The 140,662-nt window shown below is 44.6% G+C and overlaps 7 protein-coding genes, 2 long non-coding RNA genes and 2 other non-coding genes across 13 annotated transcripts; 5 read left to right on the top strand and 6 right to left on the bottom strand.

The window, feature by feature from the left end:
- Nucleotides 1-4,056: 4,056 nt before the first annotated feature.
- On the top strand, nt 4,057-32,399 carry LOC100760025 (pre-mRNA-splicing regulator WTAP). 2 transcript variants are annotated; one of them, XM_027401089.2, is made up of 8 exons: nt 4,057-4,188; nt 9,183-9,220; nt 11,615-11,670; nt 16,735-16,793; nt 17,876-18,003; nt 23,019-23,197; nt 29,307-29,461; nt 31,160-32,398. In XM_027401089.2, exons 2-8 carry the CDS (start codon nt 9,191-9,193, stop codon nt 31,741-31,743), a joined length of 1,191 nt encoding a protein of 396 aa, XP_027256890.1. In that variant the 5' UTR covers nt 4,057-4,188; nt 9,183-9,190; the 3' UTR covers nt 31,744-32,398. The 2 variants fall into 2 exon arrangements, with proteins under 2 accessions (XP_027256890.1, XP_027256888.1); XM_027401087.2 differs by lacking the exon at nt 4,057-4,188 and adding an exon at nt 4,245-4,388 and having other exon boundaries at nt 31,160-32,399.
- LOC118238373 lies at nt 4,895-11,022 on the bottom strand. Its single transcript, XR_004768485.1, has 3 exons — nt 10,225-11,022; nt 8,964-9,003; nt 4,895-5,876 (listed from the first exon to the last, which is right to left on the bottom strand). It is a non-coding gene; the product is annotated as an uncharacterized LOC118238373 (long non-coding RNA).
- Nucleotides 32,400-34,145: 1,746 nt separating the features above from the next.
- LOC107979858 lies at nt 34,146-39,715 on the bottom strand. Its single transcript, XR_004768484.1, has 2 exons — nt 39,475-39,715; nt 34,146-34,334 (listed from the first exon to the last, which is right to left on the bottom strand). It is a non-coding gene; the product is annotated as an uncharacterized LOC107979858 (long non-coding RNA).
- LOC100760000 (acetyl-CoA acetyltransferase, cytosolic) lies at nt 39,449-55,571 on the top strand. Its single transcript, XM_027401090.2, has 9 exons — nt 39,449-39,581; nt 40,067-40,201; nt 42,620-42,801; nt 45,238-45,355; nt 48,456-48,599; nt 49,925-50,047; nt 50,936-51,090; nt 54,094-54,204; nt 54,599-55,571. The coding sequence occupies exons 1-9, from the start codon at nt 39,527-39,529 to the stop codon at nt 54,767-54,769; spliced, it is 1,194 nt and encodes a 397-aa protein (XP_027256891.1). The 5' UTR covers nt 39,449-39,526; the 3' UTR covers nt 54,770-55,571.
- Nucleotides 55,572-58,271: 2,700 nt separating this feature from the next.
- Nucleotides 58,272-72,335, top strand: LOC103163371 (acetyl-CoA acetyltransferase, cytosolic). Its single transcript, XM_027401091.2, has 10 exons — nt 58,272-58,278; nt 58,771-58,853; nt 59,108-59,242; nt 63,383-63,564; nt 66,808-66,925; nt 68,255-68,398; nt 69,760-69,882; nt 70,651-70,805; nt 71,680-71,790; nt 72,129-72,335. The coding sequence occupies exons 2-10, from the start codon at nt 58,799-58,801 to the stop codon at nt 72,297-72,299; spliced, it is 1,194 nt and encodes a 397-aa protein (XP_027256892.1). The 5' UTR covers nt 58,272-58,278; nt 58,771-58,798; the 3' UTR covers nt 72,300-72,335.
- A 55-nt stretch (nt 72,336-72,390) lies between these two features.
- Tcp1 (t-complex 1) lies at nt 72,391-80,312 on the bottom strand. Its single transcript, NM_001246733.1, is given in 12 exon segments — nt 72,391-72,693; nt 73,344-73,507; nt 73,589-73,781; nt 74,077-74,200; nt 74,535-74,710; nt 76,035-76,161; nt 76,741-76,922; nt 77,282-77,392; nt 77,762-77,859; nt 78,564-78,692; nt 78,775-78,860; nt 80,161-80,312. Coding segments are annotated over 12 exon segments (1,671 nt in total). The 5' UTR covers nt 80,225-80,312; the 3' UTR covers nt 72,391-72,476.
- On the bottom strand, nt 73,893-74,021 carry LOC113834110. Its single transcript, XR_003482409.1, has one exon. It is a non-coding gene; the product is annotated as a small nucleolar RNA SNORA20 (small nucleolar RNA).
- Nucleotides 77,484-77,621, bottom strand: LOC113834111. The gene has a single exon (XR_003482410.1). It is a non-coding gene; the product is annotated as a small nucleolar RNA SNORA29 (small nucleolar RNA).
- Nucleotides 80,313-80,505: 193 nt separating the features above from the next.
- Mrpl18 (mitochondrial ribosomal protein L18) lies at nt 80,506-84,479 on the top strand. 2 transcript variants are annotated; one of them, XM_027401092.2, is made up of 4 exons: nt 80,506-81,100; nt 81,375-81,561; nt 82,858-83,089; nt 83,903-84,048. In XM_027401092.2, exons 1-4 carry the CDS (start codon nt 81,049-81,051, stop codon nt 83,999-84,001), a joined length of 570 nt encoding a protein of 189 aa, XP_027256893.1. In that variant the 5' UTR covers nt 80,506-81,048; the 3' UTR covers nt 84,002-84,048. The 2 variants fall into 2 exon arrangements, with proteins under 2 accessions (XP_027256893.1, XP_027256894.1); XM_027401093.2 differs by lacking the exon at nt 83,903-84,048 and adding an exon at nt 84,061-84,479 and having other exon boundaries at nt 80,522-81,100.
- Nucleotides 84,480-87,871: 3,392 nt separating this feature from the next.
- On the top strand, nt 87,872-102,588 carry Pnldc1 (PARN like, ribonuclease domain containing 1). Its single transcript, XM_027400964.2, has 19 exons — nt 87,872-87,990; nt 88,344-88,401; nt 88,717-88,790; nt 90,882-90,921; nt 91,567-91,690; nt 91,816-91,904; nt 92,447-92,547; nt 93,926-94,002; nt 94,245-94,388; nt 95,285-95,354; nt 95,683-95,768; nt 96,749-96,804; nt 97,028-97,092; nt 98,233-98,286; nt 98,407-98,449; nt 99,738-99,837; nt 100,128-100,303; nt 100,403-100,501; nt 101,643-102,588. Exons 1-19 carry the CDS (start codon nt 87,915-87,917, stop codon nt 101,713-101,715), a joined length of 1,605 nt encoding a protein of 534 aa, XP_027256765.1. The 5' UTR covers nt 87,872-87,914; the 3' UTR covers nt 101,716-102,588.
- A 9,777-nt stretch (nt 102,589-112,365) lies between these two features.
- LOC100762623 (mas-related G-protein coupled receptor member H) lies at nt 112,366-113,313 on the bottom strand. The gene has a single exon (XM_035438770.1). The coding sequence runs from the start codon at nt 113,311-113,313 to the stop codon at nt 112,366-112,368; it is 948 nt and encodes a 315-aa protein (XP_035294661.1).
- Between the last annotated feature and the right edge of the window lie 27,349 nt (nt 113,314-140,662).

The following is a 140,662-nucleotide window of genomic DNA, read 5'->3' on the forward strand; positions in this document are numbered from 1 at the left end:
GATCTCAAGTCTATCACTCTGGGTTAGTTTTGTCTTTTCTCCTAAATCCCATGGATATCTCTTACTCAGACATTTCCTCTAAATTTTAGGTGTAACAAAATATTTGACTTAAATCCCCCAGAACTGGAAGCAGGATCTCTGGATTTTTTGTTTGTTTGTTTGTTTTGTTAAAATGGAAAAAAGAACTTAAAGGCTAGAGAGATGACTCAGCAGTTAAATGTGCTTGGATGCTCCTCCAGAGATCCTGAGTTCACTTTCCAGAATCCACCGGGCAGCTCATAGTTCAGTGCCCTCTTCTGGTGTGCAGTCATACATGCAGACAAAGCACTCATGTACATAAAATACATAAATAAATTTAGAAGAAAATAGAAGTTAGAAACCAAGAGTGGCCCATTTTTGATACAGCACTGTTTTTCAAGGTCAGCTTGGTCTACAAGAGCTAGTTCCAGGACAGCCTCCAAAGCCACAGAGAAACCCTGTCTCGTAAAAAGAAAGAAAGAAACCAACCAAGAGAGTGGGTGCTAATTCTACTTACTGTTACCATTGGGGGGAAACCATCCTGGTTTACCTTGGAGGATTTTTTTAGATTTTATGTATAAATGTTTTGTCTGCATTATGTATGTGTACGATGTGTGTGCCTGAAACCAGCTGAGGTCAGAAGAGGGCATTATGGATTATTGTGAACCACCAAGTGGGAGCTTGGGATTGAGCCCAAGTCCTCTGCAAGATCAGTAAGAGCCCTTAACCTTTGGATGTGTTTCTAGCCCTTGCCTGGGAGTTTTAAACTAAATGGTCATTACCCCAGGAAATCACTTTAATAGCTGGGAAGAAGGAAAATCCATCACCTTCAAAGCTCTTTCAGTACCCAAAATTGAGACAATTATCTTTTTTCTTAAATGGGCATATATTTATATTTCTTTAATTTTCTGGTTTTTTGAGACAGGGTTTCTCTGTGTAGCTTTGGAGCCTCTTCTGGCATCAATTCTGTAGACCAGGCTGGCCTCAAACTCATGGAGACCCTTCTGCCTCTGCTTCCCAAGTTCTGGGACTAAAGGAGTGGGCCACTACTGCCTAGTTAAATGGGCATATATTAATTGTACAAAATAATGGCTTCATTACATTTTTTAAAATTTATGTATAATCTATGCGAGTGTGTGTGTGTGTCAGACTCCCCTGGAGCTGGAGTTACAAGTGGTCTTGAGCCGCTTAATATGAATGCTGGGAACTGAACTCAGGTCCTCTAGGAGAACAACGCATGCTCTCAGCCCATGAACACTCTGGTAATGTCTCCTTATTGTTTTTATGTGTGTATATATTGTACTTCGATCATATAGCTACCTCATCACTTTTTTTTTTTATCTTTCTCCTACTGGTCCCCTTAGAACACTTACTTTAAAATGCGTCCAAGAAACTGGAGAGACAACTCAGTCATTAGAGCACTAGTTGTTCTTCCAGAGACGCAGGTACAGTTCCCAGCACCTAAGTGGTGGCTCATAATTCCAGTTCCAGATCTGCCACCCTCTTCTGACTTCCACAGCCACCAGGAACACAGACATACATGCAGGCAAACACTTATACATATAAAATAAAATACTAAAATCTAAAAAATATTTTATATGTGCTCATATATGTATGTATTCATACACTTTTTTTTTTTTTAAAGAATACTAATAACACAATACTTGGAGGCCAGAAGAGGGCCCCAGATCTCATTACAAATGGCTGAGAGCTACTGGGAATTGAACTCAGGACCTCTAGAAGAGCAGCCAGTGCTCTTAATCTCCGAGCTATCTCTCCAGTCTCCCATATATATGTTATATGTTATGCTTGTGTACTACACGTATGCCCACAGAGACCAGAAAAGGACATGAGAACCCCTGGAACTGGAGTTACAGACAACTGTGAGCTGCCATGTGGGAGCTGGGAACTGAACCCAGGTCCTTTGAAAGAACAAGTGCTCTTAACCACTGAGCCATCTCTCCAGCCCCAAATTGACATTTCAAAATTAAATTTGGTTTTTCTGAACTTCTTTGTTTTTATATTTATATCTCATTTAAAAAAAACCTCTGGACATCTTTGGAGACACTAACATTAAAATATTTGTATTACAATGTATGCAACTTCAAAACCACAGCAGCAATATTATAACTTATAAATCACTTAATGAAACTGAGTGATTATTACTTATCTATAGGACAGAGCCGTCCATAGCTATGCACAGTACCACAGTACCACAGGCATTGAAGTTCAAACACTGCAAGTGTATCCTTTGTATATCTTAGTTACACTATCAGTTTTACTTAGAGTGAATTGGTTTGTTTAAATTTACTTGGGACTTCAGAGGGTTTTTTGTTTGACCTTTTTGGCTTCCTAAATTTTGAAAATTTAGATGTCTTATTCCTACACCCATCACCCTCCTTACCAGTAACTATCACGTTTCTGCACATCCTTCCATCTTCCCAATGAGTATGTACCTATTTATGCTGTGGAACAGTCTTTGTTCACTGTAAATATGTATTGCTCTCCTTGTTAATAAAAAAAACTGATTGCCCAAAGGCTAGGCAGGATTTTCGGGGCAGAAATAATGCTGGGAAGGAGGGAGGAGTCAGAGGAGTCGGCAGAAGACACAGAGGGAGCAAGACAGCTATCCACCGAGAATTTTTTTTTTTTTTTTTTTTTTTGGTTTTTGGAGACAGGGTTTCTATGTGGTTTTGGAGGCTGTCCAGGAACTAGCTCTTGTAGAACAGGCTGGTCTCGAACTCACAGAGAGCCACCTGCCTCTGCCTCCTGAGTGCTGGGATTAAAGGCGTGGGCCACCAACACCCGGCTACACCGAGCATTTTTAATTAATAGTATGTCTCTGAGTAGTTATTTGGGAAGTGATTGCAGTACAGAGCTGATCCTGATCCGGACGAAAAACTCCAACTACTTTGTCATTTGTGTGCATGTATTTCTACTCCTTGCTTTATTCACGTAAACAGTATGCAGACTCATTCCAAAGTAACAAATAACTTTTTGTTTGTTTGGTTTTTTGAGACGGGGTTTCTTGTGTAACAGCTCTGGCTGTCCTGGAACTCTGTAAACCAGCCCGGCCTGGAGATCCGCCTGCCTCTGCCTCCCGAGTGCTGAGATTAAAGGCATGGGCCACCACCGTCGGTAACTATTAATGCCTGCATTCTCTCCAGGAAATGGGATTTCAATGTTTATTTCCGTTATAAACAAAGTTGATCCTCCTCCCATGGTAAAGGATCTTCTCTTTCTGAGAGTCATCTGTTAACCTCCTTCCCCATTTTCTTTAGTTTCCCAAGGCCTTGCGATGTAAAGTGCAATATTTTCAGTTAGCCTAGTGGGACTACACCGTGGCTCTTTTTATCACCCGGTCTATACTGTCATGGTACCCTCATAAATCACCTGAGCCAGGACACCTTCACTGGGGATTAGCAGTTCTCACGGAGCTGGCTAAGCCCAGCAAGCCTAAGAACGGCGTCCCATCTGAGAAGTCACGCCGTTCTTGCTGTGCTCAGGATGGCTGTCGGTCTTCCTGGAGTGTTCCATCTCCAGAATCTGTTCTCGGACACCCCGGACCCTCACCCGGCTGCCTTCCCGGGCTTGCAGCCTAAGGCCCCTCCCGAGCTGCCCACGCGCGCAGCCTCCCTGCTCCTCGATTCACGCCCAGAACCGTCCAGGGGAGCGAAGCGGGCGGCCGCCGCGGGGAGCGGCGGCTCTAAGTCCCCCTAAACTTAGAACGCGGGACGCCCCGGCGTGAAGCCGCTGTCTCCGCGTTCCGGCGCCGGCGCGCGGAAGCATCCCGCGCGGACTGTGTGTCCCGAACCAGCCAATCGCGAGCCGCCTGCTCGGATTCCTCCGCCCAGGCCGTGCTGCAGCCGCAGGTGGCCCGGCCGAGCGCGTCCAGCGGCGGCCGCCGTCCCGAGATGCCTCGCGGGTGACCTCCGACCTCGCGGGCCCGCCCTTCTCTCCGGCCGCTTCCCTCCCCGGCCCGGCTGAGCTTGCAGAGCCCCCACGGGGCAGGTGCGGGACGCGGAGGGCGGCCTGGGCGCGGCGGCTGGCTGCGGCGGCTCCTCCACGCCCCGAGGCCCCGAGCGGGCCGGCCAGACTCCCTTCGCTTCCCCTCCTCGCCGGAGGCGCCCGGCGGGGTGACCGAGGCCGTGCCCGAGAGGCGCGTATCGGGTGAGTGGGCCACGGGCGGGGCGGCGGCGGGGCGCTCGGGCGGGGCGCGCTCGGGGCGGGGCCGGCGGCGGGGCCTGGTTTCCTCCCTCAGCGCCATTTTGTGTCTGCGAGACCCGCAAATAAAGGCTAGCGCCGGGGCTGCGGCGGCGCGGCCTCGGCCTGTGTGACTGGCGGCGCCCGCGCAGCCTCGGGCTGGAAAGGTAGGTGCGGCCGGCAGCGGCGAGGGCCTGCGGGGCCGGGGAGCGAGGCGCGGCCGCCCAGGACCCGGGGAAACGCACGCCGGGCCCGAAGGGCGATCCGGCCTGGGACCGCGCCGGCTTCCCGTTAACCCGGGCGGCTAGCTGCCCGCGGGGACAACGCACCGCCTCGGGGCCGTTTTACTTCCGCCACTGGCGGCCGGGAACGAGGCGGGCGTTCCCGCGGCCGGGGAGGCGGGGAGGCCGGCCGGAGGCCGCCCTCTCGGGGCTGACTGGCCATGCCGGCCCTTTCCCCGCCTCTGTCGCCCCCTCCCACCTCCCAGGGCGGGTTCCCGGCGACCCAGAGGTACCGACGAGTTCTGCCGGGCACAGACCAGAAGGGTTCGGGTTTTTTGAAACCGAATTTCACGTCACGCAATAGCTTGTAGCTGCAGCCGCGTTCTCCCGTGGACTTCCATTTTTAAATAAGTGCATGCATTGTGAGGAGAATTGATTTTTGACAGGTTCGAGACATTTTTCGTCAACTTTCAGTCTCGTTTTGGATCTCTGTGAGGCTGATTTGAACAAACTTAAAACAGTTTTCCATAAGAGTGAATGCACAGTGGGAAAAGGTCTAAGTTTTTGTGTTTGTGTACATGTTTTCTTACGGGGTGGGGGGGCGGCTAGGGATGGAATCCTAGGCCTTGTGCATGCCAGGCCAGCTTTCTGCCTTTGAGCTATTCCCCCGGCCCCCAGTTCTTGGTTTGATAATGAGGAAGTCGGTTAATTTGACCCCAAAGGACTGAAACACTTAACTGGTTGTAAAGATCGGGGGCGTGTTACAGCTTCAAGCAGCATTTAAGTTTCATTTGTTCATAATTTTTATTTATGCCCCTTTACGTCGTTTTCACCCTAGCTTTTTTCATTTAGTTAATTTTATTGATCCGAAAGATGAGTGGAAGTCACAGATCTGTTATTACAAATTCTGGTGTTTTGTTGTTGTCTTTTTTCTTCCCTTTAACTTGCATTTTTGAGCATTAGGACTGGAGAGTTACCTCGGTAGTTAAGAGCACTTTTTGCTCTTCTAAAGGACATGAGTTCCCACAACCCAAATGATGGCTCATGGTCATCCTTGAATCCAGTTCCTGGGATTCTGACTTCCTCTTTTGATATCTGTGGGCGGCACCAGGCCTGCACGTGGTGCACATACATACGTACAGAACATTCATAAATATAAAATCTTTTTTTTCAAGTGGCTGATTTTGTACAACATTCATAAACATAAAATCTTTTAAAATAGCATGTTTTTTTCTAAAGCTGAACATTAGGTTTTCTCATAGGTAAACAGACGTTTGAAATGAAGACGAATTTTCGAGGTGGCTAGGTTTATTCATTCATTCATTCAGTCACGACTGATCAGGGAGTTGAGTAGACTGCAGTCCGACAGGTGGCTTTGGATGTGATTGAAGTTGAATTCTAAGAATTTGGGCAGAGTGCTTTAGTTCTTCACACCTAAGCAGATGAATGTGTTTGCACAACCATATAATATACTGTTTGTAATAGCCTTTTATTTTGGTTTTGGTTTTTCAAGACAGGTTTTCTCTATGGCTTGGGAGGCTGTCCTGGAACTAGCTTTTGTAGACCAGGCTGGCCTCGAACTCAGAGATCTGCCTGCCTCTGCCTCTGCCTCCCTAGTGCTGGGACTAAAGGCATGCACCACCACCGCCCAGCTATAATAGCCTTTTGATGTATTTAGACAGACTTTACAGCTTTCAAGGTCCCTCCTGTCTTTTGTTGTTGTTGTTATAGACTCCCCTTGAAAATATTGTTGGCCGTCTTGATTAGTCCTATGTAATAACAGTTGTATTACTTGTATCATGCTCTTTAGAAGTCTTTAGTCAACCTTTAGCAAAGCAAGATGTAAGATAAAGATAACATTACTCTTGTTTTTAATTATCTCCTGTTTTCTGACTGAATATATGAAAAATTTTCAGTATTCCCCTAGTTGTATAAGCTATTGGATTTAGTGAGACTCTTCCATCAGACTAGAATTCAGTGTTGTCAATGTTCTCTGCCTTAAAGATAGATGCTGGTGGAGTTTATTTTCCTAATGTTTATTAAGTTTTCTATGTTGTTCAAACAATCCTTGTTTGAATAGTGTTTTTTTATGCCACCAATAACAGAGGTATGCAGCATGTTATTCGCCAAGCAACACTGGTTTTACTCTCTTTTACTAATACGGAAACTGAAGCCTAGAGTTAAGTGACTTGTTGGACTAAGCATGTATGACTGACTGAAATAGTGGTCTGATTTGTAACTAGTCCCTTGGTCCTGCAGTGTTGAAGGCCCAGCACTGTCAGGTAATGGTTTCCTTATATCCAGTGTGATTTACTTCAGGGATGCATATACATGTCTTCTTGCATAAGTTATATTGGCTTGTGCTCTCCCTTCTCCAGAGTCTGCTCAGTTGCCTAACTTAGGATCATAGTGTTAAGATCTGGAATGCCAGGCACCTAGTCAACTAAAACTGAATTCCATAACCTAAGCAAGCTGGATATCAATGACATTCTAAATTTGAGATACATTACCTCTGAACTGTCTACACAAATAACTGAAATAAAAAATATACTTATTGCTGGGTGGTGGCACACTCCTTACCTCCTGGCAGAGGCAGGAGAATGTGAGTTTGAGGCCAACCTGGTCTATATAGTGAGTTCCAGGACAGCCGGGGCTACACAGACAACCCCTGCCTTGGGGGAAAAAAATATGAGCTATAGTATGGGTGTGCTGGGCGGTGGTGGCACATGACTTCAATCCCAGCACTGGGGGGGGGGGGGGCAGAGGCAGGCCAATCTCAGTCAGTTCAAGACCAGCCTGGTCTACAAGAGCTAGTTCCAGGACAGCCTCCAAAAGCCACAGAGAAACCCTGTCTTGAAGGAAAACAAAACAAAATGGGGCTGGGGGGGGGTGACTTCTGAGCCATCTCTCCAGCTGCTTTCTCTCTTACATAATTTTAAAACCAATCATCTTTAAACCTGTTGGAAGGCTGCCAAGTTGGTCATGTTTGAATTTTTCTGTTTTTGCTCTGTTTTTTAAGATAGTGTGTCTCTGTGTAGCACTATCTAGCCTGCAACTTCCTTGCTGTGTAGAACTTGAAACTCTAGAGCCTCTTCCTGCTGAGTGCTGTAATGAACTGTATATGCTGTGCCATATACATGTTTTCTTGTGTTTTGGATTTCTGTTTTTTTGAGACAGGGTCTCACTGTGTAGTCCTGGCTGGCCTAGAACTCAGTCCCAGTTAATCAAAATGCAAAAGTGTGTGTATGTATTTTTCTCTACCATTTGCAGTCCCAGGGCTCAGACTCCAGGCCTTTCATGTGCTTCGTATGCAGTCTACAACTGTATCACATCTATAACCGTGAAAGATTTTTAAATAGAGATTTAAGCTAGTAATTTATTATGTGGTTGTTTAGAGTACTTTCCTAAAATTTTGATTTCTTCTGTACAACAGACCTAACTTGAGAACCAGGGTTCAGTGGTGGTATGATTAAAATATCTAGTTCATATGGGAATATATGTAAAAATTGATGTTGGAAACTTTGATAAATTTTGACAAATCTCAAATATTCATTAAGCAATTAAATGTCTTTTAAAAATCGATACAACAAATTCTTCAGTCAAAATTTTAATAGTTCAGAATTTTGAGACAGATCTCTATGTACCTTTGGCTGTCCAGAACTCTCAATGCAGGCTTGCCTCAAACTACAAAGATACACCTGCCTATTCCTCCAGAGTGCTGGAATTTAAGGCGTGTACAACTTATAGTTGGAATTTTTGATGGTATAGATAAGTAAAATAAAATGGAAAAATAATTAAAGATGTAAGGGAACTTTGATAAATGTGCTGTGAGAACTAGGGCCTAGAAATAAAATTATGTTTCCCAGTTAAATTTTAATATTAGAAAACAACAGAGAAACAGCTGGGTGGTGGCGTGGCGGTGCACACCTTTAATCCTGGCACTGTCTGATTTCAAAGCCATAAATATAGCTATTAAAAAAAAAGCTAATCTTGGACCGGGCGTTGTTGGCGCATGCCTTTAGTCCCAGCACTCTGGAGGCAGAGGCAGGTGGATCTCTGTGAGTTCCAGGCTAGCCTGGTCTCCAGAGTGAGTGCCTGGATAGGCTCCAAAGCTACACAGAGAAACCCTGTTTCAAACCCCCCCCAAAAAAAAAAAATAAAGCTAATCTTGAAATACAGATTGCTTTGACATGCAATTATGGGGTACAAGCATATTTTCATTAAGATCTATATGCTTTATATTTAATGTTATTGGAGAGTAATAAGTTATATGATGGATTCTGCTTCATTGTAACAAAATATGCTACAGAAGTCAGGTCTTGAAGCTGCCTGGTGCTGCCCCTCCAGCAACATGCCTAGATTGCCTTCTGAGGTTGGACTTACAGGAAACTCTTTTAAAAATTACATAAGCATGATAATGAAAGATCTTAGGCAAAGAGGAAATGTGAACTCATGCCTTTGTGCTTTTTTTTTTTGTAAATTGAAGCTATCCTAGGCTAAAGTCAGTGACTGAGCACTTACCTAGAATGTGAAGGAAGAGTCCTGGGTTGAATCCCTTTCACTGCAATGAATGAATGGATCAAACAATTATGAAATAAATGATTATTTTAATAACTATTTCACATTAACATTTGCTGATAACTGGTTTGAAAGAAACAGTTTTAACTTTGAGAGGAAAAACTAATTGAAAGAAAAACAACTGAAAATCTTTTCCCCAACACCCTCCCCTCCCTTTTTTAGGGTGCAAGATGACCAACGAAGAACCTCTTCCTAAAAAGGTATGTTGTTTCAGCAGTTTCAAGTACTTCATTTTTTAAAGTTTAGGGGCTATTCTGTGTTCTTATTTTTTTACTTCCTTTCCCTTACACTTTGCATCAGGTGCAAAGTGTTAAATGTGTATCTGCATGTTAATATTTAGAATGACTGATCACAGCTTTGGAAGGCGTTACAGGATCCCTGTGATCTGCAATTCTTAGCCTGAATTATATGAATATTTCCTTACACACACATGCCATGTACAATATCTAAACTTTATTTTACGGAAGATTTACATATATTTATATTTATCATTATTTTCCTTCCTAATTAGTTAAATCCTCCAGAGTTATAACTTAAATCCAGCCACTTGTGGACTTTTCATGGCTACAACCAGTTCTTATAATGTTTTCCTCTTTCACTTTCTAGCTTTTGATTTCCCAGTTTTGTAATCCTACATGAGTTTAGCTATTACATTTATAGTATTGATATACTATACTTACCCTGAGGCTTTGTTAAAAAGAATAATAAAGTTTATAGAAGACTTTGTAACTCAGTTGGAAAAGCTTGGTGTTTGTTCATATTTAAATGACTGATGTAATAACTGTTGTATAAAAGTCTGCCTTAAGTTTTGAGTCACATTACTCACGGAGTGAATAAAGAACTGAGTGAATTAAGTATGTGAGAGCTGTGTTGCTTTCTCTGAGTTAATGTTACAGTGGTGTTACTGGTTAATACTTGAGACACTTTTTGATTTGGTTTTCTGAGATAGGAGTTCTCTTTGTGGCCTTGGCTGTTCTGGAACTCATTCTATAAACCAGGCTGGCCTTGAACTCACAGAGATCTGCCTGCCTCTGCCCCCCCAAGTGCTGGGACTAAAGGCATGCGCCACCAACACTGGGCTGAGACACTTTTTAAAGAAAATGATTTCTGTGCCTCCAGGCCTCGAGCTTGGCTTCATACATCTATGCAGGCACTGGTCCACTGAGCTATGCTCCAAGAATTTTTTTAATATTTATTTACTTACTTTTTAGGTGTTTGTCAGTCAGTCAGTCAGTGTCAGGGTAATGTACACCTGGGCTCATGTGTTTAAGGAGGCCAGAGGTGTCAGGTTTCCTGAAGCTGGAGTTACAGGTGGTTCTGAGTCCATCTGACATCGGCGCTGGGAATTGAACTAAGGTCCTCTGGAAGGAGCAGTACATGCTCTTAATCACTGAGCCATCTTTCCAGCCCCAAATTTCCTTTTTTTAAAAAATAGGGGAAAACATTTCTAAATGTATGAAACAATTTCAGCTTATGTTCTACTTTCAAACTTTATTGCAAAGTTATAAATTGTCAAGTTTTTAAAATATTCAAGGATATTCTTTGAGCCTTGTTCAAAAACTAGGGAGTTGGTACTTGGAGTTTTTCAGATGTTCTCTCGATGTGAACTGTGGTTTTATCATGTGTGCAGCTTTGTTTGAGATCAGAATCTGAACGGTCACCATAGGGCTCTCCCTAACAGGCACTTTCACCCTCTAGCTCCATCCCCAACTCTTGTAATTACAGTGTTTCCTTTTCTTTAACCTGAGTGCTCTGTGTGTGTGTGTGTGTGTGTCTCCTTTTGAGATTATTTTTTCACTCAGCATGACTTCCTTCAAATTTATTTGTTTCATATATCTGTAGTCTTATTTTTGCTTACTGCTGAAGAATGTTGTATAGTGTGGATGTATCATAGTTTTATATATACTTAGCTGTTGAAGGACAGCAGGACGATCCCAGCTTTGGGCTATCATAAAGCTGCTTGTGAATGTTAACTTTTTCTGGGCTGTGTGCTCAGGAATGCAACTACTGGAGGCTGGAGAGATGGCTCAGTGGTTAAGAGCACTGGCTGCTTGTCCAAAGGACCTAGGTTCAATTCCCAGCACCCACATGGCTGTTCACAACTGTCTGTAACTCCAGTTCCAGGGGATCAGACACCTTCACATTAATGCACATAAAATAAATTTAAATAAATTCTAAAAAAGAATGCAACTACTGGGTCATGTGGTACATGCAATTTTAATCTTTGTTTTGGCTTTTCATTTTTAGTAGGGATTTCTGTTTGTTGTTTGTGTATGTGAATGTTGGGGGAGCCCCGAGGTGGGAAAGGGTTATTGGATTCTCTAAAGCTGAACTTGATGTGGGTGCTATGAACTAAACTGGTGTCCTCTGGAAGAGTTCCAGGCCCTCTTAACCACTAAGCTGTCTCTCCAGCCCTTGCTTTTAGTTTAAAAGGAGCAGCCAGGCTATTTTCCAGAGTTGTAAAGTATGATGAGTACTGAGCTGTTTAAATAGTACAGCTTGTGAGATGTCTCCTAACTCAGTGTAGAGCTCCCATGGAAACAGCTTTGCATTCTGGAAAGAGTATTCAATCCATTTTTTAATTTTCTTTACAGGTCCGTCTGAGTGAAACAGACTTCAAAGTTATGGCACGGGATGAGTTAATTCTAAGGTAAAATGTTCTTCCATCAAAAATTCAAAAGATGTGTAGACAGCATAGTGGACCACTGTAATTAATACTTTGTGCTGTCCGTAGTTTGGGTTTGCTTGTTTTGTGGGGTTTATTGTTCTTGATGATGATGCTTGAGACAGGAGCTTCCTGTGGAATCAGGATTCTTCTGTCTTAGCCCACCAAGACTAGGAATAAAAGCATGTACTTTTTTGTTGTTGTTTACTTTTTTGTTATTTTTTGCAATGGTTTCTTTGTGTAAACCAGACTGCATTCTTTTTTAGAATTTATTTAAATTTATTTTATGTGCATTAATGTGAAGGTGTCTGATCCCCTGGAACTGGAGTTACAGACAGTTGTGAACAGCCATGTGGGTGCTGGGAATTGAACTTAGGTCCTTTGGACAACTATATAACATTAGCTTAGGAGATTTCTGAACTGACAGAATCCAAATTTTCTTGTAGAGCTAAAATACTAAGATTTGTTACATGGGAAGCATTTTTATTTTATAGGTGGCTTGCTAAAGGATATGTTCAGCTTAATAAAGCAGCAGGCACAGGGCAGGCAAGATGGCTCAGTAGATGAAGTCCCTTTCTGTACAAACCTGGATTTAACCTGAGCTCGATCCCTGGAGCCCTCATAAAGCTGGAAGGATCTTACACTTACACTTACACACACACACACACACACACACACACACACACACACACACACACACCCTCCCTATCCCTGAATTCTTCCACACATGTGTGTACTATGGCAAATATGAGCCCATACACAATAAGTTTTTAATAGAACATTGGCAGGGATGTTGGGTTCCTTTTCAAACAGGGTCTCTCCCCTCCCCCCCCCCCCCCCCCAGACAGGGTTTCTCTGTAGGTTTGGAGGCTGTCCTGGAACTAGCTCTTGTAGATCAGGCTGGTCTCAAACTCAAAGAGATCTGCTTGCCTCTGCCTCCCGAGTGCTGGGATTAAAGGTGTGCACCACCACCGCCCGGCATGAATTAAAATTTTTATTACATATATTTATTGGAAGGGTAGGCATGTGCCTTGTAGAAGTCACATTGTGGGAGTTGGTTCTCTTTATACCATGTAGAATCCTGGGGCTCAAACTAAGGTAAAGCACCTTTATCTACTGAGGCATCTCACTGTCCCTAAATGAAAGTTATTGAACTTTGCTGTCTTTAAATTTTTCAAGGACTTTTTGCTTAAACTAAGCAGATTTATCAGGGGAGATATAAGGGAGAAGAGAGGATTTCTTTTTGAGGAGTTGAAGAGACCTTTGCATTGTTCCTAGAGCTTGGTTTAATAAATAAAGACCAAGGGCTCCCTATTTAGATGGAGCCAGAGCTTTACATACGAGGCATGCACTAAGCTCTGTTCCCAGCCTGAACTCAGTAATTTCCTACTTCTGCTTTCACTAAGCTACTCAAGCTAATCTACTGTGAAATTCTGTTTTTTTCTCTGTCATAAATCTATATGTAAGATAATTTTCCATTGTATATCTTCCTCACTCTTATCTTCATGCTGACAAAAGCACCTTACCTTTTGGGAAATACTACAACATGTTGGGAGTTAGTTTGCTTTTTTTTTTTTTTTTTTTTTTTTTTTTACAGTTTTTCTGTGTAGCCCGGGGGCTTGAATTTCCAATCTATACCTCAGTATCCTCAGTGTTAAGATACAGTTGTGTACCACCAAGGCTACTTGGCTTTTTTCAAAATGGATTCTCTATTGCTAACTTAACTACTGAGCATAAGCAGTCCTTCCTCAGTCTGCTAAGTTGTTAGAATTATAGGTATGCATCACTGCCACCATTTGTAGTCTCTTAACAACTAGAAAAAAACAAAACAAAAAAAATCAGTTATATTTTATTTAAAAGTTTTCTAAATGCATGTATGTGAGTGGTTGTGTATGTGAGTGGTCCTATAGAAGCCAGAGGTGGCAGAAACCTTGGAGCTAGAGTTACAAGCAGTTCTGAGTCGAGCTTGAGCTCTTACTGCTGAGCCCCCAAATCAGTGATCTTAATAACAATTGTAGTAGAAACATTTCTAAGTAACCACTAAAAGTTTCTAAAATGTACAATTTATACTTCTTAGGGACTCGTTTTTTAAAACTTTTCAGTGCATTTTTTTCTCCTTAAATACTTTCGCGGTTTTAAGGCAACTGTTTAAGTAGTCTGTTTTCTAAGGTTTGAGGGGTTTGTTTTTGTTTTGAAATGTGTCATCGGTTTGTTACTATTGAGACTTTGAAGTCCTGACCCTCTTCTACCCATCAGCTGCTGGGATTACACCACACCCAACTTTATTTTCTGTCCTGTTTGTTTTTCTCTCACTTTATTGATGTCCCTGCTTGTGCTTTGGGTTTTTGTTGTTCCTCTAAAGTAGCTTTTGTAGCCTCCACAGAGGATCTGTGTTGATTTCTAAATAGCCAGTGAACTGTTAATGTATCCTAAGATGTAGGGGTCCCTAAAGATAGCATTCATAGTGGTGTCTATGTAGAAGATGATTAGCTAGTTTTGTTGCATGTCTGATAGTGAAGATTATAAAATTGTCTTCTAGAATTAAATTTTAGGTGCCGGGATGTAACTTTATTGGTAGAATGCTTGAATGCTTGCCAAGAATCCATAAAGGTCTGGGTTCCATCCCCAACCACTTGAACTGGGGGGTTTATAGTCCCAGCACTTGAGGTAGATACAGACAGAGAAGCTAAAGGTCATTTTCAACTTTGCAATGAGTTTGAAGCCAACCAGAAATGGACATGAGACACTGTCTCAAAGGGATAAAACCAAATTAAATTTAAGTTTTACTTAGCTGTACATAGAAATAGAAGCTTGAGATCAATGCTTAAAATAAGCAGGATGATAGACATTTAGAGAAGGCTATTCTGTCAGGAGGTGTTTAAACACTAGCCTGAAGAAGTCTGTATTGTTAGTTGTAATAGTTGCCCAAAGCAGCTGGCGACTTACACATTGAGTAGAGGAATATAACAAGCAAGGGTTCCCCTTAGTACCCTGATGGTTGATAGCACATGGCACTTTTGCAGGTTGTTCTTGCCAATTAGATGTCATTTTCTACCCTTGAAAAATGTTCTTTAACCTATTCTTGTAGGCAGAAAAGCAACTTGCCAGCAGGGCATGGTGGCTCACGCTTTTAATCATTGAAGGGAAACTGGCCACTTGAATAGTGTCGTCCCCCATTCCCCACCCCCACCCCCATCCCCTCTGCCTTGCATCCCTAAAGCTAGCCACCAAGGTCTTTCCCCTTATTTGGATACTCTCCTAGCCAGACTCATTTCTGAGGATGAGTACCAAAGTCCAGCAATCAAACCCCCCCTTTGGTTTACCTAATTAACATACTCAATCAAAACATCCCACTGAATTTCAGCCCATTCTAACACAGTCCTCCCCTTTTCCTCTTAAAAAAATTACACAGACAGCTGGGCGTTGGTGGGAGGCAGAGGCAGGCGGATCTCTGTGAGAGAGGCCTGGTCTACAAGAGCTAGTTCCAGGACAGCCTCCAAAGCCAGAGAGAAACCTTGTCTCGAAAAACCAAAAAAAAAAAAAAATTACACAGACTGCTCTTCCAGAGGACCCAGGTTCAATTCCCAGCACCTGCAAAAACTCAAAACTGTCTGTAACTCCAGTACTAGGACCTGACTCCCATGGCAAAACACTAATGCTTGTAAAATAAAAATAAATTCTTAAAAATCTTAAAGAAAATCATACTTGCAAGGTCATTTGCTACTACTGTTTTCTGCCTGAGTCAGAAAGCAGCTGCTTTAACTTTTCTTTCCCTTAATAAAGGATCTCTGTGAAAGCATGTTTGGGTATGGTTTGTGCCTAGTCCAGGGTTCTGGAGGAAACTCCCAACTGTGCTGCTTCAATGCCGACACTCAAGGCAGAGGCAGGCAGATCACTTTCAAGGCCATGGTGCTCTGCATAGATCCAGCCAAAAATATATAAAAAAAAATATAGTGAGATTCTGTCTTCAACAACAAAACATAACATTGCTTTACTAAGAAATAGAGGGAAGTTGGAAGGTTCTGAACACAAAGAAATAGTTAAATATCATTTTAAAGACATGGAAATGCCAATTATTATTTTGGTTTTCCATGCCATACACATGCATATATTAAATTAATCACACTATACCCCGTAAGTGTGGACATGGTAATTTAAAAGGCTGGGAACAATACTGTTTTGAGATACATGTTTTCAAAAAGAATAGTTCCATGCAGTTAAGCACATTTTTCTCTTTCAGGGAAAGAGCATAACTAAAACTAGAATAGTGTTTTTATTCTGCTTTGTTATAACCATTGGTAATATCAGAACAAATGTGGTATGATCTCACGCAGAATTTGAGAAGAGCATGAGGGCGTGTTTGGTGTGTTCACAGTAGAGAACACTTATATTCCCCACTCCCAACAAATTCTCTCTCTCTCTCTTTCTCTCTCTCTCTCTCTCTCTCTCTCTCTCTCTCTCTCTCTCTCTCTCTCTCTCTCTCTTTCTCTCTCCTGGGGATTGAACCAAGGGCCTTTAGCTGGCAAAGTGCTTTACTGATCAACTATGGCCAGGCTCCTTTTTGGCTGTGCATGCTTGCTTGCTTGCAGACATAGTCTCTCTAGCTCTGACTGCCTTGGAACTCACACTGTAGACCAGGCTGGCCTTGAACTCAAGCCTGCCTCTGCCTCCCAAGTGCTGGGATTAAGGCATGCACTACCACTGCCTGGCTCCTTTTTTGTTTATATGAGATAGCCTTGATAAGCTGTAACACTTACCTAGGGCATGCCATCCTTCAGCCTTCCTAGTAACTAGAATTGTAGGCAGGTTGCCACTGTGCCCAACTTGTGTGTGTAATTTTACCTTGGTATACTTTTTTAATCTGTCTTATATAAATTGAGAAGAAATAATGAGGCTAATGACGTGTATTTCTGATTAAGCTATGTTTGTGGTTATCTCAGAGTTAAAAATAATCCAACACAGTTCTTAGTCTAATGATTGTGGATGTGATTTTTTAATTAATAAAGGCAATTTCAATGTAACCACTAACATGAGTTTGTTTTTTACTAGATGGAAACAATATGAAGCATATGTTCAAGCTTTGGAGGGAAAATACACAGATCTTAATTGTAAGTTTGATCTTCCTAAATGAAGATTGTATAGTTATCTTTTGAAAACTTGTTAAAGTATAAATTGGCTTTGTTGAAGCAGATATGGTTTTGTTCAAGCATTTTATTATAAGAGCTGTGTCCAGGCACAATAAGGAGCTGGAAAATGTAATGAATGATGTTTGAAAGGTGGTTTCTTCTGACAAATCCCTGGGCACGAAGGAAGATGGATATGTATTCTAATGAACAGTGGCATGCCTGATGGGTAACTTAATATCTCTTGGAGCTTTCAGTGTGTGCCTAACTACCTTCTACACAGGAATTTTAACTTCATGAACTGTTAGTAAAGGAGGGATAATGCATAGAAACAGGTAGTAATAGACTTTTGAGAACCTAAATAGCACTTTGTAGAATATAGCTCCTTGTGTACAGATTTTTCAAAATCTCCAAAGAACAAACTTTATGCTTTAAAACAACAACTGTTGGTCTGGTACTTTCATTTAGTTAGAATAACATACTGTTGTACGAAGTATAATAAATAACTACTATAGTTTGTCCCAGTCTAGATAACTGAATCTCCCCAAATTTTAATAATTGTGTGGCTATATTACTCATATATATGTGACATATAAGAGTTTTTGGTGCTGTTTGTTCATGTAGTCAGTGGCTTTTGTTTTGGTTGCCAAGGCTGGCCTGGAAAGATTTCCCTGTTACCGCCTCCTGAGTGTTATAAAGACAGGTTACTGCCAAGCCAGGCCAGTTATTGTCATTGTTATATTGAGTAAGGTTAGAATGTATTATTTTGGGATTTTTGTAAATACTAAATGTACTGTAAGTAAGTGTAGATAGTGTGGCTTCCTGTATTTAGGTAGGATTAATTAAAGTACAGCAACAGCTCAATGTAATGTTACAGTTGGGGAGCATTAGCCATTGCTTCCTGGGGGGAGGGGTCTCATGATCAGGAACAAGTGTCATTATTTAAAAACAGTATGGAAACTAAAGGCAATGAATTTTTTGATTAGTCTTGACAAAGACAACTTCCTTTTGGTTAGTTGAATTTGATCTTGAAGTGAAATTTGTAATTTTTTTTTTTTTTTCCTCAGCAAATGATGTGACTGGCTTAAGGGAATCTGAAGAAAAATTAAAGCAGCAACAGCAGGAGTCTGCACGAAGGGAAAACATTCTGGTCATGCGATTAGCAACCAAGGAACAAGAAATGCAAGAGTGTACTGTGAGTATCTCAACCTTCCAATCACTAGTTGAGGAATCCACATCACTGCAGCTCATTTTAAAGCAGTGGTAACAGCAAATAGAAGTGTATACTTTGTTAAGGGTGGAATGGAGAGTGAGTGTGTCATTAAAGAGTCTTGGATACTTGCATTCATCTTGATTCCTAATTTTAATACAGTTTGGATTTTTTGGTTTGGTTTGCTTTTTTGTTTTTGCCAGACCTAGACAATTTGCACTACTCCGGCTAAATCTCCAACCATTGTTTACACAGTGGCACTTTAGATCATCATGTCGGATCAAAGACTGGGTGGTTTTGGTCGCCAGATCAGTTTTGAGTTTTGTTTTAGATTTTTGTTTTGTTTTGGGTTGCATTTTTGTTGTTGTTTGTTAACCTTTTCTGGTTATTATTTTGTGTGTGGGGGGGGGTGGTTTTGACACAGGGTTTCTCTGTAGCTTTGGAGGCTGTCCTGGAACTAGCTCTAAGTAGACCAGGCACCTGGTCTCAAACTCACAGAGATCCGCCTACCTCTGCCACCCGAGTGCTGAGTGCTGGGATTAAAGGAGTGTGCCACCACCGCCCAGCCTCTGGTTATATTTTTAATATTTATTTTATGTGTATGAGAGTTTGGCCTGCATTTATGTCTGTACACTACATATATGTCTGGTGTCTGTGGGGGTCAGGGGTGGGCATTGAATTCCCTGAAAGTGGAGTTATTAACTGTTGTAAGCCACCACATGAGAGCCGGAAACTGAACCTAGGTCCTTTGCAAGAACAACCAGTGCTGTTCACCCGGAGCTGTCTCTCCAAACTTTCCCCTTAATAGAACAGCATTGTTCTTGTAGTTACAATTCATAATTGCGGCTTTGCAGGCAGTACTAGACACAAAAACAGAGAAGCACAGAAAGTTGGAGTTTTCTTTGTTAAGGCTGAAAAGTAGTTAAGGGCTTGGCAACTTAGGAATTTTTTGTTTATTTGGTTGTTTGGTTGGTTTTTGTTTTTCGGGGCAGGGTTTCTCTGTGTAACAGCTCTGGCTGTCCTGGAACTCACTTTGTAGACCAGGTTGGCCTCATAGGGATCTACCTGCCTCTGTCTCCCAAGTGTTGGGATTTCAGGCATGAGTCACCACCACCTGGCTGGGGGCTTAGGTTTTATCCTAGGTGTAAGTAACGGCAAAAAGTTTTTTCTTAGTTTAACATTTTTTTAGTAATTTTTGTTTTCTGTGCCATGTTCTCACTAGGTAGCTCTGGGTAGCCTGAAGCCCCTATGTAAACCAGACTGGGCTTGAGCTCACAGAGTTCCACCTGCCTCTACCTCAGTGCTGGGATTAAAGGTGTGTACCACCATGCCCAGCTACCAGTACAGAATTTTCAGTAAGAGACTCATGGAGTTGATTAAATTGCATTTCAGGTATATGGCTGGTGTGAGTATGGAAGGTAGATTTCTTTCTTTATTCTTGTTTGTGTGTACTTGAAATATGTGACCAGTCCTAAAATCTCCAGTAACTGAGAATGGCTGAATTTGTGATCTTCCCATCTCTATCTGAGTGCTGACATTACAGAATTCACCAACACACCTTGTTTATGCGACTTTGTGCATGGTAGGCACACTTTACTGAGTGACAGCCCGGCATCTAGAAGGTAAACTTGAAGCTGGGACTTAGAATTTAAGAACACCAGCTAGTCAAGAAGCAGGGTGTTTAAATCATATAATAAACTCTCTGGTAGGATGTGATAAGATAGTCTCAAGGCACGATCTATAGGACTTGATCAGTTAGATTTTTGGGGGGGAAGGATTTAAGGATAAATCCTAGGTGGGTCTCAATTTATATGACAGACCAACTGAAAGAGATCAAATTTAGAAAGAACATAGTGTTAGGAAAACAGTAGCTGTAATCTAACGTCTTCTGTCCATCCCACCACCAGCCTGCAGGTAAAGAGTGATTAGTAGTGATCTCAGTGATCAAAAGTGGGGCAGAACATTGGTTCAGCTGTTAAGAGCACTTGTTGCTCTTGAAGAGGACCTGCATTAATTGCCAGCAACCAGATGATGGCTTACAAACAACTCCAGTCCCAAGGGATCCAAAGCCCTTTCCTGACCGCTCTAGGTACCAGGAACACATGTGGTGTACACACATCTAGACATAACACATAATAAAATGAATAAATCTTTTTGGTTTGGTCTTGTATGCTGAGACAAGCTCTCTCTGTGTAATCCTGACTGTTCTGGAACTCACTATATAGAGCATGCTGATCTCAAACTCAGATCCACCTGCCTTTGCCTCCTGAGTGCTGGGGTTAAAGGCATGTGCCACCACACACAACCAAATGACTAACTCTTCCAAAAAAAATAGTGTCTGGGCAAAAGTTAGTTTTAGTGAAAGTAGGACTTGTGAACTGTGAATTAGCAGTCAGGAAAATAGGCTGCTTTAGTAGGACCTGTTACTGTTGAGGGCTGCAATACAGTAAATTCAGCAGGTGACTGTTCAAATGAAAACAGGACTGAGATTATTTCTGTAGGGTGAAGGACCTGAGCTCAGTCCCCTGGAACTGTTTAACATATTTGCGTGGGGAGGTGTGTTTGTAATCCTAGCCTTCAGGAGGCATAGCCACTGGAGTGAGGCAGATCCCTGGTGCTTCCTGGACGTAATCAGCAAGTGTTGGGCCAGTGAGGTGCTTGGCCTCCAAAAACAAAGTGGCTGTTTTAAGTGTGGAAATCAGAGGACAAAATGCAGTGATTAGTTCAGGTCTGAAGACTTGGTAGCAAGTGCCGTCACCCACTGAGCCATCTTACTGGCCCTTAATTTTTTTTTTTATTTTTTGTTTATTTAGTATGGGTATGAGTGCACACATTCCATGACACACATTTGGAAGTCACAGGACAACTTGTGGGAGTTGGTTCTCTTTATGTCATTGGATCCTGAGAATTAAACTCAGGTTATCAGGCTTGACAGCAGACATCTTTAGGTGCTTAGCCATGTCACTTTCCTCATGTTCTCTTCCCTAGCAAAGGGAATTTATTCTAGTCATATTTGCTTCCCTTTCATGACCAAAGTGTTGAATGTTAAATTATTTTAGTAGCTGACATACTTTGAATTAAGAGGTATACTTTTTGTTTAAAATTAATTACTTTAAAATTTTTTCATAAGGGCTGGCAAGATGGCCCAGTGGTTAGAGTGCTTTCTTGCTGCTTATGCAGAGGACTGAAGTTCTCTTCTGGTACCCACAGCTATCTATGATTCCACCTCAAGGATCTGACAGCCTCTGAGAACACACTCGGGTGCATGCTCATACTGACATACAGATGCATGGGCTCATGGCTTTAATCCCTGCTCCGTGGGGTATGGGTTTCTGAATTCCAGGCCAGCCAGGTCTATGTAGTAAAACTTTGTCTTAAAAGAAAATATAGTATCTCCAGAAATTAAACATTATTCCTTTCTATTTGTATGCAGGGAACTTGTAATTAAATGCAGTTTCAAGACAATCAGTGTATTTGTGCCTTCTACTAAATTTATAGTAGGAAACTTAAACTTTTATTCTATTTAAAATAGGGTACAATAGGGCAAATGGACAAAGATGCTTGCTATCAAGCCCAGTGACCTGAGTTCAACCCCCAATACCCACGTGGTGAAAGGGGACTGCAAGTTTTCCTCTGATCACACTACTGGCCACACAAACACAAAATAATAAATATAATGTTTTAAAAATTAAACAGGTGTTAGGGCAGCACAAGACTGGATCCAGTTGTACTTTGGATATGAAGGAAATGAGATGATTTTAGTTCATATTTTAGAAAATGTGCTTTTAGAGCGCTAGTAAATAGCATAACTGAGGTAGAAATTGAAAGTTTCATATGTAAGTAAGAGGGTTCTAGCACCATGCAAAAAGTTCTACACTACCAGTCAAGCATGAGTGCTAGGATCCTACTCACATCCAGTTTGCTTAATCTAGTTGAGTTATGTTGTACAACATTGTTATTCTATGATTCATATGTGGAAGAGAAAAATAGGAATGCATTTCTGCTTAAGATGTTATAGGATTTTCTGTAAAGCCTTGTCTCTACTCTTAGTTTACTTGTCCTGAACAACTTCTGCCTAAGCCAGTTCTACCTAAAACTCCCTGAAACAAGATTAGGATTGATTACAATTTGCACTTTTAAATTTAAAAACAAAGAGCTCACCAGTTCTTCTGTAATAGAATTTTAAACTTTGCTTCTTTCTAGCAGTTGTCAGATTCCTTAAAATAAAAACACCGTTTCTTGTTTTTTGTTTATTTTGAGACTAGGTCTCACTATATAGCCCTGGCTGGTCCAGAACTCAACTGTATAGATCAGACTATCTGCCTCCTGTGTATAGGGATTAAAGGCACGTACCCCCATGCTCAACTTGTTTTGTTTATTTGTTTGGTTTGGGTTTAAGATATTATTTTTAATAATGTGTGTGTGTGTGTGGGGGGTTTCTGCTGGAGGATGCCAGAGATACTGGATCTCCCCTGGGCTGGAGTCATTAGGCACTTTTGGATGCTGAGGGCTGGAAGCTGGAACTTTCATCCTTTGCCTCTGTAAGATCAGTTTATACAATTAACTGCTGAGTATGATGCAGCACTTGTTTTATTTTAATACTGTCTTGGTTACAAAAATGTAACCCATCTTAACTGCCTTAAATAAACATTTGTTTTTTAATTTGTCACACACACATCCCCCCCCTTTTTTGTGGTACTTAAAATCTTCGCTTCACTTCCTAAGTGCTAGAATTATAGGCATGTACCACCGTGCTCAGTTTGAATTGGTACTTTTCAGATTGAGATGGTGAGTATTTGTACTGGAGGTTCCAAGGACCTTGCTCCACATGCTCTTGCTATTACAGAACTACACCCTTAACCTTAGGGAGACTTTTGATATCTAAGGGGGTTACATACCTAACAAGTAGGTTGACCCACTATCAAGTTAATAGAAGAGAATTTCCCTGCCTTAAGGATTTCTTTTGATTTGGTAGTAATTGTTTCTTTTGGTTTGCACAGACTCAAATCCAGTACCTCAAGCAAGTCCAGCAGCCGAGTGTCGCCCAACTGAGATCAACAATGGTAGACCCAGCGATCAACTTGTTTTTCCTAAAAATGAAAGGTGAACTGGAACAGACTAAAGACAAACTGGAACAAGCCCAAAATGAACTGAGTGCCTGGAAGTTTACGCCTGATAGGTAAACAAATCATACTCCCCAGTCAAGACTTCCCTGACAGTCCCACCTCGAGAAAGCTGTGGTGGGACAGCCAAGTACTCGTTTCCACTCCAAGACTCAGACTTTTTGAGCCAAAAAAGCCACATTCTTATACTGTCCAGCTTGTAATGGTTAATGTAAAACTTACAGGTGAACCTTGTGTTTCAGCTTCTCTCTTCCCCTTCCCCTTGCTTCAGAGGCCTGATGCCGTCGGACTATTCCGAAGAAGAGGCCACCTCCGAAAAATTCCCCTTCTAGAACATGTAGACATTTTGAGAAATGTTTCTGTTTGAAGAAAATAGAGGGGAAACAGAAGTCTTAAGTCTGTGGCACACTGTGTCTTCAGACAGTTTGGAGGATTGAAAACCTAGAGGTTTTAAATCATGAATTGAACATGTAAAATTCCACTAAAATGTAAAAATGGAATATGCATCGCTCTTAACCTTGAGCATAGTGACTTAGAGACACTGTACATCAGTTATGCCAATAAGACTGTGGACTTCATGACTGTTGAACTACTGGGTCAAAACTCAAATGAGGTGAATTTTGCCTTTAAAGGGTTTACGTGCTAAGAACCAACTTCTAATAGCCATGAGACAATCAAGTCATAGCTACCAGTACAAGTAGTGCATATATTTATCCATTAGCTCTGAGCTCTATATTACATAATGGAGCCTTAAATCTATGTGGTTTTTATCAATGGTTTGTTCTTTGAATGGTTGTGGAAACTGTAGATAATCTTTACCGAGGACTGTACAAACGTGAAGGTGTGGTCTCACACTTCAGGTTTAAACTGTTTGAAGCATTATAAGCATTCATTTCACAACTAGATTGTATAAGGTATTGGCTGTGATGAGACTGCCGTTATTTAGTAAACCCTCATCTCATTCAGCAGGCACATGTTAAACAGCATTGTCGTTGGTGTTAAATGGGGGAATGTGTTCCTTCATTGTATTTGGGCCTTTTGTATCGAATTCTTGATATTAAATTAAATGTGCCTTGAAATAGTTGGGTTTTTTTTTTTTAATTCAAGGAATACTCTGATAATTTTGTTGTGCTCTTAATATTTTATTTTGGGGGCTGTGGAGAGCAGATCAACACTTTGGAAAAATTATTGTGTGCTCTTCAAAGTGAAGGAAAAGGCTGTCTCGTTTGAAAGACTTTATTCCAGGTGGTATAAAAGACAAGGAGACTTGGCATGTGGCCCAGGATATTGCAGTAGAACATAATGTGGGACAGTCTCACAAGGTACCTGCCAGAAGATTGTGGAAATAATGTGTTGGATCTCTGGGCTGGCCCAAGTGAGACTTTCTGTGAATTTAAAAAAGGTATAGTGATCATTCTAGCAAACTCATTGCTCATTTAGATAAATGAGGCATTATATTCTTCATGCTTCCATCCAATCCTGGAGGTGAATTTTTTTTCCCCCCGTCTATAAGTCACCAGTTTGAATTTTCGCTTGGTGATAATGGAGTCTGAGATGAGTAGAAGATAAATGTTCCAGCTTGTTCCAACGTTTAAGTGCAGTTTTAACAAGGGTGACTTAAGTTCTCTCTTAATCGTTCAAATCAATTGTAAGTATCTTGTATGTTTGCTTTAGGGAACTGATTGTGGGGCAGGGAGGTGGGTTGGAGGAGTGATCTGTATGACTTTTCAGGAACAAGTCTGCTTCTAAAATTGTCACTGGGGGTTTGGAGGGTAAGTAACCAATCTGTTTTAAAGTAGTTTATTGTGACCAAATTGGATCTTTTGTATTTATTTTATGCATTTTCAGATCACAATAGAAAAAACCCTAAGTATATTTTTAGTAGGTTAAGTAGTAATTTGTAAAATGTATCACTAACATGTATTCAAATTTAGCCAGTCTTTCTCTGCTACCTGGATGCAGTAACTTTGAGGCTTGTGGGCATGCTTTCTTGTTATTGTAACTTCTCTCTTAATAAGATAATACATCGTGTGTACAATTGAAATACTAGAGGAAGGGGAGACGGAAAGTGTCACTCATGGACCTGATGTCAGCCTGCCCCATTCTGCTCTGAAGGACCAGTAACGGCTGCTAAATATTTTGGATATCATCATGATAATTTCTGCATATACAATGATTTTATGTATATTGGTTCTAAAGAAATGTAATCCTACTGCATATATATATATATATATATATATATATATATATATATATATGCTTCAAAGCGTTATTTTTTTTTTCTCCATTTTTACCTCTTGGGTATTTTTTAGCATACCTAATATTACTACCTTTTAATGGTTATTTAGTGTTTCTTTTTATTAGTCTTAACAATCCATAAATGGGATTTTATTATATATAATTAAATCATAAGCCAGAATGAATCAGATATTAAAAATACATTATTAATTTGAAAATAAGTAATGATTAATCAGTAATCAATGTGGAATGATTTAAGTGATTGGGCTTTAGGTTTTCTTGTATGTATATATGTTATTTCCCCTCTTAGTTTCAGTTCCAGTTCTGAGGGATAAGGATTTTTTTAGCTGGCCATGGTGGCTCATGTCTTTAATCCCAGCATTGGTGAGTGAGGTTGGTACAGGAGAATGGGGAGTTCAGGGAGTATCTTTATATATTCTGTTTCAAAAAGTGAACAAAAGAGCTGATGAGAGATAGGCTGTGAGTCTCTGTAATACTGTCTGCTTCAAACTATTTTACTTGACAAGACATTCATCAGAGTGTTTAGAAATATGATACTGGTAATCTTCAATTTGCACTTGGTCGTTTAGGCAATTGTATGTACATCTCTACAAAATAACCTGGCTTCCTTCCTTTGGTAATTAAAGGAAGGATATCCCTTCTTTTTCATAAGTCTGTAAGTATAGTTTGTGGTTATTTGGTTTTAGGAATTGTCCCAGTACTTGGGAGTTCAAAGCCAGCCAGAGCTTCACATTGAGGCTTTTTTTTAAGAGGCACTAGAGAGAAGATGGCCCAATGGTTAAAGGGCACTGGCTTCTCTTCCAGAGGACCTAGGTTCAGTTTCCAGTTCCTATATGGCCGCTTATATCTATCTAAGACTCCAGTTCAGAGGACCTAACACACTTTCCACCTCGGACCAGAAATGCATGTGATACACAGACTTACATGCAGGCAAAATACATACATACATACATACACATATACATATACACATATACATATATTTATGAGAGAGAAGATGACAGAAATACTTTTACGATGGGCATTTGTTTTTTAAGATTTGTTCTTGCATGTATATAAATGATTTGTCTGCATGTCTGTCTGTGTACCACATGCATGTGGAGGCCAGAAGAGAGTATCAGATAGATCCCTTGGAGTTGGGAGTTACAGAAAGTTGGAAGCCACAATGTATGTATATGATGGGAATCAAACCTGGGTCCTCCGGAAAAGCAGCCAGTGCTCTTAATTTCTTAGCTAACTTTTCAGCCCCCATTTTAAAAAAAAGAAATGTTTTTAAATGAAAGGAATGGCCTCTGCTTTTCTTTTCCAAATATTTATATGTAATTAAGTTCTCTCTTCCTACTTTTTTTATGGTGCTGAGGACTGACTGAACCTGGGGCCTTGATCACACTAGATAAGCAATTTATAAATGAGCTGTGTGTGTCCTCAGCCTTTTCTTTGGCAGAGAGTATCACTGCCAAAATCAGAGTACACTCCAGCTCCATGCTATTTTATGTGTGGAATGTGCTTGTGTGTGTATTGATGACCACAACCACCGATTTCACTCAACATAGTTACATAAAATTGAAACTGTTTTAAGTAAGTGTAAGTTTAGAGGTGATTCTTGAGACAGGATCTCTCTGTATGGCCAATGATGTCTTAGAACTAGCTTCAGCTTACAATAGAACTTCATCAGCCTCCTAAGCATTCATCCACAGGGTAGTTAAGCTGAGTTACACATGGTCTTTTGTTGTTTGGGGGTGTTTTTTGTTTTGTTTTTGAGACGGGGTTTCTCTGTGTGTCACATAAATAATTTACTATAAATTTTTTGGTGTCTTTCAAAGGGGTCAAGTGACCAATTAATATATTTTACAATTGCCCCCTCCCCCAATCTTCATTCACAGGAAAGTAGAATTTTCTGGTTGGAAAAATCTGATGCATGTGATTTGTAAGACAGTTGGCTAGGTGTGGTAGCACATGTCTTTAATCAAGCACTTGGAAGACAGAAATGTGCAGAATCTGTGTGATTGAGGTCAATCGGGTCTAATAGTTCTAGTTTAGCCGGGGATACACAGTGAGATCCTATGTTATCCCCACCCCTACCCCCAGTTTAGTTTTTTGAGACAGGGTATTTCTATGTAGCCTTGGCTGTCCTGGAACTCACTCTGTAGACGAGATTGGTCATGAACTCAGAGATCCTCTTGCCTCTACTGGGATTAAAGGCAGATACCATCATGCCTGGCTAGATCCTATCTCAAAAAAAAAGAAAAGAAAAGGAAAAGAAACAAAGTTGTTATTGGTTCATCAAGTAGAAGGAAGTAGATAACACTGTTTTGCAGTGGTGTCACATGTTGTTTCCTCATTAATTTCTAAGGACTTGTGGAGTGAGGGGACTGATAGAAATGGGATCTAGAGCTACAATAGCAGTGAAGGGAATGTGTTAAACAAATGAAACTGACTTATTATGCCTTGGTTCGTTTGAACAATAGGAACCTGGTTTTTAATGTTGCACAAATACATGTAAAAAATTCTAATTACAATTTTTTGTTGTTGAACTGTATTATAACATAAGCTATAACCCTGCAGCATCCCCAGTAGGAGAGTTCTCAACACAGTGTTATTGGAACTCTAGTGTCTGCTAGGATCAGATGGACTATGTGTATCTGGCAAGTGCAAATCCCCCAACTAGGAAGAATGTAACAGTACAGAAGTGTTCTTATGCAGTGAGAACATTCTGGTGTTAACCCAGTGAGAAGAATGTAAAATTGTTCATATGTACATCTCAAAGTCAGTATTGCAAATTGAAGCCAAATACCTTTAAAGTTATAATTTCTGCTGTTATTGCCAAGGCTAAAAGCAGTGAAGTTTTACTGGATTGTTGCTTCAGTTTTATTACTCTGTTGGTTCTCTTGTATTGCATCGGCCCTATTATTTGAAAATTAAAGTGTTCAAAAGTATGGTGCGGGGCTGGAGACATGACTCAGCACTTAAAGAGCACTGGCTGCTCTCCCAGAGTTCAATTCCCAGCAACCACATGGTGGCTCACAACCATCTGTAATGAGATCTGGTGCCCTCTTCTGGCCTGCAGGCATATATGCAGGCAGAACACTGTAAACATATATATATATATATTTTTTTTTTTAAGTGTGGTGCTCCTAATCTGACAGATAATTTGAGGTTTGGAAAATAATCCTGGATCTTTGTGATTTGGGATTATACAGTCTTTAATCACATGCCAGTATTAAAATGCTCATCAGGCATAGTGTCTCACTCCTGTAATCCTAGTACTTAAGAGGTAGGAGGATTGTAATTTCAGTTATCCTCTACTCTCTACTATATAAAAACAACAACAAAAATTATGTTCCAGTTAAGTTAAATCAAGAATTAATGGATTTCTATTTGGCAAGTCCTTTAAAAGCTATATTCTTATATAGATGATACCCGTACCAGAGAGCTACCTATTAAAAGGAATCCCTTATGTGTGTTTGTTAGTAAGAATATGTTCTCATTCCTTTACAGGTATTTTATGGGTGGTAAAGAGGCATACATTTGTAATTGGTACTCTACATACTTTTAAAGAACCTTTGTTTGATAAAGAGTAGTACCTTCATGTTACATTAACAGTATTTCCAAGATATGTGTGAAATGGCCTGCTTATACTTCAAATAATGATTTAGGATGAAAACATTGATACAGCAGAAACAAAAAGTGGCTCTTTGGCCCTTTTTGTTTAAGGTTTATTTTTGCTGCTCTATTGGTAAATACCGAAGTGCAGAAGATGGACATGTTCCAGAAAAGAAGATGGTAATTACAGGGTGGCATCTGCTGTGACATAGTTATGTTCTGTACATGTGCTGTAATGGTTGTGAGCAAAGGCTATAGAGAGCTTTGTCTTCATTTTGTGATGATTGGCTCTTTCCTTTGCAGCCAAACAGGCAAAAAGTTAATGGCGAAGTGTCGAATGCTTATCCAGGAGAACCAGGAGCTTGGAAGGCAGCTGTCCCAGGGCCGTATTGCACAGCTTGAAGCAGAGTTGGCTTTACAGAAGAAATATAGTGAGGAGCTTAAAAGCAGTCAGGATGGTAAGGGGGTTTGTTGTTTAAAGTTTGCCTGTCTTTGCATTGGCTTTAAAGGCTACCAGGCTTGCCATACATCAGTGTCTGTGCATGTGCTGGCTACTGAGAATCGTGCATGCAACACCTACCATTGACGTGTAAAGCAAAGCCACTTAATTGATGTTAGAGTGTTCCCCAACGTACTAATAGATATTGGGAACTTTAGAAAATGTGAATCTTGGAAACACTTTGATATTTCTGTGCTCAGAAAGTAACGTAGTTATATTTCCTTGAGGTCCTATCAATAAAAAAGGAGATTCGGTATTTAAATTTGCTAAGACAAACCAAATGTAATTGTTACCATAGTCCTGTTTTTATTCAAGTGTAGCTGCATTTTTTTTTCTTGTGACGTGGATTAATAGTAAAAAATGGGACCATACTGTGAACATACAAACTGGGAATCAGTATATTGGTTGGTTGGTTGCAAAGCAGGTTGGTGGGTAATACTGTCGCTTTTCACTTTTACTATTTGTAAACATGGTAAGTGGGAGATGGTAAGTAGCAACTAAAAGGCTGTTTTTCTCAAAGTCTTTTCAGAAAGTTAATGGACTTGTATACTTTAGCAATCCATCCCCAGGTATTTTTTATATAATTGTCTTCTTGTGTGTGGAACAGACCTCTTTGGGGGGGGTTAAAGAACCAATATTATCCTGAGGGCTGGACCTGCTGTAGATTTAATTTAAGGCACTGGCTGAGGGTGAAGAGTAGGGACTCTCGGGTCAGCACAGTTAAGATTTTACATGGCTGTTGTCAATTATATGAGGCAGGAAGGTTGGCAATTAACTTGGTTACTTTAATATATTTAAAGCATCCAGCTACCCTCCAAACTCATTCTTGAATAGTGATTAAAATTATTAGAATTCCAGGTAAATTGATTTTGGTTTTTTGGAGACAGGGTTTCTCTGTGGCTTTGGAGGCTGTCCTGGAACTAGCTCTTGTAGACCAGGCTGGTCTCGCCTCTGCCTCTGCCTCTGCCTCTGCCTCTGCCTCTGCCTCCTGAGTGCTGGGACTAAAGGGACTAAAGGTGTGCGCCACCAATGCCCAGCCTCAGGTAAATTCCAATTTTAGAACAACATTTATTGACTACTTAGCTTTGTGGCTGGTGCTTACTATTTGAGGGGGCTGGAGAAGTAGCTTAGTGGGCATAGTGCTTGCCATGCAAGAATGAGGCCCTAAGTTTGGATCCCAGCACCCATATAAAAAGCTAGGTGTGGAGCTAGTTGGCCTGTTACTCCAGTGCTTATCGTGTGGAAGGTACATTTTGGGTTTGGTAGTCAGCTGATTTAGCCAAAATGGGAAGTTTCAGGTACAGTGATGGGTAGAAAGCTATAGAAGAAAGATACCTTATGGGACTGGAGAGATGGCTCAGAAGTTAAGAGCACTGGCTGTTCTTCCAGAGGTCCTGAGTTCAATTCCCAGCAACCACATGGTGGCTCACAACCATCTGTAATGAGATCCATGCCTTCCTCTGGCCTGCAGGGATACATGGTACATAATAATACTGTATATATAATAAATAAAATCTTTTTTTAAAAAAAAGGCACCCTATGTTGACATCTAGACTCTCATACACACATGCACAGGTGAGTGCATGTGTATGCACATAACAAAAATGTTTTTAAATATGTTCAGATATTAAAGTAGGCTTGACTCTTCTTTGCACAGAACTGAATGACTTCATCATTCAACTTGACGAAGAAGTAGAGGGTATGCAGAGCACCATTCTAGTTCTTCAGCAACAATTGAAGGAGACACGACAGCAGTTGGCGCAGTACCAGCAGCAGCAGTCTCAAGCTTCAGGCCCAAGTACCAGCAGGACTACATCTTCTGAACCTGTAGATCAGGCAGAGGCCACAAGCAAAGATTGCAGTCGTCTGGCAAATGGACCAAGTAATGGCAGTTCCTCCCGCCAGCGGACGTCTGGGTCTGGATTTCACAGGGAGGGGAACACAACTGAGGATGACTTTCCTTCTTCTTCAGGGAATGGTAATAAGGCCTCCAACAGCTCAGAGGAGAGAACTGGCAGAGGAGGTAGTAGTTACATAAACCCACTCAGTGCGGGGTATGAAAGTGTAGACTCTCCCACGGGCAGTGAAAACTCTCTCACACATCACTCAAATGACACAGACTCCAGTCATGACCCTCAAGAGGAGAAAGCAGTCAGTGGGAAAGGTAATCGAACTGTGGGTTCCCGCCACATTCAGAATGGCTTGGACTCAAGTGTAAATGTACAGGGTTCAGTTTTGTAATATTTTTCCAGCAAATTTTTATACAGTGTCATTTAATTTGGGAGAGGATACTGTCAAATTAATGCATACTTTTGTCACAATTTGCCTTTTTGTGGGTGTGTTTTTGTTTGGTTCCTTTTTTTTTTTTCTTTTTTTTTTTTTCTTTTTTTATTGCTTCAATACCTCTGCCACTTTGAAAATCGTAACAGTTAATTACTTTGAACATTGCTAAAAGAACATTTTGTGTAGGGTCAAGTTATTTTTATATGAGTTAATGTGAAGTTGTAAATGGGAATCTATAACAATGATGTCTGTATAAATCTGTGTCTATCTAGAAGCTGTGTTGTGTAAGGGCATTCTTCTTCATGCTGTTATAGACTTATGCACCATTCAGGCTTGTTAGAGTAGATGTGGGTTATGACTGCCAAGTTTGCCCAGTACAGTAGTTTTTATCACTAAAAAGTTGGACTTGGAGTCCTATAGTAGTTTCAGTGTTAGATAAAGTTTTTCCACCATCTGTGCATTCATCTTTAGGTGACTGAATGTTTAAGAAATCTGTGTGCATAGTTACTAAGTTTTTATGAACTGTTGTGTCCTCCTGTTAATGCATATTGCCCTGTGACTCCAGTATATCTCACCTGTACTGACCAAACCTAAATAAAAATTTTTATTATGACTCCTCTGTTTGTTTTTCCCTTTTGTTTTGGGTGTGTTTAGCAGTAGCTCTTTATTTTCACTGAATTGCTAAATTCCTACTTATCCTGTAACATATATAAAGATCAGATTAAAATCTTACTGCACCTGATTTTTAATTTGTACTTTGTTTTTTTGGTGATTTGTTTTGTTTTGTCTTTTTTTGGTTTTTTGAGACAGGGTTTCTCTGTGTAGCTTTGGAGCCTTTCCTGGCACTCTCTCTCTGGACCAGGCTGGCCTTGAAGTCACAGAGATCTGCCTGCCTCTGCCTCCTGAGTGCTGGGATTAAAGGTGTGCAGTGCACCACCAATGCCTGACAATTTGTACTTTTTTTTTTCCTTGCAGAATGAAGTAGGAGTTTATGACTGCAGTTCAGTTTTGTTTTTTCCCTTGATTTAAAAATCTCATTTTTGGGCTGGAGAGATGGCTCAGTGGTTAAGAGCACTGACTGTTCTTCCAGAGGTCCTGAGTTCAATTCCCAGCAACCACACAGTGGCTCACAACCACCTTGAATGAGATCTGGTGCCCTCTGTTGGCACGCAGGCACAAGATTGTATACATAAATAAATAAAATAAATACTTCTTAAAAAAATCTTTTATGTTTTAGTTGAAGAGCATTTGTTCTTGAGATCTGATTTCAGGGAATTGGTGTATCTTTAAGAGTCAGGGATGTTTGTTTTAAAGCACTGGCCAACTATTGGTTTTCTTAAACAGCATCCCTGCATAGATTATAAGGAAATCTATGGGTGTGAAGATGTGAAAAGTTTTGTAAAGGGTTGTTGCAATTTGTTTCACTGTTAGTATAAATAGTAGTACGAAGTATTGAGGTCTTAAGGTCTCTAGATCTGCAATTTTTCATAGATGGTTATGATGAAACGTTTCTTCTAAGAACAATGGGATTCTTAGTTAACTTATAATCAAGGAACTTTAGAGTGAAGTTTTAACACTTGAAACTGAGATACCATTTCTTGGGAAAGAACTGTATTTTTGCTTGCCTAGCTGGCAAGTATCTATGTTCTTCAGAGGCACATTAAAAATACTGTGCTGTGCTGGGTAGTGGCATCGGCACATGCCTTTAGATCCCAGTACTCAGGAGGCAGAGACAGGTGGATCTAGGCCAGCCTTATCTACAGAGTGAGTTCCAAGACAGCCAGGACAAAAAGTAACCCTGTCTCAATAAAACAAAAAGACTGCAGTATTTAAGCTTTTGTCTTACATGAATAAAGCCTATATGATTTTAAATAAATTTGTATAAAATTAACCAGTTTGATGTATGTTAAAAGATTCCCTTGATTTATGAAATTCTATTGGGCTTTGGCTTTATTTGTATATATACATATCCTTTTACCCAATTTACACAAAAACATGGCTTTTCCTAGTCTATTGGCATGTAATCATTGGCATGCAAAAGGAAATTGTTCAACAGCAGTGTAACTATGACTAAATCTAATATAGGCTTATTAGTGTCAAAATAGTGTCACATTTCTGTTGAGTCTACTTTGCAAATAATTTAGGATTTATGGCTGCATGTGAGGTCAGCAGTCCTAATTTCTGGAATTGGATGCTTCACTTGGGGAAAGGTGATGGATGGATCCTGTCCAGGTTAAGTGGTTTGTGAAAGTAGTAAGATTGAGTTCTGGCATTACTGGTAATCTTCTCAGATGATCAGAGCCCTGCTGCATAAAAGATCGTTAGCTGAGTTGGTAGAAATGAAGCGTTTCAAGCTCACGTTGGGTATCAGCAACAGACATTTATTTCTCACAGTTCTGGAGGCTGGATGTGTGAAGTGATTTTGATATACTGGCTGATTTGGTTCCTGGTGAAGATCTCAGCTGTATCTCCACAAGGTAGAGAAGTCATCTAATTTCTCATAGCCTGTTCAGGAGGGCTTGGTCACTATGATCCAAAGGTCTCAACTCCTAACACATCAGTGGGGAATAAGGTGGAAGGGATACATCACTCAATGTGCAGCAAGTGTCAAGCACACAGTAAATGTCAGCCACTGTTAAATCCTGAAGTCTCTGCTCTGGTGACAGACCTTTGTCAAGCTACTACTCAAGTACAAGTTTGATTTTGTTTTCCCTAGCTGTCCTGGGAACTCAACATGAGAGATCTGCCTGTCTCTGCCTACTGAGTGCTGGGATCAAAGGTGTGTACCACCACCTAGCCAAATACAAGTTTTTACTTGATAACTTACCAAATAAGTTTGAATAGTAGTTTTTTCTGGTGTTATAGGATCTTGTAGTTCCATTAAAAAGAAAACTGTTGCCTCCTAGCCACAAGATTAGAATCTGTCTCTGAGTGGAAACACGCCATTGTCCTCTCCCTTAAGAATTAGTGCAGTACAGCTGGGCAGGTTGATCACCTGGCTAAGGGAACACTGCTTAAGGCAGACCTACCATAAGGCATGCAAAGGAATAATTACACCTTTAATGAGATAATGTAGTTTTCCTTCTAGAATTTCTGCCCTATAGCAGTCAGCATACAGAGCCACAGCCAGGCAGCTTCCTCAATTGGCCTGCTATCTGATTTACATGGTCTAAGTATGCTTTCTCAATACTGCATTTCCTCTCTGGAGCCCCCTACCTCCCTTTAAGAAAAAGATTTATGAGTTTGAGGCTAGCTTGGTCTACAAACAGAGTTTCAGGACAACCAGAGCTGTTACACAGAGAAACCCTGTCTCCAAAAACAAATCAAAACAAAAAAAGGTTTATTTCATGTGAGTAGTGTTTGAATGTAGGTGTGTGTATCACAGGTGTGCCTAATATATGCTGAGGTCAAGCGGTCATCAGATCCCCTGGAACTGGAGTTTACAGGCAATTGTGAGCTTCCTGCCATATGGGTGCTGGGGCTCTTAACAGATGTACCATCTCTTCAGCCCCCATACTCCCTTTTGCCATGTAGCAGCCTGTCTACCACATGGCCTAACTCTGATGATACTGCTTTCTCTTTTCCTCTTCTCCCCACCAGTGCAACTGCCAGAACTTTGTCATTGTCCTTTTCATAGAATGTGGTAATGACACCTTCAATACTTCAATAATACTAAGGCTGCTCTTTAGAGGAATCATTTAGTGTCCCTGATAATATCACTTCAAAGCTGGCCGGCCACCCAGCTGAGCCCAGCCCTTAATGTTTTCCTGCCTGTGTGTGTTCACCCTTTAGAATAAAAGGAAGGAAGGAAGGAAAGAGGGAGGGAGGGAGAGAGAAGAAGAAGACAACGACAACCTGGGGAGGACAGTCTTTGAGGTTGCTATGCTATTTGGAGATTGTACCTGGAGAAGATCAACGAGATGGCTATGCAGTAACTGAGATTATAAATTATAAAAGCGTTAAGTATATAGTTAAAAATGGCAGGCTAAGACAAGCTTGGTTAAATACAGTCCTTGGAAGCAATTTGAAGACGGGTGTGGCTAGTAGTGGAGTGCTTGCCTAGCATGATCACAGCCCAGGTTATCCCTGGCATGGCCAAAAAAAAAAAAAAAAAAAAAAAAAAAGGTTTATGGACAAATGGAATTAAAAGCACTGTTAAGTTCAACATTGGAAGACGGTTGTCATATTCTCAGTTTGGTGAATGAACAGTCATGGTGGTTGTTATCTGATGTTGTCTAATCAAAACACTTTGAGGAGGTGAAGCAGGATTGAGAATTCAGGCCATACTGAAGCTACTGTCTCAGTGAATGCTATTCCTGGGAAGATGAATGTAAGCATGTGTCAAAGTGCTTATTAAAGAGACTTCAACAGATGAGCTTGTCCTCTCAACTGTATTTAACATGGCTTTTTGTAAAACAATATTCACAAAACATTTTTCTGACAGACTTCTGCAACAATTCATGAAACAACCCTAGAATGACTGCAAGACCCATTCAGGACAGTCAGTAGCACTGTTAAATGCTTTTTTCTTTTGCCAGCCTATAAATAAAGGTGTTATTTAAGAAACTATTCTAGGGGCTGCAGAGATGGTTCAGCAGTGAAAAGCACTTACTGATCTTGCAGAGAACTCAGATTTAGTATCTAGCATCCATGAAGTGGCTAACAACCATCTATAACTCCGGTTCTAGAGGATCCGAAGCCCCCTCTAACCCCCACAGGCTCCTGCACACATGCCATGCACACACATACACATATTTAAGAAGAAAAAGCTAGGCATGATGATGCATGCCTTTAATCCCAGCACTCAAGAGGCAGAGGCAGGCAAATCTGTTAGTTTAAAGCCAGCCTTGTGTACAAAAGTGAGTTCCAGGACAGCCAGGGGTACATGGAGAAACCATGTCTCGAAAAACAAACAAAAAACCCACAAAATTTTAAAACACCAACAACAAAATTATTCTAGCTCTGCTTCCTGTGTGGATTGAAATGTGAACAGCAGTTTCCTTTGCCTGTTGCCATGCTGGACTCTATCCCTTTGCAACTGTAAACCAAAGCAATAAATGATTTCTTCCTAGGAAAAAAAAAGAAACTATTATTCCTTTCTCCATTAAAATGCAAGTTTTAGCTTGCATTTTAGCTCATGCATAGCACTCTCGGTAGACGTTGTAAGGAGCTACAAAGACTTCTCAGTGTTGCTGTTCGTCATTCAACAGCGGTCAGCTTCTTGAGATTTTCTCCTCTGTTGGTTCCTGGTAGAGCCTCCAGGCAGGGGACAAGTGAATGCACACCTTGTTCCTAAAAGAATAGATTCCTACTCACTTCTTCACGTGTGGAGGCCTGAGACTGGTGTCAGAGATCCTTCTTAACTGCTATTCTACTTTTGTGGCATTTCAGTAAAGCAACGGCTAACCAATACAGCCTATCTATCTAGCCAGCTTGATCCAAGGGTCCCTGGCTTACCATGAGACTAGAATTGTAGGTTGACCCCCACATCCACCCAACATCTACATGAGTTCTCGGAATCCAAACTCTGGTTCTCGATTGCACACATACTTTAATCGCTGAAAGAACTCCATAGACCGTGTTCTTCTTATTAAAACAAACAAAAACGAGGTTAGAGTAGCCCAGTCTACACTTGAGCTCCTGACCCTCCTCTGTCAGTTTTCCAAATGTTCAGATTATAGGCCTGAGGCCACCACACCTATTTATTCTTATGCACAGAGCAAAAGGTATATACTAGTGTTGCTCAGATTAACTGCCTCAAATGTGCTAGGCACATATAATAAAACAGTATAAGGGATCAAGAATACTTGGTGTAGTGTATAGAGGAAACTGGGAACTAAGAATTATATGTTTAAGTAAAAAATAAGATTAGGAATAAGAGCTGAGGGGACACCAAAGATAGCATTTAGGAAAGCTTCCTGGAAGAAGTACAATCTAAGTGAAGTGCAAGAGATTTCTAGCTTCACCACAGAAGGCTACACTCACTCACTGAGTCTTCAGATAGAAGAAATAAGCCAAAGAGGTAGATATAATGACTTTGGACTAGATATGATAAATTTTATATTTTTACAGAAAGTTTAAATAGAGAGGACCAGTCTGCTCATAGGCAACAAGGTTAGAGAGGATTTCAGAGCTGCCAAAATAATGGGTGGTAACTGAAGTGATGGAGTAGACACGGTGCTTCCCGGGGAACTGCTACAAAATTGGGGAAGAGGCAGTGAGAGTAACCCCACAAAGGGGACTAAAGAGTAGCCAGAGTCGTGGGAAAACAGAGGCCTGGAGAGAAGGCACAGTGGTTTAGAACACTTTATGCTACTGCAGAGAACTGGGTTTGGTTCCCAGTACCCACATGTTAGATCACAACTTTCTGTAACTCCAGTTTCAGGGGATCCAGGCATGTATGCAGAGGAGAAAATCTCAAGAAGCTGACTGCTGTTGTTGAATGAGCAGCAGCAACACCGAGAAGTCTTCGGCTACCGAGAGCTATGCATGGGCCAGATGGAAGCTAAAATCATGGATGGAGAAAAGAATAATAGCTTCTTTTTTATTTTTCTCCTAAGAAGAAATCATTTATTATTTGGGGGTTAGGGCACTTAACTGATCTTCCAGAAAACCAGAGTTCAATTCCTAGGACCTACAGTAGGGCAGCTAACAATCTGTTTTAACTCCAGTCCCAGGAGATCCAACAACCTCTTCTGGCCTACTCAGGCACTGCATGCAGACACAGTATACAGACATACGTGCAGGCAAAACATCTATGTACAAAAATTAAATCTTACAAAAATGTAATAAGCATGAAGCATGGGGAAATCCCTTGCATTTCTTGGACTGGAGGGAACAGGGAACACAACCCAGACTACTAGACTTAGAGTGAGCGCTTGTAGTAGAGAGGAACAGTGATTCCAGACCCTACGGATTTCTCTAGAAGGAAACTCTGTTGTTCTCTTTAACCCCATTTGACCCATCTACATCTCTCAAAATATTTTTCAATTTACATTTACAGGAGGAGGCCCCAGCTTATGTCAGTTTGTTTTCCTCACAACCCGTGGCACCTTACTCTTACTCCGCTGTCCACTGTTCCCACTCACTGCGAGAATTGCCTAGAAAGCCTTTCCTTCCAGCACAGGGTCGTGACTTCCTAAATAGGTGACATTCTCTGTGGGCCAGCAAGCTGCAGAAGCAAACCAACATGACTAGGCAGACACAGGCAAGTAGCAAGTCTGACAAAATGCCTTTGGCTGAGTAAGAAGTCCGAAAGGGTTTGAAACAGCAGAGATCCATTGCCCTGGTGATCCATGACCTAGGGATGTCAGCACTGAGGAGGAAGGGGCGGGAGGTGCCTACCCAGGAAAGGCTAGGCGAGGCTCTCTGAAGTGTGTCACCTGGAGGAGACCCCATCCAGGTCGACACCCCTAGACCGTTTACACGGACCCCACCTAAGACCTCCAGACCGTCTGCACACCCCATCGCTCTCCGACACCCCTAGGCTATCCCCGGATTGTCTACCCCCCACCCTGACCAGCACTACAAACTGCGTTGATGCCACCCCATCCAACACAACCAGAACCTACATGCCAACCTCCTCCGGGACTTGGGCCCGCCCAGCGTGCCGCGCAGGCGCGTGGAGGCGGGGCGTGGAGGCCGTAGCCCCGCCCCCAGCACGGCTTGTGAGACAGAAGGAAGTTTTACCTCAGTGGCAGACGGCTCCTGGCTGACGGCTGGCAGGAAGCAGGGCGTCGGGATGAGTGCAGGCTCGGACCCCGTGGTTATCGTCTCTGCGGCGCGGACCGCCATAGGTGAGTGTTCCCCGGCCTCCGACCATGTCCCCGACAAGTGCGCGGAGAACCGGGCTCACGCAGCAAGGGAGGGGGTGGCCGGCCCACCCGCCGCGGACTCCACAGACCTGTGCCTCGCGCCTCGCCCGCGGCCCCGCCCGCGGCCCCGCCCCTCGTGCTGCGATTGGCTGCATGCCGTAGAGCCACCGCTCTGCCAGACTCACCCATTGGCTGCCTTTGAGACGCGCTCTCTTTCCTGATCCCTGATTGGCCCGCTCCGCCAAGCACCATCGGTCACGCTGTGGTGGTGAGGGCCCGGAGCTAGTGGTCTGAGCAGGGGCTGAGGCAGGCTTTGGCCTCGGCATTGTCCGGCAAGTCCCCATCACCTTTGCCCGCCCCGGCGACAGCCGTTTTTGTATGGAAAGCATGCGGTTACACCCTACTCCTCGGTGATGCTCAGTGTGCTCCTGGCTCAGGTGCCGCCCCTCTACCCTGTTCCGTTGTAGGCTCCTTCAATGGTGCCCTGTCTACTGTGCCTGTCCACGACCTCGGGACAACTGTCATCAAAGAAGTCCTGCAGAGGGCCAAGGTGGCCCCAGAAGAGGTGTCCGAGGTCATATTTGGACACGTTTTGACCGCAGGTAACTCCTCAGTAATCCCAGGAGAGATCAGGCTTATTAGAAGCATACCATTTATTTGCAGGCGCGCGCGGGAACACGCAGGAACACACAGGAACACGCAGGAACACACACACACACCACCGAACATGGGAGAGATCAGGCTCATTAGAAGCAGACCATTTATTTGCACTCTCTCTCTCACACACACACCACTGGACATTTCTTTCTTAGAGTTCCCTCTGCCAGGATTCTCTCTGTCCCTCCTCCTTCCCCTAGCTGAGGTCACAGCTTCTTTACAAACTTCTTCCCTGATGATCCTAGACCACCCAGCTGTACCGCCTTTGCCTTGTTAGAAGCAAGGCCAGCCTGGTGCATGGGATATGCATAGTCCTCCACATACCCCTAAAATTCCACACATTCAATCAAACTGTGGGCCTGGCACTGTGCCAGCAGCAGGAAGGATGGCTGTAGCAGAACAGGTATAGCCTTGTCCCCTTGTCATGAGCTAGGTTGTTTCTCACTCATGGGGACTTCCTCCCTCCCTGGAGGAAGATAGGAGAGCCTGAGAATGCCTTCACTTTCCTCTGCTCCCTGCTGGGTTTGTAGACAGTGACAACTGACCTTTCTCTGTTGATAACTGACATGGGCCTGGGTGTGTAGCTCAGTGGCAGACGGCTCCTGGCTGACGGCTGGCAGGAAGCAGGGCGTCGGGATGAGTGCAGGCTCGGACCCCGTGGTTATCGTCTCTGCGGCGCGGACCGCCATAGGTGGTGAAGTGTGTGGTTAGCATGCGTGTGGTCATGCATTCGCTGTCCTGCCTTCCCCTATGCTCCCTCGGCATACATTTGAATTGATTGTAGAGATGATTGTTACTATTCAAAACCAACTTCTCCTCTTACTGAGAACATTTGTAGGTGTGCAGGTTGACTAGGTTTATTTAATTTGGTTAAACTGGGCAAAGAGACCCAGTGACCTCTCACATCCACCTTCATGGTCTAGAAGTGAGATTAAACTTTAGAGGGCTGGAGATTTATTTGTGCTTTTAAACAGTCTGGTCAGTTTACTGCCCCACCCACTATTGGCCCATTGTCTGGGTCTCTCTAGCAATATGGTCTGACAAGTTGTCAGAGTATATGAAACCTTTTTCTAGGAGAGAAGTTCCACATCTGCCTGCTACCAGACTTTAGCTTCTTCCTTCTCTCAGCATGAGATTCCTAGGGTTCTTACAGTTTGGGGGTTCATTGTTTCAGTAGTGTGATAGACTGAGGAACACAGGTGTCTCTAAAACATATCTTCCTCTCTTCGAGCCTGAAGAGATGTCTCAGCAATTAAGAGCTCTACTGCTCCTATAGAGGACCTGTGAGCTCAGTTGCTAGCACCCTCTTGGAGCCTTATAGCCCCCTTAACTCCAGTTCCAGGGAATCCAGCACCATCTTCTGGCCTTCAAAAGTACCAGACACCCTCAAACATGCGTGCGTGCGTGCGTGCGTGCGTGCGTGCGTGCGTGCGTGCGTGCTCTCCTACACATATTCAGGTAAAACATTCATATACATAAATAAATCTTTGGAGGCTGGAGAGATGGCTCAGAGGTTAGGGGCACTGATTGCTCTTCAGAGGTCCCAAATTCAATTCCCAGCAACCACATGGTGGCTCACGACCATTAATAACGAGATTTGGTGCCCTCTTCTGACATGCAGGCAGAACACTGTATACATAATAAATAAATCTTTAAAAAAAATAACAGAAGCCAGGCATTGGTGGCGCATGCCAGCCTGGTCTACAGAGCGAGTGCCAGGAAAGGCTCCAAAGCTACACAAAGAAACCCTGTCTCGAAAAGGCAAAACAAAAATTAAAAAAGACACAAATCTTTGACTAGCCTCAAATTTATTGTGAACCTTCTGCCTCGATTTGCAAACTGCTGGGATTACAGGTGTGAGCTACCACACCAGCATGGTTTTCTATATAGCTTTTATGCACAGATTTCCTCTTTCAGTAACTGCCCCCCTTTTCTTCCTAGGTGTTCTGTGCCAAGTTTCTAGGAGCAAATGCTCTACATGTCTGAATTACAACTTGTGTTTACTAGCTGGCTGTCACCTTTGGTCTTAATGACATTTCTTGCCAACTGGGAGGAAATGTCAGGCCCTCTAGAAATGAAGATCTTTAGGTTCTATCTTAGGTATTAGAAACTTGTTTGTGGAGGAGGAGGAGGAGGAGGAGGAGACTTCTCGCAGAAACACATAGGAATTTCACACGCTGCCACCTGTCCCAGGTCTAGAGTGGCAGGCAGAGAGGGAAACAGGCATCTGTGCCTCTGTGAGAACTTAGCTGGCCTGGACAAAGTTGGCAGGCCATCTCCTCGAGAGCATTTAGCCTACACTTGTACCCTGATATGTACCTTTCTCCTTGATGGCCTAGAGGCTTCTGTGTTCCTTGTTGCAGGTTGTGGGCAGAATCCTACTCGACAGGCCAGTGTGGGTGCAGGGATCCCCTACTCAGTTCCAGCATGGAGCTGCCAGATGATCTGTGGCTCAGGCCTCAAGGCCGTGTGCCTTGCAGCCCAGTCCATAGCCATAGGTGACTCCAGCATTGTGGTGGCAGGAGGCATGGAGAACATGAGCAAGGTAAGTGCAGGGATGCTCACCATCCTCCTCGCCTAGGATGCAGCATGTCCCACTGAGAAGCGCACTGAGATTGACTCAGCATGGACTTCTTTGTGAATGCTCATTGTTCCCCAGGTTGGAAGAGAAATCCTGTGTGAAGAACAGCCTGTCATCCAGGCAGTGGAGGCAGAGTATGACTTTTCTAAGCTGTTGTTCCAGAAGCATCTACAGTGTTTTTTGAAGTGAACCCACAATAGTTGCTATCCCTTCTTACAATGTAGCTGAGGCTAGTTCAGGCCTTACTATGTAGCCTTGGCTGGCCTTAAGTGCTTGCCTCTCCAGCTCTGCCTCTTGAGTGCTAAGATTACAAGTATATGCACTTTTTGGATTTTTGCATATTTTCCAAGTACCCAAAACTTTTTTTTTTATAAAAGTTACCTTCCTTATAATTTTAAAACTTTGAGAAAGCTCCTTTTTACAATGCCCAAGAGTTATAAACATGTCTATTACAGGAAATTCATTACAGAGCACTAAGAAGGATTATTCCACGGGCAATTAACTAACTTCTGAGAGGTGTCATCCTTAGGAAGTTGACAAGGTCATTAAGGCCACCTAAATCATCCACATTTATAACTCAACCCCTCTACATGTTACTAAAGAATAAAAATTAAGATAGTCCAATAAAGGAGCAACTGCTCCTGACCAATATTCCTACTTAGGCTCCTGATTTTCCGATTGAGATGAAATAAAAACGCTTATCACCCACATTACTGTGGAATGGGCAGATGCCCCCATTCCCAGGTAGCGGTCAGAGCACAACTGCTGGAGTAGATTCTTTCCTTCTGCCAGGTGGGTTATGGGGATTGAACTCAGGTCACCAAACCTGGTACAAATGCCTGTGTCCACTGAGTCATCTCACTGAAACTGCCTTCCTTTGTTTTTATTTTTTTCCCCTTTTGTTTTCATTCATTCATTCATTTATTTGGTTTTTTAAAACAGGATTTCTCTGTGTGGCCCTGGCTGTCATGTAACTCACTTTGTTTGAAGCTGGCCTCAAACTCAAAGATCTGCCTGTCTCTGCCCCTCGAGTGATGGGATTAACGGTGTGCACTACCATGCCCTGCTCATCTTTTCCCCCTTTTATTTAGGGTCCCATGTAGCTTAGACTGGCCTGGAACTCCACATGTATTCCAGGTTGGCCTCAAATTCACAGAAATCCACCTATCACTGTCCACACCAGTACTGGCACTACCTTTTTTGGACAGATTAAACATTCTTTAAACAGAGTAGGACAGTGGAACTCATAAGCTCTGTTGTTTAAAACCCCTAGATCATACTAGATTGAACTTACAGAGAGAATGCCCCACAGCTGAAAGTCTTAGGGCAGCTGAACTCAAACAGGTCAGGTAGAATTCTGTGCACCTGAAGCAGCCTGTTCCTAGACACAGCTCATCAGTTCAGGGTACATGCATCCCTAGACACTGTTCTACTTTTGACCTGGAGCTAGAGCTCAGAACAGTCCACACACAAATAATCAAGACCACGATCTGCACACACAGCACAGGGACAGATCTCCACCACTTTAGATCCCAGACCAGAGGGAAACAGGAGCCAGGCTAGCTTGTCTTTGACTTGCTTTCCCACTGTGAGGGAGAGTGGAGTCACGTGTTGCCACTTGACCTTCTTGTCATGGCCCTTGGTCAGGAGGGACTCCGGGGACCAGGCTTTGTTGATCTCCTAGAGGGTAGAACATGTAAAAGCCACCAATGGAGAAGCATGCCCAATCCCTGCTGTTTGGGAGGCTGAGAAGCATGTGAGACCAAAAGCTCAGGACCAACCTAGATCACACAGCAAGACCTTGTCTCAAAAACCAACAGAAAGAACATGGCTGACTTCATGGGGAGCTGACCCCTTCCAGGAGGCTTGTCATCCCCATCTGTCTCACCAAGTGCTGTCCTTCAAGCTGGCACTACAGTAGAACAGTATCTTCTTCCTATTGAAGCAGCTCCAGGTCTGACCTTGGAAGCCACTGAGACCCAGGGAGCTCAGCCACTGCAGAGCTCAGGAGGAGGCAGGCCAAAGGTCACAAAGTGGGTGGAGTCCTTCTGGTTGGATGTACTAATGTGCAGAACTGCACCTGGGCTGTTGTGTATGGTCACACAAGCCAATATGGTGTCAGTGCTGTTATTCCCAACTTACATGTTTGAGGGAGAAATAGAAATGAGCAACTTAAAGAGGAATAGACTCTTAAGAGAAGGCAGGTGGGACTGTCTGCTAATGCCAAGAGGTTTCAGGCCCTGACCTGGGGAAGCAGGTAGTGGGGAGAAGGGCTTGATGGGTAAATGAAGAGGAGGAAGCACTGTCCAGACTATTCTGAGTCTGTGTGGGATCCTAAGGACCCTAAGGAGAGTATTAATGACAACCAAGTCTAACCCTGCTCTTACTTCCTGTTTCCAGGCCCCTCACTTGGCTCACCTGAGAGCAGGAGTCAAGATGGGTGAGATGCCGCTAGCTGACAGCATACTGTGTGATGGTCTTACAGATGCGTTTCACAACTATCATATGGGCATCACAGGTGAGGCTGATGTGGCTGCCAGCACTAGCTTTAGAAAAGTTGACAAGAGCATGTGACCGTGAGACTGTTAGCATAGGCTCTGAGTCTGGTGGCCATCAAGCTACCATACTGTCCAGCGTCTGCTTTAGTCAGGAAGCTGAGGCATATAGTAGCTCCCAGAGAGTCCTGGGATATGTTTTGTGTTTGATGCTTTGTGGAGCTTTCCTAAGTGGCCTGTGGTCTGCTTTGACCTGATTCCAGAGCATTTGTCCCAGTTGTAGATGTCATGGATCAGAATACAACTTTGATGGCTGGACCTTACACACAAGAAAGGAGAGAGATCATGCCTTCAAGTGTATGCAGCTCACTCGTTCTATCCTTAACATCTCTTATGTGCCTGCTGAAATGACCCACATTGTACAGGCAGAGGGCAGATGCCACTACAAAACAGCCACAAGATAACATTAAATTGAAGAAAAACAGGAAAGCTAAAATGACAGATTTTCACCAGATTTTTAGGTCACAAGAGCAAAAAAAGTGAAACAGTAATGGAAAATTAAGTGAGGAAACTGAACGGGCAGCAAGTGACTTCCTGAAAGGCACATTTTGCTAGTGCCATGGCTGAGCTACTAGGACAAAGAAGACTATTGTCAGACAGATAGCTCAGTGGTCAAGAGTACTGGCCTTGTTGCAAAGGACCTGAGTTTGGTTCCCAGAACCCACATCAAGGGGCTCACAGCCATCTGTAACTCCAGTTCCAGGGGATCCTGTTCCTTCTGGCCTCCACAGGCATTACCTGTACATACTGTACATAAGGTAATTCAGCGCCACATATACACATAAATAATAAATTAAAAAATATTTAAAGAACTTAGCCAGGCACTGTGGCACACGCATTTAACCCCAGCACCTGAGAGACAGTGACAAACGGATCTTTGTATGTTTTAGAGCCGCCTCATCTCCATAGTACTCTGTGAGTTTTTAGCTCAGTCAGGGGAATACAGCACATTTAGATCCTGTCCCAAAAACAAACGACAAAAGAAAACCTTAAAAACGTGATTATTATGTACCTGCATGAATGTTCTAGTTCAGGGGCTGGAGAGATGGCTCAGCAGTTAAAATTAAAAGCACAATTAAAAGATCCAATGCCCTCTTCTAATCTATGTGGGCATCTGGCACTCATATAGTACATTGACATACATGCAAGTAAAACACTCAAGCATAAAAGGAAATAAATAAATTAATTTTTAAAAAAGTGTTTCAAAGTGGCATGTGCCTTTAATTCCAGCACTTGGGAGGCAGAGGCAGGCGGATCTATGTGAGTTCGAGGCCAGCCTGACCTACAGAGTGAGTTCCAGGACAGGCTCCAAAGCTACACAGAGAAACCCTGTCTCCAAAAAAAAGAGAGGTGCTAGCCCATAAGCTAGTTCTTCTGGTAACACAGTTTTGTATTATTAGTCATGTGTCTAGGTCAGCAGTTCTCAACCTATGGGTCGTGACCTCTTTGGGTGATGGAAAGACCTGTCATCTGCATATCAGATATTTGCATTATGATTCATAAAAGTAGCAAAGTTACAGTTATGAAGTAGCAATGAAATAATTTTATGGCTGGGGGTCACCACAGTATGAAAGGGCTGCAGCATTAATGAGGTTGAGAACCATTGGTTTTGCTCCTTGTTTTCCTATGAAGCAATTGGAAAACCAATACTTTGACTATATATAAATATAACTTAAACAGAAGGAGCATTTGACTGTGAGTTAAGTAAACCCTGAGCAGTGAATCAACTTGTTCAGAAGCTGGCAGCAATGGCTAAAGTTCAGTGAGAAGTATCAGTCATATGAATAGGGTAATAGGAAAAGGCTAAAGTGTAAGCAAAAGAGATACTGTATTCAAGTGTGAGGAGGTCTTGGGAATGTGTCAAATGGACTCCAGGCTCTCTGTTCCAATGAGAGCACCAGCAGACCATGGAAGGTGTCATGAGTCTTGCCTGGATCTTATCCACCCTAGTGTCTAGCCAGTTTCTCAGACTACCTGCCTGAACATCACCAAGATGATCATTAAAAATTTAGATTCTGGGGCTGGAGAGATGGCTCAAAGGTTAAGAGCACTGACTGCTCTTCCAGGGGTCCTGAGTTCAATTCCCAGCAACCACATGGTGGCTCACAACCATCTACAATTCAATCTGGTGCCCTCTTCTGGCATGTAGGCAGAACACTGTATATGTAATAAATCTTTAAAAAAAAAAAAAATTAGATTCTGAAACTAGGGATATAGTTTCATATTATAGCACTTGTTTAGAATGTGCAGTGTCTTGGGCTCCATCTAAAACAAACAAACAAACAAAAAACATGTAGAAACTTCATCTCCAAGGGCACCAAGCATAACTGATTATCCATAACCAAGATAAACTGATTATCACCTGTGCTGACAAGTCATTTTTCAGTAAGGAAACATAAAGCAATGTGATGGAAGAGAGAGGCCCCTACTCTTCAGAACTATGCAGCCATGGGCTAGAGAGATGGCTCAATGTGTTCGGGTCCCAGCAACCATGTCAGGTGGCTTAGTTCCAGACATCTGATGCCATGTTCTAGCCTCCTCAGGCAGCTGCACACATGTGCACATAGAGATAAAATAAATGATATTATCAAACTTAAGGAGCACAATGGCCTGCAACTCACAGAGATCCCACTGCCTAGCTTGTGTGCCATCATGCCCAGCAAACTGGCTTACTTTTCACTCTTATGACAAAAAGTAACATTTGAAAATAAGCCAAGAAACAGTACTAATGTTAAACTTCCTGACTTAAAATTGTATAAAAATGAGAGAAAACCTGCCATAGTTCTCTCTTTCCACCATGTTCATCCCAAGGGTCAAGCTCAAGCCATTGTGCTTGGCAGCAGACATCTTTATACTGTGAGTTGTCCACAGAGGGAGAGACCTGTGAACTTCTACTTTCCAGACGGTTCCTGTAGACAGTGTTAACTAATGAGCTAATGGTATCAGTGGTGAATCTGGATACAGATTTCTGGAAGTCTGCAGACATAGAAAGGGAAAGAGACTTAAATGTAAGAAGCTTGAGACAGCATTCATGAATATGCTGTCTTTGCCTTTTCTTCTCAGCTGAGAATGTGGCCAAAAAATGGCAAGTGAGTAGAGAAGCCCAGGACAAGGTTGCCGTTGTGTCCCAGAACAGGGCAGAGCATGCCCAGAAAGCTGGCCACTTTGACAAGGAGATTGTGCCAGTGTTGGTGTCTTCTAGGAAAGGTGAGTATGGAGACCACAGGAGACATGAGCCTGTCCATAGATATGAAAAACCCAGTAACACCCACAAGGATGGTATATAGGGCTGTTGGGGAACTTTAGCCTTTACATGTTGTTGTTGTTGTTATTGTTTTTTTAATTTAAATTAGAAACAAGCTTGTTTTACATGTTAATCCCAGTTCCCTCTCCCTCCCCTCCCCCACTGACTTCCTATCTCATCCCCTTTCTGCTCCCCAGGGAGGGTGAGGCCTTCCATGGGGATCTTCAAAGTCTGTCATATCATTTAGAGCAGGGCCTAGACTCTCACCCATGTGTCTAGGCTGAGAGAGTATCCCTCTATGTGGAATGGGCTCCCAAAGTCCATTCGTGTACTAGGGATACATACTGATCCACTACCAGAGGCCCCATAGATTGCTCAGACCTCCAAACTGACATCCACGTTCAGGGGTCTGGAACAGTCCTATGCTGGTTTCCCAGCTATTAGTCTGGGGTACATGTTGTTAAGGTGTAGACTTTATACATCTGAATGTGAGAGAGTAGATGATGATGTGTTGTTGTCTTTTGGGTTTATTTGCTTGTTATTTTTGTTTAATTAGTTGGTTGGTTGGTTTTTCAAGACAGGGTTTCTCTGTGTAATCCTGACTGTCCTGGAACTCACTCTGTAGACCAGGCTGTCCTTGACCTCATAGAGATCCTCCTGCCTCTGCCTCCTGAGTGCTGGGATTAAAGATGTGGGTCTCCATGGGATATGGTTACACGGGAAACTGTCATCTTCAAATTGTCCACATCTGCAGTGTGTATCCAGTGGGCTCCATGAGGAGTGGAGCATCAGTTTGTGGTTGTCAGAAGATACAACTCCTCTATACAGTCCAAACAAAGCCTTTCCAGTTGCCCCCATGTGCACCTCACATCCATTTGCAGAGGCCATATCATGTTAGGTCACCATCCATGAACTGAAGCAGACAGGGTCTGCAGACAATTCCTTCATCAATAGCTGACATTCATGCCCAGATCACAGAAGGTGGACTGTTCCACTCCTGATCCACTCAGTTGTAGCCAGCTAAATGCAGTGCCTCAAACCCATGTGCATACATACAAATAACCTCTCCCTGGGAAGGCCTGTGGATTTGGAACACAATACTGTCTCACCAAGAGTTCTCATGGGGTAGCATGCAGTAATTCTAGTAATTTGCTACTGGAATGAAGCGGGTAAATGTGAATAAGCCTTTCTTCCACATGCAAATGCTCTTGTTTGAGGACTCCCCAGTCCTGGCATATTGCCTTCTCTGTACTCATCCTGGGTAACTAACTGCTTTTACTTTCTGCAGGTCCTACTGAAGTGAAAATTGATGAGTTTCCTCGCCATGGGAGTAACATGGAAGCTGTGGGCAAGCTAAAACCTTACTTTCTTTCTGATGGGACAGGAACAGTCACCCCAGCTAATGCATCAGGTTCGATTTCTGAAGGACATTGAGGGAAGTACTGACTCTGTTGAGGTCTACCCAGTGAATGTTTTTCTACGCAAAATTATGGGTTTAGGGGGAAAGCTTATAACTTCTATATGCTTGGCTATTTAATCTATACTTAGTGATTTGCTTTCTTGACATCTAGATTAAACATATAAGTGAAAAGAATAAAATTAAAACTACAAAGTTGTCTGGGCAATAGTAGTGCACACCTTTAATCCTAGTACTCTGTGAGTTCAAGGCCAACCTGATGTATAGATTGAGTTCCAGGATATCCAGAGCTACGCAGAAACCCTGTCCTGGGGTAGTGGAGGGACTCTGAAGTTGCCAGGGATGGTGAGGTACTCCTTTAATCTCAGCATTGCACCAGGGTTTTGTGAGGTTGAAGCAAGGACTTCAGAGTTTACTTTCCTTCATACTTTTCCAGCTCCAGAAAGTTCCCAGTATCTGTGAGTGATGCCTAGGCTTATTTCTTTATTTTTCCTTCCATCTCCCTTCCCCAAAAGGAAGAAAGGTCAATATCATATTCTAGACTTAACCTTTACCATTTCCTCTTTTTTTTTTTTTTTTTTTTTTTTTTTTTTTGGTTTTTCAAAACAGAGTTTCTCTGTATAACAGCCCTTGCTGTCTTAGAACTAGCTCTGTAGACCAGGCTGGCCTTAAACTCACTTTTGCCTCTCTAGGATTAGGACTAAAGGCCGCCACCACCCAGCAACCTTGACCATTTCTAAGTACACTGTGAAGTCTGATGAATCACAGCAAATGTCGTTGCCAACTTGTCAGTAGCTTAATGCTTTCAGGTGGAAAAGGTGGTGGCCCTGGGTATGTACCTGACGTAAAGAGCACCACAGAAACCAAGTCACTTGTTTACAGGAATAAATGATGGTGCCGCTGCTGTGGTTCTTATGAAGAAGACAGAAGCCGAGAGTCGGATGCTGAAACCTTTAGCAAGAATAGTTTCCTGGTCACAAGCTGGTGTGGAGCCTTCCATTATGGGAGCAGGACCAATTCCAGCCATAAAGCAAGCTGTGAGTCTTACTCTGTAGTCTTTCAGCTGTTTGTTTTGTTTGTGACAGATTTCTTTGTAGCTCAGGCTGCCTTCAAACCTACTGTGTAGCTTAGGACAATCTTGAACAACCTTGGACTCATGGGCCTTCAGCCTCTTTCTCCCAACTCTTGAGGTCACAGGTCCATACCTGCATATCTGTCTGCTCATCTCTGTGACCTCCTCCCTGGCTTTGGTGATGCTCTGAGGACAACTAACTGTAGCTCTGCACAAGCTCCTCTTACACGCATCCCTTCACTCTGAAGTATAAGGACATGCTTGATTCTGTTACTGCTACCAGCGCGCATATATATATATATATATATATATATATATATATATATATATATATATGCTTAAGTGAATTTAGTTCCCTCCCTGACATTTGGGTCATATATTTATGTAAGTACTTGTATCTTTGGGTTTGTGTGAAGGTGGAGGACACATTGTTGTTTCATCTTTTAAAAAAGAAAAAAAAAATTCGGGCTAGAGAGATGGCTCAGAGATTAAGAGCACTGACTACTCTTTTAGAGGTCCTGAGTTCTTTTTCCATATGGTGGCCCACAGCCATCTATAATGAGATATGGTGCCCTCTTCTGGTGTGCAGGCATACATGGAGGCAGAATGCTATATACATAAACTTTTGGTGGCCCACACCATTAATCCCAGCACTTTGGGGGCAGAGACTAGCAGATCTCTGAGTTTGAGGCCAGCCTGGTCTACATAGTGAGTTCAGGACAGCCAGGGCTACACAGAGAAACTCTGTCTTGAAAAACAAACAAAAAACCAACCTACATATTTGAAGGTTGGAGAGAAGGCTCAGTGGTTAAGAATACTGGCTGCTCTTCTAGGAGACCTAGGTTCAATTCCCAGCATCCACATGGAAGCTCACAACCGTCTGTAACTCTAGTCCCTAGTTATCTCAGGCCCTCTTCTAAAATCCACAAGTACCAGGCATGTATATGGTGTATTTGCATACGTACAGGCAAAACACTCACACAAAAAATTTTGAATACATATTTTTAAAGCCCATGTTTGTGTGTGTGTGTGTGTGTGTGTGTGTGTGTGTGTGTGTGTGTGTGTGTGTGTGTGTGTGTCGGTTGCAAGCCAGGTCAATCCAAGGCTTCTCAGATGCCCAGATGATAGGACAAAGGGAACCTAGTTTTGTGTCCTTGCCCAGGGACGTATGTGGCAAGTTTGGAGCTGGAGTCAAGACCTTGAAGGAGTTAGGATTCCGCTCCTAGAAACTTGTTTTTTTTTTTCCCCTCTGAAGAAACTAGAATTATCAGTCCCAAGGCCATTGTGTGCTCCCTGTGGCACACTTGAGATACCCTGTGTTCATTCCCCTTGTGCAACATTGCTTGGCTAACTTCCTGCTGACCTTTGTTTCATTGTTTCATTTCTCCCCTAGAAACTGTATATAAGGTGCTGCACTTATTTAAAAGCTTGCTTAGCATAAGACATAGCTTGTATAAGACATCCTGGCCTCAGCTTTCCTGTCTTCTTACCCTCCTGGTCATCTGATCTAGGATCCTGTCAGTGTGTGTGTGTGTGTGTGTGTGTGTGTGTGTGTGTGTGTGTGTGTGTGTGTGTGTGTGTGTGTGTGTGTTTAGGCTTGATGCACATGTGGAAGTCAGAGGACAACTTGCAGGAGTTGTTCTTGCCTTATACTTGTGGAACCTGGAGAACTCAGGAGTAAGGCCTGACATGAAGCGCTTTTATTCATTGAGCCAAATTGCTGTACCCCTCCTCTGTATTTTTGAGACAAAGTCTCACTATAGTCTGAAATTTTCCAGTCAGGCTAGGTGACTGTCTGGCCCCAGAGATCTGCCCAGTCAGCCTTCCCAGCACTGTGATCAGAGGTGAACCACCATGCCTCATGGTTTTTGTTTTTGTTTTTGTTTTTCAAGACAGGCTTTCTCCATGTAGTCCTGGCTATCCTAGAACTTGCTTTTTAGACCAGGCTGGCCTCCAACTCATGGAGATCCTCCTGCCTTTGGGATTAAAGGCATGCGCCACCACCACCCAGCATCCTTTTTTTTTTTTTCCCCAATGTGGGTTCTGGGGATTGACCTCAGGACATTTGCACTTCATCTGCTGAACCTTTTCTCCTGCCCCAGGTCATTTATTTTTAGTTTTATTTTAAATACATGGGTGTTTTGCTTGTATATATGTCTGCAAACCACTTGTGTGCCAGTCGGAAGTGTTGGGAGAGTTACAGACTGTCTTATGACAGTGAGTGTGGGGACCAAACGTAAGTCATCTGGAAGAGCATCAGGTGCTGAGCCATTTCTCCAGCCCCTAGACTTTTTTTAAAGTCAGATCCAAGTGTGGTGTGTTACCTGCACATAACAGATGCTGTTTGTTTCATCATTCCGACAGTTTAAACTTTCTCCATTAAGGGGTAGTTAGAGTATATCCTTTTGGTTTTGAGGCTGGGCCTTATACTGTATAAATTTAGACACTGTGCTTCCTGAGCTTCTGAGGTGCTGAGATTACAGGTGTGTGTGTGACCACATCTACCAAGAAAACACCATCTGCCTTTTGAATGGAGTCAGCTTCACTTAGGAAAAATGTTTGTCCCTGGGCTCAGATAGTAACAATCCATACTGACAGTGGTTTCAGGTGGGGTATCACTATGCAGGCTGACTGTAGCCTCTACAGCCCTTGGTTTACAGATGGAAGCCTCCAAGGCACACCTAACTTCATAGGCAGTTTACTAAGAGGTGTGTCTTTGAGGGGTATATCACATATATCATGTACACCCTTTCTTCCTTTTTAATCAGTGTGTGTGCAAGCATGCAGGTGCCCATGGAGGCCACAAGAGGGCATGTGATGCCATGGAGCTGGAGTTACAAGGACTTGTGAGCCCTCCTCATGATAGAGCAGCTAGTATTCTTAACCACTGAGCCATCTCTCCAGCACCTCATGTCTATACCTTTATGTTAGTAATGAATGATTTGACTTTGGTTCCTCTTTCCTGTAGGTTGCAAAAGCAGGCTGGTCCCTGGAGGATGTTGACCTGTTTGAAATCAATGAAGCCTTCGCAGCAGTGTCTGCTGCAATAGCTAAAGAACTTGGATTAAACACTGAGAAGGTAACCAACATCAAGTTGTGTGGTTTGCCAGCAAACTTGCACAATCCATACTTAAGGCCATAAAAAACAACAAATGAGGTCATTTCCCAGGACCAGTCACCTTGGCAAGAGATGAACAAATACTAGTTAAGTTTCAGTTGACTTATTTGTTGTTTTTCACAGCAAAGAACTTAGTATGTTAGTTCACGATGAATAGGACATTTCCAGAAACAAGGGAATCAGCAGGTGTCACAGACAGTGTTTACTCCTAAGCTTTACAATGACATTGGCGGGGGGGGGGGGGGGGGGGGGGGGGGATATGAAGTGCCAGCATAACACTGAGAGGAGAAAGATAACTGGGGTGTTAGCCTGTGTCCACAGAAGCCTGACTTAAAGATCCTCTCCTTCCCTGTAGGTCAACATCGATGGAGGAGCCATTGCCTTGGGCCATCCCCTGGGAGCATCTGGCTGTAGGATTCTAGTGACCCTGTTACACAGCCTTGAGAGAACGGGTGGGACTCGTGGTGTGGCAGCCCTGTGCATTGGGGGTGGGATGGGGATAGCAATGTGTGTTCAGAGAGGATGAGCTGCTTGACAGCCATTGCCCTTAAAGGATTCTTGTTAAATGAGTGAAACACTAACTAATGTGTGAAATCAGAGGACCAAAATGAGTGCAGGAACCCAGGTGGATAGCTGTTACACAGCTGTACTTTAATGTGAGATACCCAAGACTTCATTGCACCTGACACTGCTATAAATAAAAGGGAAATCCAGTCAGTCATCAAGGGCTCCAATGTACAGCGTTTTCATAACTTAGGGTCTTTATTTTCTGGGTATAATGTTCTCTGATCATTGTTTTGTTTTGTTTTTGAGACAGGGCCTCACTATGTAGCCTCAAGATTGTTTGGTAGACCAGGCTGGCTTTGAACTCCCAGAGATCCACCTGCCTCTGCCTCCTGAGCACTGGAATTAAAGGTGTGTGCCATCATGCCTGGACCTCAAAATGAGCCATTCAAAGAATGGTGATTGGGGCTTCTGTTGCAAACTTCAGGCTCTTCATTTTAAATTGGTTCAAATACCTCTCCTTCCTTGTTGTCTTCTGGTTTCCCGTTGATCAAATCAAGACCAATCTTGTAATGGTGAAAATGTGACTCAATGACCAAGCTGATGCCGTTGTGTTCCAGGTATTCTAGACCAAAAGGCTGTGGGCATTCTAACAAGTGTACCCCTGGGAGTAGAAAAGTGAGCAGCAGGCAGTTTCGATGTATTTATTTCTCTCTGCTCCTTACTGGATAGAATGTTACCTGCTTCAAATTCCTACCTTGACTTCCCCAAAATGATGGACTGTAACCTTGAACTGAGAGCCAAATAAACTCTTTCCTCTCTTATGTTGCTTTTGTCAAAGACTTTTATCAGGACAAGAGAAATAAAGCTAGAACATAAGAATGCACTAAGGACAGGCAGCATGAACAGAAAAGTCATAGTTACAATATGTAACTGAGAGGTACAGCCAGGGAGGCCTGGAGCAAAAGATGGGGTTGGGGCAGGCAAGCAGAGTTCATTTATTAGGGACATTTCTAACAAGCCTCTATGTTCCTCAGATGACCCTGCTAGGAGATAGTCACACACACTGGCAATCTTAAGCAAAGTGATGGGCCAAATAGACAACAGCAGTCCCCTAAAAGTATAATGGAGTGAAAAATGCCTACCCCTGAGTGATGTCACATCAGCTGTAGTCAGTGCAATGCACCACTAACAAATAGGACTACAGCCAAGATGGTTTGTACTAACTTGCACAGTGGCATACTACATAAAGTTTTTAGCCAGTCAGTGGTCGCACACATCTATAATCCCAGCACTCGAGAGGTGGAGGCAGGCCTGGTCTACAGAGCTAGTTCCAGGATAGCCAGTGTTACACAGAGAAACCCTATCTCAAAAAACACACAGAAAAAAGAAAAGTATAGCAGCTACACACAGTATCTGAAACTTGATAATAAGTAATGGACTTTGTGTACTTAACTGTGCTTTTATTTTACATTCTTTTTCTAGCTTGTGACATGAGGCCACTGTGCTGATCACAACTCCTAGACTTTAATAATCCAACTGTTGGGAGGGCTGGAGAGATGGCTCAGAGGTAAAGAGCACTGACTGCCCTTCCAGAGGTCCTGGGTTCAATTCCCAGCAACCACATGGTGGCTCACAACCATCCGTTATGAGATCTGTGCCCTCTTCTGGTGTACAGCTATGCATGGAAGCAGAATGTTGTATACATAATAAATAAATAAATAAATAAATAAATAAATAGGACCCTGCCCACCTCCCTAATAATCCACCTGTTGTAGACATTTGAAGCTAAGACTTGACTAATCATTATTATTGTTTTCACTTATTGAGACATGGTTTCTCTGTGTATCCCTGGCTGTTATGGAACTTACTTTGTAGACCAAGCTAACCTCGAACTCCCAGAGCTCTGCCTGTCTCTGTCTCCTGAGTGCTGAGATAAAGGCATGTGCCACCACTGCCTGGCATGACAAATCATTATTTTAGAATATGCTCCTACCTAGCCAGCCACTACAGGCTAGGGCTACAGGTCTACAGAAGCATACTCTGCCTCTACCTCAGGAACTTGCCATATAGCTGTACAAGAATTTAGCAGAAACCAGTCAAAGGTTTATGTATATATGTGTGTTCCCATGAATGTGTATGCACATTCGAAGGTTAGAGGTCTAGAGCTTCAGATCCCCGGGAACTGGAGTTGTGAACCACCATGTGGTTGCTAACACTGAACCCAACCAGGTCCTCTGCAAGAGCAGCAAGTACTCAACCACTGAGCCATCTCTCTAACCCGGTTTTTAAATGGAGCAGGGGCACTAGATGTGAGTACAGAGCTTGAAGCCAGGGGCAATGGATACTCCTGGAGCTAGAGGTTACAGGTAGTTGTAAAGAGATGTGGGTACTGGGAATTGAACTCCAGTCCTAGGAAATTTAAATTGAGAGGCCCAGTTTGCTCATAAGCAAATAGAAGGATTTCAGAGCTGTCAGTATAACGGGTGGTGACTGGGATGGACATGTTTCCCAGGGAGCTGCTGCAAGGTTGGGTAAGGGGCAGTCAGAGTGAGCCCACAAAGGGGACTGAAGAATGGCCACAGAGTAGGGGGAAAATGGAATGGAAAAAAAAACATGCAGCTGCAGATGCAAACCAGGATGGCTCTCCTTTCAGAGCGCTGGGGGCTCTGCAGCTGGCCTGTAAGGGAGTGGGAGGTGAGAAGGATAGCCAGAACGAGTCTGCAAAAGGTATAGCACAAGGTATAGTGGGAAATATAAGTGAAATGTTCTCTTTTCTATCAAAAGATTAGATGAGACCAAGGACCTTTAATTAGAAAAAGACATCACCTGCCAAAGCCCCTCCCCAATCAACATTTTTCTCAGATAATAGTATGTGCTTAGCTGGGCAGTGGTGGTCCACGCCTTTAATCCCAGCACTTGGGAGGCAGAGGCAGGTGGATCTCTATGAATTCCAGGCCAGCCTGGTCTACAGATCGTGTGCCAGGATAGGCTCCAAAGCTACACAGAGAAACCCTGTCTCGAAAAACCAAAAAAGAAGAAAAAAAGGAAAAAGAAAGAAAAAAATACTAAAAAAAAATTTTTTTCCCTTAGGAAAAATAATGTGAGACCAACCTAGAGTGAGCAACCTGGAGTGAGGTATCTGAAAGCCCAGCCTCAACCACAGCCTCCAAGATTTATCACAGTTCGTGTGCCCTCTGCAAAAATAAAACCTCCTGCTTGCCCACCAACTGAGGGTTTCTAAGTGTTAGTTTAAAGTCCCTATTGCATGTGCATTTGCGAGGACAGACCCGGGCCCATTTCTAACATAGTAGTGGTAATTAGAAAGTCCTGGCAAATTCTAACTTTGGCCGCAGGTGTTATAAACAGCAGTCATCCATGGCCCTAAGAGGTCTTCAGTGAAGAGGATCCACAGAGCACCTTCTAGAAGCGGCCCCATCCTAAGCCCTGGGGTTCTCCCCTTGACCAGTGAACTGCCGTTTTCAGGCACACTCAGAAGAATCTACAAGTCCCCTCTAGCTGACTCACATTGTATCCTGCTCCCCCTGGCTCTGGGCAGGGTTCAGGAATTCTGCCAGGGAAATTCTATTCGCAGCTGAAGCAGAGGTAGACTTCTAGTCACCCTCACTGCTTCAAAAATACACAAAACACAGAACCCACGATGTGAGTGAGAAAGGGGACTATGACCCCCACTGGTACAGAGAAAGATTCGAGGGGGTGTGTTGCATGTGTCCGAAGTCCACAGCCTGAGACTCCCCCAGTACCTAGGCCTTTTGCACGCTCACCACGCCCACAGCAACCTAAATACCAGGAATCCCGAGGTCTCTATCCAATACCGACCTTACACGGTCTACACCACGCCGACACGCAGCCACTCTGCTCACAGCCCGGCCCTCTCCCTGAGCCTGGGGGTGGGAGGTGACTGGTGGAGGCGGGATTCTGGGGCGGGGCGCGGCGCGGTGGCATTAGGCTCAGTCCCCAACTCAGTCCAGATTCAGCAAAGTTTTCCTCAATTGCTGCCAGAGCAGTGCAGACGCAGCGGAGCAGCAGGATGAACTTAGGCTCCGACCCAGTGGTCATCGTCTCAGCGGCGCGGACTGCCATAGGTGGGTATCCCCGAAGGTCTCCCATCCGCTACCCAGCAGGTGCACAGAGTACCGCTTGGCTTGCATAGTGGCCCATCGGTCATCCTGTGGTGGCGAGTGCCAGACACTGGTGGTCTGAGCTCAGGCTCTGAGCAGTCCTGGGCTTGGTGAAGTGTCGGTTTAAAGTCCCTTTTGCATGTGGCCCCATCCTACTCCTCGGTGATGCTCAGGTGCTCCTGGCTCAGATGCCGCCCCTCTTCCCGGTTCCGTTGTAGGCTCCTTCAATGGTGCCCTGTCTACTGTGCCTGTCCACGACCTCGGGACAACTGTCATCAAAGAAGTCCTGCAGAGGGCCAAGGTGGCTCCAGAAGAGGTGTCCGAGGTCATATTTGGACACGTTTTGGCGGCAGGTAACTCCTCAGTAATCCCAGGAGAGATCAGGCTTATTAGAAGCATACCATTTATTTGCATGTGCGCAGGAACACACAGGAACACACAGGAACACGCAGGAACACACACACACACCACCGAACATGGGAGAGATCAGGCTCATTAGAAGCAGACCATTTATTTGCACTCTCTGTCACACACACACACCACTGGACATTTCTTTCTTAGAGTTCCCTCTGCCAGGATTCTCTCTGTCCCTCCTCCTTCCCCTAGCTGAAGTCACAGCTTCCTTACAAACTTCTTCCCTGATGATCCTAGACCACCCAGCTGTACCGCCTTTGCCTTGTTAGAAGCAAGGCCAGCCTGGTGCATGGGATATGCATAGTCCTCCACATACCCCTAAAATTCCACACATTCAATCAAACTGTGGGCCTGGCACTGTGCCAGCAGCAGGAAGGATGGCTGTAGCAGAACAGGTATAGCCTTGTCCCCTTGTCATGAGCTAGGTTGTTTCTCACTCATGGGGACTTCCTCCCTCCCTGGAGGAAGATAGGAGAGCCTGAGAATGCCTTCACTTTCCTCTGCTCCTTGCTGGGTTTGTAGATAGTGACAACTGACCTTTCTCTGTTGATAACTGACATGGGCCTGGGTGTGTAGCTCAGTGGTGAAGTGTGTGGTTAGCATGCGTGTGGTCATGCATTCGCTGTCCTGCCTTCCCCTGTGCTCCCTCGGCATACATTTGAGTTGATTGTAGAGATGATTGTTACTATTCAAAACCAACTTCTTTTTTTTTTTTTTTTTTTTGGACAGGGTTTCTCTGTGGCTTTGGAGGCTGTCCTGGAACTAGCTCTTATAGACCAGGCTGGTCTGGAACTCACAGAGATCCGCCTGCCTCTGCCTGCCTCTGGAGTGCTGAGATTAAAGGCGTGAGCCACCACCACCCGGCCCACTTCTGTTTTTACTGAGAACATTTTTCAGGTGTGTAGGTTGAATATTCCATAATTTTTAAAGGGGTGTTTTGCCATCATATGTCTCTGTGTACCACTTGCCTGCCTGGTGCTGGCAAAAGCCAGAAGAGGACATTGGATTCCCTGGAACTGAAGTTACAGATGGCTGTGGTTTCGAGCTGCCAAGTGGATGCTGAGTTTCAAACCTGTCTTCTGGGAAAGTATAGTGCTCCTAACCACTGGGTCATCTCTCCAACCTCTGAATAATCCATATTTAGAAAGCTACTTACTTCAGGATTTACAATCCACTGGCAGATTTTTTATTTCAATATGTATTGAATTTCAAATATATATATATATATATAATATTCAATTGGCTGGAGATTATACAAAATATTTATGATTTTGTACATGAAACCAATCTTGTGTGTCTCATGTAAAGGGATGGGACAGTCTTTAACAATGACCTAACCTTGTTATACACCATTGTTGTGGCTCCAGGACACAGGAGTTCTATTGTGATATCATTTCAGCATTCAGAAAGTTCATACTGCCTGTCTGGTGTTACCAGGGTGTAACCCACACTCTGGAGTCGGAGAACTGAGGTTGAGGCCAGCCTGAGCTATTAGCAAGACCCTTGGTCAAAGAAGGGAAGGGACAGAAGGAGGGAGGGAGAAAGGCTGCCAGTGACATTGTAGGGGGTTTCCCCAGCAAGCACAAAGCCACTGAGTTTACTCCCCAGAAAGTTTCATGTTTTGCAACATTGCTGATTTTGAAACTATGGATGCTCCACCTGTGTTTTCGGGTTTTTTTTGTTTTGTTTTGTAGTTTGTCCTAGATATTTTTCTTTTTAAAATTTAAAAAATTGTTGCGTGGTTTTGGTGCACACCTTTAGTCCCAGCACTCGGGACTTAAGCCAGTACATCCCACGCCCCAGTGATGTAAGAAGCATTATCAGAGTAGCTACTAAGCAATTATTATACTAGTCAATTAATGACAATGGCCCCTTTGAGGTCAACAACTTGGAGAACAAACTGGATTTCAATTAATAAGATTAGGACTGGGAGGGAGATATGGTGGGTAAGGATAAGGATTAAGTATTAGGTGGACTTTGAAAGGAGAGCATGGGTAGGAAAAAGTAAGTATTTAGATGGACTTTGAAAAGGTAGCCTGGGTAAGGCTTAAGGATTAGATTGACTTTGGAAAGAAAAAAATGGAGGTGAGTAGCTAGGAGGGGAAAGTTGAGACAGTTATCGTCCATAGATTTTAGAGTCTGTTAAAGCTACAGAAGGCTAAAAGTAAGGAGTAAAAAAGAGGGAGTTGGAGAGATGGCTCAGTGGGTAAAAGCATTGGCTGATCTTCCTAAGGACCCAGGTTCAATTCCCAGCACCTACATGGGAGCTCACAACTTTCTCTAACTCCAGTTCCAGGGATTCAGACACTCTCATGCAGAGAGTGGCCTTTAAAAAAAGGTCAGGTGGTGGTGGTGGTGGCACACACCTTTAAGCCCAGCACTAGGTAGGCAGGTGGATTTCTGAGCTCAAGGAGGCATTTACAGAGTGAGTTCTAGGACAGTAGGACAGGCGGGGCTACACAGGCTGTCTCAGAGAGAGAGAGAGAGAGAGAGAGAGAGAGAGAGAGAGAGAGAGGAGGAGGAGGAGGAGGAGGAGGAGGAGGAGGAGGAGGAGGAGGAGGAGGAGAGGCTAAAGAAATAGGAATATGAGGGATAGCATATGAGAGATGTCCAAAGAGTAAAGTATAGTAAACTGGGTAAAGAAACACAAACAAAAGGCCTAAAACCTAGCTGAGCAGTATACAGAAAAAGTAAAACCATCATGAGATATGCAAATTAAAAAAAGAGAAAAAGAATACTTTGGGCTGGGCTGAGCTGAAAGGTAAAGTCCTCAGGTCCCTCTGGCTGTCTGTTCCACGTGATGTGTGGTACAGAGAATGAATGGAGCCTCTGTTATCTACAGCCTCTGATGTGGAAAGGGGAGATGGTAGTCTTTTCCCGGCCATTCCCTCCAACCACACCATTCCACAGTGGCCTTTTCTGGTCCTGCACATCCTGGGTATTCGAAGAACAAAACTTCCCTGTGTTAGTATATCAGACCTTGGGGTTCTGACAGGATATGCCCTCAGCTGCAGCCAATAAGAGCACCACATGTGCATATTCACTTTGTTCCCTTTTAAAAGGGCCCTGCCCACCTCCCATCTCCCTCTCACCCTCCCCCTCCCCCTCTCCCTCTCACCCTCCCCTCCCCTCTCCCTCCCCTCCCCCTCTCCCTCTCCCCCCCCTCCCCCTCTCCTTCTCCCCCTCCCCCTCCCCGTCTGTCTGTTCCTTTCTCTCCATCCCTCCCTCTCTCCCTCCCTCCTTCTGCCTCTCTTTCCTCTCTCCCACTGTCCCTGTCCCCAGAGGCCAGTCTCCCCCTCCCCTTTTTACAATCATTTTCCCCCAATAAAAAAAAAAAAAACACACCCCTTGGCTTGAATTCTGTCACATGGCACATCTTTCTCTTGCATGCCACTTTTTTTTTTTTAAATTACAACACCCTGGCTGGGCATTGGTGGCAAACGCCTTTATTCTCAGCACTCAGGAGGCAGACAGAAGCAGGCAGATCTCTGTGAGTTCGAGGCCAGCCTGGTCTACAGAGCGAGTGCCAGGACAGCCCCCAAAACAATACAGAGAAACCCTGTCTTGAAAAACCAAAACCAAACCAAAACAAAACAACAACAACAACAAAAAAAACCACCCTGGCCTTCTGCTACTTTTTTTTTTTTTTTTTTAAGATTTATGACGTATACAGCTTTTTTTGCCTACATGTATGCCTGCAGGCCAGAAGTGAGCACCAGATCTCATTACAGATGGTTGTGAGCCACCATGTGGTTGCTGGGAATTGAACTCAGGACCTCTGGAAGAACAGTGCTCTTAACCTCTGAGCCACCTGTCCAGCTCAACAGCCTGATTTTATATATATTTTGTTACATACACTTTACTCACAGAATAATGAGTAACAATCCCCTTTATTCCTAGGTGTCTTGTGCCATGAACAGAGAGGGAAACAGGCATCTGTGCCTCTGTGAGAACTTAGCTGGCCTGGAGGCATGACAAAGTTGGCAGGCCATCTCCTCGAGAGCATTTAGCCTACACTTGTACCCTGATGTGTACCTTTCTCCTTGATGGCCTAGAGGCTTCTGTGTTCCTTGTTGCAGGTTGTGGGCAGAATCCTACTCGACAGGCCAGTGTGGGTGCAGGGATCCCCTACCCGGTTCCAGCATGGAGCTGCCAGATGATCTGTGGCTCAGGCCTCAAGGCCGTGTGCCTTGCAGCCCAGTCCATAGCCATAGGTGACTCCAGCATTGTGGTGGCAGGAGGCATGGAGAACATGAGCAAGGTAAGTGCAGGGATGCTCACCATCCTCCTCGCCTAGGATGCAGCATGTCCCACTGAGAAGCACACTGAGATTGACTCAGCATGGACCTCTTTGTGAATGCTCATTGTTCCCCAGGTTGGAAGAGAAATCCTGTGTGAAGAACAGCCTGTCATCCAGGCAGTGGAGGCAGAGTATGACTTTTCTAAGCTGTTGTTCCAGATGCATCTACAGTGTTTTCTGAAGTGAACCCACAAGATTAGATGGTTGCAGCTGCATGATGGTGGTGCATACCTTTAGTCCCAGCACTTGAAAGGCAGAGGCAGGTGGATCTTTGTGAGTTCAAGGCCAGCCTGGTCTATAGAGTGAGTTTCAGGACAGCCAGAGCTACAGAGAGAGACCCTGTGTCGAAAATCTCCCCCCACTCTCCCCCCAAAAGTGGGAGCTCCTGACTGATATTCCTGGTTAGGTCACCAGATTTTCAGTTGAGATGCTGTCACATTTTCCATCCCCATGGGAGGTTGTTTCCCATCATGCACTACTGTCATTCTCCTCTTCTATAAAAAAAAATAGAGGCTAGGTGTGGTGCAGCATAAGTTAATCTCAAAAAAGAAATATAATAAATAAAATAAAAAAAACAGCCAGGTGTTTGTGGCCCACGCCTTTAATCCCAGCACTCGGGAGGCAGGGGCAGGTGGATCTCTGTGAGTTGGAGACCAGCCTGGTCTACAAGAGCTAGTTCCAGGACAGGCTCCAAAGCCACAGAGAAACCCTGTCTTGAAAAACCAAAAAAAAAAAAAAAAAATTATACTCATATTACTGCGGAATGGGCACGTGCCCCCAGACACTGGTGGAGGTCAGAGGACAACTGTGGGTTATGGGGACTGAATTCAGGTCATCAGACTTGGTGAAAGTGCCTGTGTTCCCTTAGCCATCTCACTGAAACTGCCTCTCTCTTTCTCCCTCCCCCCTTTGTTTTAATTTATGTATTTATATATTTGCTTGGTTTTTCAAGACAGGGTTTCTGTGTGTGCCTCTGTAATTCTGTGTCCCTGTAACTCACTTTGTAGACACGGCTGACCTCACACTCAAGAGATCTGTCTGTCTCTGGCCCTCAAATGATGGAATTAACGGTGTGATGGGCACTACCATGCCCTGCTCATCTTTTTTCCCTTTTAGATAGAGTCCCATGTATCTTAAACTGGCCTGGAACTCCCCATGCATTCCAGGTTGGCCTCAAATTCACAGAAATCCACCTATCACTGCCCACACCAGTACTGGCACTACCTTGTTTTGGAGAAATTAATCTAGACATTCTTTTTTTTAAGAAAATTTTTTTTATTTAACTTTATTTTATGTGCATTGGTGTGAGGATATCAAATCCATCCCCTAGAACTAGAGTTACAGACAGTTGTGAGCTGCCACGTGGGTGCTGGGAATAGAACCTAGGTCCTCTGGAAGAGCAGCCACTGCTCTTAACCACTGAGCCATCTATCCAGCCCTAATCTAACCATTCTTTAAACAGAGTGGGACAGTGGAACTCATTAGCTCTGCTGTTTAAAACCCCTAGATCATACTCACAGCTGAAAAGTCTTAGGGCAGCTGAACTCAAACAGGTCAGGTAGAATTCTGTGCACCTGAAGCAACCTGTTCCTAGACACAGCTCATCAGTTCAGGGTACATGCATCCCTAGACACTGTTCTACTTTTGACCTGGAGCTAGAGCTCAGAACAGTCCACACACAAATAATCAAGACCACGATCTGCACACACAGCACAGGGACAGATCTCCACCACTTTAGATCCCAGACCAGAGGGAAACAGGAGCCAGGCTAGCTTGTCTTTGACTTGCTTTCCCACTGTGAGGGAGAGTGGAGTCACGTGTTGCCACTTGACCTTCTTGTCATGGCCCTTGGTCAGGAGGGACTCAGGGAACCAGGTTTTGTTGATCTCCTAGAGGGTAGAACATGTAAAAGCCACCGATGGAGAAGCATGCCCAATCCTGCTGTTTGGGAGGCTGAAAAGCATGTGAGACCAAAAGCTCAGGACCAACCTAGATCACACAGCAAGACCTTGTCTCAAAAACCAACAGAAAGAACATGGCCGACTTCATGGGGAGCTGACCCCTTCCAGGAGGCTTGTCATCCCCATCTGTCTCACCAAGTGCTGTCCTTCAAGCTGGCACTGCAGTAGTATAGTATCATCTTCCTATTGAAGCAGCTCCAGGTCTGACCTTGGAAGCCACTGGTCAGAGACCCAGGGAGCTCAGCCACTGCAAAGCTCAGGAGGAGGCAGGCCAAAGGTCACAAAGCGGGTGGAGTCCTTCTGGTTGGATGTACTGAAAGAACCTCGGGGTGAGGAGTCTCCCCGATCAGACCGGTCCCCCCAAGAACTCAATGTCCAATGCAATGAGCAGGAGGCTTTAATGAACGGGAAGCGTTTGTACAAACCGGCCCTCTCAGCATGCAGGCTAGAGAGAAGCTCTGATCTCTAGGCACGGGTGGTTTTAAAGGAAACAACCACAAGCTTAGGGAGAGGCTTCGATCCTCTGGCCGTTGAGTACATGAGGCCCTTTGTCTTGAGGGGAGGTCTGGGAATCAGATGGCCTCCTGACCCACTTGTTGTAAAACCCTCAGACTTCAGGATGTGCTAACTAATCTTGCCTGAGCAAATTGTTAATTGTTGACACATTGGCGGGTGGGGCAATCTGTTTCCTTCATGAGCCCCTCGGGGAGGGTGGCCATCTGGGAATTCTTGGTACCCAGTTATCTTATGGCCTTGTAAGGGAGTAATTGCTGGTGGCTGGTAAATTCCAAGCACTAAGTCATAGTGGCCTTGGTCAGTTTCTGGGTCAGGCCGCCCTACATTCCGTTTGGGAAGTTTCCTTATCTGGGCTTTATTTCTTTGCTAATTTTTAAGTCTTTCAGTACTAATGTGCAGACCTGCACCTGTGCTGTTGTGTGTGGTCACACAAGCCAATATGGTGTCAGTGCTGTTATTCCCAACTTACATGTTTGAGGGAGAAATAGAAATGAGCAACTTAAAGAGGAATAGACTCTTAAGAGAAGGCAGGTGGGACTGTCTGCTAATGCCAAGAGGTTTCAGGCCCTGACCTGGGGAAGCAGGTAGTGGGGAGAAGGGCTTGATGGGTAAATGAAGAGGAGGAAGCACTGTCCAGACTATTCTGAGTCTGTGTGGGATCCTAAGGACCCTAAGGAGAGTATTAATGACAACCAAGTCTAACCCTGCTCTTACTTCCTGTTTCCAGGCCCCTCACTTGGCTCACCTGAGAGCAGGAGTCAAGATGGGTGAGATGCCGCTAGCTGACAGCATACTGTGTGATGGTCTTACAGATGCGTTTCACAACTATCATATGGGCATCACAGGTGAGGCTGATGTGGCTGCCAGCACTAGCTTTAGAAAGGTTGACAAGAACATGTGACTGTGAGACTGTTAGCATAGGCTCTGAGTCTGAAGGTAGTTCTGCTTAGCCATTTTTGGTATGGTAGTGAACAGGTGTAAGCCCTCGGTGGTGGTGGTGGTGGTGGTGGTGGTGGTGGTGGTGGTGGTGTGTGTGTGTGTGTGTGTGTGTGTGTGTGTGTGTGTGTGTGTTTCTCTGTGCAACTTGTAAATCTGGGAAATTGAACTCAAAATATTTATCTTACAAGTTCTTGACCAACTATTCTGTTTCATTGGCCCAAGAAAGAGGGTTTTTTTGTTGTTTTGTTTTTTGTTTTTTGTTTTTTTGTTTTTTTCTTTTTTGTTTTTTGTTTTTTTGGGCAAGAGTTTAATAGATACCAATCTCATCCCTAGACAGTAGTCCTAGCTGACCTTGAACCAGGCTGGCCTGAAATTCACAGAGATCCATCTGACTTTGCCTCCCAAATGCTAGGATTAAATGTTGTGCCCCAGCATACCTGGCTTTTTCTTTTAAGACTTAATAGTACAATAGGTAAAGTTTGAAGTTGAGCTAAGAATTGTATTAATGTTAAATTTACTGGTTGTTTAAAAAAATGTTTTAGCCGGGCATTGGTGGCACACGCCTTTAATCCCAGCACTCGGGAGGCAGAGGCAGGTGGATCTCTGTGAATTCAAGGCCAGCAAGTGCCAGGATTTGCTCCAAAGCTACACAGAGAAACCCTGTCTTGAAAAACCAAATAAATAAATAAATAAATGTTTTAAAGACTATATTTGTGTGTGCATGGACACACGTATGTAAGTACCAAAGTGTAGGTCTGGAGGTCACAGGCCAACATGTAGTTGTCAGTTCCTCTCCTACTCTGTGGAATCCAGGTCTTCAGGGTGGGCAGCAAGCATCTTTATCACCTGTCCTGATTCTGTTTTTAAACAACTCCTTATGTAAATAATTTGTCCGAGAGAACAAGTATACAGTGAAATTATAATTCAGAGGTAAAAGTGAATTGTATTTATCTTTCCCTCAGGTGGATAGGAAAGAGAATGTTCAGATAAATTGAGCAAAAATATCAATGGTGAATCTGGATACTGTTTTCTGGAAGTTGACACTTCCATATATAGGAAGAGAAAGAAAAGAAATGCCTCTCAAGAGGCACTACAGATTTCAGGTCTGCTGCTAACATGGCAGCAGAACCAGCCCAAGGAGCACTGCCTATCCTCCTAGCAGGAGTTTAAATGTGAGGAGCTTGAGCTACCAACACCCAGTTCATGAATATGCTGTCTTTGCCCTTTCTTCTCAGCTGAGAATGTGGCCAAAAAATGGCAAGTGAGTAGAGAAGCCCAGGACAAGGTTGCCGTTGTGTCCCAGAACAGGGCAGAGCATGCCCAGAAAGCTGGCCACTTTGACAAGGAGATTGTGCCAGTGTTGGTGTCTTCTAGGAAAGGTGAGTATGGAGACCACAGGAGACATGAGCCTGTCCATAGATATGAAAAACCCAGTAACACCCACAAGGATGGTATATAGGGCTGTTGGGGAACTTTAGCCTTTACATGTTGTTGTTGTTATTGTTTTTTTAATTTAAATTAGAAACAAGCTTGTTTTACATGTTAATCCCAGTTCCCTCTCCCTCCCCTCCCCCACCGACTTCCTATCTCATCCCCTTTCTGCTCCCCAGGGAAGGTGAGGCCTTCCATGGGGATCTTCAAAGTCTGTCAGATCATTTGGAGCAGGGCCTAGACCCTCACCCATGTGTCTAGGCTGAGAGAGTATCCCTCTATGTGGAATGGGCTCCCAAAGTCCATTCGTGTACTAGGGATACATACTGATCCACTATCAGAGGCCCCATAGATTGCTCAGACCTCCAAACTGACATCCACGTTCAGGGGTCTGGAACAGTCCTATGCTGGTTTCCCAGCTATTAGTCTGGGGTACATGTTGTTAAGGTGTAGACTTTATACATCTGAATGTGAGAGAGTAGATGGTGATGTGTTGTTGTCTTTTGGGTTTATTTGCTTGTTATTTTTGTTTGGTTAGTTGGTTAGTTGGTTTTTCAAGACAGGGTTTCTCTGTGTAATCCTGACTGTCCTGGAACTCACTCTGTAGACCAGGCTGTCCTTGACCTCATAGAGATCCTCCTGCCTCTGCCTCCTGAGTGCTGGGATTAAAGATGTGGGTCTCCATGGGATATGGTTACACGGGAAACTGTCATCTTCAAATTGTCCACATCTGCAGTGTGTATCCAGTGGGCTCCATGAGGAGTGGAGCATCAGTTTGTGGTTGTCAGAAGATACAACTCCTCTATACAGTCCAAACAAAGCCTTTCCAGTTGCCCCCATGTGCACCTCACATCCATTTGCAGAGGCCATATCATGTTAGGTCACCATCCATGAACTGAAGCAGACAGGGTCTGCAGACAATTCCTTCATCAATAGCTGACACTCATGCCCAGATCACAGAAGGTGGACTGTTCCACTCCTGATCCACTCAGTTGTAGCCAGCTAAATGCAGTGACTCAAACCCATGTGCATACATACAAATAACCTCTGTCCCTGGGAAGGCCTGTGGATTTGGGGCACAACAAGATTGTCTCACCAAGAGTTCTCATGGGGTAGCATGCTCTCCAGCACCATGTTGGCTTGCATGCTGCCATGCTTCCACCATGATGATAATTTGCTACTGGAATGAAATGGGTAAATGTGAATAAGCCTTTCTTCCACATGCAAATGCTCTTGTTTGAGAAGTCCCCAGTCCCAGCATGCTGCCTTCTCTGTACTCATCCTGAGTAACTGCTTTTACTTTCTGCAGGTCCTACTGAAGTGAAAATTGATGAGTTTCCTCGCCATGGGAGTAACATGGAAGCTGTGGGCAAGCTAAAACCTTACTTTCTTTCTGATGGGACAGGAACAGTCACCACTGCCAATGCAACAGGTTTGATTTCGGAAGGACATTGGAACAAGTACTACGTTTGGTGGGGTCTACTAAGTGATCCTTTGTAGTGGCATCTTGCTTTGCCAGTGAACTTGCGGTGGTGGCCACATCCTAGGGGCATGGCTTCAGGTGTGCAGAGGGGTACCCCTTATAAGTAAGAGGAGGGGCTGGCTTGTGCTTTTGTGTCATGGTGAGGGCTGAGACTTTGTGGGCTCTTTTTTACTCAGCCTTCAAATCTTTCTACACAAAATGATTCCTTCAGCTGGGTTTAGGGGAAACCTTGTCTTTTCTATATTGTCTGTTATTTAATCTATTTTGAAGTGATTTGCTTTCTTGACATCTAGACATACAAGTTAAAATAGTAAAATTGAGAGTTCCAGAGTATGGGGAGAAAGAGAAAGGGGCGGGGCACTTTACTTCTAGTACTTATGTGGCAAAGGCAGGTGTATCTCTGTGGTTTCAAGGTCATCACAGTCTACATAAAAACATTCTAGGCTAACTAGGGTTACATAGTAGGGTTACATAGTAGGGTTATATGAGACTCTCTGAAAACCGTATGTTCATCCACTACCTGCTTTTCCAGGACTTCCAGGAAGTCCCAGTACCTTTCATCCTCATCCCTGTGTCTCCATAGCTATCAGGGGCATCTATCTCATAATGTATGGTCGACATCATACTCCAAACTTGCCCATTTGAGGTAGAAAATGGTGGCCCTGGATACATACCTAAAGTTAACGAGCACTGTAGAAATCAATCACTTGTTTACAGGGATGAACGATGGTGCCGCTGCTGTGGTTCTTATGAAGACGACAGAAGCCAAGAGGCGGATGCTGAAACCTTTAGCAAGAATAGTTTCCTGGTCACAAGCTGGTGTGGAGCCTTCCATTATGGGAGTAGGACCAATTCCAGCCATAAAACAAGCTGTGAGTGTCTTTGGCAATGTGTATATGTGCCTGTGGGCACACATGGGCATATGTATGACAGGGTTTGAGGAAGCCCAGACTGCTTTCAAACTGTGTAGCCCAAGGATGTCTTGAGCTTCTGCTCCTCCTTCTAGTCCCTTCCCAAATGCTGGGGTTACAGGTATGTATCAGTAGTGACCTCAACTTTAAGGTCATTACAGATGTGGATCTTTGTGGTGCTGAGCATGCTGCTCTGTGGTAAGCAGTCTTTAAATCCCTGCTGTACGCCCGGAATGTAAGGACGTGCTTTCACTGTTTCTGCTACCTGGTTTCATTTGCTGCCACTCAGCCCCCAGACCTGCCCACCCCACCATCTTCAGCACTGGGATTACAAGTGCACATCTCCATGCCTGCTTTGTTAAAATTAGTTCTGGGGATCAAACTCAGGGGCCATGCAAAGCATTTACCTGCAGTCACTTTGCCAGTTCAAACTTTAAAAGTACCAGATCCAAATTACTGTATTAAACCTAACAGGATAGTCTGGACTTTCTACCTTAGGGATATAGTACATCCTTTTGGTTTTAAGGCTGGACCTTGCTCTGCATAGTTCAACCTGGCCTCAAGTTTAGTTGCCCAGTCTCAGCCTCTTAAATAGACTACAAGTGTACCACTTTATGTAGGTAGAGAATAACTTTTATACTGTGGTGCTTCACTAAAGGAGTCCATCATAGTGCTTTTCTGGGAACATTATGTAGACTGGTTTTGCCTTTTGAACCCTTGGGACACAGGCAGAGGCCACCATAGCATACCTAACTTCATAGTAGCAGTTTTGAGTTTCAAACATTGTGTATTTGTCAGTAACTAATGGTTTTACTTCAGCTAACTTTTTCTGTAGGTTGCAAAAGCAGGCTGGACCCTGGAGGATGTTGACCTGTTTGAAATCAATGAAGCCTACGCAGCTCTCTCTGTTGCAATAACTAAAGAACTTGGATTAAACCCTGAGAAGGTAACCACATGAAGCTGTGCCATTTGCCAGCGAATTTGCACAATCCATACTTAAGGTCATAAAAAACAAATGAGGTTGCCAAGAGATGAACTAGTTTTCCGTTGACTTATTTTTCACAGCAAAGAACTTGAGTATATTAGTTCACGATGAATAGGACATTTCCAGAAACAAGGGAAATCAGCAGGGGTCACAGGCAGTGTTTACTCCTAAACTTTACAATGACAGTTGAAGGGGGGGTGGGGGTGGAGTGCCAGCATAACACTGAGAGGAGAAAGATAACTGGTGTGTCAGCCTGTGTCCACAGAAGCCTGACTTAAAGATCCTCTCCTTCTCTGTAGGTCAACATCGATGGAGGAGCCATTGCCTTGGGCCATCCCCTGGGAGCATCTGGCTGTAGGATTCTAGTGACCCTGTTACACAGCCTTGAGAGAACGGGCGGGACTCGTGGTGTGGCAGCCCTGTGCATTGGGGGTGGGATGGGGATAGCAATGTGTGTTCAGAGAGGATGAGCTGCTTGACAGCCATCGCCCTTAAAGGATTCTTGTTAAATGAGTGAAACACTAATGTGTGAAATCAGAGGACCAAAGTGAGAACAGGAATTCAGGTGGACAGCTCACTGTACTTTAATGTGAGATACCCAAGGCTACATTGCACCTGACACTGCTATAAATAAAAGGGAAATCCAATCAGTCATCAAGGGCTCCAGAGTGAACAGCATTTTCATAACTTCCATGTTTATCGTCTTTAGTTTCCGGGTGTAATTTTATCAGATCATCGATTCGAAGAATAGTGATTGCAGCTTCTGTTGCAAACTTCAGGCTCTTCACTTTAACTATGGTTGGTTCAAACACCCCTGCTTGCTTGTTGTCTCGTGGTTTTCCATTGATCAAATCAAGACCAATCCTGTAATGGTGAAAATGTGATTCAATGATCTCTTCCAATCCGATGTGGTGTGTTCCAGCTATTCTAGTCTAGTCCTAAAGACTTTGGGAGTTCTAACAAGTATACCTCTGGGAGTAGGAAAGCTCGTAGTGTAGTAGAAAATCCTTATCTGCCAAACATTTAGCCAATAGTCACACGTTGCACAATGATATTACATTCAGCCAAGTTATACATACAGTTTGGTGGTCAAAAGATTCTTTAGCCTAGTGCCAGCATAGCTGTCTTGCTTGGCATTAAGTATTCTTTACGAGGTCCTCATAAGGAGCAGATTATCTAATGACATACTATTTTGAGGCTGTATTCACTAAAGCTGAGGGGGCTGCCTGAAAAGGGTAAAAAATAACCTAAGATCATTCTCTTAGCCCTTCCTATAGACTACCTAGGGAGTCAGAATGGGATCCAGAGTTGACACCTACAACATAACTGCTAAAAGTCAGCAGCCAACAACATATAGATAGGTCCCAGGCAACAATGATGCCTGTAATGTTTTAGTATGTGACAATTCCCTTCAAGTATTTCCCAAAGGCACAGGGAAGGACAAAGGTACTGTGATGAACTTAAAACAGACCCATGACAGTTGACAACGGAACACGAAGAAACTATATACTCACCACTTCAGGTTTTTACGTTCTGGGTTAACTTGAGCCTCATTGTGAAAAGCTCGTAACTTGGCAACCAGGTCAGTGGAGTCTTGGGCAGCATTCACTGCCAGTGTATTAGGAATAACAAGAAGAGACCTTGCAAACTCTGCAATAGCAAGCTGTTCCCGAGACCCCTAAGAAGAAAAACATGAGGTGTCTTCATGCAGGCATACCTAACACCACCACCTCTTACGCCTCTCTGAAACCACCCTTACCATACTGGTTGCATAGTTTTCAAGGTATATGGACAGGGCGGCTTCTACAGCACCTCCTCCTGGGACTACAGATTTTGACTCCAAAACTCTCTTCACCACACAAAGAGCATCATGTAAAGATCGCTCCATTTCATCACACATGAAATCATTTGCTCCTCGTAAGATGATTGATGCAGATGTACGAGCTTTGGTACTATGAAAAACAAAAAGTGAAGTCATTAGTATTTTTTAAGTAATGAAAGTAGTATTAACTGCAAACACCCTTATTAAATCCTAATCACAGTTAAAGATATGGCAGCAAGAACAATGTCTAGACCATGCAGAAGAGACAAACACACATTTCATCTCAATTTACAATGGCCCAATATTATTTTATCCCATGCGTATAACTGCTCCTATCACTGAGAGACTAGAGCAGCAAATAAATGGGAAAGAGCTCTTTACAACCGAACCCGCATTGCTGGGTAACTTCCAACAGTCACTCTTACTTTTTGATTAAGATCAGCTCATCATCACAAATTCTCTCCTGGACCACTTCTTCTGCTTGCCCCAGCATGGTAGCTTCAAAAGTTTCTTCGCCTTCCAAATTGGCCAGTGTGGACAGGATACTTGCTGTATAAGACAGTCATAAGAACACACATTTGCTTTCAAGATTGTAGTTTAGTGATTTTCCTTATGAGAAAAGCAATGCATTATTTCAAGGGTACAGACAAGCCACTACAACTTAACACAAAACTGTCAATTTCAAGGTAAAATCAATTTACTCATTTCCAACAATCTCAGCAAACAACTTTCCCAATCACCTGGGAAAAAAAGTGGCTCCCTGGAGACCACTAGAGCACAACAAAGAGAAGCTTTTGAAGTGTCAATATTTCAATTCAAGACTTCTGACCCAGTCACATACATCACTAATAAGTGGTTTGTCTCAGGCTGGGAGAAGACATACCTCCAGAAGCTTTAGCGATACGCTTGAGATCCCTTTTTAGAACTCGTCTAACAGCCATGGCACCAGCCTCCACAAAGTACTTCAGACACATATCATCTATCCCACCAGTGGTCAGAATAACATTGGCCCCAGTCGCCAGAATCTTTTCAATTCTCTCCTTGGTGATGTCTGATTCTCTACAGAGAAATGTTTCAGTAAACCAAAATTAACAACTTCAGTATTTTAGATTATGCAGTTGTAACTTTCACTACAATTTGAGTTCTTAATTAAGGGTGGCAAAAAAAGGGAAAAAAACCAAAATGATAAACATCCCCCTTTGTCTTCTCCCACTTAAAGATGCAATAGATTTATTACTAATGATCATCCCAAGTCAGCATCACTAAAGCTGTATGAAGTCAAGACAAGAGACAAGTAAGAGACACACAAATCCAGTCCTACACTGTAGAATAAAAAAGTGGTTCAGCGCTGAACTAGAAGTTACATAAGACCAGGAAATGAAAACCCTTAAGAGGTATAAACAGTATATTCAACAGTAGATGGTGAAGATGCTTAATGTTCTGAAGCACAGCTATGATGGTCAAATTGCATTTTTTTTCAAATGAGCCTATGATTTTTGTTTTGTTTTGTATTTTTGTTGTTGTTTTTTTTGAGACAGGGTTTCTCTGTGGCTTTGGAGGCTGCCCTGGAACTAGCTCTTGTAGACCAGGCTGGTCTCGAACTCACAGAAATTCGCCTGCCTCTGCCTCCCGAGTGCTGGGATTAAAGGCGTGCGCCACCACCACCACCCGGCTGAGCCTATGATGAAAATGTCTGGAGAGATGAAAAGACTCCAGAGATAAGTAATCTATCAAGGACAGACAGCTTGACCAGAGTTCATCAGTGGACAATTCATTCATTGTTTGTTTTTAAAGACAGGGTTTATCTGTGTTGCCCAGGCTGTCCTGGAACTTGTTCTATAGACCAGGCTGGCCCAAACTCAAGAGACTCCCCTGCCTCTGTCTTCTGGGATTAAAGGCACGTGCCACCACTGCTTTGGCTCATTTGTGTACATTTCTAACAAGTGTCAGATGAACTCATCAGGAAGCATGAAAATCATAAGCAAATATATATGAGATCACAAATCAATTATTGAACCCATATCACATCTACACAACATATTGGTCAGTCACAGTCCAATTACACAATAGCAATCCCATCAGAGTAAAATGGAATAAAGCATGTCTGCTGGAGTGATGCCACAGCAATCACTACCAGCTGTGTCACACTATAGTAGTACATAGTATCTTACATGAGAACTATAGCAGCCCTACATAGTATCTAACACTCAAGGCAACACTCTGCTGCCCATGTTGACTACAATTCCTCAGCTTAAATGATCTACCTGTTTCAGACATGTAAAGATAGGACATGCCTGGCTTTACTATTATTTTGTATCATACTTCTACCAAGCACAAACCTTGATTTACAAACACCTTTTCACAGGCAAGTCTCCCCACATACCTCTGTCTAATTTGGTCCAATTTCTCAGGATCTGTAATAACCACCTGCACACCAAGCTTCATTTTTGTTTTCTGCAGGCTGAAGTCAAGACATGCAATTTTTGCATTAACTATCCTCTTGGGCATGCCTGTAAATGAATAAAAGGTTAACTATAACAATGCTAGGGTTCATAGAAGAGACTTATCCTTAAAACCATAACAGGAAAAGTTCACGTTATATATAAACCAAATTAAGATAGCAATTCATTAATAAAGTCTGACAGTTGCAAGTGCACACAATTCCTCTCAATCTATACCCACCACAAAATAAAAAATTGTTTTTTTTTTAAAGGCAGGGTTTCACTATGTAGACAAGGCTTAACAGTGCCTCAGTGCTCAAATTAAATGCCTGTATCACAATGCCCACCCTCATCACAAATATTACAGCCTATTAAGAGGTATACTAAGGGGCTGGAGAGATGGCTCAGAGGTTAAGAGCACTGACTGCTCTTCCAGGGGTCCTGAGTTCAATTCCCAGCAACCACATGGTGGCTCACAACCATCTACAACAACCATCTACAATTCAATTTGGTGCCCTCTTCTGGCAGGTAGGCAGAACACTGTATGTGTAACAAACCAACAAACAAATAAATAAAAGATGTATACTATGAAAAATACACAGATAGACAAAACTAAACCAACAAACAACAATGCTGACCCTTACGTACCCTGAGATCCCACCACACAGTTCAGTGCATAGCCATTGATCAGCATGCTTTCTACCTGACTTCTTCCATGGGCTTTCAGAATATTAACAGAATTGACTGGATATCGAGGCTGGCCTCTCAGATCTGTGTATTTGACAGCAAGTACAGCATCTACCACCATATTAGCAAAGAAATCACCATTTCTGAGACAACAGTTAAGGACAGCAATAGTCTTGGAATAAAAGACCCAAAGACACAAAAAGCAATTCAACTAGACTTTCTTTTAGCAAGACAATTCACCAATGGAAGACAGTAAGTAGTACTACTATAGTCAGGGTGACTTCCCTCTATGCAGCACCATCTGCACTCCAAACCACCCTCTCACCACAGCAAGGCTGGGGTGGCAGCAGCAGTTTCAGTCACTTTTCTCTAACAAGATCAAGTTGCATTAGATAAGAATTATAAATTTTATTGCATAAAATTGACATTCTATAAAAGCCTAGTCTAATTTTTAAGAGTGAAAGGGGGTTAGGGTCAAATTTCACTGAACATTTAAGGATACATTCCAATAATTTTGGAAGACATGGATGTCTTAGCGGCATTAATCAGACAGTCTCTTCCAAGTTCGTCTGTGTTAATAATTAGGTTCTCACTGATATAGCGCACTGCTTCCCTGGGAAAGGAACGGCAAAGAAAAATATAAAAACATCACTCAGAGGTTTTGCGTTTCACCACATCCAACACGCTGTGAAATATCGGGCGATGGTTTTATGTTCAGCCATTTCATATAGGGGGGAAGACACTGAAAAGCCCTCCCCCTTCAGATCATGGCACCTTTCATCTATCCCATAAGCATAGCCACTATAATCTACTGGGAGAAAACGTGGTAGTCAACTGGGAAAACAGAGGTACACTGGGCTGAATATTTCAATACTACCACCCAAATGCTAAGACAGAACATTGCCAACTAATGATTAATCACAACATTAAGACAGACTACAACCATTACAGGAAATAACATTTTCTTTCAATATAATCTTACTTGCAGGCAAGCCGATAGCCACTAATAACTGATGTTGGATGAATTTTCTGTTTGACTAGTTCATCTGCATTTTTCAGAAGCTCCGCTGCAATAATTACCTGTTGATTAAACACTGCTTTAAGTTTTCATGTCATTCAATATGCACAATGCATACAGGAAAACATCAAAATTATCTAATATTGTTATTTTTATCTTATTTACTTATTTGTTCAAGACAGGGTTTCCTTGTGTAGCCCTGGCTATCCTGAAACTCAGAGATCCACCTTCCACTGTCTCCCAACTGCTGGAATTAAAGGCATGCACCACAATGTCCAGCTATGACCTAGCATTACTAACCAGCCACAGCAGACAAGTAGCAGCTTGCTGAAAACATAAAATGGAGAACACCACAAAGTAGTCTGTGCAAATGGTCCAAGCTACAAACACCAGAAATTTCTACTCTGAATTCCCAAATTTCCTGTCTATGGTTAAAATCCAAAACTATCCATTAGTTTTGAACAACAAAGAAGCCGAAACCTGGTAACATTTTCTTTAAATGAGAAACTCTTTTCTACATGTAAACATTATCATGGCAAGGGGGTTGAAAATAAGCATCCAAATTCCCAGTATTTAAAATAAGCTTATATTCAACTACCTTATATGATTTTTCTCCTACTCAAACTGCACAAAGTAGGTGCAATGATTAGTTTTCAAATGTTTATGAGACCATAAACACCTGACATATCTAGAGTAAAGGATTCTTTCATGGGTTCAACTCTAATAAACGGGCTTATTCTCTAGCCACTCCCAGGTAGTGCCTCACCACAGAGGTAGTTCCATCTCCCACTTCTTTGTCTTGCAAGTCAGCCAGCTCACAAAGAACTTTAGCTGCAGGGTGTTCTACCTCCAGTAACTTCAGGATGGTGGCCCCATCGTTGGTAATGGTTACATCCTGAGAAATATGAAGGAAGTGGGTCAACACAGAAACCAAGCTCCACGAGGCAAGGCCACCAAGAACAGTGAGATATACTTACACCAATGTCATCCACCAACATTTTATCCAAGCCAACTGGCCCCAGAGAACTTTTCACAATGTTGGCAATGGAAGCTGCAGCCATAACTGAAGATAGAACAATGGGCGAAAAATTAGAACAATTCACAAGCTAAGAGACACCAAGCCAACTATGATTTTCTTAAACCTACCAATCTGCAATAATTACGATTTTTGGGGAATTAAAAAAATAAAAACACACCTATTTAAGGACTAGTGACTCCAAAGCAATACCGAGAAACCCTGTCTTGAAAAACCAAAAAAAGGACTAGTGAAGGTTAACTATTTTTTTTTTCTTTTCAGAACAGGGTTTCTCTGTTTAACAGCCATGACTATCCTGGAACTAGGTCTGTAGCCCAGGTTGGCCTCGAACTCAGAGACCCACCTGCCTCTGCCTCCCAAGTGAGTGCTGGGATTAAAGGTGTGTGCCACCATGGCCGGGCTAGGTTAACTTTTTTGAGTACTGGAATGTCACAAAGAGGTCAATGCCTCAAAAAATAAGTAATCCCTTATGTGCATTGGTGTAAAGGTGTCAGATCTCCTGGAAATACAGTTAACAGACAGTTGTGAGGGGCTCTGTGGGTGCTGGGAATTGAACTCGGGTCTTCTGGAAGAGCAGCCAGTGTTTTTACTGGTGAGCTATCTCTCCAGCCAGCAAGAAAAATTTCAGGGTTAACATCTCAGCCTTTTCTTCAGACTCTAGCATGTTTTAATAAGAATAGTAGTCCATCTCGGTAGTAACTGTATTTCGGGGGGAGGGGGCACCTTAACAACAACAAAAAAGCACAATCACGATCGGAAAACGTTAAGTGCTTTAAAAAAAAAAAAACAGGTTCAACTACCAGCAAACACGTGTTATTTCGCCTATCGTTCAATTTGCAAACCGTTAAGTATTCCTGGGAGCAGCTATCAACTGAAAGACAACCGGCCGGAGGGAAGCCACGCAAAGACGACCACCTACATTCTGTGGGCATGTTCTCCTGGGCAAATGGAACGGGTGGAAACTACTCCTCTCTGGTCGTGTCCGGGATGTTCCAACCCGGTTAGAACCAGGACAAAGGGACCGTTGAGGCGTGGCGGGCGATCAGGTCTGGAGCTAGCCTTCCGGGGTAGCGCAGTCCCCACTCGGGGCGTGGACGCCCACACCCACCCTGGGCACCTCCCAAAACGGGCTTTCGCGTGCCGTGCTCCAACGTTCTTCCCAGGGCCGAAGGGCGCCATGGCGCCGGCTGGGCCCGCGGGTGAGGTCCGCACTGGGCCCGGGCCTCCACGGGGACTTCGCTGTGCCGAGGGGGAAGCCCCGGCCTAGCGACCGCAGTCGGGCCTCGGCCTGGGCCGCGGGCCTGGCGCAGGATTCTCGCGCCCTTACCATTCTGGGAGCGGATCGCCTCTCCAGTGCTGCGGTCCCCGAACACGGACAAAGGGCCCTCCATCGTTAGGGAACCTGGCTGGCCTCGCTAACACCGCGGACGGCCGGGATATCCGCTCAGAGGCCGGACTGCGGCCACCACAGCGGGGAACGCGGACGGCGTGGAGAGAGAGGCCCGAGCGACGCCGCACGGGATGCTGGGTACCAAGCCCCGCCCGCTTTCCAAGCTCCGCTAACCGCTAGGCCCGCTGGGAAAAAGAGGATGGGCGAGACTGAAGACGCCGGAACTGGAGGGGGGGTGGGTCTACAATTTATTTATCCAATTAGAGGCTGGACGAGAAAGGCGCGGAAGTGAGGAACCGAAGTTGGGCCGCGGGAGGAGTGGGGCGGCGCTCGTGCGTTCTCGCGCCTTCTAGAGAAGCTGATAGGGTTGTGGTGGGAGGCGGGCTACGGACCCTAGCTCCCAGGTACGGCTGGGAGCTCGCGCGCCTTTCATCTCTGAGCTCCGGTCATAGTTAGGAGTCAGGGAGCATTCGGAGAGTCAGCTGAGACTCCGTCCAGGCTCAGCGAGGTTTGGGGTCTGCAGCTGGGCGACCACTGCCTGGGGTCACGCATGCCGCAGGGACGGACTTCCGAGAAAAGAGCTACGCGAGCGTGCCCCGCCCCCCGCCTCGACGTCAGCGGTGGTTGGCGAAGCGGAGATACCGATCGCTTATTCGGCCACTCAGTACAAGGGAGCTTGTTGTTCCGGGTCCCGGAGTGACCGACGACCTGCTGGCATCTGTAGCTTTTCCCCCAGTTAACATGGCTGCCGCTAGTCGTTCTCCCTGACGACCGTGAGCAAAGCAAGGCCGGGTACTGGGAGGCTTTGCCTACGTCCCATCGGCGATGGCGCTTCAGCCGCGGGTCTGGAAATGGCTGTCAGTTTGCGGGAAGCTGGGTAATTAATCTCGCCCCGCGTCGTTGCCTGCTCGCTGTGCACAGTATATGGGAATTTGCAAATCCAATTTTGCACCCGAGGTTCCGCTTGCGGAAGCGAACGCACTAGCCGCTCCCGGGGTGACCGTGGGACGTTATGGGTCGGTGGTGATAACCTTGGTCAGACGGCCATTTCTACCCGCTTCTGGGCCTTGTGATGGGAATGGTTAGAGCACGCCCCTCTGGCGCCCGTATTAGTCGTTTTAAACATCCACGTGGTCGTTTTCATTTCCTAGAGTGTGGGTTCGCAGCCCGCTCGACCAGTTCCTCGCCAGCGATTCAGCCCGAAGTGGAGACTAAGGAAAACGAAGCTGTGGCCCCAGTGTTCACCAACCGGAACCCTCGGAATCTGGAGCTCTTAGGGGTAGCCAGGAAAGAACGGGGCTGGGCTACAGTGTGGCCCAACCGTGAGTTCTGGCACAGGTAATTAATTTGTGACTGACCCTGCCAGATAAGCCCAAGGTTAAATTGGGAAGAAAACTTTAAAGTTAATTTGAGAATAAGAGATTATGTATTGTTCCCTCTCTGAAGAGGTGACATGTCAAAAAGCCGACATCTAAACCGGTGGTGGTGGTTTACACCTTTAATCCCAGCACTCCCGAGACAGTCAGGCGGATTTCTGTGAGTTCAAGACCAGCCTGGTTACAAGCGCTAGTTCCAGGACAGGCTCCAAAACTACACAGAGAAATCCTGTCTCCAAAACAAAATCCCTGTCTTAAAACAACAAAGCTGAGCCCTAAAGGATAAGAAGACCACCATCTGACATGAAGGACATTCTAGTAGAGGAGGCTGCTAGGCTGGGGTTGATTAGCTCCTCTGAGAAGCCCACAGGCCTGCGTACCTGGAGTTCAGTAAGTAAAGGGCTGAGTGACGTTTGGTGGAAATAGAGTAGTAAGTACAATTAGGTTATTACCTTGCAGATTAAGATAAATAATGGAGAGTAAAGTTTGGGCCTTAATTTTTAAGGCGGGGAATAAAAGGAAGGCCAATTAAAAGTCTTTTAAGAAAAATGAGATTATTTATTTATTTATTATTTATTTATTTGTGGAGGCTGGAGCAGTAGTTCATTAGTTAAAAGCACTTACTGAGTTTGCACAGGACCCAGGTTCGGTTCCCAGCACCCACAACTGGCTGTAACTCCAGTCTGTAACCACAGACACACACATAAAAATAAATGTTAAATTTTATTTTGGGAGAACTATGAGGGTTAGACCAGGGCCTTCATCCACACAAAGTAAGTGTTCTGCCTCTGGACTATACTCCCCAGCCCTAAGATGACTATTTACTGAAAACTTTGTATTTACCAGGAGCTATGCTAGTTATTTTGTATTTGTTTATTTTCTTTAATTATGTAAACTACATTGCAAAGCAGGTGTAGCAGGTTTTTTTTTTTTTGCCACTTTCTCTAAAGGAAGGAGAGATGATGTGGGAATACATGCTGGGGCTAGGATTCAGACACATCAAGTTCCATTGTGAAGTCCTGTGGAAGTACCTTTACCCATTGAGCTGTCTTAACAGCCTAGTCACTAAATTCTTTTTTTTATTATTATTATTTATTTTATTAGTTCTAGTTAGGGAACAAGCTTATTTCAAGTCCCTTCTCCCTCTCCCTCCCCTCCCCCCAACCCTCCTCCCCCACCCAACTAAATTCTTGAGAAACATAGGCTTTCATTCACCTTAAGTAATTTAACTTCTTAATTTTCTTTTCATCCTACTTAGGTTGCAAGTTATAAAGACTCAGCATCACATAGAAGCACTGGTTGAACACCAAAATGGCCAGGTGGTGGTTTCAGCATCCACTCGTGAATGGGCTATTAAAAAACACCTTTATAATACCAGAAATGTGGTGGCTTGTGAGAGTATAGGACGAGTGCTGGCACAGCGATGCTTAGAAGCAGGAATCAATTTCATGGTCTACCAACCAACTCCTTGGGAGGCATCCTCAGACTCGGTATTTTTAATTCTATATATTTACTTAAAAGATAAAAAACTCTGTGAGTTCAAGGCCAGCCTGGTCAAAGGCATGAATTCCAGCATAGCCGGACTATACAGAGAAACCCTGTCTAGAAAACCCAAGACAAACAAACAAAAAGCTTGGCGTGTTGTGGTAGAAGCAGAGACACAAATGGAGCTCTTGAGTTCAGGGCCAGGTTAATAAAGCAAGTTTCATCCCATCAGGAATAAATTGAGACCCTGTCTCAAAAAAAAAAAGGAACATTGATTGTTGGTGACACAGGTCTATAATTCCAGGGGTTAAGGCAGAGGAATCTCAAGTTGAGTAACTTAGTAAGACCCTGTCTCAGAATTTTAAAAGGAAAAGTGGGGACTAGGACTATGAATCAGCGAAAGCTCTTGGATAGCATGTTGGGCACCTTGTGTTCCATCCACGGCGCGCACACGCAGGTACAGAACCGGGGATGCAGCTCTGAGAGCACTGCCTAGCATGTGCAGTCTAGCCACACAAAGACAACAGAAGGCATTTTGTTAGTTCTTGGTATTAGATATACTTACATTCTTTCCTGAGGATATTCCATGCGTTAGGCCTGTGGCAGGGTACTCTGACAGCATTCAATTTTTTTGCAAGTCCATATGAGCTAGTGTTCCCATGGTCTGCATACCTGAGGTCAGTCAGTATTGTAAGATTAAATGCTGGAGTCTAGGATGTTAGCACTGCACTTCCTAGTGTTAGGCTGGCATCTTACCCATGCAGTTGAAGATGCTCATCTCTGATACCTCTCCATTTCCTTTTTCTTCTGTTCCCAAGATCACTCAGAGAAAAACCAATGCAGCCCGGGAAGTCAACAAGATGAAATCAATTGTTTCTTTGTCTCTTGGGAAGCAAACATTTTTTCAGGTGTTCTGAAGGCTAACCCAATGTTTTCCTTTTTTTTTTTTTCAAACCTCCCCTGATCTTCAAACCAGCTAAAATCTCTCCAGAATGCCATGACAGAAAGTGGTGTGGTGCTTCAGGAGCCTCGGAGAATCTATGAATGAAATAGAAGAAATAGAAGCATTAACTGCTTTGAAAGTGTAAACATAAAATCATCACTTGCTACTCCAGCTATAAGTGTCTGCATCTAAAAACAGAAAGAAAGGAATGAAGGAAGAAAAGAAGAGTTTGCAGGGAGAACCAGACTGAAAGCTTCATAGCAACAATGTTAACAGTGGAGAGCTATTTAAAGTCGACCTCTTCCCACTTCTGTGTGTGCTTGTGTGGTTTTGTTCTTTTAATCAAGGGCTAAACTTGGCCTCTTTTGTGAACATGAGGAGTACTTAAGAGAAGCAGTCACTACTTATAACTATTTAAAGGACAAATTAAAATGTTTATAACAAGCTGTAAACCCTTCCTGTGTTACTCTCTAAGCACCTTGTGGCCAGTCATCAGGGACTGAGGATTGCTTGCTGGTGTTTTGCTTTGTTTTTAATGTCAGTGTAACTGTAAACTCAGAAGTACTGTGGCGATACACTGCAAATGCCTTATACACTTCCTAGGACTCCCTTTCTGGTGATTTCAGGCAAATCTTTAGAGATAAATGAGTGTGAGGAGTAGCCAGTGGGAGGTAGAAATGATGGGTGGTGAATGTTCATTTGAGAATTCAAACCTGGCTATAGGAAAAGCCTTAGAGTCATACAAGGGGCTGGAGAGATGGCTCAGTGTGGTTAAGAGCACTTGCTGCTCTTGCAGAGGAACTGGGTTTAGTTTCCATGACCAGAATAGTAGCTCACAGCTGGTACTACAGTTCTAGGAAATCCAACACCCACTCTGGCCTCTACAGGTACTGCACACATGTGGTGCACATACACACCAGAAAAATACATCTAATAAATTAAGGTTTTTTTTTTTGTTTTTTGAGTGAGAAGTTTTATTAGAAAGGGGAGGGAGGGGGAAGTAAAGAGAAAAGAGGTAAAGAGACACAGAGGACAGAAGAGGGAGACAGGAACAGAAAGAGAGGAATAAAATTATGTATTAAGAACGGCATGTAGCCGGTGGTGGTGGTGGTGGTGGTGGTGGTGGTGGTGGTGGTGGTGGTGGTGGTGGTGGCGAACGCCTTTAATGTGGGGGCCCAAAAGATTGATTATGATATTTTGGAGCATGGGCCTCAAGCTCTATCCCAGGAGCTCGAATCTCACATTGTCTTTTAGATGGCAGCTGGTTTCCACCAGATGGCTTGGCCTCAATGGAGAATGTCTCCTAGTTTGTATAACAACAGACCTAGGCCCTGGGTGGGCCTACACATATTCTGAGGGCTTTTACGTTCCTAGGGACTGGTGAGAGGCTGGGGAGGACGTGCAGTTTTAGAGGTGCCTCTAAGATTAAAGGAAATATTTGATATCAGCTTTATACACGATAATGGATGTCTTCTGATATCACCCCCACTGTTGGAAAGCAATTTAAGAGGATGCTTGAATAAACTGGACTCCAGTCTCCAGATGGACTGAGAGCCCTCCTGAGATGACAAGATGTCTGTGTCTTGTCCTTAATGCTGTTGGGTAGCTAGGAGTTTCCCGGTCCAGCATTCCCCCATTCAGGGATGGACCTGGCGGGTCTGATCGCAGCCCCAAAGACATCAGTGCAGAATAGATAGCCGCTGTAGTGGTGGGACTAATACTAGCTGATCCCTGGCACTTTAATCCCAGCATTTGGGAGGCAGAGGCAGGCGGATATCTGAGTTTGAGGCCAATCTGGTCTACAGAGTAAGTTCCAGGACAGCCATGGTGTTATCTTATTTTTATTGTATTTTTTTAGGGGGGGGGATAGTTTGAGATAGGGTTTCTCTGTGGCTTTGGAGACTTGTCCTGGAACTTGATCTTGTATACCAGGCTGATCTCGAACTCAGAGATCTGCTTGCCTCTGCCTCCGAGTGCTGGGATTAAAGGTGAAGGGACCAGCTTCCCTTTTGGCAGCCATAACGGCCAAACACGTGCTCTATGACCTTGTCTTAGTCACTAGAAAGTCAGATGCCTGCCTCGTGACAAGGAACCAATCAGAAGTTAGCTGGTGGCGCTATGCTTTACGACCCTGGGTGTACTTTCCGTAAAGTTGCAAGCACACAGCAATGACGCAAAGCATAGCAACCACCCTGGGAGGGCCTATGGGCCATAACAACCAATTGGCCAATCAACACAAGGCAAGCCCTCCAAGACTGGAGGCACACCAATAGTGAGCCTATGCGTACCCCTAGACACTCTGCCCTATAAGATCTCTTGAGAGGCCCTAGGAGCTGTCTTTTTCGAGCCATCTGCCATGGCGGGTGGGTGAAAGACCCGAGCTAACATGGGGTTAGCTCGTTAAATCACAATAAAGCCTCATGCAGTTTACATCAAGCTCTCGAATCCGCCTAGTGATTGGGGTGACCTCGAACGTGGCCTGGGACCCCGATACCTGAGTTTTCCAGGGGTCTAACAAAGGCATGCACCACCAATGCCCAGATCCCTGTGTGGTGTTATCTTGCACAAATAAATCCTGTTTGAAGGTCAGAGGGTGGAGCTTGACACCAGCTAACCATAGAGATCTGGAGGGCTGGACAGACAGGAAGTGAGGTAGCTGGGCAGAAACAGTATATAAGCAGGGAGAAATTGGAGCAAATCACTCTTCTCTCTTGAGACGCTAAGGACATAAGTTGTGGTGGGGGCTTGCTCCTTCTCTCTGATCTCTCAGCATTTCCCTCTATATCTAAGTTCGGCTTTTTATTATCTATTCCAATTAACTCCATTTACAACCCTTTCTCAAAAAACTTCGTGGGGGGGGGTCTGGAGAGATGGCTCAGTGGTTAAGAGCACTGGCTGCTCTTCCAGAGGTCCTGAGTTCAATTCCCAGCACCCACATGGCAGCACACAACTGTCTGTAGCTCCAGTTCTGGGGGATCTGACTTCACACCAATGTACATAAAATAAGGTTAAATAAATAATAGTAAAAAAAAAAAAAAAACTTCTTAGGCTGGAGCTTGGGGGGATCATGGCAGCTCTCTGAAAGTTTGTATAATGTGGAGAAGACATATAGACAAGGTGCCTTTACTTAGGAGAAATGTATTTTGAGAAGTCATTTTATTTTTTAAAAGATTAATTTATTTATGTGCATTGGTGTTTTTCCTGCATATATGTCTGTGTGAGGATGAATGATCCCCTGGAACTGTTGTTACAGACAGCTGTGAGCTGCCATGTGGGTGCTGGGAATCAAACCCGGGTCCTCTGGAAGAGCAGCCAGTGCTCTTAACCCCTGGGCCATCTCTCCAGTCCCATTAGAAAAATGGTAAGCATGTGCCTTTTTTTTTTTTTTTTTTTTTTTTTTAGAACACTGACTCCGAGGCATTCAGCATCCAATGGCACAGGAGTCACACTCTGATCAATAAATACCCAAGTGGAAGCAAAGGTATATTTTTTTCTTCCCTTGAGTTAAATACGAAGGGAAGCACCTTACTTAGAAGCCCAGGTCTCTATAAGATTGCAAGTCCAGAACTGAGAGGGTACATTAGACCACAGACTAGTGAGCATGGAGACTGGTCACTGCTTACCTTAGGCAGGCATTTCTACAGGGTAAAGACCACACTAGCTGATCGCCGGTACTAAGGATGCTTTCAGCACAGCTAGGAGCTCTTGACTGCAATACCCTCTGCTTTCCTAGCAAGTTAAGATCAAGGCTGTGGGCATCACATGCAAATTCGTACCAAACTGGTTCTGGCTGTAGCAGGCCACACGCGACGAGAATTAAAGCCCTGCGCAGCGGAAACGCGTGGACAGCACGTGGCCACATCCGGCGCGCCTCGGAACTAGCGGCTATGGACGTAGGTGCTGACGAGTTTGCAGAGACCCTCTCATTCCTGCACGATATCATCGATGAGGCAGACTTTGTGGGTAAGGTACCTGGGGTGGCAGGCCCTGTCATCAGAGTCGCCTGTCAGGGAGAGCCTGCGGACTGGTGTGTGTGGTTCAGTACTAGGTGGGTCTCCAGGCCAGAGGGGCTCATAGAACCGAGAGGAGGTTTTCTCACTCCTGCAGGGGCCTGAAGCAATCAAACCCACCGCTCCTGCTTCTGTTGTCCGGACAGCCCTGTTTGAAACAGTATGCCAGGTTCCTGTTTTCTTTTATTGACTAAATTGGCTTCTTGAGTACCCAGGTGTACACTCGTACCACCTGGAGCATTTACAGTGTGAAAGGTGGCTTGCTGTATGTATGCCCGAGGATCTGTCTATTTTGCTTTCCCGTAGGTCTCGACATAGAGTTCACAGGTCTGCGTTCAAACTCGTCCCGGCCCCAGCAGATCAGGTACGGCTGTCTAACAGTCCAGAGAGGCCCCTCACCAATGTCTCTTTAATTAGGCCTTGCCAGACTAGCACTGTTTCCCAGCAGGCTCCTGTTGGTGTTGCCTTTTTTTAATGGTTTGTGTTGGGTATTTGGGGGGGGGGGCGTTGGGGGATGGGTTGCTCCCACCTGTTAAGAGTTATGCCTTTTTTTTGGTCAAATGCTGGTAGGTGTTCCCTAATTGTGTTAACAAAGACAACCAACCGGTCTCAGATTGAGAGTAGCTGAGCCTGCCCCAGAGGCCTGCTGCCTGTATCTGAGACACCTCTTTCTTCACAGTCTCTTTGATTTGCCATCCGAGTGGTATATGAAGACCCGGCAGAGTGTTCAGCAATTTACAATATGTCAGATTGGTGAGTCTGATGTTCAACTCTTTGTTGTGGATCGTTTAAGAAGGGTTTTTTTGTTTCTGGTCTTTCAAGACAGGGTTTCTCTGTATTGCTTTGGAGGTTGTCTTGGAACCAGGCTGGCCTTGAACTCAGAGATGCCTGCCTCTGTCTCCCTAGTGCTGGGATAAAAGATGTGAGCCACCACCAACCGACTCAAGAAGATTTTTTTGTTTGTTTGTTTGTTTTTGTTGTTGTTGTTTTGTTTTTCGAGACAGGATTTCTCAGTATTGCTTTGGAGCCTGTTTTGGAACTCTGCTCTGTAGACCAACCAGGCTGGCCTCGAATTCACAGAGATTTGCCTGCCTCCCGAGTGCTGGGATTAAAGTTGTGCAGTGCACCACCAATGCCTGGCAATTTGTACTTTTTTTTTCAGAATGAAGTAGGAGTTTATGGCTGCAGTTCAAGGTTTTGTTTTTTCCCTTGATTTAGAAATCTCATTTTTAAAAACAGCTAAATTTTTATGTTTTAGTTGAAGAGTATTTGTTCTTGAGATCTGATTTCAGGGAATTAGTGTATCTTTAGTCAGGGATGTTTGTTTGAAAGCAGATCCGCCTGCCTCTGCCTCCTGAGTATGGGGATTAAAGGTGTGTGCCACCAATGCCTGACTCAGAAGGTTTTTTACTGTCTGGGTTTTCTGTTGCTCTATGACCATTTTCTTCTTTTGGTTTTTGGAGACAGGGTTTCTCTGTAGTTTTGGAGCCTGTCCTAGAATTAGTGCTTGTAGACCAGGCTGGTTCTGAACTCACAGAGATCCGCCTGCCTCTGCTTCCCAAGTGCATTATTTTGTGGCCTAAACAGAACAGTGGTCAGGGATAATCCCTGTTTAAACTATTCCATCATTTGAGCAAAAATATGTGTGGGAGTCTATTATCAAACAGACCTGGTCATATATACAGTTCCATAGACATAGTGTCCTACATAAGGTATATTTAGTAACTACTTGTTTATAATTAAATGCATTTTTATATTTGCACACTGTTACACTTTTGTGCATCTGAGATAGTTCTGTCCTTGAGACAGAATTAGATGTATACTACCAATCATCCACAATGTTTTTAGTTACCCATACCAGCAACAGTGAGTGTTCATTCCTATAAAAAACCCTGGGAATTAATGAGTCTGAATTTTTAATTCAACTTGATAGACTAAAAAATACTCTGATTTACATTTTATAATACTGGGGTCACAAACTTTATGTGAAGGACTAGATAGTAGCTAAGGTTTTGTAGGTGACATTTCTTTTACCAGGCCTGCCTTTGTAATAGGGGTCCTGAATTTTCCAGTAAAATGAATTACAAAACAAGCTCTGGGCCAAGTTTTATGGACCCCTGCTTTTTCTGGAGATGAACATCTGTGTGTGTGCGCACATCTGCATTCCCTTCTATTCTTAGGCTTTTTTTTTCTTATATATTTGAGAAATATAAGAAATTGCTCTCAAGGTTTTTTGTTCTCCATGTTTGAGTGGCTTATTTGCCTAGTAATACAGGGATTTTCAAAGTAGTCAAGTATGTCTGTTTTGTTTATTTTGAGCTTTTAAAATTTAAAGTTGATTCATCATGAGTGTGGGACACATTCTGTCCTTCCACCTTTACATCAGTTCCAGGGATTAAATTTGGGTTTATGTGTAAGTGCCTTTGTCCACTGAGTCATCTCCTGAGACAGAATCTCATACCGAAACCTGGGATCGCCTTAAACTTACAAAATCTTCCTGTCTTAACCTCTGGAGAAATGTAGCCAAATTCTAATACTCCTGCCTCTACCTCCTGAGTACTGGGATTACAGGTGTGTGTAATCGTGGCTCATTTTTAAAGCTACGAAAATGTTGATCTGCTACTTCAGTGCTTTGAAAAGTGGCCATCATTACATTTTGGTAATTTCAGCACAAGCTATGGTGTGGCAGACCTCATGCTGCAGGTCTGTTTTTCAGAAGGGTGGTTTCCCCTTTCTGCAGCCTTCTCTGTCTGTGGGTGCAAAGCATGGGCAGCAGTGTTTGGTCTTTGCTTGACATCAGGTGGCTTTGCCTCTCAGTATTCATTACTTCTGCTGTTTTTCTAGGTTTGTCTGTGTTTTCCAGCATTGAAGGAGAATCAAACAAGTATGTATCACATAACAGCTGTACTACAAACAGCTTTTCCTGTCTCTGTTTGGCAGCTTTGCCTTGAGCATCTGAATCACTTTGCCCTGGACACTCTCTGTTTTGACTTCTGGCTCTTGCATACATGCTGTGCTCTGAAGTAGTACAGTACAGTCTGTGTGGGGGTCTCCCCTGCCCTGTGTCTTAAAGTGCCCGGGCTCTCCTTTCTTTCCCATCAGCTGGTCCTTGTACATCTTTGGGAAGTAGTAAAGTGTGTTGACATCTAGAGAGACTTTGAGCTGCCTGGAAGCTCTCAGGTGCCAGCAGTCAAAAGAATGCTGCACCTTTTGGGGCACCCCTGCCTGGAAGCTGTTGCAGGAACCTGACCCATGTGTGTTGGGGGTTACCTCCATGCTGCTCTGGCTGAATATCTGGAGCCTTTGGGTGGACCATGGACCTATTTCTGCTTTAGACTTTGCTCCTCAAGGACAGTATTATTGCCTATTTTCTTTGGCCACTAGACAGAGCACCTAAATACATTCAGATTTCAGAAAACATTCAGCTCCTTAAGAAATAAAAACCCAGCCCAACCCAGGGCCTGATATATGAGCCAGGCTAGTTTGTCTGTCCTGAACCAGGCTTCTCATCACTGTCTCTACTTTATAGGTATGTAGCCCATTCCTGTAACTTCTTTCTCTTCCCTACAACGTTTGGGATCTTGGACTCGGAGTTCTCTTTCCAGGCGTCTAGTGTTCAGTTTTTGAATCAGTATGGCTTCGACTATAACAAGGTATGAACCTGAAGGAGGGGGCCATGGCTGGGTACTCTGAATGTTCTGTGCCAAGGTGTCCCCTCACTCTGCTGCCCGGCCCTCAGACAGCTCTCACTGTTCTCTTGTTCTCTTCCTGACTTCAGTTCCTCAAAAATGGAATCCCATACATGAATGAAGAGCAGGAGAAGAAAATTAGGGAGAGCATCTTGAGAGGGAACTGGAGAGTCCGAAGGTGGGTTCACACTCCCAAGTGCCTTTGCTTTCCTTATTGCTGTGTTTCCCACCTCTGGCTGGGATGGCTTTGGCCACCTGTACTTTCCTGAGAGGCCAAAACACTGCCCATTTCCTCCTCCTTTCAACTCCCATGAGAACATTACTTTAATCTTGGGGGGAAAAAGTAGTTTCGGAGGTGAGGCTCAGTTGGTAAAATGATTGCCGTGAAGAACCCCAGTTTGATCCTTAAAACACACATTTTTGTCTGCACCTGTATGTGCCTGATGCCTAGGGAGGCCAGAATAGTATCAGATCCCCTGGAACTGGAGTTGAAGAAGGTCAAGCCACCAGGTAGTGCTGGGAATTGTGAGCCTGGGTCCTCTAGAAGAGCATCCAGTGCTCTTAATTGCTGAGTCATCTCTCCAGCCCCCATTTTAAATTTTTAATATTTTGTTACTTGGAGAAAGAACTTAGATTTCTGACAGAGGAGCAGAGGGTGCATCTATGTCCTGTCTTTCTGCATTTCCACCAACATTTCTGCCTCCCTGTGTCCATTTTCAGTTCTCTGGATAAAGACCAAATTAAGGTGGTGATTGACAAGGTGACTAGGTGGCTGGATCTGGCTGAGGAAGGTGACCGGATGACTCTTCCTGGTATTGCTGGTAGGCAAGAGGCCATTCCTCCCCACCTGGGAGCACAGGGAGTGTCTCGGCAATGCACTAGGGGGTGGGGAATAATGCATCTTCTTTGCGAGAAGTCCTAATCTTAGATGCTTCATGACTGGGTCTTGACATTGCTCAGGAGGTAGCTAATCCTGAGGTGAAAGTCCTGACCTGAATTCCCAAGTCCCAAAGGCTTTTTAACCTGCATTGAGGGTCAAGGGTAGAGACTCACTCATGAGCCATTGTTTCCATCCCACTGGAATGCTTGTTTTAGTAACTTGTGGCAATCTGATCCCTCCTGTAGGTAATGCTCAGAGCAGCCTCTGTAGACCCTTTGTCATGAGTCTATGAGGTCAAAACTATCTTAAGGTTGCTTGGCTGTGACAATTTTTTAAAATCACACTCTTGAAGATTTATCTATTTATGATGTGTACAGTGTTCTGCCTGCATGTATGCCTGCAGGCCAGAAGAGGGCACCAGATCTCATAGATAGTTGTGAGCCACCATGTGGATGCTGGGCATTGAACTCAGGACCTCTGAGTGCTCTTAACCTCTGAGCTATCTCTAGCCCAGCTGTGACACTGTCCTGGTGCTGTAGTAATGAGGGTAAAATCTTCCTGCACCGTGGCACAAGCTATGGTAGGCTCAGCTCTGCTGGTAGCCACTGTACTCTTCCTGGCCACTCAGGCTCAGAAAGGAAACTTTACATCTGGAACAGCTGAGTGCCTGTGTGTATTCAATGGAGATGAAAGTGGGTGGCATCTCCAGCCCCAGCTACTGTTTCTGCTGCAATTTTTTTCTTTTTAGTATTTGTTTTAAGCATATGTGTGTTTTGCCCACATATATGTATATGTACCATATGCATGTCTGGTGTACAACATGGACAGAAGAGGGCATCCAGATCTCCTGGAACTGTAGTTACAGGTGGTTGTGAGCCACCATGTGGGTTCCTGGAACAGAATCCAGGTTTTCTTAGATCTGACTGTGTAGCCTCGGCTGGCCTGGAACATTTGATGTAAATGGGACTGGCCTCAAATTCAAAGATCTGGTTGCCTCTGCTCCAGAGTACTAGGAGCAAAGGAATGTAGCACCACATTCAAGTCACTATAAATATTTTTGCTTTTATACTTGTTATTTTTAAACTTTTTTTGCTACTGAAGTGTCTTGTGAGTTGTGACTAGTACTAATTTCTAACAGGGTTAATATGTGTGTCCCTAGACCATCACAGCAGGCACACGGTCCACATGGCTCACGCACCCTGGAAGCAGGCATCTGGCGTAGTCTACCAGTCACAGAGTCTCTCCACCCTTCTCCCAGAGGGAAGGAAAGTTTGATAGTGTCCCAGGGTCTGTGTGTGTCTTGTATTTCCTCGCTGCAGGGTTCCAAGCCTATGAAGTCCAAATGGTCCTGAGGCAGGCCCTCCCCAATATCTGGACAGTGCTGAAAGATGAAGGGGTGAGTCCTCACCTAGCTGTGCCTTCTTAGTGGCCGCCTGTCACCTCTCTGTCAGCCAGATCTGGCCTATGAAAGGCTTCTGTGTGTGTCTGTGTGTGTCTGTGTGTGTCTGTGTGTGTGTGTGTGTGTGTGTGTGTGTGTGTGTGTGTGTGTATGTGTGTGTGTCCCATGTTAAAGAGACACTTGCTTTCGAACTGCATCCCTGGGCGCTCACATGGCCATGCCTCTCTTCTTCACTACAGGTGATTGTGAAGAAGGTCAGTCAGCCTCATCGCTGGTACCTTGAGAATGCCTCTTGCGATCAAATCAGGTGTTGGAGGGAGGAGATTGTGCTCTCTGCAAGGGGCTTTTCTGTCTTTTTCAAGATGTTGGTGAGAGCCCAGAAGGTAGAAAACATCTCTTTTCTTTTTGTTTTTTTCCCGTCATCTTTTGTATTAGTGGTGGTGGATTGTGAAGGCTTCTTTGTCAACAAAATTATCTTTGTTCACTTAACCTTCAGAAGGCAAAGAAGAGATTAAAGATGTCTTTTTTTTTTTTTTTAAATAAGTGATTCTTGGGGGAGGGGGACATGGTTTCAGTGCATTTGACGGCCTCTTCTGGCACCAGACATGCATAATGCATAATGCATAGACATAGTGCAGCCCAAACACCCATTATAAAAGAAAATGACTTACTAGTAAAATTTTCTTGTGACTGTCTTTGTTTTTGCTAACCAGCTTCCTGGACCCAGCCTTGTTTTCCCATGGTGGGTTTGAGGAAAGACTATGACTGTGAGATGCTCCTATGCCTTTGTCCCTTGTAGCAGCACAATAGTTTTAACTACCTAAAATTGCTTAGAGAAATTGTGTCTGTCTTCCAGTACCCTGCCTCAAGTCTCTAGTGTTCACTCATCTCCCCCTCCCTCCTTCCATCTCCCTCCCCTTCCCTCTCTCTCCCCTGCCATCTTCCTCCCCTTCCTTTTTCCTCTCCCCCTTCCCCTCCCCCTCTCCCTTTCTCTCTTCCCTCCCTCCCTTCCCCCATCCTTCCCTCTCTCCCCTTTACCCTTCCTCCCCTTCTCTTCCTCCCTCTCTCTTCACTTCCCCCTCCCCTTTCCTCCTCCTCTTCCCCCCTGCCTGTTCCCTTCTTGCCTTCCATCTCAACAGTCCCATTACCTTGAGTAAGAGTTGAGACAGCCATGCTGGATTATCAGGTGGTCTAGAGTTATGACCTTTATTGAAAGAAGCAAGCGTCAGCCTGATGTTTAGCCTTTCCTTTATCTTACCTGTTGCTTTACTCCAAATAGCCTCTGATAGGACACAATATGATGATGGACCTACTGCATCTCCATGAAAAGTTCTACAAACCTCTTCCAGGTAGGGGTGAAGCTGTGCTCTCATAACCTCAGGTCTGTACCTGTATCATAGTCTGGGTAGAGACCAAGAGACTTCCTCAAGCAGGGTTATATGTACCCTTTTCCTGTTTGGAAAGCCTTGTGGCCTTTACCATAGAAAGTGATAGTAGTAGCATGGCTGGGGCTTTGAAATCATAGATGAGGATTAGGGACATTTCTGGTTCTTGTCTGTACTCTCTGCTTGCTTTACTAGTCAGGCTGGTGGCAAGCTGGGCTAGAGGGTGGGGTGGGTCTGCTATTTCCTTGAACCCACAAATTGATGGGTCCCCCATCTGGACCTTCCTCCTCAGAAAGCTATGATGAGTTTAAGCAGAATATCCACAACCTGTTTCCTGTCATCATTGACACCAAGAATGTGACAAAAGACATCTGGAAGGTAATGCTTTGGGGTAGGGGATGTTGTGTCTATACAGATGACACCTTTCTGTGGATTTTAACATATTCTAGTCCCCAGTTGTGCTATATTTGTACATAGATTGTGTACTTTTTCATTGGACTTTTAAAGATAGGTCAACCCTGGCTGACCTTGAATTCATGACAGTTCTGTCTCAGCCTTCCACATACTGGGATCAAAGGTGTGTGCCATCATGTGTGGCCTGGACAGCTTATTTTAGAGCTCAGTGTGTATTTTATGAACCCGTGGATGCCTAGAGAGTATCACAGTAAAGGATGAGGGAGCCCTCAGTCTGGAGGAAGCATAGGAGTCACAGGTTCTCTGGCAGAGTTAGAGTTACCAGGGGTTGCAAACTGATCCCAGCCCCTGTACACTCCATGTGGTCTAGAGTGGAGCCAGGTGACCCTTGGAAAGCTTCCTGAATGACTGTCCTGTAGCCCAGGTAACACTACATGGGGGAAAGGGAGGCACGGGATTACTTTCGATGCTTTCAGAAATTAAACAGAATAACAAATAGGGGACACCATTAGTGTTCTACAGCCTTGGGATAAGTGACTGGGGAGGAGGGCAGCAGAACTCAGAAGGGGGGCTTCAGTGTAGTCTTGCCCAGAGTTTGATCTTTGATCTTGGGATTTTAGTAACTTGTCACCCCAAGACCTTCTGATTCCAGAATGCCAGATATTCTGCACTTGTGGCCCAGTCCATGTCTCAGGTCCCTGAGCACTCATATTTCATGAGAGTATGAGTTCTTCGAGTGACACTTCTAGCCAGGGTTAGCAGAACATCTATCTCCTGGTCTCCTGAGGCTGGAATGAAGGAATAAGGGCAGCTAGGTCTCTGGGGGAGGAAGGGAAAGGAGGTGTTGAGGCCAGGATTGACTAGGCCCATGTCAGGACCCTTTCTTTGTGAGGTCTGCAGCAGATGTTGACCCCAAGCTCAGTGTTTGTTCTCTGCCCTTGCAGGAAATGCGTTTCCCACGAGTCTCCAACCTCTCAGAAGTGTATGATGTGCTAAGCAGGTGAGGATGGTGCTTCTGGAGCAAGGCCTGTGGCCTCAGCTTCCCAAGACCTTTCTCTGGTTTTAACTTACCCCAAGCCCCTGTTTTGATGTGTTTGCCTGGATCTTTGCCTTTTAAAAAGCATGTGCTGAGTGGATATCTCTAATTTAAGAAACTTGGGGACAAGAGGAGGAGTTATTTTTAGTGAGTTGATTTTACACCCCCCCTTTTTTTCTCCTAATAGTGACTTGAATCCCACTAACAGTACTGGACCAGAGATTATTCATGCAAGCGAGTGTGAAAAATATGGTATGTCCTGAGCCCCTGCCCCTTGCACCGTTGGCCAAGTGCCCTGGTGTAGAAGTTTCTGTCCCATCTGGTCCCACAGCCATTTAGTCCCAAATAAACATACAGAAGCTTATATTAATTATAAACTGTTTGGCCTGTGGCTCAGGCTTCTTACTGGCTAGCTCTCTTAATTAACTCATTTCTATATATGTATCTGCACACGGTCTTGGCTATCTCTCCTTTGTTACGATAAATCTTTCTGCCAAAAGCTGCCAAGCCCCACCGCCACATGTGTGCTTTACGCCAGCTGCCTGCCCGAGTTAGGGCCCAAATTAATACACAGAAACTTGTATTAGGTTCATATGCTGCTTGGCCAATGACTAGGATTCTCATCTGTTAACTCAGTGTTAATTATCATAAATCTATATTTTTATAAGACATCTTATAGAGGATGCCTTTCGCTGGCACCCTGTCTTGCCAGTGGCTCACATGGCGCCGCTGGAGGAGGAAGGGGAAAAGGGACACTTCCTGTTTCTCCTCTCTTAAATATGAGTCTCCTTGCTATGTCACTTCCTGCCTGGAACACCACTTCTCTACATTTTCCAGAATCTTCTTTGACTCCTAGTCCTGCCTAACTTGCTATCATTGGCCAAACATTATTTTGTTCAATAATCAATAAGATAAACATACACAGAAGTACATTCCCCATCACTCCTTCTTCCTAGCCTTCTCTTAGTCTTATTGCCTTGCCTATACTTACTGCCTGGCTACATCCTGCCTGTCCATTGGCTGAAGCAACTTTACTGACCAACCAATAAGAAACATATTCACGGCCTACAGAAGGACCTCTCCCATCACCCTGGGGCTGAGCTGAGGGTTCTATGGTTCCTGGGCAGCAGGCTGCAGAGGCTTGGGTGGGGATTCCTTCCTGGCCTGTCTTGCTTTGCTCTACACAACTCTGAATGTTCAGGGCACAGAAGCCCGCTTTCTCTCTATGTGTGGGATGTAGTCTGCCATGTCTACATGGCAGGGACCAGGGTGAACAAACGTGCAGGAGCAGGGCACACTGTGCTGCATTGTGTGGTGGGTGGCTGGGATGGGAAGAGGGACTTCTTGTTCTAATCACTGTCTGACCCCCTCTCTTTTGGAAAATCACGTCAGCTGAGACCAAGTGCCCCCATGAAGCTGGATATGATGCCTTCCTCTGTGGGTCAGGTAACGTGTTCCCTAATTAGAAGAGCATTCTGCCCTGGGTTCATGTGGTGTTGCACATAGAGTTGAGTTTTCACTTTTCCACAAGCCTTGAGTGGTTACATCTCCAACTTTTTCTTCCAGTTCTTTTGAAAGTGGCGCACTTGCTCCTGGAGAGGGTGCATGAGTGAGTACCCTCCCTTCCATCCTCCATAGGTCTCAACCAGGACCACCATATCGTGAAGGAAAGTGTAGTATGTGGGTTTCTCACCCAGAGCCAGCCTGCCCCAAGGAGCCCTTTCCTTCCGTGCCATCCCCTGCCTGGGTCCTGGTATATATACATCAGGGGACCCACACAGCTGGGTTTGACTAGAGAACTTCCTGGCTCAGTGCCTTGGCTTTGTTAGCTACAAGTGTTCTCACAGCTGTTGGAGGTGACAGTGAGCGAGGGGATAGGATGAGACACATTACAGGGGTTCCTCAAGACTGCAGGCAGGACAGTGAACAGGAGAGGTGCCTGGATGGAGGAACACAGAAACCCAAATCAGAACATGAATGCATTGCCCCTGGTGGTGGCCTCCTGATGAGCTGGCATATGAGCACCAAGAGCACCTTTGTGTGACAGAGCTGTTAGTGGGGCTCATTAATTCCACAGGAGGATTTTCTCATAGTTGTGACCTGTTCTTCAGGACTGGCCTAGCAAATGTTTTGGACTATAATCTGTTAATTTAGGAACCTCCTTTATCTGTCTATTTTGGCCACAGATATACATACAAATGTTGTATGACATATTGATGTGAGGCTTATAACTTACGTGAGGGACCTGCCAGCTGGTTTCCTCTTCCTCTGCTGTGGCAGCATTCAGGTGCCCACTGGCAGTTGCTGTGTGCTGGCACAGTGGGCTGCTAGCAGCAGTGTGGCTCAGTCCCTGGGGCCAGGCCTTCCTCCCTTTGTTCCTTTTAGCTTCAGGACTGGAAAACCCTTCTCAGGTTAGAGGAGCTCATGGCTGTCTAGGCCTGCCAATTCTGGGATCTGTGTTTGGGGTGCAGCTGGTAGAGATGCTGGTGGCAAGGGATGGCCTTTATGTGGAGTCAAGGGTGATGTCACTTCAGAGAGTATAAAGTAGAGCTTCATCCAGACAGGGGCCTCTCTCATTCTCTGAGCCTGCTGCCAGTGCTGGTCAGCAGAGAAGCTCTTGGTCTAAACTCTGCTTGTATGTGTGAAGGAAGCCCACCAAAATGAGCCCCAAAACTTGGCAGAGGTGGAAAGAAGAGGTGCCTGAAGCAGCCCCCTTCCCTGCTCCCAAACCAGAACCTTAGCTATTAGCCATCATGTGGTTGCTGGGAATTGAACTCAGGGACCTCTGGAAGACCAGCCTAGTGCTCATACCGCTGAGCCATCTCTCCAGCCCCTCAGAACCTTAGCTGTGCCTGACATCTTGCCTGAGTGCTTCTGGCTTTTATCTGTCCATGCAGTGCTGGTTCTGTGGACGAGCTCACCTTCTCACAATACCTGGATGTGCTGGAGCCCTATGTGAACCAAGTGAATCTTATCCGAGCTGGGGTTCCTAAAATTGTGAGTATGTCTCACTCTGCTCTCTGACTGACCTTGCTCAGGCCTGTGATGGGCAGCTGCCTAACGCTCTCTGATGTGCTGTGGGGTCCTGATGACAATGCAGTGGGAGCCAAGGAGAAGGGTCACTCCCTCCCCATAATACTTGTTTCTTCTGTTTTTCTGTCAATCTGCGTAGATTCACTCCTTCTCCTTCCTGCTCCAGCCCTGAGCAGAGCATCTAGGTTCTTGAGCATTTTAAGGTGTATGAGGTGTCATGAACCATGGAGAATTTCTTGGTTTTGTTTGCCTAGAATCTTTCTGGCCCAGATTACCCCAGTATCCGGCCTCCTGTACTCATCCTTACTGTCAAGAGGTGGCCTGGGGTCACCGAGCATCAAGTCTACCGTGAGTTCCAGAATCTTTGCAAGTTCGATGTCAGGCGATTCACCCAAAACCAGTTCCTGCTCCTCACCAATAAGTTTAAGGAGTAGGTATCCGACTCCAAGCCCCTGTTTATCCTTACTGCCTCTTTAGTGGCTGTATGTGGCTACATTATCTGCTGACTTGTGCAAACTTCTTTTGGCAGTGCCCGCAGCGTCTTGAAGGAGTACAGGAGCCACCCAACCCTGCAGGTCGCCCTGTACCGCTACTGGAAACATTCCCCCAACATCACCTGCCTGTTAAAGTGAGTCACCTGCCCGCTGAGGTCCCATGTGGTCTGGTTCTAGCCCCTCACTAGCTGAGTTGTCAAGCAGTTGTTGACAGATGTGAAGTGAAGCTTATTCATTCATTCAGACCATCCCACTGGAATGTTGGGTCCTGCTTTATCAGTGGGCCAAAGTGAAACTCTCAGCTAGTGGGAGAAGTACAGAGGAGATGATAGGAGAGACCTGGGGTGAGGCGAGGATACAGTGCAGAGACGATGGGGAGAGACCTGGTGTGTGTGTGTGGGGGGAGAGTGCAGAGGAGATGATGGACATTTCAGTAAGATTCACTGAAGTAAGGAGTGGGGAACAGCATTCAGGCAGGTGGTAACAGCCCTTGAGTGGAGAGCAGGGGGCCAATAAAGGGGAACAAGCAAAGGGATAAGGTATGGAATGGGTCCCATCCAATGGGGGCTACACCTTGAGGGCTGTTGATATAGGAGAAGCCAAGTGTTGAGGGATTGAGAGGAGGGATGCAATCCACCTCCCATTTGCAAAAGCCTTGCTGTCTCCTGTGCCAATGGGGGGCATCATCAGGGCAAGTATGGCTGGGTGATGGGAAGGGGGTCAAGCAAGCAGCAGCCCTGAGGGGAAAAAAAGGGTTGGGGCCAAAGTGACTGAAACACCAGACTTGGAGTTGCTGAAGCTTTGTGAGGCTACAAAGGATTTAGGAGCCACAGCTGCCATGGACAATCTACTTGCGGGCAGTCTCTTGACCTGCGAGTCTCTGACCTCCATCTCTGGGAGGCAGCTTGCCTGTACTGATCCCAAGAGGCAGACATTCGTCATTGGCATCCAGAGAATGGCTGAAAGGCTATTTGTGCTGGGGATGTAGCTCAGGTGGTAGAGTGCTTGCTTAGCTCTGGGTTCACTCCCTGGCACTCCCTAAACTACACGGTGGTCCACACCTGTAACTCCAGCACTTGGGATGCAGAGGACCAGGAACTTAGAAAGTCTGAGTCTGACGCCAGCCTGGGATACTTGAGAGCTTGTCTCAAAAGACATTTGGTTGGACAACATTGGGAGGAGAGAATGGAGAGCAGAGCCTGTGCCAGTTGCCACTGGTCCCCAGGCAGACCCTGCCCTGCCCAGGCATCTGACTCTTGGGTCTTTATCTTACAGAGTCTGCAGCATCATCACCACCTGGGCCATAGTTGCATTTGTCCTGGGCAGATCCAGTCCCAGAGTGCGTTGATCCTCGACTACTGGGAGAGCTTCCCGGGATGGCCCTCATGACTTGTCTGTATAAACAAGTTTGTTTTCAGGAAGACCTGTATGGTGGTCCTTTTATTATTTTGTTCTGTTCTGAATGTGAGATTCTATACCTTTGTACATGGCCAATGCATTCCTTCCTGTAACTGCTGGGGGAAGTCCTGGCCACTTGGGTTGGAGCCACTGCTCTAACATGCCCAGAATTTTTTGATGGGTATGTGTGAGCGAAGGGGCTACTGGGACAGGAGCTGGCAGAGACTAAGGAAGAGCTGCTGCTGCTGCTGCTGCTGTAAATTCAGTAGAAGCTGTGTAAGCACCACACTGCAGGTATCTGGCCAACACTGGGATGCAAAAAACAGACTTCCAGGGCTCCAGGCTCACAGAACTGGAGGAGAGCAACACCGAACAGGTCAGCAGGAGTAATGCTGAAGGAGAAGCATGCCGCGCTGGCACAGAAAGGGATGTCAGTCACCAAGTCATGGGACTTCCAGGGTTCTGCTGATTCTGCCCCAGCCAAGTGGCACAGGTGTGCGAAGTTCATAGTCCGTGATTGGAGCCAGCCAGCACTACTACTATCATGTTACTGCTCGAAGATTGGGACACAGCCATCTGAAGACCTCTTCATCTCAAAGAGACAAGCCGTATCACTTCTCTTTCCAGAGCTGAGAAGACTACCCAAGCTCCCTTCCTTAAGTTGTGGGATGTTGCAAACTCAGTCTCCCCACCCTGATAATCAGTGATAATCAGTTTAAGATGCCTCTCAGGGGTCTCTTCCTTTGCTTCCCCCCACTTCCTTCTCTTCTAAAGCAACCTCAGCTCTGGGCTAAGGTGGTTTGTGTTCCTGCTTGCAGGCACCTGGACCCCCCCACCCCCACCCCTGGCTTTTGTAGAGACTTCCTTTCTCCTCTGGTCCCTGTGGTCGATCATAGCTGGGTCCTGGTTTGGAGGGCCCCATCCTACATCTTTGTTCTGCATGGTCCCCTGGGACTATAGTGGTTTTGAGCCCACTTGCCCTGGTGCCTACACTTCACTGTCCCACGGTAGAGGCCACCTTCCTCAGCAGGATTTAGTGGAGAGCTGTGGAGGTGTGTGCAGGATGGGTGACTGGAGGAGCTGTCTGAAGTAGCCCCCTTTCACCTGACCTTTTTGTCCACAGAGCCAGCCTCCTGACTCCAGTCCCACCATCTTAATCTTCCCTGTGCTCCTCTGAGGGGCCTGAGTGAAATCCTCTGGTTCCAGGAACTTAGGTAGCTTCCCATTGGATGTTTATTTTTAGTTTTGTTTTTTGTTTTTGTTTTTTTTTGTTTTTTTGTTTTTTGTTTTGTTTTTGTTTTTTGTTTTTGTTTTTGTTTTTTTTTTGAGACCAGGATCTCTCTATGTAGCCCTGGCTGTTCTGGAACTTGTGTAGATCCAGGCTGACTTCAAACTCAGATCCGCCTGCCTCTGCCTCCCAAGTGCTAGGATTAAAGACATGTGCCACCACTGCCTGACATGGGTGTGGGGTTTTCCATGGGGCTCACACTTAGTTTTGAGGTTCCTGTAGCCTGCTGCCCACACAGGGCCTGAGGCATGCCAGCCCCAGCTTCCTACCAGCCTGGCTGCTTGGACACTTATCTGTTTGGATTGCTCTTTATCAGCATGCTTTTTCTCTTTCTCTCTCCATAACTCCACTCAAACTCTTCAGAATGTAGGATGCTGTGAACAAACCATGCCTGTTTTTAGAGCTGTGAAAAAATAAACCAAATAAAGCCTCTCCCCAGAGCCTGCTTTGTGAGTCCAGGCCTTCTGGCACTCATCCCATCGCCTCTGCTCCAACTTTCCAAAATTCTGAGAATCTCAGAAGCCAAGAATTTGACTTTTTGGGCAAGCCTGCTCTCCCCCAGATGATTGATGGACAGCACCTCTAAACAGGAGGACAGGGACCCTCCTTAAAAATCACAATGTTTCCCCCAATTTTTGCTGTTCTACAAATAAAGAGTAATTTCTCAACCAGTATTGTGGGATTTGATAGGCTGCTGTGCTCTGAACCATTGACTCCATATTCCTTAGTGTCACAGTGCCACAACATAGTACATGAGAAGGGTTCACTCCTAGGTTAGGAAGTTCAAGGTCTCATTCCACCCCTGTTTTCCTTCCCTCCCTTAGAAGAAATCATGGAGAGAAAAGTGTACCTTGAAGACCTTGGGCCCACACACCTTCCACTAGGCCTCATTTCCTGCAGGTCCACTGCCTCCCAGTGGTGCAGCCTTAATGCAACAGACATTTAAGGGGCATCCGACAAGCACTGTCTGAAACATAGCAGTGCAGTTCTTGGCTCCTTATTCCCTTTTAATTTCAGGAACTGTCTGAACCAGACGCATGTCGTAAGTGCATGTTTGCCCATACCACCTTGTCTTGGACTGGTGGGAACCCTTTCTTGGCTTTTCAGCACCAGTGTAGTTTCGACATAGTTTCTAAATTGTTGTAGTCCAGATCATGTGACTGCACATTAGCCAGGTTTTTGCTCACACGCCACTTCTCTACAGAGAGGCCACTCCAGACCACCATGTCCAACAAGTGCTCTATCCTTAGTCCTTCACTCAGTTTTATCTTTTTCCCCTAGTGCCCAAGTACAGTATGACACCTGCAGGGGGCTGTATGACAATCTGTCCAGAGACTCCACAGGAGTCTTAGCCCTGTGCCCAGGTTGTGTACATGTGTAACTGTTAATGGGTATGTCTAAATGTCCTTGGGATCCAAAAGGGATGACAGATCTCATAGATGGTTGTGGGCTGTCTAGTGTAGGGACTGGGAACTGAACTTGGGTCCTCTGCAAGAGTACCATGTCTTTTAACCACTGAGCCATCTCTTCAGACCCTCAGGAAAGGCTTTGAATGTTACAGTGGGGGAAAGACACAGACTAGAGAGATGGATTTCCTCCCAGATTTTAATCATTAAATTGGGATAGGCTTCTTGGCTTTCTCACCCTCCTCACAGATCTCATGTATGCAAGTGTATTACATATGCAAATCAAGCATTTAAGCTGGGTGGTGTAGTGGTTGCATACCTTTAATCCTAGCACTCAGGAAGGTGGATCTCTGAGTTAGAGGCCAGCCTGGTCTGTTCCAGAACAGCCAGAGCTCTATAGTAAGACTATCTCAAACAAATTGTTAACTAATAATCGTAACTTTCTTTGGCATATATGTTAGGTTAACATTAAAGATGAAGACAAATTTACAAACTAATGAGATAACTGCTTGTTTATTTTTATATAAAGAACTAAATCTTGCCTGAATATTCAAAAGCCTCATCAGTGTTTTTCAGAATTGGCTGATATCCTGATTTTATAATTGTCAGTTTTGAGGATACTATTTCATGTAAATTCATAGTACAAAGTGGTAGAAGTATGTTTGGGGCCATTTCAGAAATTGTTGGAATTATGTCCTAACCTTAAGCCAAAATTCATGTTACATTTTTAGATTTGAAATTTAAGCAACTTAACCAGAAAATTTTAGAATCCAACAATTGTTTAGAAATCAAAATTGTTGTAATTCAAGTATACGCTGATACATGCTGAGGAATTTCGGGATGCATAGTCTGCCTTAATTTCCCCTGATGAAACCATTATATGTGCAGGAAGCTTTGTGCTTGTGGTAAGGACAGGACAGTTCATAGCACACGACAGTCTCAGGTCTGTGTTTCAAGCAGCTTTTTTGTTGGCACTGCGTGGGGTAAAAGCATGTCCAGTGCAAGGGTTATGGTGAAGTCACGTGATGCTGGAAGGGCTGTGGGCAAAGGGGTCCATGCTGATGGAACTGAAAGTTCATGAAATATATCTGGCAAAGCAAAAGGGGAAATTAGTTCAGTAAAATGTGTCTCGGCATTTAGAGCCCGCACTGAGGGATCATGTCTGTCACTTGCCTTCACTTGCCCAGACAGGGTGCTGGCCCTTACATTGTACTCCTTGGATTAGGCAAGCAAAGGGTTCCTCAAAACAGCAGGGAATTCTCAAAAGGTAAGGGTGAAATTTTAAGAACTGTAGCTGGTAGCTGGTGATGGTAGCACATACCAATAATCACAGCACTTGGGAGGCAGAGACAGGCAGATCTCTGTGAGTTTGAGGCCAGCCTGGTCTACATAGCGAGTGCCAGGACAACCAGGGCTGCACAGAGAAACCCTGTCTCAAAACAAAAGACTGTCTATAATGGGGGCCTTTGCAGCTGAGTGCTGATAGTGGGTGTGGTGACCTCCGGTGATGGACATAGTGTCCCCCAGACACATCATTCTCCCACAGATGAAGTACCTGAACCCTAGGAGATTGGGAAAGTTGATCAGGGGACAGAGCTGAGCAGAGTCTAAACCCGCTATTAGCTGCCCCAGGGCATATGTGCAGGTGTGGTGGAGCCACACACAGTGTGACCTGTAGAGGAGCCTTGTCAGGAGATGGAGACAAGGGACTCCTTCTGGCCAGCACCTCCACAGGGTGAGAGGCCTGAGTGGGGTTCTCCAACAGGCTTCCTGCTCTGGGTCCCGGGTAGTGAATGATACCTGGTCCTGGAGCACAATGATCTTCTCAGCGAGGAGCTACGGGTCAGTGTTTCTGGTGCTCTGTCTCCCTACATCATCAGCGGCAGTCGGTGTGGACAGGCCTAAGCATTGGCAGCATCTGCCACCGTATTAGGTGAGTCTATCCATCGTCTGTGATCTGGCTGCTAGAGATCTCTTCTCACAGGCACTTTTTTTCAGCTATCTTGTATTCCTAAGGTGTGGACATGGCCATGCTGGGTCCTTTGTGTCTTCATCACGTTTGTTCCCACCAACCCAAGGGTTTACCACTCTCTCTGTGAGGCCACAGATCCTGGTGCAGGGGATTCACCTTCCGACCTACCCCAGATCCCCATTTTTTCCCCTGTGACATCCCATCCAGTCAAGTTAGCAGGTCAGGGGCTCTGGTACCCACTGAAGGGCAGGTCTCCTGGTGTCCCTTCCAGCATTTCAGCCTTTGTCCTCCAGGCTGTAACCGGAAATGTTGACTCGGTGCTTAGAAAGTGGATCAAGGGGGCTGGAGAGATGGCTCAGAGGTTAAGAGCACTGACTGCTCTTCCAGAAGTCCTGAGTTCAATTCCCAGCAACCACATGGTGGCTCACAACCATCTGTTATAAGATCTGGTGCCCTTTTCTAGTGTGTAGATATACATGGAAGCAGAACATTGTATACATAATAAATAAATAAAATATTAAAAAAAAAGAAAGTGCATCTCAAGCTTGGTTTTTCCAAGGAACAGCGGCAGGTCTGATGTCATGCAACCCAGTTCCTTCAGCCCTCACCTGGGTGCCAGTAGAAGCCTTCTCTCCAGAGGCCACCTTGGTTCAGAGCAGATGGCCTCTGAAAGATGTGCTGGAATCCTAACATCACCTATAACTAACTGCTCTGGAAACAGGGTCTGTGCAGTTCATGAAAGTGAGAGCACATTTCAGTGTCATTGCACGGTTCACTCTGGCAGTGAGTTTTCAGGTTAAATTCAGTGTCTCCAGTCCCTAGCCCACACCACCATCTTCAGACCCTTACCCAGTGATGCTTCTGGCCATGCTCTCATGGGTACTAGGTTGGCCTCAAATCTACTAGGTAGCCACAGGTGGCCTTGAACTCCTTATTCTTTTGGTTTCCACCTTTAGAAAATTATTTATTTTCTGTGTAGGGGTGTTTTGTCAGCATGCATGTCTGTGCACCATGTTTGTGCAGTGCCAGGAGAGAGGCCAGAAATGGGGTGTGGTATTCCCTGAGACTGGAGTTTGAGATGGTTGTGAGCTGCCATGTGGGAGCTGGAAATCAAAACCTGGTTCTCTGGAAGCATAGCCAGTGCTCCTAACCATTGAGCCATCTCTCCAGCCCCTGGTCCCACTTTGTGAGTGCTGGGACTATAATCATTTGTTACCATTCCTAGTTTATGGGGCCCTGGGAATCAAACCCAGGGCTCCATGCATGCTAATCAGACAGTCTACCAACTGAGTGACATTCCTTCTCCCTTGAAATAATTTGTTTTTGTTTTTCAAGACAGGTGCTTTGTGTATAGCCCTAGTTGTCCTGGAACTTGCTCTGTTGACCAGGCTGGCCTTGAACTCACAGACAACTACCTGCCCTGGCCTCCCAAGTTCTGGGATTAAAGGCGTGCTCCCCTACTATCCATCTTGAAATAGATTTGTTTTAAGTTACTTTAGAGAGATGGAAACAGGGGATCAGGAGTTAAAGACCATCTTCCACTACTTCCTGAGTTCAAGACTAATCTGAGTTACTTGTCTCAAGAACGCTGAGAACTATTAAGCCCAGCACTGGGGGGCAGGGGTGAGGATGGGGGAAGAGGCAGGTAGATATCTATGAGCTTGAGGCCAGCCCAGTCTACAAAGTGAGTTCTAAGCCAGCCAGGGCTAAATAGTGAAACCCTGCCTTAATAATAATAAATAAATAAAGAGCTAAAACCAAAATATATCTTTAAATAGCCATTCAATTTTAATCCTCCCTGCAAGCAAGCACTGCTGTCTGTTTCATCCTTTGTTGTGTTGACATTCGCTTAGGACAATGCATATCCAGGCTCACTCAAGACTTAACTGCAAGTGTGTGGTGAGTGCATAGGAGCAGACTTCTGAGACCTCCACTTCCACACTCTAGAGCTCATCCTGCTCCTAGTATTTCCCCTGTGCCCTCGCTCCAATAATTTTTGGGCCTCTGTCTGGGAAGGCAGTCCCACTTCCAGAATAGTCCCAAGTGCAGTGACTCTGGGAAGGGACAAGGAAGACACGTCTGTCCATGCCAGCTGAGGCCTGGCTCTCTCCTTTTCTGCCGCCTGGAGGCAGAGAAAGCACACAGAGAAAAGGGAGAGCAGCAGAGCTGGTTCACTCTGCTTTTCCTTCCTGACTTTATCAAGGGAGGCAAGGGTGGGTCAAGAGCACTGAGCCTGCCCATGCATTTCCTCCCAAACTAAGGTCAGGGAAGGTCAGTCAGCTGGAGCAAAGGACAAGGCTACCTGGATGCCTAATGCTGCTTGATGGTGTTTTTAAATTGCTTACTTTTAAAGATTCATTCTTAAAAATTATGTGTATGTTTTACGGGTGCGTGTGAGTGCACGTGTGTGTGTGTGTGTGTGTGTGTGTGTGTGTGTGTGTGTGTGTGTGTGTCTGCATGGGGTGTGACCACGTGAGTGCAGGTTCCCCTGGAGGCCAGAGGACAAAGACATTAGATCTCTCTGGAGCTGGTATTACATGCAATTGTGAAACACCTGATGAAGATGCTAGGAAACAAACTCTGGCTGTTATTATTCAGGCATCTGTACTGATGTATGGGGGTCCTGACAGGACATGCCCTCAGCTGCAGCCACTAAGAGCACCACCTGTGCATATTCACTATGTTCCCTTTTAAAAAGGCCCTGCCCACCTCCCATCCCTCTCTCTGTCTCTGTCTGTCTGTCTCCCTGTCTCTGTCTCTGACTCTCTGTCTCTGTCTCTGTCTCTCTGTCTCTGTCTCTGTGTGTGTGTGTGTGTGTGTGTGTCCCCTCCCACTCCCTCTCTTTCCATCTTTCTCCTCTCCCCTGCTGCTCCTGTCTCCTGAGGCTGGTCTCCCCACTTCCCTTTCCCCCTTTTATGATCCCTTTCCCTAATTAAAAACAAAACAAAACAAAAAACCCCTCTGCTTGAACCCTGCCACATGGCATCTTTTTTCGTGCTGTTTTTCTTAAATTACAACACCAGTCCTCTGGAAGAAGAGTACCTCTTGGGTGCCTGAAACTTCCTGGAGCCAGAAAGAGAAGGTGCACAGGTTCTGGCCTCATGGGTTGACCAGCCTAGAGGCTGAGGGGGGAGCCAGACAACACAGGCTTACTATGTACTTTTCCCAACACCTGAGACAAGACCACAGACAGTACATCCTCAAGAAATGTTTATAAGGGAATAGACGACAACAGTATTATAATACTCTTCTTATATGGGACCAAAAGCATTTTTTATGATTGAATTCTGCTATTTAATTTTTAAATACTTACACTATGTGTGTGTCGGGGTGGGGTGGGGTGGATGCACACGTGTGGAGGTTAGACGACAACTTGCAAAAGTCGATTCTCTTCCCACTGTGTGGGATCCAACTCAGGTTACCAGGGTTAGCAGCAAGCACCCTTTACCTACTGAGCCTTCTCACTGCCTGGCTCCAGCTGCCTAAATACACAGTTTACAATACAGAGAGACACATACATCCAGAGACAGGTGTTTCTCGGATCCCTGGTGATACAGAATATGAAATAAAATACTGTCCTGAACTGACTGGAATCAGGTTCAGGAAGATCTGACTGACTTCCCAACTCCTTCAAAGAGCATCCTTCACCCCTGGGGAGCTCCTGAGGGCTTCTGTTAGGAGAAGGAGAGTAAATCCTTGAGTTGAAATAAGTGATTGCAAGCCACAAGGGCGGAGAGTAAGGAAACCTCCCGGGGGCTGCTTTAGGTAAGTCATAAATTTGTTTTTCTGCCTTTTGACATTAAAAACAAAAAGAGAAAAATGCTTGGCTGTCAGGGTCACTCTTATGGTTTCACAGTATTAGAAGCTGGTCCTGTGTATGAGGGATGTGCTCCTCAGACCACAAAGGTGGAGACACAGTGGTGTCCTAAGAGGCCCCTCATTCATATTTGGCAGGGAGTATAGCTCATGACACAGTGCTTGCCTAGTGCATGAAGCCTTGGGCTTGTTCCCCAAGCACCACACATACCCATACAGCAATGTATTTTAGGCCTTGCCATTTGTTTGGGCTAAAACAGCATTCAACTATTTTACTTAATCGTTTATTTTGAGTCAGGATCTTACTAAGTGGCTCAGGATGCCTTCAAACTCACAGGAATCCCCTTGCTTCCACCTCTGAGTTTTCCAATTATGGATATGCCTGACTCCATTCTGTTGTCTTAATTAACATTTTTGATAACTATTGAGTTAAAAAAACTTCTGACTATGGGTAATTTTTGCTTGTTTGTAGTGGGTTTATAAATTACCCACCATTTAATCTTTACCCCTTTATCTATTTGTATCCCATCATTTTAATCCTTAGTTTAGTGGAACATTCCATACATTAAGGGGTATTATCCTGCTGTCATATTTATTAAAGTACATTTTCTAACTCATGATTTGTCAAGTTGGAACTTCTCATCATAGTTGGAACAGGCCTAATGCCACCAAATCCTAGAGCATTCAGTATAACCTCTAGTTTGCCAGGTTCACATTTAAGGTTTTTTTCTTATGAAAGCCAGTTGCATTATGGGATTTTATCCCAATAAGAAAATGACTCGATGAGCAAATTCTATAAATAGTGCTGAGAAGCTGGGCCTGACCTTAAAATAGCAACGTCCTTCCACTGTGCCTTGGGACTACAGCAGAATGTTTTCTTTGCAATAAAAACAGAAAACACTCCATTTCAAAAGTATCTTCAGCAGCCTTACCAGTCAGCCACTCAGCAAAGATCTGAGGAATGAGGGATGATGTTTTAGGGAGGTCAGGCTATAGCTGTATGCTGGGATATGGGAGGGAAAAGCATGGATTTGTTTTGTACACATTTTACAACAAAATACACTACACGTTGCTCCTGGGTGTGCAAGCGCCTTATATTTAAGCAAAGGAAAGAAGGAGAGAGGAAGGGACAAAAGGAAAGAAATGGGGAATGGTAGAATGCTCCTGTAATCCCAACACTCAGGAGCCTAAGGCACAGCATTGAAAGCCTGAGACCAGACTGAGCTACAGAGTAAAACCTTGTCTCGAAAAACTAAGTAAGGATAGAGGGAAATCAGAGAAGGAGGGAGCCTGGGGGTGTGGGGAAAGGCGGGAAAGGAGATAAAGAGAAAACATCCATACTCAAGCAAAGCTTCACTCATCCTTGGTGAGGCTCCCTCTAATTCTTACAGGATGGCATCTTTAAAGGACTCATGGGACATCCTGTCTATCTCTCAATTGGTCCCATGATAAATTCTCAGTGAATGAGTAGTGAAGATGCTTGTAAGATAGCATGAATGCCCTTATATGTACTAACATGTTTTTCTCTGATGCATTCAGAGGACAAGATAGAAAGAGGAGACCCAAGGGAGAAAAGGTGAGGAATGGTATTGGTGACTACAGTATGAATAGTTTATGGTGTCTCTCAAAGACTGCCCTGGGTTATATAGTCTCAAGGGTGGATCTGAGGGTCAGACTCCTTAGGGCACAGTCTGGCTCAGGACCATCCATACCCTGAAACCTTACTAAACCTCTTACCTTTATCTGTGACAGTAGATTAGTAGCAGTGGCTCATAAGATTGACAAGTGAGACATTGTTATGACACATAGAGTTTTGTGCTGAGAAGGTGGGAATCAAGCCAGGGTCAGGGGCTGTGCTAGAGTACTTGCCCAGCATGTATGGTGTTCAAGAGCCAATGCCCAGTACTGGCAAAAAAATTAGCTCCCATCAAATTACCAAGTATGTCATGTGTACAGTGTGTCTTGTTATCATTTCTTTCCTGGAGGAATGAAGGACTTTCTCTTTAATCTTAGGTGAGCCACCAGGTGGAATGGTAGAGAAGTGGTTAAAGAATATCGTTATATTCTCATACAGGAATAACATCAGCCATCCTTCCTTGGGGATGTCCTAGCAGAAGTTCATGCAACATTCTCCCTCGAGCCCACCTCTGGCTTTTCCTCAAAGACCTTCTGCAGTGCTTCTTTTAGAGACTTCCTACTCCTCTTCCTCCGCAGACTGCCTACCACAAAGTAGACAATTGGGTTGATGCTGCTGTTAATCGTGGACAGCATGTTCAGGTAGGGGAGGGAGTACCATACAGACTCATCTGTTGTGTACGAATAGTAGGTGATGATAAGTAACACCTTCATGGGCATGGCGAAGAGGAGAAACAGGATGACCGTGACCATGATGATCACATAGAGCTTGACTGGTTGGCGTGGCTTCAAGTTACAGCAGACCTGGATGAAGAGGATTAAATTGGAGAAGACCATGAGAGGAACAAAGACCAGGAATGTCAAGATACAGGAAAACAAGTACACATAACGGCATTCTGGGAATTGAGGCATCAATTTCATAATGCAGAAGAAGTTTTCCAACCCAGAGACAAGAACAGAGAGGGCCCACAGCAGTGCACAGGCCACAGCGGACTGGTGCTTTGGGCGTCGACACTGGTACCAGATTGGGAAAAGTACTGAGAGGCACCGCTCCACGCTGATGGCTGTGAGGAGGTGCAGGCCCGTGTTGTAGCCAAAGAGCATGAAGAAGACAGTATAGGTCAGTAAGGTGTCATCATAGATGTGGAAGGTATTCACTAGTTGAATGATGGATGAACAGAGGAGAACCAAGAAGTCGGCAATGGCAAGATGTAGGATGTAGACAGTGAATGGCTTCCTCTTGATACAGAAGATTAGGAACCATATCAAAAGTCCATTCCCAGCTAGTCCCAGCACACAAATCACCAGGGAGACACAAATATAAATATAGTCAGCCTCTTGATTTGAAGACCAGGTGGTTTCATTTAGGGATTTGTTTCTGGTGTATTGTGTGGATTCCAGAGGACAAAAGGTCGTGGACAATGGCTCCATTCTTGGGAAATCTCTTTCTCTGTGGTCTCCTGTGGTCACAAATGAAACACAGTGACAGTTGTCATCTACTCAGCATCTTAAGATGGTTTTATATTACTGGGGAGGGATGAGGTTAGCCAGAGTCTGTCTTCTCATCTTCTTCATTGCCTGCCCCATTCTCCTTTCTTCAGTTCTCTACCCAGCAGACACCACTGAAATGTTCCACATCCCCTCCACTAACACCAGGGCTGACTTCTGACCTTGGCCCCAACTACTGGCATCCACAACAATTCTTTCTTCCTGGCCCTTTGGAAAGCCCACTGTTTCTTACCTCTAAGAGTTTTCACTAGAACTAGGCGACAGGACTTTTTTTTTTTTTTTTTGATACTTGAAATAAAGCAATGGCAAAAGGCAATGCATAAAAAAAGGAACCATGGCTGGGAAGATTTCTTAGAAAGATGTTTAAGTATGAGGACCTGAGTATAGGTCCTCAGCATTCACATAAACATCTGGGCATGGTACTGGGTTGACGAATTCCACCCTTTAATCCCAGCACTTGGGATGCAGGGGCTGGTAGATCCCTATGAGTTAGAGGGCAACTGGGTCTACAGAGTAAGTTCCAGGACAGCTAAGGCTACACAGAGAAACCCTGTCTCAAACCAAACCAAACAAACAGGGAAATTAATTTTTTGGGGGGCGGGGTTGAGGCAGGGTTTCTCTGTGGCTTTGGAGTCTGTCCTGGAACTAGCTCTTGTAGACCAGGCTGGTCTGGAACTCACAGAGATCCGCCTGCCTCTGCCTTCTGAGTGCTGGGATTAAAGGCATGCACCACCACTGCCTGGCACAAACAAAGAAAGAAAACCCAGTATGGCAGCATCTATCTATAACCTCAGCATCAGGCAGTGGGATAGACAGATCCTGGGGACTGAATGGCCAGTCAGTCTAGCTGGAACATCAAGTTACAGGCTCACTGAGAAGCACTGTCTTAAAAAAAAACAAGATGGGGAAGTGACTAAGAGAGACACCTACTACCCTCTTCTGTCACCCAAAGATTTAGGGTTAAATGCCATCTCCAGGACAGGATTATCTGATCTTGGATGACTTTCACTTTGTAAACCTGTTTCTCTGTCTGCCAAATGGAGATAATAGTAGCACTTTCCACAGTTACTGAGAAAACCAATTGATGTCCTCCTCCTTCTCTTTGTCCCTTTGGCTTGTATATGTGTGTGTGGAAGTTGACAGCAGTGTCTTCCCCATAGCTCCCTATTTTGTCTATTGAGGGAGAGTATGATGACAAGTTTTTGTCAACTTGACACAAACTACAGTAATCCAGGGAGAGGGAAACTCATTTGAGACAATGACTCCATCTGATTGCCTGTAGGCAAGTCTGCAGGACATTTTCTTGATTGATGGGTGATATGGGAGGGACCATCCCACTGTGGGTAGTGACATAAGTGGCCTTGGGAAATATAAGGAAGGTAACTGAAGAGCCTTGAGCAAGCCAGTAAGCAGCCTTCCTCCATGGTCTGTGCTTCAGTTCCCAACTCCAGGTTCCTGCTTTGAGTTCCTGCCCTGCAAGAGTGTACGGTGTAAGATGAAATAAGCCATTTCCTTCCCATGTTGCTTTTGATTATGATCATTATCACAACAATAGAAAGCAAACTGGGCCGCAGGTCTCTCACTGGACCTGGACCTCAATAATTCAGCTAATTGCACCAGAGACCCCATCTTTGTCTCACAAGCACTGAGATTTTAGGCAGCCACTGCACTCTCCCAAGTTTTATATGGCTTCTGAGACTCCAAACTCCGGTCCTCACATTTGCAGGCAAGCACTTTACACACAGACCTATCCCCACAGCTCTAGATTTCATCCTTTTAAGTACTTTTATTCTAAGTGCTTGACACAGTGCAAAGACATGTAGGTCATTAGACTGGCCATTTTCAAACAGTTTGGTTTCCAGGACTAAGAATGTATACAGCTCAGTTGGTAGAGTGCTTGCTTATCTCTCACGATGCCCTGGGTTCTATCCCCTGCACCACATATTATACTATGTATGGTGCTTTGTAATCTCAGTAGTCAGGAGGTAGGGACAGGAATATCAAAAGTCAATGCCATACTCAGGTATCTAGGGAGTTAGAGGCTGGTTGAGGCTAAAAGAGACCCAGCAGCTGTGCACAATATCTCTTCAAGATCAAACCAGTAAGAACTTTAAAATGGAGTCGGGAGGGGCTCAGAGACCACCACCACCACTCGCTGAAGAGCCAATGACAATTGATGGCTGCTGGAGGAGGGAGAGCCATCTTTAGGGTTATGGCCCCTGCTAGGTTAACTATGCCCCTCTGGATGGCCTCACACTCATATAGACAACTCAAATGGGACTCTGTGGGTTATTAAAAAAAAAAGAGAGAAAGAGAGAGAAACTAAAAACCAAAAAAGGACATGAAATTGGGGGAAAGGGGTGGAAAGTGGATCTGAGAGGAGTTAGGGGAGAGGTAGGCTGGGGTGGGGGTTAAGCACGATAAAAATCACACTATGTATATGGAATCCTCAAAGATTAATAGAATTTTTTTTTTTTTTTTGCTTTTTCGAGACAGGGTTTCTCTGTGGCTTTGGAGGCTGTCCTGGAACTTGATCTTGTACACCAAGCTGGTCTCAAACTCACAGAGAGATCCGCCTGCCTCTGCCTCTGCCTCCCAAGTGCTGGGATTAAAGGCGTGTGCCACCAACGCCAGGTTGATAGAAATATTTTTAAAAGGTTTTTATTTATTTATTTTTTTTGGAAGCAGCATAAGCGAGAAAAACTTGAACAGTGGAGCTTTTTTTTTTTTCTGTATTGATCATTTTTTTTCAAATAAAAATTTGCTAACCTGATTGGGGGAGGGGGGAAGACATCTGAACATTTTAACCAGACAGTTTATGGTTTAGCAAGGTGGTACAGCCTATGTACTTTGTTTCCTCTTGAACAGAACGTTAGTTTTAACCCAGATAGTTTAGGATTTAGCAAGGGGCTAAAGCCTCCATACTCTATTTCCTCTTAAGCAGAATGTTAGTTTTAAGCAGACAGTTTAGGGCTTGCAAGGTGATACAATATCCATATTTTGCTTTTTCTTGAACAGAATGTTCTGCATGTTGTGGGAATCAGGGTCCTTGCTGGCCTGTAAATGTGCATTGATCTTTTCTGTGACTTCTATTGGTTTCTTCAGGTAAAGCACAGGCCTCCAGGCAGGCCAGTTGGGCTTCTCAAGGGCTGGTTTAAGTACAGACCCTACCCATCAAACCCCACTCTCTTCCCTTCCCTTCCTTTTCACTAAGACCACTGTCACAACCCTCTGTCCAAGGGAAGGCCTAGGGTAAGAGCAGAATCACGGGTGTGGGGGCCAGAAGACCCCACAGGGTGTCTTTGTCATAGACCAGGAACCACCAGGGAAGCTGCTTGCAACAGCCTGCCTGGAGTGTTAAGTGTGGAGTAGCATGCTGAGTGGGCTCTTGCTTGTGGCTACGCTGCTTCAGTAGACATCTGAACAAATAAGGGAATGGGTCTGCTGTGTAACATTGTCCAGACTAGCCTTTCTGCCTTGATCCAAGCATATTGGTAAACCAAAAGGAACTTACTTGAACTGTGTGTCTTAATAGTCTGGCCATAGGAACAAAGCATAATTTAAGAGAAAAATTAGAGCCAGGAGGTGGTGGCGCATGTCTTATCCCAGCACTGGGAAGGTAGAGGCAGGCAGATCTCTGTGAGTTCAAGACCAGCCTAGTCTACAGGGCAAATTCCAGGACAGCTAAAGCTACACAGAGAAACCCTATCTTGAAGAAAAAAAAAAGAAAACAAACAAACAGACAAACAAAAAACCAAAGAGAGACAAACCGAAAGAGAGAGAGACAGAGGGACAGAGAGACAAAGAGAGAGAAAGTAGACTTGACAGCAGAACAAGTACAATTATACTAATCATTCTGGTTGGCTGATTCCAGTGAGGTTGGAGACCACCCTCATTTAACATTTGGAGGATTCAGAGCTCCGAGGACCTGCCTCAGGCCTGTAACTTGCTAATACCATTTCCTGTAGTCAGGTGCTCTCCCACCTTCCTTCTGGATGCAGATACTACACCTCAGTCAACACTGTCTGCAACTCTCCCTGAGAGTTCTCACTATAGAGAAGGCAGGAGGGCATCACAGGGATAGGCTTTCCAAGGAGATGCTGAGCTCATCTTCGGAGTGGGTGGAGTCTGCTAACTCTGCCACGGACAGTTGCATACTCTGGTGGGAGTTGGCCATTAGTGGCCTTTGCAGGCTTCCCCCACCCTATTTTGGACTCATAGCCTGCTGCCCAGAATGTATTTATGGTCTCTTCTAGTGATTTCTGTCAGTCTCTCATCCCGACTCTCAGATCCAGTCAATCAAAGAAGCTCAGCGAGGGATTAAATGTGCTCACATCTGTGTGACAATATTCCGTAGAGAACTACAAAATAGAACAGAGCCACATTTATTTCTGGTGCTGATTCAGGCTTCCAAACCAAGTGTCATTCAAGGGGTGTGCAGACCTAGCACCCTGCATGACATGCCTGCACCCGTGAACACACCTACACATTTATGGAACACAGTTATTAGGTGACCTTTTAGCTTTTTATGGTGCTCTTAGGGGAGGCTCTGGGCTGGCAGTTAAACCAGAAGACCCCTGTTTCAGAAGACATATGGTGCTGAGGTGGCCCTTAGGAGCCTGTCAGAGTGGCTCTCTTTGCAGAGGGCTGGGAGGAGGAAAGCTCCCTGTACGCTCAGTCACAGAGATCTTTCTGGAAGAGGCAAGTGAGAACACTCACGGTCTGCTGGTGTGAAGTCACTGTGGCGATCTCTGGGTCTTCCCTCAGGGCTTGCTGTTTCTGCTGGTTCTCAGGCCCTGTTCAGCAGGCGAGAAGGTTCTGGAAGGCTGAAAGAGCCCACATCAGTCTGGCACCAGTCTGCTGTTCTCAGGGTCTTATTTTGGCCTCATATCTGGCCAGTGAAATTTAGATTCCTGTTGGCAAGCCCTGAGGGCAGAGGGTGGGGCCAGTTTTCCTCTGAGACCTGTCAGTCAAACCAATAACTGCTCGACACTCTTGGTAGTCTGCATCAAGTCCCAGATAATGGGAAAATATCCCTATCTACCCCAATTGAAGCCTGACATTTCATCATTTTCTAGCTGTTGGTGAACTGGAAGCATGCCCCAACACCCTATGGATACCTTTGTGTCTCCTGTCCCACTCCCACGTCCTGCATCAGTGGGGAGGGCCAGCCTACATGTACCAGCTCTCTCTGGGACAGGTACTGTGGGGTTTCTTGGCCTATTCCCACTCAGATAATTACCCGCCCCCGCACCTCTCTGCTATAGACCATGGCCAGAAGACATGATCATCAGAGCTACATGTTGGGAGGTGGGACATAGAATAAAAAGTGGTGTTCCCAGGAAATGTTGGCTGGGGAGTGGCGAGTGGTGCTCCTGACCCTGTTCCAGACCACTTGTCCTTTCTTGGGGCTGTAGTGCTGCCCCATTTTCATGAGATAGCAAGAAGGAAGATGGAAAGATGGTGGTGTTACTAGCTAGCTCTAGCAGCACACACACACACACACACACACACACACACACACACACATACACACACACACGTGTCATGGCACACACTTGGAGTCAGAGGACAACTTTTAGGAGTTGTTCTCTTCCACCATGTGGATCCTGGGGATCAAATTCAGGTTGTCAGGCTTGGAGGCAAGTGCCTCTTCACTGAGTCATCTTGCCTGCCCTACTTGAGGATATTTTTTTTTTAAAGTCAATGGTATTTGTGGAAGACTCCCCCCTCCATGATTCACAGACTTTGTAATCCCTCCTCCTTAAGTGGGAGGAAAAGCGTCTCAGTTCTAATTAATACGATGTGGCAAAGCTGATGGGACATTGCTTCCATGCCGTCTAAGTTTGTTGGTACACTTGGACAAGATCGCCTATAGACAGTTCACCCTGAATTCCTAATCACCCTGCCTCCACCTCTTTAAGTATTAGGATTACAAACATGTGTCACCATGCCCAGATTCTACTTTTTTTAATGGTTGTTCTTTTGTTTTTGAGATATTTTCTTGAAGTTGCAATCCTTCTGCCTCAGCCTCCCCAGCACTAGAATTAAACTTCCATCATACCCAGCCTCCAGGATTAGCTTCAGTCAGCTATGCAAGATACAAAGACATGGGAATGACGGTCATAAAAGGAGACACTTATTTCACAGTTTCCAGAAGCAGGTAAGGCAGGGATCCAGCCACCAGCCACACAGAAAGTACTATAGTTGGTCAGCAGACAAGAAAGAGTTTTTATATCCCCAGTGCTGAGATGATAGACTACTAACTCGAGTACTAGGAATCCAAACTCAGGTCCTCAAGCTTGTACAGTAAGCACTCTATAGACTGAGCCATGTCCCCAGTTCCCAAATAGAGTGTTCCATGACATAAACTTATCTGAGCATAGATTGCCACAAAGCCTTCCAAGCAACATTAATTTAAAAAAAAAAAAAAAAGCAAACCTACCACTTGATGGCACCAGAAAATAAGGAACCCACAGGGGCTTCTCACTGCCTTCTGGTAGAACCCTGTACCTTTTTCTAAGTGCCTGGGAGGGATGCTATTTTTTTAGGTGATTTTGATGTATTTCTGTTCTCAGATGCTCTGTAACTTGAGGTTGGGGCTATGTTATCTGGGAAGCAGGTTCCAAAGGACCTCATTGCCCAGCTTGGGTTTAATGCAGAATCTCAAAGTTCACCGTGTTGCCAGTGAAAGGAGGAATGTTCTGGAAACTTTCCAAGGCTGCTCTGTAAAAATATCAGTGGTCTCTCATGGAGGACTAAGCATAGGGTGTTTATTTTAAGACAGACCTGGAGGTTTGGGGCTGTTTCGGGGGAGCAGGTCATAGAGAGGGGAAGCTAGCTGTTTTTCTGTGCTCACACACATCACTTCTAACACATGTCACTTCTGACAGCAGATGTGCACAGCCCCCCCCCCCACCAGTCGATTAGTTTCCTCACTGCAGACACTAGCCTGATGCATTATGATTTAATTCAGTTCTGAAATCACCTGAGTTAGTGTAAAATTCCAGGTTGAAGGCTCTGTCCCCCAAGAATGCAGTTGCCAGAACAAGTCTTCTGGGTGAGTCATAAATTGGGGCTCCTAGGGTCCCCCTTCAAATTTGTTAGTGTGGGTGTCCCTCTTCCAGTTAGTGTGTTCAGAAGACTTCTGAACACATTAGCTTACATTTACCTCATAAGGCTGCACCTCAGACAGTCAGTGGAGATGCTCAAGAGAGGAACATGGGGAGGGACAGAAGTGTCTAGAATCTCCACATGCATGGCCAGCTTTCTAAGCCCCATCCATGTAGATGGTTAAAGATGCTCTATTACACAGATGTACTTGGTTAACACACTGGCAGTGGCAGGTGAATGCTACCTCCAGCCTTTGTGTCTCCTCCATGAAAGTCTCAACCTTCTAATCACATGGGCAGGTCCTCTGGCAACCCATCTCCCTCCTTGAGGGCTTTCCACACTCTCCTCGGGAACAGACTCAGGTGAGGCTGAGGAGGGTTGGAAGTTATGAAACAGTGACCCTTTCCACAAATCAGGATCACACACACACACACACACACACACACACACACACACACACACACACACGCATACATGCTGTAAGTGAGGACATGGGACATGATGATTTGGGGAGTGAAACAAAATGGAGAAGGCTACTGGGTGTTTATGGGGAGGAGACTCTATAGGGACACACGCCCCCCCCCCCACACACACACCCAAAAGCATGAGTAGTTTGGGTACTTACTGCTTTGCCATTACAGACAGAGTTGCACAGTTACCAAAAGCTGAAGCAGCTCTCTCCTTCTGGCCACTCGGTGTCTGAGTCCCTTCCTGTGTCAGGGGATTCCCCACTGTATGTGTTTCTTTCTGTCCTTCTATGCACATGCTGGCCAAGGCTTTTGACCTTGACACAGCACACCAGGCATGCTTCATTTCACCTCAAGTACTCTGTCCATAAGGGGCAGAGACACAGAAAGAGCCTTCAGCATGGGGGTGACAATGGTAAGACTGAGGCCAGCACATGATGTAGGGGACCCTGGGTGGCAGGATGCTACTGACTCACTGTGCTTCGCGGAGGCAGCAGCTACTTCTTGGTGGAGCTAAATCTGCTGCACGCTTTTAGCTCATGCAGTTTTTTTTTTTTTTTGCAACTTAATTTAACAGCCTGGATTATTTTTTGCCTCCTGGAGATTTGGTGAACCAGCTAACATTCTTTTAATAAATGCTCTTCCTACTTAAGTTGGTGGCCATTTGGGTTGCTTGCAGGTCCTGAAGAGTGCCTTCTGGGTTTCTTTCTGTGAAGTCTACCAGGCTATTGATTCCAAAAGACTCCTGAGAGTCAGAAAGAAAGAAAGAAAGAAAGAAAGAAAGAAAGAAAGAAAGAAAGAAAGAAAGGAAGGAAGGAAGGAAGGAAGAAAGAATGATACTCAGGAGGTGATCCACAAACATGTCTCCTCCAACTCTCTAATGCAGTATGCTCAGAAAAGATGTCACCCTAACTCTCATCATCTTGTGGCTTTTACAAAAGCAACTACTGGAAGGAAGGGTTTATTTGGCGTACAGTTTAAGGGAATACAGTCCACAGAGCTGCCAAAGCAACAGCTGAGACATCTGAATATTTACTGGGGGACCCTGTGATGTGGGCATGCCATTGTTCCTACCCTAGAGGTGAAGCTGAGGCTTTGGGAAGTTTAGTTACTTGCTCTGAGTTGACAATGGTGAAATTGAGTGGCAATACTGGCAGGCTGATGACACTGTCACACTCAGTCTCACAGCTCCTCATTTTCTTCTGTTTCTGCAGACACCATTGGGAATCTCCATGCACCTGTGTTGTGGAATATTAGTTGAAGATGTGTTACATTCCTTTATGCTCTGGAATATTTGTTTAATGATGCAAAGATGTGTTGCATTCTTTTATATTGCATTTGTTTAATTCTGTGAAGCTGTGTCACTTTGCCTGCCTCAAACACTTGATTGGTCTAGTAAAGAGCCAAATGGCCAATAGCAAGGCAGGAGAGAGAAATAGGAGGGGCTACCAAGCAGTGCAGAATATATAGGAGGGGAAGTGGAGAGGACACCAGCCAGCCACACAGCCAGCTACAGAGTAAGAAGTAAAGAAAGGTATATAGAATAGAGAAAGGTAAAAGTCCAGAGGCAAAAGGTAGACAGGATATTTTAAGTTAAGAAAAGCTGGCTGACTGGTAGTGGATTAGTATTTTTCCCTGGTGTAAGAAGATACTTTGAGAGCCCATCCTACGTGAAGGGATGCACTCTGGCCCTGGACACATGGGGAAGGGCCCAGGCCCAGCTCAGGATGTTGTAGTGGACTTTGTGGAGCCCCTGTTGAGGGCCCTACCCGCCTGGGGAGTGGAGGGTGGATGGGGTGGGGGGTAGGTTGGGGTGAGGTAGGAGGGGTGAAGGTGAGGGGAGGGAGAGGGAGAAGGGATTGACATGTGAAACAAGCTTGTTCCTAATTTGAACTAATAGAAAGAAAGAAAGAAAGAAAGAAAGAAAGAAAGAAAGAAAGAAAGAAAGAAAGAAAGAAAGAAAAGCTGGCTGGAAATAAGCCAAGCTAAAGTTGGGTGTTCATAAGTAAGAATAAGTCTTTATGTATTTATTTGGGAGCTGGGAGGCAGGCCCTCAAAAAAGCGAAGAGTAGCCGGGCGTTGGTGGCACATGCCTTTAATCCCAGGCAGAGGCAGAGTTGGAGGCTAGCCTGGTCTCCAGAGCGAGTGCCAGGATAGGCTCCAAAGCTACACAGAGGAACCCTGTCTCGAAAAACCAAAAAAAAAAAAAAAAAAAAAAAAAAGAAAAAAGAAAAAAAAAGAAGTGAAGAACAAAAAGCCAACCACACATCTGCTTGATGAGCCTTGCTGAATGCACAGGATGGGGTGTAAGAGCTAGCTGGAGAGGTCCCTCCGTGAAGGCTGGGGAATAAAGAGAATCAACGAGCCTGTTCCTACAATGTGGGCTTGAAAACCTCCTGTTACAGCAGGTGGCCCGATCCTGCTGACCTTGGTAACTAGAAGAGAAACCTTCAAATGTGGTCTCTACCAACGCAGTCCCTAGGGAGTGTGCCTCCACCAGGGAAGCAAGGAGCATGATGGGATGATCTCTTAGGGAGACCATGTCGAAGGGACCAGACCAGCTTCCTAATTAGAGTATTCCTCTTCTAGGACTTTCACTTCAAGCCACTCCTTTTGCAATTCCTGTATATCAAAACCATTTAAGAGATTTACATGTAACTCACATGAATCTTGACATGATCCTGGGTTGGGCTGGGTTTCATTTACACCAACAGTTCTGTTTTCTGACTGTGACTTTCACCTTGGATTGGAGAGGTTCAGTGAGAAGGCAGTTTCCCAGAAGTTACACAATTTTGCCCTTTGTGGGGGACCTTCTTCTCTGTCATCTATTCCTACCTGCCCCCCATCATGTATTGTTCCAGCCCACAACACCACCACTCCTGTACCTCCATGGTCTTAGGGCCCAGAGGACACTGAGGCTTCTGTGTCTAACAGGAACCTGGCCTAACATGTAGAGGTGGCCAGCTGTTAAAAGGAATTAATGGAAAGCTCTGGAATTCCCTTTATCTCCTACTAGCCAAGAGCACAAGCCTATTCTCCATCACGTTCTTGCAAGAATGTTGGGAGGAGAGCTTGACCATGTTGCTTCCCCAGTCACTCTACACCCTCGTGGCTCAGAATGAAGGAAGAGCAAACAGGGAAAAGCCACGGAGAGGCACACACTGTGTGGTCAAGCTGAAGGCATCAGAACCAACTGTATGTTTTTCCCCTAAATGATGGCTGAAGTTGGAACAAAGTTAAGATGGTCAATTTTATTTATTTATTTGGCTTAATTTATACTGTCGTAACAGGACATGCATTTTTTGTTCTGTCTTCTCCAATTTTGTAATAAGGTACTTGGATAGCTGTTCAGTAGCTGCAGTGCCAGGAATGTTAAACTCTGACCTTCTGGCTAGAGATGAGGGCCCAGAATTGGAACATTGTGAGGGCATTGACTTGCCCACAGTGAACCCTGCAAAGGGTGTGAGGTTTGGGTGTTGTACTGGTTAACTTTTAGACCAACAAAGCAAAGCTATTTGCATTTTCACCTTTGCAATCTGTCACCAAAATTGTTTAGTTAAGTGCCCATTGGCATGTAAGGCATTCTGGTTTTACATCTGAAAATTATCAAAATATACTAGTGGTGATGAGGGCATCACAAGCAGACCATTTACATGGCTGGATCATTCTATTAAGTTACCATCAGGGAAAGTTTGCTAAGTGCTACTCATGATCGCCAGAGACACAATGCTCATGAAGCTATTAACCAAAGGGCTCTGGTAGATCACTCATTGTAACAAGGAAGCAGAACTCTTCAGACCATCAGCTGTTAGGACAGACAGTTAGCTGTCACACTGTGTTCTCACTTTCCCAAATGACTTACACTTTAGACCAGAGAAATTAAATTCATACTCAAGAAGCCAGTCTAGGGCTGGGGAGATAAATGGCTCTGAAGTAAATTGTCCACTATACACATATTAATCGGGTGGTGGCATACATCTGTAATCTCAGAACTGGGTTCTAGGAGGTGGGAATGGTGGGATCCCAGGGGGATCAAAGGCCAGATTCATTGTCCCAAACACTAAGGTGGATGACCCCATACTCAGAAGTATATGGACAGCACAAATTGAAGTTGGTGAATTTTTTTTTTTTTTTGGTTTTGCAAAACTGGGTTTCCCTGTGTAGCTTTGGAGCCTGTCCTGGCACTTGCTTTGTAGGCCAGGCTAGCTTTGAACTCACAGAGATCCACCTGTCTTTGCCTCCCGAGTGGTGGGACTACAGGCATGAGCCACCAATGCCTGACTATATAAAAGAAATTTAAAGGAGAACGTAAAGTTGGTGGGAAGGGGAATAGGGTGGATGTGGGAGGGACTAAGGGAAGGGGTTGAGGTATGGCCAAATGCAAGAATTAATAACAATACTAAAATAAATAAGGTAGAGAGCAATAAAGGAAGATAGCCAATGTTGATCTCTGTGTCTACATAAGCATGGATAGGCAAGTACACCTGTACATACACCTACACACATACATACACCCACACCTACACCACACACACACACCCCACACACATAAAAACACATACACACACACCTACACACACACTACACACATACACACATACACATCCACACATTTATACACACACATACACCTACACACACACATACACCTACACACATACATACACACATACACACATACACACACACACACACACACACACACACAACCCACACATACACCTACACACACACATACACCTACACACACCCCTACACACCATGAAAAACAACCAATATTGCCTGGTGGTGGTGGCACATGTCTTTAATCCCAGCACTGGGGAGGCAGAGAGTCAGGCAGATCTCTGTGAGTTTGAGGCCAGCCTGGTCTCCAGAATGAGTTCCAGGACAGCCAGGACTGTCCCACAGAGAAATCCTGTCTTGAAAATCCCAAACAAAAACAAAAATACAAACAATATTTAAAATTATATGATTTCTAAGCTTAATTTATCAGCCTACTTTGGACTTTCATTAATTCTAAGTGAGTGAGGCATACTTACTGCTTCAAGGTACTAGTTTTTATTTGAAAACCATGGGATTAAATACATGTTATCATAGAATTTGGAGAAGTCCTTCTGCAAGGATTCAGGCAGTACTGTTGAAGTTCACTTCTTGTGTAAAAACCCCTAGCAAGCTGCTCTCATTTGCACGTGACTGTTTTTCCAGTATCTTTGAAGATAATTCAGGTGAAAAAAAAAAAAAAACCCAAACATGTTTTACACAAAATAGTCATGGGCAGAAAAGAAGAATGAAAACACATTTATTGGTACCTGGGGTTATCTCTGACTAAGTTAGTTCAGGCAACTAAATGGTATATTTGTAAAAGTAGATCAAATGTGTGTCTTCAGGACTCCTAGCAAGAACTGGGAAACAAATACCCCTGAGATAGTTTATAGTGCTGACATGAGAGAATGACCATGTCTGGACATGTTTGTAAGGGAGCTTCTAGATGGGGTAAACTGAGGTGGAAAGGCTCACCCTAAGTGAAGGTGATGCCATTCTGTGGGCTGAGTGAGACCGGAGAAGAGAGCTGAGCATCAACATTCATCATCTGCGCTTCCTGACTGCAGCCGCCATGTGCAGCCGTCATCTACACTTCCTGACTGCGGCTGCCATGTGGCCAGCTCCCTCACACTTCAGCTGCTAAAGTGAACACTCCCTTCCTTAAGTTGTCTTTGTCCTGGATTTTGTCACAGCCAGGAGAAAAGCAACAGACTTAGGTCCACTGCCTATTTTATAATAAACACTCTATCAACACAGACAAATCAGTCACCACTCAGAAGAAATAGAGGGAGGTACCAGGTACAGGGTCTCCATAAAAAATCAGGGGGTATTGTGGGAAGTAGTGCAGCTGTCCCTAAGGACACAGCTTTCAGCATCTTAGAACTTTTTGTTGTACAGCTGATGAATATCTGTGAGGGAAAATTTAGAAGTTATATTTCTATGAAGCGCCAAAACAATGCAGGCCAAGTATTCAGGGCTGAGCCCAGGGAAATATTTAGAACAGCCAGTGGCATGGATAGACTCCATGTCCCAAGGCAATACTCCAAAAATATTCTTTCTCACAACTGGACATTTTTTCATGTTTAGACAAGGGAGAGAGCACATGATCATAGTCTAGATAATCTAGGCAAGTGACAGAGAGGGCAAAGTGTGTGTGTGTGTGTGTGTGTGTGTGTGTGTGTGTGTGTGTGTGTGTGCCCACACATACATGCTCTCATGTATCCAGCAAGGCATCTTCAGAGGACAAAGAAGCGTGTTGTTTATTCAAAATTCAGAGCTCACCTGTGCTAATTTGCTTCCTGTTGCTGTGATAAAACACTGACCAAAAGCAACTCAGGGAAGGACTGATTTTAGCTTATGGCACAGTCCATTACCGAGGGGAGCCAGGACAGGAACTTAAGGCAGGGACCTGAAGGCAGAAAGTGAAGCTGACCCAGGGAGGAGTGCTGCTTACTGGCTTGTCCCCCAGGCTTGCTTAGCTTGCTTTCTTATACAACAGGGGGCCACCTGCCCAGAGGTGGTATTGCCTACCCTGGGCTGTGTCCTCTCAAATCAATCATTAGTCAAAATAATGTGTTTTGCCTACAGGCCTACAGGCCAATCTGATGGAGGCATTTTCTTTTTTTTCTTTTTTCTTTTTCTTTCTTTCCTTTCCTTTCCTTTCCCTTCCTTCCTTCCTTTCTTTTTCTTTCTTTTTTTTTGAGACAGGGTTTCTCTATGGCTTTGGAGGCTGTCCTGGAACTCGCTCTATAGACCAGGCTGGCCTCGAACTCACAGAGATCTGCCTGCCTCTGCCTCCTGAGTGCTGGGATTAAAGGCATGTGCCAGCCACGCCCAGCTGGGGGAGTTTTCTTAATTGAGGCTCCCTCTTTCTGGATTACCCTAACTTGTGACAAGTTGACAAAAGCTAACCAGACACTGTTCAGTACTGTAACTATGGATGGTCAACTCATTAGGGCCCAGAGAAGGGAGTTCTTGCATACCAAGAAGTTTTATTAATTGGTGTCTGTAACAGAAATATATCTACATGCCTTCCCAGTGTTGATAATTTTACTTTTTAGTGTTTGCCAACTCAGTACAGGAAAGTGGCAAACATAATTTTTAGGTTTACATTTCTCTGGCGAATATTTTACATTTTTTTCCTTGTGATTTCTTATCAGTTGGTTGTAGACTTTCAGAAAGTTAGTGTTAATCCTTACTGGCCTAGACACCCCCTAGTGGAGAAACAAGGGAACAGCAAAATCCAGGACTATATTTGGGACTTATGGGAGGCTCCCCTTGTTTAAAGTCTTCTAATAAGGCCGGAGAGAAGGCTCTGCTGTTTGGACACTGGCTGCTCTCACAGAGGACTGGGTATGATTCCTAGCATACACATGCAGGCTCACAACCATCTTTGACTCCATTTCCAGGGGGAATCTGAGGTCTTCTTCTGGCCTTCTCAGGCACCAGGTGTGCACATGGTACACAGACAACACATGTAGGCAAAATATCCATGCACATAAAATAAAATTAAATAAAAATAAAGTATCATAAGGTTATGATGCTGTAAAGTCCTCCATTTACAATTAAGTTTTTTGTTTGTTTGCTTTTGTTTTGTTTAAAGACAGTGTTGCTATGCAGTCTAGGCTAGGTCCAACTCCTTATTGTTCTGCCTCAGCTTCCTGAGTGTAATGAATTTCTTAACCTGTCCTTTCCCCACAAAGACTTCTGCCAGTCACCACAAGCTACTTGAATGATATTTTGAGTGTGGGACAGCAGACAGTGGAGGTGAATTGATTCGAGGAGGCGAACAACCTGTTACTTTAGCATGTGACTCAAAGTTGTTTAAGGGATAAATGTAAAACTTTATTTCCTCTTGGAGTTTGCAAGGAAGGCATTTCAATCTGCTATGCCGAGTGGGCTCCTGCATGGACATGAACTTACTCTCTTGAGGTTCAGCAGCAAGACATTGAAGAAGGAACGTGTAATGTTTTCAGTGGCAGGGTCAGTTGCAAGACTTCTTTGAACTAAGAAACACTTGTACTGAGGCAAAACTTAGTGAAAATCACAACTCCTAGTTGTTCCCTTTGGTCCAGTTTGATAAGTACACACATCCATGTAGGCTGTGCCCCAACCTAGACACAGGGTATTGTCTTTCCTAGCCAGTTTGACGTAACAGTGAATAATAATCAGATTTCTATCAGCGTATGATAAGCTCTGCCCTTTCTGGAATGTTCTATATAGATGTATGTCTATGCTGCGGCATGTATGTGTCTGTGAGTCTCTCCTTTTCATTCCTGAGTAGTTTCATACAGTATGAATGTACGTCACTTTGTTGACTGGTTAATAATGGATGGGGTATTTTCAGATTTTGATTTTTTTTATGAATAAGATGGCTATGAATATTCCTCACATGAGAATTTTGGTGGATATTTATTTATTTATTATTTATTATTATTATTATTATTATTTATTTATTTATTTCGGCTTTTTGAGACAGGGTTTCTCTGTAGCTTTAGAGGCTGACCTGGAACTCTCTCTGTAGACCAGGCTGGCCTTGAACTCACAGAGGTCTACCTGCTCTGTCTCCTGATTGCTGGGACTAAAGGCGTGAGCCACCACTGCCCAGCTAGAGTTCTTATTATGCCCCCTCTTTACCAACATTTGGAATAATAGTCTTGTGTTTGCAATCTTTTGTACCCACATTTTAGCAGGTATGAGGGTTTAATTTACATTCCTCTGATGATTAATGTATTCATGGGGTTAACGGCCATTTGTTTACCTTCTTTTGTAAACTATTTGTTCAATGGAGATATGGCTGGACTGCTAAGACCGTGTGCTGCTTTTCTGTAGACTTGAGTTCAGTTCTTCACACTCACATTTGTAACTCTAGTTCTGGAGGATCTGACACCCTTTTCTGGCCTCTGTAGGCATCAGGCACACATGTGATGCACAGATAAACATGTAAACAAAATGCCCAGACACATAAAATAAAAATAAATATTAAAAAAATTAAATTTTATTTCATGTGCATGCGTTTCTTGGCCGCATGTATGTCCATGCACTAAACTTATGCAGTGCCTCTCTGGAGGTCAGAAGAGGGCATTGGATCCTCCAAGACTGGAGTTACAGATGCTGGAGAGTGGCTGTGTGGGTGCTGGAAATCAAACCAGACCCTTGGGAAAAGCAACTAGAGTTCCTAACCTCTGAACTATCTCTCCAACCCCAGATGAGTATATATATATATATGTATATGTATATATAATATACATATATTCATATATGTATATATGTATATATTCTGGTAGAATGATTGCACAGCATGCAGAGAGTCGTGGGTTTGTATAAACTAGCAGCGGTGGTATGCACCTGTAACCCCAGCATCTATGAAGTAGAAGTGAGAGTATTAGAAGTTCAAGGTCGGGCTGGAGACATGGCTCAGTGGTTAAGGACACACACTGCTCTTCTAGAGGACCTGAGTTTGATTGTCAGTACCCACATTGGCCATCTCACAACTATCTATGTCTTCAGCTTTGGGGACTCCAACTCCTATGGCCTCTACGGGCACATGCACGGGCACACCTACACACAAATACACATAATTAAAAAACAGTAAAAATCTTAAAAAAAAAAAAACTCAAAGTCATCTTAGTGACATAGTGTGTTTGAAGCCACCGTGGCCCTTTTAACTGGGCTGGGCCTGGCCAGGCTTACTAACACTTTATCAATGAATCTTCTAATTACTTCCTCCTGCTTCTGACTGCCTATTGCTGTAGTCATGGTACCGTGTGATTTTGAGGAGCTCAGAGAGGCATTCATGTATTCATTTATGTTTGATTGGGCACTTTCATTTTGGAGCTAACAGTGCACTCATTGTCTGTTGTAGCCATCTTCACTGGTCACAGTCTGTTGGAGGGGAGTGGCCCAGCATATTCTCAGGGCCCTTAGCACAGATGCTGTCTTTGATCAGGACTGTCACTCATTCTGGGTCACTTCGTGCCCTCCTCATTACTCAGCAAAGGTTCTTCTACTGACTGAGAAAAAAAAAAAAACAAAAAACTTCCTTTCCTACAGATCCTAAATACAGAGATGCCAGGGAGCTCTCAGGGCTAAGGTTAGGCTGCAGCTGAGGCCGTAGACATCCTTGCTAGAATTTACCTAGGAGGGTTACACCTATCTTCCTAAACCAGTTATTTTCTCTTTTCATACCTAGGACTCTTCCACCTTGTAGTGTCCTCACTGGACCTGACCAAGTGGGCCTGTCTAGGTTGTTCAGACTTGGTGTCGAAGAATGTGCTCTGCAAATGAAAATCTTTGCTTGGGACAGATCCAGCCAATCCCTGTACAGTGCAGGAGAGAAGATTCCCCCAGGCTGAAGGGATCAGATGGCTTGGGAGAGTTCCATTCTCAGGCTTTTATCTTTGACTTTTATCTGGTCACTGAGATCTGAAGACAGTGTTGCAGGACTAGAGGGCATAGGGGGAGGCTGGGTCTCCTCCGAGAGCCTGTCAATCAGAGCAATGGGATACAGAACCGCTGAGCACTCACAAGTATGCAAGGTCACATTTGTAACATCCCTGAAGTCGGTTCTAACCGTGAACCAGGAGGACAGCGTGCACCGGACTGACGGTGTTCTGGGGGATGGATCCATCTTCCTTCTGTCTCTGTCATCACCGCTCATGGCTCTTCTAGTTCTCTCGATTTTCTAAGTGAAGTTCTCGTGGCGCTCCTCCTGGGCACAACAATCAACTTCTAGGATTGGGCAGAGTTGGTTCCAGGTGAGGACACATTTGAGGATACGACTGACATGCACCGGCTTCTCTAGGTTAGGGCAGAGCCAAGCCCTGCAAACCCCCCCCCCCGCCCCCCACTGTACTAGGAGGCTTTGGAATTTAAGAAATGGGATCACTTCTGGGTTCTGCCGTTCTACGGTTCTACCGCACTTGGACTCCACCACTTGCTAGCCTCCTGCTATGAATCTACCAGCAGGCTTCCCGTGTTATGTGTTCCTGCGTGTGTTAGTTAACGTTAGTTAAGTCACCTTGAAGACAAGCCTCTTGACATGGCTGTCGGATTATCTCTTTAGGTGCACTCTGTATTTGGGTAGCACCGTTCTGTGAGCCCTGGTTCTGGACTGACTGGAAAGGGAAGAGCCAGCTGAGTGGCAGTATTCACTGCTCTCTGCTTCCTGACTGCTGATGGAATGTGAGCAGCTGCCCCGAGTTCCTAGCATGGTGACTGGATGCTTGAACGGTGAGCTGAAACCAATCGTTTCTTCTATAGGTTGCTTCTGTCATGATTCTCCACCCCCCTCCCAGGCCCCAAGGCTTCTTTTATCTTTCTGTTGTTTGACAGGAGGAGCAGGGAAATTTTCTCTAAGGAACTCCAAAAGGTGTGACTTACTTCACAAGAGTGCAGTCTAGAACTTCTATGTAAGTGAAGTTGGGGGGGGGTCCCCGACACTTCTCTTCCCCAGGCTCAGCCAGCCCTATTCCTGCCCTCTCTAGACCTCCTTCCCCCCCAAATCTTCCCACCTCTGAAGAAATGATTACTCACAACGACAAAACTGAGCACAGAAATAGCTGTCCTATTTGTGGCTTAAATGCAAGCAGCTTTATTTTTACAGTAAGTTGCTGTATTTTCTCTAAGCATAAATCATTATCTACCACAAATGAAACTCCAGCCCCATCTGTGACAGTTCCTGCTTTGTTGGTGGTGCCAATTAGTCACAAAACAATTGGCAACTCCCCCCAACCCACTCATTCTGTGGGAGGAAAGCCATCCCCCACGCCAGTGACCAACTTCCCTGGAGACTGTATGATCACCTAGGTTCCTGGGACCTCTGCTCTGAATTCACCTGGTGACTGGTATCAACTTCCAAATTGGGTGACTTGTCCACTGCCAGAGTGGCCAGGCATCTCTGTTGTGTTACGAGATGGAAAAAGGGGAAATGGGTGCGCCCGTTCTGTTGACTTAAACAATGACGTCGGCATCTTCTCTCTAGTTGGTCACTCTGCTCAGGGTTCCACGGCACTCCTGGGGACAACTGTTTGCCAAATCTGGATAGACTCAGCTCTGAGAAGCACCAGATGTGGATAGAGGAGCAGAGAGAATATTTCTGTCCCATCCCATTCTCCTCACTCCATACCTTCCCCTGCTGGGGACCTCTTGGCCAGTCTGTTGGCTCTCTCTGGATCTTACTGGCTTCTTTCATGGATCCCTCCTCACTGTGTGTTCCCTCCTTTTTACCTTGTAGTCTGCCTTAGTGGGTTTTCCTTTCTCTCTGACTTTCCTCCTGAAACTCAGCTTCTCCTCCAGGAGGCTGGCCTTCCCTTCCACTGGAACCTGGAAATCAGGTAATGAGAGATCATTCTCTGCATCTGGCCAGAGCTCACTGGCTCTTTTGATTTGCCTTCTCTCTTTGTGTCTATGCCAGCTGTGGTCTGAAGGTCTTCGGGGGAAGCCCCCTCTCCTGTGGTCTCCTTCCCCACTGGGAGGACTGAGTCCTGGGCTTCCTGCAGGGCAGTTGAGCTCCTGCCCTTCAGACCTGCTTTGGAAACAGTATCAGTGGAGACTTCAGTACTTTGTCTGTGGACACCTGCTTTCCAATGCACTGAAATCGCTTCCCTTCGCTTTGATCCAACTGGCTCCAGGGTTATTGCTACTTCACTGTGGTAACTGGAGTAAGCTCTCTGAAAAGAGGATGTGTGGACAGGAGTGGGGATGGGGTAGGTAGTTCTTCACTGTGGGCATGGCTACCTGAGATCCAGGCAATCTAGAATTCTCTTGCTTGGCTTTATCTTGAGTTCTTGGAGAAAAGTGGGCTGAGGTCAAGGGAAAAGCTATTTAATGCTGTTTCCAGGTTCATGTGAGAAAATCTAACAAGAGCTTCAGTTCCTGGGAAGGAATTAGCTTGGGTACTGCCACGGGGCAGGCATAATCCTCTATCACAGTCCAGGGTTCCTGGGCTTCCCTTCCTCTCCATTGCCTCAGCCCAACTTTGCATACTAAATTGTGCATGATCTACTCCAAGGAGCTGCAAGAGGAAATGAATATTGAATTTAGACATACATGTCCCTTTTAATCCCCACAACTTTTTTGAGGTAATATTAATAATCCATTTTACAGTAAAGAAGACTGAGTCTCCAAGGGCTCAATGCAGGTCATGTGATTCCTTACGAGCTCAGCCAAGAATAGGAATGAGTCTATGAATTCTGCCCTTTCATACGTCATATCTCAGGAGTACCACTCTCCTTAGTCCAGGCTGACCCTAGCCTCTCAAGGTAATGAGCCACCCTGTGCTACCCTCAGTCATTTCCACTATGGATCAGGGTACAGATTTTCACTTGCGTGTCAGCGAATGATGCCATTTGAAGTACCGCTTCAGCTGATAAGCGTGGGACCATCTGCTTGGCACAGCTCAAATATTTTCAGCAGTGGGAGAGCTGCTCTGACTTCAGAGACGAGTCTGCAGCCATCCTTGGAGATGCTGGGACCGGGAACCTGGCAGGCTGGCTGGGTATGGATGCCACAGGACTCAAAGGCGCTGTCTCCCTGTTGTCACCTCTGACCCTTCCTGAGCAAAGGACACCAGAGGGTCTGCGCTCCAGTGTGGAGTTGTTCAGATGCTCTTGACAAGCACAGTAAGATCTCCCCCATTCTGAGAGCTGTCACCCCGGCAGTGGTATCTGTGCCGATTGCTTTCTGTTGGAGTGTTAGATATTTGCTGTCAGTGTGCTGTTGGCAAAAACTTCTGTCTTCCACCGCCTTCGTTTTGGGAAATTTGCTTTTCTGCTGGGGGAACTGTTCCCAGAAATTGCTTCCCAACTTTAGGGTTGAAACTTCTATTGTAGTGCTGTCGTTTTGACTCATGGCTGGGAAGGTATGGAAGAATCATTGGATTGATTCGCAGGTTGGATGGTGGACGTGGGTGCTTTCAAGGTTGTTGGAGGAATAGGAGAGGAGCTGGGGACTCAAAGGGCAGCAATGGTATCTGATTCCTGTATAGAAGATGCTCGGCTTAGCCAGTGGGCATGGCTAGAGGCCAGCTGGGTGGGTTTCTCATTTTTTCCTTAGTGGTCATCAGTATTTGTGAATCCCTGTCCAGCCCAAAAGTGACAGAGTATACTAAGCAGTCTATGATGTACCTTAGCAGTGTTTCCCAGCCAGGGTGGGAGGGGTAATTTGGCAAGAAGTGAATGTACTGGCTGTTGACACATTGCTGTGTGTAACAATAAGGTGACCATAAGCTGGCCTCCAGAGTATGGAGGCTCACCTCATCACTGTGGATGTTTGAAGACTGGATAGTTCTGTTGTGTGGCTGCCCTGCACTTTGTAGGACATTCAGCCATTAGACGCTATTATCACACTCAACTCAGCTTGAACTCTGAACCTCCAGGCATGCCAAATGCCCCAAAGGAGATACAATTCCCTCCACCTTTGAAAGCAGTGAACTAAGTTGGTTCCTCTGCACAGGAGAGAGGGGACCTGTCCTTACTGCTATATTCAGGTGCCTCTGGTGTTAGGGTGATGTGAGGATATGAACACAGGACAGGTGTTCCTGCCACACACATTCCCTTCAGTGCCCTTCCTTGCCATGGAAATTCCATCTCACAAATGGCTTTCTGTTTGTGCAGGTTAGTGTATACACACACAGAGAGAAGAATGCACCGTTTTCTTTGTATCTACACACCAGACAAGGTCCTGCCTGGGGTCAACTTCTCTGTGGTTGCCTGGGAACGGGAGCAAGTTTCAGATATACACTTCTCCAACCCTAGTTTTGTTGTTGCTGTTGTTTTTCTTATTTTCTTTTCTTTCATCACCCCAACCTGTCTCCTTTCTCCTCTCCCCCTCCAGATCTCCCTTCTCAGAATGGGAGTCTGGGGCTCAGGAAAGGCTGTTTAGATGAACGGGAGTGTGGAAGACAATGCCTGCTCCTGAGTTTCTAGTGAATGCACACGAACACATGGCATTTGTTATTTTAAAATATTAAATGTATTATTATTGTGTGTATACATATGTGTGGAGATATGGGCAGAGATCAGAGGCTAACCATGAGTCAGTTCTCTCCTTCCACCTTCAGTGGGTTCTGGGGATTGAACTCAGGCCATCAGATTTACACAGCAAGTACCTTTACCTGTGGAGCGATCTCATGGGCCTATGCAAAGAATTTAAACCTTCTGTCCCCACTGGCACTCCTCAATTCTGCTCTCAGCTCACTTGCAGAGAGAGATAAGTGTGAGCCCTCGATGGAGCTTTCAGGACCTGGCTATGCAAGTTCACATCCTTCCACAGTTGTGGAAACCACCAGGCTTGTTTTTCTCCACTTGCTGATTCATTATCTCAGCCCGACATTTCCACAAGACTCATATTGGCAAAAAACATCCAATCTCTAGATTTTCAATTCCTAGCTTTTCTCATATCTCAGCCTTCCAGAAATACATTAAAATTGACAATTTCATGAAGGAGCCAAGGTTCAGAGGGGCTGGCTGGGCTGCTTGGCTTAGGGCTTGCATCTGTGCTCAGTTGGCTTGAAAGCTAAGCTCCTGAGCCAGGCAGGGTTAGGCACAGACAGCAGAGGCCTCTGCCTTGTAATGTGCACCACAAAGCCTCTTTGGCAGTCTTCACCACATCTACAGAGAGAGCAAAGACCACTCCCAGCAATGAGGTTGACCATATTCTAGGCCCTTGCCACTCTTAGGAAGACCATCACTTCAAAGGCCCCAGAGGAACCTTTCAGAGGGACTTCAGCCACATCCAAGTAGATTCTGGTCTCCTCAGAAAGTAAAGGAAGAGTCTCTGACTTGACAAATGGCGTGGATATAAGAAGAAGCTGGCTGCCATTTAGTCTATTTATGGTCAAACATGGAAGGCAATTAGGGGTGTCACACTGGGCTCTGTCACAAAACGGGGGACATACACCTTTGCCTTTGCACTGCCCCTCATTCAGATCAGCCAGGCTGCATCAGCCAGGCTGCTTGGTGAAATCTGAAGTTTGTGATAATTCTTCAGTGTTTTCATCTGGGACAGGTGAGGTCATACTTAAAGGAGGCACTGTGGACCTGGCTTCAAATCTAGCTGCTGTGGCCTAGCAAACCATAACAGTTAAAAACAGACCTGAAGGTGGTGGTGGCATGGTGGCGCATGCCTTTAATCCCAGCACTCGGGAGGCAGAGTGAGTTCCAGGACAGTCAGGGCTATACAGAGAAACCCTGTCATGAAAAACCAAAAGTAAAGTAAAATGGAAAAGCTGGGCTGTGGTGGCGCATGCCTTTAGTCCCAGCACTCTGGAGGCAGAGGCAGGCGAATCTCTGTGAATTTGAGACCAGCCTGGTCTACAAGAGCTAGTTCCAGTCTCCAAAACCACAGAGAAACCCTGTCTAAAAAAAACAAAAACAAAAACAAAAACAAAAAACAAATAAGTATAAATAAATAAAGTGGAAAACAGTTTTGAGGCTAGAGAGATGGCTTCACAGTTAAGAGCACACACTACTCTTGCAGAAGACCCAGTTTTAGTTTCTAGCCCACACTGGGCCCCACAACTACCTGTAACTCCAGCTCCATGGTATCTGGCGACCTCTTCTGGCCTCAGTGGGCACTGCACTCAGGTGCACAGACACACACAAGAGACAGACACATAATGAAAAATTTAAAAAATGAAAATCTTAAATTTTTTTTAGAATTTCATGTATGAGTACTGTGTTTACATCATGTTCCCCCTTCTTCTCCTATTTCCAGCCCCTCTAGTGTGTTTCCCCCTTTCCCTCTGGAATCCATGTTATGGATTCCAAGCTCTTATTCTTTAATTATTATTGTTACATATATACACACATATTTCATAGCCTCCTCTTCTTTAATCTTATTGTTACATATATACATGTATACATGTAAATTTATAAATACAACCTTGAGTCCCTTTAGTGTTGCTTGTATGTTTATTTGTTTAAGGCTAATCACTTGGGATTGGATAATTATCAGGGGCTCATCACTGGAGAAGATGGAACTTCCCTTTCTCATCAGCCATTAATAATCTGTAGCTTTTCATCTATCTGTGAGGTCTTGTAATACTAACCCATCTATGTTGGCATGTCAACTGTTGGTGTCAATTTTCAGATCTTTTTGGCAGCCATATTTTGATCTTTCATGGGTGCCACCTCTCTGGCATATATGGAAGACACTATCTTGACACAGACATCCTGGTAATCTTTCTGTTGCCTGTTTTTATTTGATGTTTCTGAGTCCTAGCTGCAGGGGTTGAAAAATAAAATCTTAAAAAAAATAAATGAACAAAACAAACAAACAAAACACTCTGACAATTTGTGTAGGGGTGTCTGTGTCTCAGAAAAGGAAACAGTTCAGCAGGGGATTCATACCATCAAAGAGCTGCCCAATGCCAGAAAAAACAGATCCTGGATGCTAAGACTACTGACTTTGATAAAACAACAACAACAAAAACCTCTTACACTCAGATGTGCTGTTGCTGCCTACAGTTGTTTTAATTCCTATGGGTAGATGGATTGTGCTAAGCATCCTCTGTGCTGGCCAGTCTGGCCTGAGGTGGGTAGTGTCTGCTTGAGCAGGGAATGCAGCCCAGCAGGGAGAGGACATAGGAATGGAACCATGACAGGATGGCAGCAGCATGCATGGCAGGAGGGCATCTATGTGGGAAGTAAAGAGGTCATGGAGCCCATGCTACGTGAAAAAAAGTGTTCTAAAGCAGGGCACAGGGACAGTGTGGGCTGTTCAATCACAGAGAAAGGGCTTCTAAGTGGGTTGTTTGCACACAGGTGAATGACAGGAGCCCAGGTACCTTACTGTCACAGAAGAAGTTATAAACATGATGTACTTGGGAGATGCTCATATAGATGTAGGTATTTGTGTGTGCACATAAACGTTTTGTAAATACGATTGTAAACATATGTATACAATTGTGAATAGGAGCATATATGTATTTTTAAAATAATGAAGAATCAAAAGCAAGTGATATTTTTAAGGCTAGAGGACTAGTTGAATATATATTTTAGAGAATACCCTGATAGGAGGAAAAATAATATGATAACAAGTGAGAAAATACACGATACCAATCCTTATCTCTTTTTAAAAATTTTTTTATTATGTATAGAGTATTCTGCCTGCATGTATGCCTGCAGGCCAGAAGAAGGCACCAGATCTCATTATAGATAGTTGTGAGCCACCATGTGGTTGCTGGGAATTGAACTCAGGACCTCTGGAAGAGCAGCCAGTGCTCTTAACCTCTGAGCCATCTCTCCAGCCCACCAATCCTTATCTTAAATTGATCCCAGTTAAAAAAAAATTTAAAGTGTTTGAGACATTGAAAAAAAAAGATAAATGACTATTCCAAGTGTTCAATAAGGTTGATTTTGAGTACTGGTCTTACATGTGAAAATTCCAAATATTCTGCAGTGAGAACATATTGTTTTATAATTGGAATAAAAGGTAATATAAGTTAAAATCCCCCCATTTTGTATCACAGCTAAGCAACTTACGGAGGAGCCCATTAGGATGGCATTTTTGTGGCCCTTTTTATACAGGTAGGGGTGGTTTGATCTGTCCCCAAGGGCCACTTTGCTTCTTGATTACTTTCCTATAGCTCTCTATGTAAACCAAGCTGATCTCCAACTTTTAGTAATCCTCTTGTCTCTGTGATTACGAGATAAGTGTCACGAGTGTCACCATAGACTTTAGTGTGGGGAGGACACGGGAATCCTGAACTTACCACAGAAGAGATCAGAATTTGAAATCAAACTTAGGTCTGTGAGGGAAAAAAGTCCTCTCCGTCAGGGAGCACGGTGCCTTCGAGTCCTCGAATAGGAGGATAGTGACAAGCTACAGTGGGAAGCAGAATGTAAGCATGAGGAGACTTCTGCAATGGGTGAGGGAGCAAGGGTGAGGTCAGGGGCTTCTGGCTGGCAAGGCTCTGCACTAGCTGTCAGGGTTGGTCCATCTCCCAATCTCTCTGGCTTCTGTTTGTCTGTGAAGCGAGAGGCTTGGTTAAACCAATGGTCTCCAGACTTTCTTCTCTGATGAGTGGGAAACGGGCTCGGCTCTTAGACCTGGCCAGTTCTCTAAAGAGGACCCTTGAGCGTTTTCAGGCACCGCTGTGCTGCGGTCCAGGGAATGCCAGATACCATGAAGCAATTGTAGGTGGAAGAGCCCCAGTGGGGTTGTGACTTGCAGAGGCTCCAAGCTTGGCATTAATCCTTAATTTTCTTCCCTGTTAAATGAGAGCGATGATGGCTTCCTTCCCGGCCTCCCACACTGGTGATAGGGCCGATAGTTAGGCAGCAAGGAAGGGTTCTTCGGACGCCAGCGTCTGCACTCTGATGCTTCAGTAAACCTTATTGTCCCCAGGAGGTTCTTCCATGAGAACCATCGAGGAAGGAAGGATGTTCTGAGATGCTGCACGTGTGACTGACTAATGCTGCCACCACCCGCTCCACTCCTGTCGCATTCTGTTCCCAACGAAGATTCCCACTACTGTGTTCTACAGCTGATAGGATGAGCTGTCTTTCTCCTCGGATTGTCACTGCCAGGTAAGCATGCAGCCCACAGCTACAGTTAGTCTGTAACAAGATGGTTTGCATGTCTGGACAGAAAGCCTGCAGTCCTAGAACTGGGTTTACCTGGAGACAGGAAGTGGCCCCAGAGCA

The sequence above is a fragment of the Cricetulus griseus genome, chromosome 2, assembly GCF_003668045.3.
Source record: "Cricetulus griseus strain 17A/GY chromosome 2, alternate assembly CriGri-PICRH-1.0, whole genome shotgun sequence".
NCBI lineage: Eukaryota > Metazoa > Chordata > Mammalia > Rodentia > Cricetidae > Cricetulus > Cricetulus griseus.

What these genes read in the sequence shown, in the direction of transcription:
- LOC100760025 (XM_027401089.2), top strand. Translation starts at nt 9,191, where the DNA reads ATGACCAACGAAGAACCTCTTCCTAAAAAG. An exon ending in AAGAAATGCAAGAGTGTACT is followed by an intron (nt 18,004 to 23,018) that starts GTGAGTATCTCA and finishes TGGTTTGCACAG; the next exon opens with ACTCAAATCCAGTACCTCAA. An exon ending in TGGAAGTTTACGCCTGATAG is followed by an intron (nt 23,198 to 29,306) that starts GTAAACAAATCA and finishes TTTCCTTTGCAG; the next exon opens with CCAAACAGGCAAAAAGTTAA.
- LOC100760000 (XM_027401090.2), top strand. Translation starts at nt 39,527, where the DNA reads ATGAGTGCAGGCTCGGACCCCGTGGTTATCGTCTCTGCGGCGCGGACC. An exon ending in CACCCCAGCTAATGCATCAG is followed by an intron (nt 50,048 to 50,935) that starts GTTCGATTTCTG and finishes ACTTGTTTACAG; the next exon opens with GAATAAATGATGGTGCCGCT. An exon ending in TTCCAGCCATAAAGCAAGCT is followed by an intron (nt 51,091 to 54,093) that starts GTGAGTCTTACT and finishes TCTTTCCTGTAG; the next exon opens with GTTGCAAAAGCAGGCTGGTC.
- LOC103163371 (XM_027401091.2), top strand. Translation starts at nt 58,799, where the DNA reads ATGAACTTAGGCTCCGACCCAGTGGTCATCGTCTCAGCGGCGCGGACT. An exon ending in GCATGGAGAACATGAGCAAG is followed by an intron (nt 63,565 to 66,807) that starts GTAAGTGCAGGG and finishes TCCTGTTTCCAG; the next exon opens with GCCCCTCACTTGGCTCACCT. An exon ending in TTGGATTAAACCCTGAGAAG is followed by an intron (nt 71,791 to 72,128) that starts GTAACCACATGA and finishes CCTTCTCTGTAG; the next exon opens with GTCAACATCGATGGAGGAGC.
- Mrpl18 (XM_027401092.2), top strand. Translation starts at nt 81,049, where the DNA reads ATGGCGCTTCAGCCGCGGGTCTGGAAATGGCTGTCAGTTTGCGGGAAG. An exon ending in AACCGTGAGTTCTGGCACAG is followed by an intron (nt 81,562 to 82,857) that starts GTAATTAATTTG and finishes CATCCTACTTAG; the next exon opens with GTTGCAAGTTATAAAGACTC. An exon ending in GGGAGGCATCCTCAGACTCG is followed by an intron (nt 83,090 to 83,902) that starts GTATTTTTAATT and finishes TCTGTTCCCAAG; the next exon opens with ATCACTCAGAGAAAAACCAA.
- Pnldc1 (XM_027400964.2), top strand. Translation starts at nt 87,915, where the DNA reads ATGGACGTAGGTGCTGACGAGTTTGCAGAGACCCTCTCATTCCTGCAC. An exon ending in CGATGAGGCAGACTTTGTGG is followed by an intron (nt 87,991 to 88,343) that starts GTAAGGTACCTG and finishes GCTTTCCCGTAG; the next exon opens with GTCTCGACATAGAGTTCACA. An exon ending in GGGAACTGGAGAGTCCGAAG is followed by an intron (nt 91,905 to 92,446) that starts GTGGGTTCACAC and finishes GTCCATTTTCAG; the next exon opens with TTCTCTGGATAAAGACCAAA.
- LOC100762623 (XM_035438770.1), bottom strand. Translation starts at nt 113,313, where the DNA reads ATGGAGCCATTGTCCACGACCTTTTGTCCTCTGGAATCCACACAATAC.